At 49.0% G+C, this 139570-nt stretch overlaps 5 protein-coding genes and 1 pseudogene across 9 annotated transcripts; 4 read left to right on the forward strand and 2 right to left on the reverse strand.

The window, feature by feature from the left end:
- Positions 1-2289: 2289 nt before the first annotated feature.
- TMEM127 (transmembrane protein 127) lies at positions 2290-16326 on the reverse strand. 2 transcript variants are annotated; one of them, XM_079111311.1, is made up of 4 exons: positions 16173-16326; positions 15451-15774; positions 6687-6851; positions 2290-5930 (listed from the first exon to the last, which is right to left on the reverse strand). In XM_079111311.1, exons 2-4 carry the CDS (start codon positions 15692-15694, stop codon positions 5623-5625), a joined length of 717 nt encoding a protein of 238 aa, XP_078967437.1. In that variant the 5' UTR covers positions 15695-15774; positions 16173-16326; the 3' UTR covers positions 2290-5622. The 2 variants fall into 2 exon arrangements, with proteins under 2 accessions (XP_078967437.1, XP_078967438.1); XM_079111312.1 differs by lacking the exon at positions 15451-15774.
- Positions 16327-16463: 137 nt separating this feature from the next.
- On the forward strand, positions 16464-20736 carry CIAO1 (cytosolic iron-sulfur assembly component 1). The gene is made up of 7 exons (XM_079111310.1): positions 16464-16761; positions 17246-17394; positions 17601-17712; positions 17818-17906; positions 18144-18345; positions 19083-19170; positions 20315-20736. The coding sequence occupies exons 1-7, from the start codon at positions 16623-16625 to the stop codon at positions 20553-20555; spliced, it is 1020 nt and encodes a 339-aa protein (XP_078967436.1). The 5' UTR covers positions 16464-16622; the 3' UTR covers positions 20556-20736.
- A 2815-nt stretch (positions 20737-23551) lies between these two features.
- On the reverse strand, positions 23552-48902 carry SNRNP200 (small nuclear ribonucleoprotein U5 subunit 200). The gene is made up of 45 exons (XM_079111302.1): positions 48717-48902; positions 48090-48253; positions 47098-47269; positions 46008-46200; positions 45239-45294; positions 43224-43322; positions 42746-42898; positions 42541-42640; positions 42237-42373; positions 41590-41673; positions 41322-41495; positions 40758-40895; positions 40373-40528; positions 39441-39611; positions 38137-38330; positions 37817-37940; positions 36963-37112; positions 36613-36723; positions 35902-36033; positions 35548-35736; positions 35008-35205; positions 34541-34693; positions 34347-34427; positions 33976-34059; positions 33237-33343; positions 32768-32886; positions 32346-32500; positions 32067-32256; positions 31699-31872; positions 30658-30818; positions 30206-30433; positions 29674-29865; positions 29406-29584; positions 29154-29305; positions 28374-28482; positions 27539-27647; positions 26942-27131; positions 26677-26841; positions 26416-26537; positions 26066-26209; positions 25775-25951; positions 25371-25531; positions 25192-25273; positions 24089-24181; positions 23552-23990 (listed from the first exon to the last, which is right to left on the reverse strand). The coding sequence occupies exons 1-45, from the start codon at positions 48759-48761 to the stop codon at positions 23847-23849; spliced, it is 6411 nt and encodes a 2136-aa protein (XP_078967428.1). The 5' UTR covers positions 48762-48902; the 3' UTR covers positions 23552-23846.
- A 23194-nt stretch (positions 48903-72096) lies between these two features.
- Positions 72097-76207, forward strand: ITPRIPL1 (ITPRIP like 1). Of its 2 annotated transcripts, XM_079111308.1 has the most exons (3): positions 72098-72237; positions 72406-72506; positions 73231-76207. In XM_079111308.1, exon 3 carries the CDS (start codon positions 73245-73247, stop codon positions 74886-74888), a length of 1644 nt encoding a protein of 547 aa, XP_078967434.1. In that variant the 5' UTR covers positions 72098-72237; positions 72406-72506; positions 73231-73244; the 3' UTR covers positions 74889-76207. The 2 variants fall into 2 exon arrangements, with proteins under 2 accessions (XP_078967435.1, XP_078967434.1); XM_079111309.1 differs by lacking the exon at positions 72406-72506 and having other exon boundaries at positions 72097-72237.
- NCAPH (non-SMC condensin I complex subunit H) lies at positions 72103-115074 on the forward strand. Of its 2 annotated transcripts, none has more exons than XM_079111304.1 (18): positions 72103-72237; positions 88414-88630; positions 88781-88871; positions 89450-89542; positions 89838-89976; positions 90608-90732; positions 95868-96057; positions 97100-97191; positions 97885-98090; positions 101730-101878; positions 102433-102539; positions 103076-103198; positions 105287-105397; positions 105936-106118; positions 109629-109745; positions 111105-111190; positions 111545-111620; positions 114546-115074. In XM_079111304.1, the coding sequence occupies exons 2-18, from the start codon at positions 88554-88556 to the stop codon at positions 114603-114605; spliced, it is 2025 nt and encodes a 674-aa protein (XP_078967430.1). In that variant the 5' UTR covers positions 72103-72237; positions 88414-88553; the 3' UTR covers positions 114606-115074. The 2 variants fall into 2 exon arrangements, with proteins under 2 accessions (XP_078967430.1, XP_078967429.1); XM_079111303.1 differs by lacking the exon at positions 72103-72237 and adding an exon at positions 80456-80578.
- On the forward strand, positions 91947-94110 carry LOC306643784 (tripartite motif-containing protein 75-like; annotated as a pseudogene). The gene has a single exon. The product of its transcript is annotated as a tripartite motif-containing protein 75-like (transcript).
- Positions 115075-139570: the final 24496 nt, after the last annotated feature.

A 139570-nucleotide genomic window follows, 5' to 3' on the forward strand; every position in this document is an offset into this window, starting at 1 on the left:
TGAGCTTTCTTCTTGCCTTTGGACTGGAACTGAAACATCGGCTCTTCCAGGGTCTCAAGCCTGCCAGCCTTCGGACTAGACCTACACCATGCTGACCTGCCTCTCCACTTCCTGATCCTGCAGATCTGGGAACTGATCAACCTCCATCATTGTGTGAGCCCATTCCTTAAAGTTCTTTCCAAACCAATTCACATCCTATTGATTCTATTTCTCTGGAGAAACCAAAGTAAAAGAGCATCATTCCAAGATCACCAAAAATTTCAGGAGTTTTCAGGAATGAATGCAAAAATGTATGCTAAGGTGGTGGACCTATCAACCCGCCGCCTGGAGTCCACTCCTGCCTTTCCCCTCCCCATCCCCTCAGGTTGACCTCAGGAGGGAGATATGGGGTGAGACTGGTGTTAGGTGGGTGGTTCCCCCCCAAAGCCAGGAAGTGTGCCAAGTTGTGTCTTCAGGGGTACCAAGCTCCACTCCAGCAAAGCACCAAGCTTGGGGTGGACAAGAAAAAGTCCAGAGAGTCAGAAGCTAGGGTGGGTGCAGGAATGGAGCAGGAAGAGGAGGCAAGGGTAGGAGAGAAAGAAATTCCAGAGACAGGGTCAGGGAGAGCAGGGCTCAGCTTGCCACTGAGAATGGATAGGCCCGACTTTAAGGTCCACCTCTACCCGAGGATAGGACACACTGAAATTCTGCAAGAAAGCAGAGCTGCACAGTGGCCTTGTGTCCATGACTGCAGTGGTGGAGGAGGGAGAGATTAGGTGCAGCTCATCTCCATTTTGAAGGCTCCTGCCAGCTGGATCTCTGCTGGGGGTGGGCCTGGCCCCTGTGTTCACACATCCCAACCACTGCCAAGACCCCACAGGCAACCATCAGGCTGCCTGGAGCATCAGGACGATGCTCCAAGTTCTCAGCCACAGTTCAGGGAGAGAAGTATGATCTAAGCCGGGCAGAGATCGGCCATGCCAGTCCCTTAAATAAAGAGGCAGCGTGAGCCTGGGCCCTCTGTCGGCCACGTTCACCACTTTTGGGAATCTGGCCTAAGCTGAAAAATGGAGCAAGGAGGTGGTGAGCAATCCAGTCTCCTGTCATTGTCTGAGGGCTGGACCCAGCCCAACCTCCTGGATTACCCTGAGCTTTGCAGTTATGGGATCCAATACATCCCATTTCATTAAGGCACATTTGACTTCCGTGTTTTGCAGCTGTAGGCACCCTGGTGGTAACTGGTGTGCCCAGCCCTCCGGTCCTTCCACCTGCTGACCGTTACACCTCTCCACTGTGTGTCGCCACTGCTGAGGGCGGCAGCTCAGTGCTCCCCAAGCCACACCCTTTCCCTCCTGCTTCCCGCCATGGATCCCACCGTACTCTAAGTCACACGCATTCTTCCAGCTCGGGTGGAATTTCTTCCGCCTCAGGAAGCTTGACTGTCAGGCTCTGGCCCTCCCAGGTTTCCTCTTTCCTGCAGCTGGGCTGGGAAGCCCTCAGGGCGGGGGCTGTGTGTTACTACCCTGCACCTTTCGCCCTGGCTCAGGCTAGCTGGTGAATGAATGTGACCCCCTGGCCTAAGGAACTTAACACAAGAAGGACTTCGGCCTGTCACTGAAACAGAAATCATGTGTGGATGCTTGCATGGGTGAATTTCCCTCCCCCCTAGAAGATCACGAGGAGGCACCCTCCCCACTACCACACCGCCTGCCACCAGCCACCCCAAGGTCATTCCAGAAGCAAACTCTCCACCAAGAGTAGTGGCACTGGAAATCCCAGCAAGAGCGCTGGACGGCAGGCGGCACGCAGCGGGCCTCTGGGCCCCACGGTCCATCACACCACAGAGAAGGTCCCTTACAGGGCCAGTTGCCATTGTCCCCTGAGACAAGGAAGGGAACCTTCCAACAGGGCTGCCTATGGGCCCTGCACCCTTTGGGTCCCACTCTCCAAGACCCTTAAGAAAGATGGAGCCACAGGTAGGGCTTTGAAAGTTCTTTCATTCCCACAAAGAGGTGGTTGAGTCGTCTACCTGTCCTTTACCACCACGTTGTCCTGCTGAGCTAAATGGGCAGGCCAGTCCACCATCGCTGGGATCAGGAAGGTCTCCCAAGGAAGCTGCCTTCTCCCACAGCAATGAAGCCAAACGTATCCCTCAAAGCTCAGTGAGGAACTGACGTCTTAGTTCTCAAGCCACTGGCCCTAGCAGAGTGCCTTCGCTTGTGCGCCCATCAAAAAGGAGCCGTTGTCTCCCTTCCAGGCACCCCAACCTCCATTAAAGCACTACTCCCACAAAATAAAAAGGCAGAGGAAGACTGTAGGCCATTTGAAAACAGGGCCAGGAAGTTTATTAGTTCCTTTCTGTCTCCCTACAGAACCTTGTGTCCCATTAGCATATTTACCCGGAGCAGGTACAATGGTGGGCGAGATGCCAGCTGGAGATCCTTGGGGTATCTGGTGAGAATGCCCTTTCCCCTGGGCAACAACCACTTCCTGTTTCCCAAGGGCTTTGTACTGTCCTTCGATGCCACTGTCTAAGTCTGCAGTTGACCCTACCTTCTGACTGTGGCATATGGATGGATGGATGCAAGTGGATGGGCAGGGACTGGGGTTGCTGTCCCTACCTGGCTCCTGGCTGACTGCTCGCTTCCCTCCTACCAGGTGTCGGGCACCATCTGTCCCTACTTCTTGCACTCCCACGCTTACTTAAGACCTGGAGGACCTCCCTCACATTGTCACATCCATGGAGCTGGGCGCCCTTCCCTCGCCGAAGCCCTTCCACGGTCCCCACGGATTTTGCTGCATTCCAGGGGCCTCGGCCCTTTGCCCACCACATTGTGGCCATCGGTGCAGGAGTACAGCCTGCCCTGACCATTCCCGGTGGGAACGTGCCCTCCTCCTCTTCCTCCCTCGGGCACAGCGCGGTTTCTAGTGGCCAGCAGACAACTCATTCCATCCCACCTCTTTGCACAAGGTCATCTCCTGAACCAAGGACATAAAATGTCAGTCACCGGGTTTCTTTCACTGAGCCTAATGGTTCTTTGTGCATAACACAAGGGGCCCTTCTGAGAACATCCGACAGAACCACATTCCTAAGAAAGACATGTTCTCTCCCTGGAATGAAAAAGAATATCTAAATGGGCTGCTCCCTAAGGAGGCCCTCAGCCCTTCCACCATAGCGTGCTGTACCTGCGTGGGGCCCAGACTGGGGGTTGAGTGAATGGAGTGAGAGCAACTGCCAGGGCCCAGCACCACCAGAAGCACTTCCTGCAGGTCACACTCCCTGAACCGCCTCCTCCCGGGCCTCTGCCAGTGTCATATCAATGAAAGGGCGGCCCTTACAAAGCCACAGCTAAAGTGGCTGAAGTCTTCCTCCCACCGCACACTGGGGGATGCAGGGAGAAGCAGCTTGGGTTCCAGGCTGAGGACTGGGCAGTGCCATCTGCTGTGTCTAGCCACAGGACTTGGACACCTCCTGTGAGGAAGGTGTCAGGGCCAGGAGGCTCCTGGGGGGACACCTGTGCATGAAGCAGGCACACGCCAAGTCCCTTCTAACTTTGTTTCAAATCACAAGTCACATCTATGTCCCCTGCTTTTCTCTGAGAGGAAGGAAGCTGACCAAATTGGGAAAATTGTGACAGAAAAATGACAGGCAGTCATTGGCACTTACATTCTTATCTGTAGTTTCTGTTTTTTGTTTTGTTTTGCTTTTTAATTTTTTTCCTAGAAAAGAAAAACATAACTGGGGGACTTTTTATGACAAACTATCAGTGTCAGGATGGCAGGGAAAGAAAGGCCAGAGGCACGGGAAGCTAATAAAGTGGGTTCCAAATCACGTGGAACGGTCCACAGGGCCACATCCAGGTCCTTATGAGGTGACCGTTCACTTTGGCATGCGAGTTTGGCGCCTGGCCTTCTGGCCCGCTTGCTCAGACCCCACACTCAGAGAGTTGGCCACACCTCAGAAACCTGCCAGTGACGAACTCAGGACTTTACAGACAGACAGACGTAATTCGGCTCCTTGGCTCTGTGCTCAGGTATCACAGGCAGCCTTTCCTGCCTATGAGATGGACGCACAGGAGTGGGAGATTCACCTTGGGGCACACTTTGGCATCACAGCAGTGAACTCCAAGCAGCCGCTCACTCGTGTGCAGACGTGGTCCTCACCCACACAAGCATCTTCCCAGACATCCCGGGTCAATCTGGTCAAAGAAGGCCAGGGACCTTGCCCTTCCGCCACAGCCCAAAGGCAGCATCCATTCTACATTCCTGCTCCAACTGCCTATCACCTCAAGAGTGGGAAGAGATGGGAACCTGTCCCTTTTAGCTTAGCACTGGAACGAACTCCAGAGAACTGGATCTACACTGAAGGTCTCTCCCTAGGTCTCAGGCAGAGAATTCTGCTAGGCCCAGAGCAAACAGGGTAGCCAGTGATGGCGGGCAACAAAGAGCCAGGAGCACACTGCGAGACCAGAGTACATTCAAGAAGGGGAGAGGGGCATGCAGTGAGCTGTAGCCCAAGTCACAGTCTGGGGACACGCTGAGTCCAGGCTACAGACAGGCCTGCTCACCTGGTCCGAGTTCCTATGTGGAGAGTGGAGGGTCCTGCCCTGCTGGGGCCCCTGTTCCCGAGCTGAGGCCAGGTTTCACCTCAGTGCTGCAGTCCTGAGGAGCACCACGCTGGCCGGCCAGCCAGGCCACAGTCCTCAGCCCCTCTGAGGCCATGCAGCTCTGGTTCCACAGGATGGCCCCAGGGAGCCGCTATGACTGGGAGGAGGAAGCCGGGAAGAGGGGCTGCATTCTTCTGGGAGACCCAGCCAGGGCAACCAGGGCTCAGAAGGAGCTGTGGTCCAAACCACTGCAGAGCCAAAAGGGACAGGATACATTTCTGAAAAATGACAACAGCCTTGTCCCTATTTTAAAAAGAGAATACGGTGGTTGTTGCTTGGTTTTGTTTTTTCCTTGAATTTTAAAAGGCGAAGGGGCTGGAGACCGAGACCCCTTCACACTGATCTGGTACAGGCACCTCGAGCCCGGGCTCCTGCAGGTCCTGCTCTCCTTGCCTGGCAGCAACCTCACAATGCCAGGGTCGGCGGGGAGGGCGGTTCCTTCTCCCCTTCAAGCCAGAGCCCAGGAGGAGAAGTCCAAAGAGTAAAGTGCAGAGAATCCAGGCAGTGGGCCACCTGGGACTGGGGCGCTCCAAGGAGGAACGAGGGGGCAGCCCAGAGCCACACCTGTGGAATGACTCAGAGCCTGGTGGCACAGTCCCCTTTCTCTCTTGGGCCCCGTTGACAATTTTTCTCTCTGGGACTGTCCACTATCAGCAGCTCCCCAGGGAGTCCTGGTCCCAAAGATGTGGCCCGTGATGGGGGAACACTTGTCTGACCATCCCTGGTTGGTAATGACTAGTGAACGGAAGGGGACAGAGGTGTCAGGAAGGAGAAGGCATTATATAAAGTTGCTGGAGCCCAGCTTTGGGGAGGAGGGACAGGTGAACAACCCTAAAGGCAGACTCTCTCCTGGGGAAGGTTTGGTGAAGATGGTCAGGGTCCTACTGGTGAGGCCTGATGGGGAAGCAGCCCCTCTGGGTGTGAGAGGAGCCGCAGCGCAGGGGGAGGGGCTGTGGAGGAAGAGAGCCCGCTGGCACTAGGGTGTGTAGGCAGGGGGCGGCTGGAACTGATTGATGACCTCGTACTCCGCAGGGTAGGGCTCGTTCTCCTCCATCTCTGACAGCAGCTCCAGAGCCTGCTCCTCTTCCTCTGTGGGGTAGTGGCGCAGAAGATTGGCTGCGGTGGCCAAGATTGAGGCTCCGCCAGCTCCCGCCACCAGGTAGAAGCTAACCGCAAAGGTGACGTAGACCTGGGAGCCGTGGTACTTCTTATGTTGCTGCTGCTGGGCCAGGATGAGTTCAGAAGCCCAGTAAGAAAAGCCAATGACGGTGGCACACTGCAGGACTGGGGGACAGAGGGACAGCACAGAGGGGATTAGCAGGTGCCCTGTGGCTAGGATGCTTGAGGAGCTCATCACAGCCTCCTGCTCCGGTCCAAGGTTGGGGGTGCTGCCTGGCTGCAGGCCCTGCAGGGAGGAGCTCTATGGTGGGGGCGGGAGGGGGCTAGGAAGAGCTGACTCCACCTAGGCCAGGCAGAGTCTCTCCTTTAAGAATTTGTACTTGGGATACTAAGGTGCCTGGGTGTCACTCACTGGGGACCTAAAAAGAATAGATAAAGACATAAAATTTGGGAGCTAGAGTTGGCTGGCACTACCACAAGTCAAACAGACACACCAGCCCAACCTCCTGGGAAGGAGAACAGCCACATGCAAGCAAAGGCCTGCAGAAAAGCAGGATGGAGGAGAGCCCACCAGTCCCCTTAAGGGGAAACAGGGGGTCATGGCCTGGTTCCTTCCTTGCTCTTTCCAGGTCCTGAGCTCAAATCAGCTCCAACTGCCACTTTTGGAGAGCTGAGGGGTTGCTTGCAGGATCCTAACAATATTCCCTCTCTCCAGCAGTGCTGAGTAGGCTCTGATTCTAGCAAGTTCCTCTGCGAATGACTGAAGCAAGCGGCTGACACCCCAGTGCTCTGTGAGGGTGAGAGCTTGGCACGCGAGCACCTGCAACGGTGTCTGCTCATAGGGAGGAGTCCCACCTGCCATTTCACAGCGCATGCCCACCCATGCTAGGGTCTCTCCCAGGTGAGCAGGCCTAGGCTTACCGGTGAGGATATGGGCGAAGGCATAGCGACGCGTGATCTTCAGGGCTGGATGCTTGGGCCCAAAGACGTCCAGAAGGAACGCAGAGAGACTACACAGAATGCCCAGAAAGCAGAAGGCAGCAATAACCCGCAGGAGCAGCACTGTCTGGGGGTTCATGCAGAAATCTGTGAGAGGAGAACCAAAGCTTCAGACCAAGTTAACCCTGGTATGGGCAGCACCCCCCCTACCATCCTGGGAGCCAGGGAGCCCTAAAGGACACTGGCTTAGTTTCTGCAACAAGCTGGTCTGCAGAGAGGTGGGACAATCTCCACAGCTGTGGACAGGAACCCTGTCCCGCTCCCATGCACCTCAAGGCTCCTCTTCCCAGTGGGACCAGGCCAGGCCAGTATTTCCCCGCACCCTGTGCCATGCTGTCTCAGCGGGAAGGACGCTTTGGGCTGGTGGAGAAAGCCCATTATCATCTGGGAGGAGACAGAGAGGTTAAGGCCAGAGGTCAGTTCTTATGGAGCCTCAACTTACTCGTTCATTCTCTTTTTGTACCAAAATGAAGTTGAACTTGAAGACAATACGAGAGATAAGCAAAACACAGGACAAATACTGTCTGAGTCCACTTATATGAGACGCCTCAAAGAGTCAAATTTCTAGAGACAGAAAGTGGAATGCATGGTGGATCCCAGGGAGAGCAGGGTGTTTTATAATGGGCACAGGATTCCAATTTGGGATGATGAGAAAATTCTGGAAATGGGTAGTGCGATGCTTGCACAACATGTGAACATCCTTAAAGTCACTAAACACTAAAAATGGTTTAAATAGTAAAAAAAAAAAAAAATTTTTTTGGTACCAGGATTGAACCCAGGGTCACTTAACCACTGAGCCACATCCCCAGCCCTTTTTTAGACTTTGAGACAGGGTCTCACTGAGTTGCTTAGGGTCTTGCTAAATTGCTGAGGCTGGCTTTGAACTCAAGATCCTCCTGCCTCAACCTCCTGAGCTGCTGGGATTACAGGCATGTGACACCACACCTGGCTGAAATGGTAAATTTTGTTTTTTATACACACACACACACACACACACGTATTTTAAAATCTATATATTTTTTAAAGTATTTTTTTAGTTGTCAATGGGTCTTTATTTTATTTATTTATATGCGGTACTGAGTACTGAACCCAGGGTCTAACACATGAAGTGCTCTATCACTGAGCCACAACCCCAGCCCATGTTATGTATATTTTACCACAATAAAAAAAAATTTTTTTAAAATGAAAACGGGGAAAAAGAAGTTGAAGGCATTTAGAGAAATGAGTAACTACAAGAAAGTATTAAATGATCAGAAAAGCTGGTGGACTGCACTGGCACATGTACTTTTATCCCCTCCCTGAACCCTACCAGAAGACAACTTTTTAACAAAGGCATAGACCCACACAAAGAGAAAGGGAGTTAGGAAACAAAACTGAAAATTGGAAAGTAAAGGGATGTATAGTACTGCCTAGAACTGACTCAGACCAGATGGAGCCCAGGCATGAGCCAGCAGTGGGAAAAGCCAAGAAGCAACTAGATTCACACCAAGTCCCCAAAGGCTCAGAAATTGACAGCCCCAGGGGCATGCATGCTCCACCCAAGTGAGAGTAAACCAAGGAAAGAGAATGGGGAAATGGAAGCAATATTCAGAGTCACGCCCCGTATGGGTGAAGGCAGATCCTGGGACAACCAGGCACCCCACAGCAACTTACCTTCCTTATAGCACTTGAGCACCAGTTTTTACCTACACCACACCGTCAGTCTCTTTTGATAGCTATGCAAACTGCCAAAGCTTCTAGAGGCACAGAATAAAATCCAGTCTGATCCCAAAAGAAATCAGGTCATGATTAGGTATTTTACATGTAACAAGTTGAGAGCTGGAGTTGTGGCTCGGTGGTGAGCGCTTGCTTGCCTGGCATGTGTGAGGCACTGGGTTCGATTCTCAGCACCACATATACACAAAATAAAGGTCCACTGACAACTAAAAGACATTTTTTAAAAAAAGGTGAAAACAACCAGGCAGTGTCACATGTTTGTAATCCCAGCTTCTTGGGAAGCTGAGGCAGGAGAATCCCAAATTTAAGGCCAGTCTCAGTAAGTCAGTGAAATCCCATCTCAAAATAAAAAGGGCTGTGGATGCACGCCAGTGGTAGAGCACCTGCCAAGCATGTGTGAGGCCCTGGGTTCCAGCCCCAGCACTAACAAAAAAAAAAAAAGAGAGAGAAAATGATAGATTTTGCTGCCCTGTCTGTAATCCCAGCTACCTGGGAAGCTGAGGAAGGAGAATTGCAAGTTTGAGGTTAGCCTTGGCAATTCAGCAAGACCCTGTCCAAAAATTTTTAAAAACCTTTTTTAAAAAATATTTTTCAAGGGGCTGGGGATATAGCTCAGTAGAGTGCTTGCCTCACAAGCACAAGACCCTGGGTTCAATTCCCAGCAACGCAAAAAAAAAAAAAAAAAAAAAAAAAAATTTTTTTAGTTGTCAATCAATTATATATCCATCTATTTATTTATTTATATGCAGTGCCGAGGACTGAACCCAGGGTCTTACACATGCTAGGCAAAAAATATGATTAGGGAGCTAGGCACAGTGGCACACACCTGTAATTCCAGCAGCTCAGGAGGCTGAGGCAGGAGGATTTCGAGTTCAAAGCCAGCCTCAGCAATTTAGTAAGATCCTAAGCGACTTAGCAAGACCCTGTCTCAAAATTTAAAAGAATTAAAAAGGGCTGGGGATGTGGTTCAGTGGTTAAGTACTCCTGGGTTCAATCCCTGGTCCCCCCCAAAAAAAGGGGTGGTATATAGGGATGTAGTTCCGTGGTAGAGCGCCCCTGGGTTTAATCCCCAGTACAGCAAAAATAAAGCAATGGGCCTTAATTGCCCCTCCCTCCCCTTCCAGATGTTGGTGAGCTCTTCTTTTATTCAGGCCACAGGCCAAGTGATTTAGGAAAATTGGGAAAAGGCTGGCCACTCTTCCTGAGTCTTGGTAAGGCTGAGTCTGTGGGTGGTGATGCTCAAGCCCTCCAAGTGTCTGGGGGGTGCTGGTTGAAAGCATATTTCAGGCCCCCAGAGGGTCCGAGTTCTAAGTCTGGAACAGGGCCAAGAAACCTGGATTTTGACACACAGCGCAGGTAACCCTCAGGCAGGTGGTCCAAGCCTTCCACTCTGAGAATACTGTCCCAGACCCCAGGGGAAGGTGGAAGGATGAAGCAAAGTCCAAGAGCAGGGGACTGGGCAGGGGACCCCAAACAACAAAAGCAACTCCACCCAGCACATGGCCCCATCATGGGGTCCTGGGCAGAGGGAGGCACTGGACCTTTGTGACTGATATGTACACCTTGTCTTCAGTCAAATGCTAGCTGGACCCAGATGAAGTTCATGTGCCTCCATCTGGCTTCAGGTCACCCACTGAGCTACCCTCAGGGCTGTCTTGATCTCATCTTCTGATCATCAGTTTGGGGCCCGAGCACACAGTCTGGGTGACCACGCACTGCCTGCAGCCAGCACCAGCCCCTGCACAGTGGAGACCACATAGTGCAGTTGCAGGAGCCCAGAAACCCACGGGGCCTCCTGAAAGGACAGCTCTAGGAGGCAGGGGCTGCTTCCTGCTCTGCTGTGAATACTGCTAAAAGCTGAGGCGGCTCCTCGGGTCTGTGCAGCACGTGGGTATAGGGCCAGGCACAGTGTCCTTCTGATGCTTCCAGGAATGTTCTGGCAGAGGCGGGCTAGGGCTGACACCACAGGCTGCTCTGAAGTGGGTCGTGTCGGGCTCCACTGCGTTACTCAGTGCAGCCAGCACTGAGCGAGGAAAGGGATCAGAGGCGGCTGCAAAGGGGTTGTTTGCTGCTGGTTGGTGAGCACAGGATGTTCATTTTATTATCCTTAAAAACGTACACCTGTTATATACACTTCTATGTGCCTGGGGTTCAGAATACATTTAGTTTAATAATAAGGAAGACGTGCATGTGATTGAAAGCTTCAGAGGATGTCCCTCCCCTTCATATGTCCACCAGCCCCAGGCCAAAGGCAAGGGCACCAAAGGAGGTGCCCAGAGTGCCCAAGGGAACATCCAGTGAATTGGGTGGGTCTAATGTTTCCTTAGTTCATCCTCCGGCTGCCCTGGGAGGTCATCACCCAGCTCAGATGGAGTCAGCGGCTCCAGGTCACTGTGACTCCGCACCCGGTCCTGTGCTGCTCAGAATCACAGTCCCAGTCAGCTGCTTTATTTTCCCTAATGGAGAAAATCAATCAAATCCTAAAGAGGTGTCTGTGAACGGAGGGTCAGAAGTCAACAGAAATGCAGTCGGAGCCCCTCAGAGCAGCAGCTTGCTGGCTGCTAAAGGAACAGCTTGCAGCAGGAAATCTCAGGGGAAAAAATGCAAGAAAGGTTTGGGTCATTAAACAACAAGAAGGGCTCATAAGGGGACTTCCTGGGCAGAATCTGCTCAGTGTGGTATTTAAGCCTCTGCAGCACCGTGGCTAGGGGTCCAGCTCCAGGAAGTGGTCAGGACACCAGGAAGGCTCTGGAGCTGGTGCCAGATCCTACACGTTACCTTGAGCAAGTCACTTGACGGTCCTCAGCCTCTTTCTCTCATTGATCAATGAAAGCAATAAAATTTGCTCCTGTCTCGGCCACAGGGTGCACCAGAAGGGCCAGCTGAACCCCTGCCCACGACAGAGCAGTCAGCCACCTGCTCTGTTACCACCCCTTCTGCCAGGGACTGTTCCAGCTGAGCCACAGCAACATCACTCAGTGTCTTTCTCTTACACCAACTTCCTGGACGACATGGTCAGCAAGTGAGGGTCGGAGGAGGTGTCCGCTTAAACCACACTGAGGGTTCACCCCACCAGTCACAGTGTGGCACAGAGAAGGGGCTTTCCATTTGAAACTCGGGCAGATTTGTCAACTGCCTTTCTGCACTCCAAAGCTGTGAGGAAGCTGCCAGATTTTATGAGAAAGTCAACATGAACTTCCTTTTGGGTGAGACTAATGGATGTCCCAGGAGCCTGCCACCATGTCACCAGTGGTCTTTCATGTGGGGGTCTCAGCACACACAAAGGCAGGTAGAGTCATCCCAGACCACTGAGGATTCAGTTCAGAGCCTTTCCTGGGACACCATCTCAATGTCTATTGCTTCCCGTCCTAGAAAGCAGCATGGCAGGGTGGGCAACCGATACCTGCTCTCTCCAGAGGACCACTAGAGACACAGGCCCCCCAGGGTTAAGTAGGTGTGACTTTATTTTTGGACAAGGAAGGGCACATGGGTCAGGCCAGGGGTTCAGCCCACCATGCTCTGGCAAGACATACATCCTCTTCTCCAGTTGTGCTCTGGTCTGTTTATTTTGGTAACAAACACTGCTTGACTGTCCCCTCGAGTCATCAGAGAAGAAGGCAGCTGCTGTGAAATAGGATCCCAGGGAACTGACTTTGCCCAAGGTCACTGGTGAGTCACAGGGCTGGACTTGTTTTGAAGGCCCTGGCTTTTCCTGTCTACCTGCCCATTACTCTAATCCCCTCCTGACCCATGTGGGCAGTAGGCAGGAAGCTACAGTGGCTTCTGACCAGCTCCCTGCTGTTGTCCCTCTCTCTCCCCCACTCAGGTTCCTGTGAGGTAGAGGCATTTCCCCACCATCCCAGTCCCTCTCTCTGTGCATTGACCTACCTGCCATCTCTCCTCACTGACTTTTTGAGCTTCCAGACAGGTCTCCAAAAGGCCACCAACAGGGCCCCCTACTGCCCAGACAGGTCATCCCACAGACAGCAATGATGCTAGCCCCGGTGCCTAAGGTCAGGCCCTGCAGGCCCTGGCAGTGCCAGCGGCCTCATCAGCACGCAGGTGCACAGGCCCTCCCACCAAAGCCCTTGATCTGCCAGTGGCTGCTGTCAATCATGAGTCACCTGACTTCAAATCCCAAACTTCCTCATTCTCCAAAGATGCTTCCTAAGGCTGTTGGTGGAGCCGTCCTGGCTGGCTGCACCGGAGACAGAGAGGGGATGAAGCACCCATTCCCCAGGTCTGAACATTGCTCTGGACCTGAGGCCAGGTTAAAGAGCTATGTGATTAGCAGGCAGCCCTTGGGGATGGAAGAATCCGGGACAGAAACTTCTGAGCTGGCCTGCACTCCAGGCTTTTTGGCTGAGCGGGAGGATGAGTGGTTTTGCCTTGGGATCACCAACTGGAGCCTGATCACAGAAGCAGAGTGGGATAAAAAGCACAGCTCTGCCTGGGCTTGTGAGCAGAACTCAACCAGAGCAGGGAAACGGTAAGCCTCCGGCAGCTCTGACGAAAAGAAACAAACCCGACGCACTCCAGTGGGGTGAGGATAGAGTGTGGACTTTGGCATCAGTGCCACTCAGATCAGCTGTGTGCTCCTGAACAGATTACCCAGTGTATCCGAGCCGAGACCTTTGTGAAGTACTACCAAAAAAAGATGTTTAGGAGAAATCAAAAGCTGATATGGACTGTACTTTGCATAATGCCAACACTGGCACTGGGCAGCCAGCTGGCCTGCCCCACTCCTCACTGCACGAGGAAGCCTGGCAGGGTCTGTTCTCCCTCTGGAAGCATCTACCCATCTCTATCCTCCAGCTCTGCTTCTTCCTGAGATGGGGAATACGCCAGGGTCAAGCCACGATATCTGCCAGGCCCTGAGAATCAGCATGGTCACCCAGGATGCTACATGTCTGAAAGTCCACTGGACACCAAAACTAACAGGTAAAGAAAGGAGAAGCATCACGGACCTCCTGATTCCTTGCCTTCTCCTGTGATAGCTTACGAAGCACCACTGCCAACTCTCTTGCAAACAGACACCATGTGTTCCTGGCTTTCGAAGTGCAAGGAGACAGCCATGGGCAAGTCACAGAAACAAGACGTGGGCTAAGATCTCTAAACACATAGCAAATATAATGTAAAGGTTAAGGCAACAGATTTTTGTAAGATGAAATCTGTTCTGAATAATTTCTTAGAAAGGGTAAATATATATGTGTACAAAGGAAAACCTACACCAAGAATTTCTTTTTATTTTTCACATGCCTTTGACAAGGATGCACACTAAGGCAGTATAATCTGTGAGGTCATTCTTTATGATGGCTGAAGTAAAACAGAATAAAAACCATAAATGAGAGAATCATTGTACATTGGCGTGGACATGGGAGGGAGTCTCAGCTATGCACCCAGCTGGGCAGCCTTGAGGAGACACTTCACTTTTTTGAGACACAGTTTCCTGGATCTCTGAAATAAGGATGTGGGATCAGACTGCCTCTCCCAGCATCATGTGAATTTTATGAACTCCCCACACCCTCTTCTGCAAAGAGGAAGCACCATGAACTCTCCCTGTTTGCAGGTGACACTGAACTCCTGAAACAACATGGAATGAAGTACAGAAGGCCTGGAGGACGTGGTGGGAAGGTAGCACCAGTGTTTCCAGAAAGGCAGGTGCGGGGAATGTGCTGAGGGGAAGATCACACAGACCCTCTTGAATTTGATGGCCCTTGTGCCATCAGCTACATGGCATGGAAAAAGCTGCACATCAGCAGGCCTCCGTTGGTTTTAAAGAGCCAACCAGGCCAGAGCACCATTTGGGGTGAAATCTGGAAGCAAACCAGAAGCCCCCAGCCTGTTCTCTATAAAAATCTCTAAACTCAAGAGTAGTGAAACATTAAGAGAATGATCAGAGAAAGACAACAGGAGGCCTCAGGATTAGGTTTCTCAGCACAGACCTGCAGAAGTGGTGTAAGACCCAATGCACACAGGGTCATATTCAGACCTTTTCAACAAAGTCCAGGGCCTGAATCCTTCAAGAGGCAACATACAGATATCTAACAGGAAGGGTTTCTAATACTGGAAATATCAGTAAATACCTGGAATACATCACAGCCAGAGAGTGGTACAGAAGGAAATAGGTAGAAATAGGTAGACTTCAAGAATGGTATAAAAGACCTTGGTGGTGATGAACTGTGATGTTCCTAAGGGATGTCTGGGGGTCCGCTGACCATTTTTAAGTTAGAAACTAGGTGGTGTAGTCCTGGCTTCCCACCACACAGCGTTTCCCCCCACAACTGGAGGCAGGACAGGGCAGGATGAGCCATAGAGCTTCTCGGGACAGGTTCCCCCATAAGCTCTGAACTCCTGCTTTGCCAAGTAAAGAGAACAGTCACTTTCTTTTGCCTACGTGGTTGGGAAAACAACAAAGCAATTTTACCTCAGTTAGGCATACTTGTGAGGGTCCTGGAAGCCAAATTTCAACTGTTTCTTGGCAATGGAAATAACTTCTGATGACCTAAAATGCCTCGGACCCCCTTTCTCTCTGATAAAAGCACAAATGCCATAGAACACTAACATATCTTTTAGAACCTGTCATATTAAAAGTTCCTTTTTTTCTCCACCAGTCAGGTTGACCCAAAGCTGCTTTCCTGTATCTCACAGGTTCCTTAGGAGAGGATGGCTAATGTGACACTTAACACCCTTATCTTTTCTCCATATGTAGCGCCCTTCCGCCGGCAGAATCCTAAAATAACAAGTAGTCCGGATTAGCATGGCTGTAAGGAGTAGGTGCTTAGCTGGAGAACATCTGAATTAATTAGGGGCCGGACCCCATACAGAGCCACCTGGTGGGCAAGAACACCAAGCAGGAATGGGGTTGTTTCCTTCAACCAAGTGCTAGCCCCCTGTTACCTCTGCTTCGGCTAGTCCCACATACTGCACCGCCCCCCTGGCCCGGCGGGCAGGAGCACGGCGCCCTCACCTTTCAGCAGGTCCGGGTGCACGTAGCCCAGCACGTCCGAGACCCCCAGCTCCTGGCGGGAACAGGTGCCTCCGTGGATGTGCAACCAGGCGGGCTCGGCGAGGGCAGTGCACAGCGCCGTGATAGACAGGGCGCCAGGCAGGGCCGAAGCCAGGCTACGCTCCGGCTGCTTGGGCAGAGCGCTGCCTCCCGGACTCCTCCGCCGGCGCCCGCCGGGCAGCCCTGCGCCTCCGGGGGCATACATGCCCGGGGCGGCCCACCGTCGCTCTGCGGTCGCTGCTGGTCGCCGCCGACCTCCGCGGGGCGCGCAGAGCCTGCCTGTCCCTGTCCCGGGGAGGAGAGCGATGCGCTGGGTTGCCGGTGTGAGGCTGTAAGAGCCGACACCGGGGGATGGGGGGTGGGACCCAGGGCGGAGCGGAGGCTGGAGGACTGCGGGATTCGGGGGGCGGGGTCGGGAACTCTGGATGAGAGATGCGGGACCCAGACAGAGAGGGTCGGGGACTAGGTGGGGTCTGGGTAGACCCGGACAGGGAGGGCGGAGGTCCCGGGAGTCCGCTACTGGGGGCCGGGGGTCTGGACCCCAGGGTCGGGGCCAGAAGGTGCCCAGGGTCGCAGGACGCGGCTGGGCCTCGGGGATCCGGGACCAGGTATCGGGGACCGGCACTTTGGGGTACAGCCTGCGCGGGAAAATGACCCTCCCCGCTCTGCTCCCTGCTCCTCACCGGTCAGCAGGCCTCAGGGCTGGGATGGCGCCGCTCCGCCCCGTCACGGGCGTCTTTGCTGCCCGGGGCTGAGCGATCCCAGGCCCCAATCCCACAACACCCAGACCGACCGGGTCCGATGCACTTCCGGCTTCCTTCTCCTGGGCCACCACCTCCTCCGGCGTCGGGCCCCGTCCCCTGCGCGCGTCACGGCCTGCGCACGCCGCGGATTCCGCGCAGAGCCTCACGGGACTTGTAGTTCGCGGTCCTCCCGCGATTCTTCTGCCGGGGGTGGGGCGCAGCAACTACAACTCCCAGAGGGCCACGCGGCCGCGGGCCCTTCAGTTCCCGGGACCACCCTGGCCTGCGAGCGGAAGTTGGAGCTCGGGAGACCGCTGGAGCTTGGAGCAGGCGTCGCCCGGTCGGCGCGCCGATTGTACCCACCACTTCTCTCACCGCGCAGCCGCCGCCATGAAGGACTCGCTGGTGCTAGTTAGCCGCGTCCCGGCGCACCCGGATTCCCGCTGCTGGTTTCTGGCCTGGAACCCCGCGGGGACCCTGCTGGCTTCGTGCGGTGGCGACCGTAGAATCCGCATCTGGGGCACCGAGGGTAAGGCCTGGCCTGGCTGCTTGAGCCTGGCGCATAGTGTGAATGCCCAGGGAGAGGCGACCTTCGAGTGGAACCTAGCCATCCGGAGAAGGGCTCGTCAGGAGAGGGAGTCTGCCAGTACTGGCGCGTCTGCAGACAGGCCGGGATCGCAGCGGGAACTGAGATCGTTTCCGAGGGGCGAGGAAGGTGGTCAGATAGTAGCCTGCACCTGGACTGGACCGGGGCGTTTAAATTTTATCTTGAAAGCATTCGGGAGTATTGACAGTTTTAAATCAGGAGGGTGAGCCTCAGATTAGATGCAGAAGGCTGGTTCCAGAGGAAGTAGTCAGTTGTATCTTTGTAAAAGCACGTTGTTAAACTACACTGATTTGGCCTGGTCTGGCAGCGGGCTCCGGTTATAGCTCCTGTTATTAATGGCACTGATGGTACTCCAGCACCGTCTTGTGCATCCAGCTCCAGAGTCTGTCCTGTCCTCTGCCTGCAGGTGACAGCTGGATCTGCAAGTCTGTTATTTCTGAAGGCCATCAGCGCACTGTGCGGAAGGTGGCCTGGTCCCCTTGTGGGAACTACCTAGCCTCTGCCAGCTTTGATGCTACCACCTGTATTTGGAAGAAGACCCAGGATGACTTTGAGGTAACCAGGCTGCATGGGGCCAGGGTCACTGTCTGCTCTTCAGGGCTGGTTTAGGAACCTGAGCCAACCTAGGCCAGTCGGGCAGTACCAGTTAGAAGGCTGCAGCCGCCACTTAATTTTTTACACTGTAGCAATTGTGACCTTAAGTTTTGGCTAAGTTCCAGGAGTCACACTGCTATGAATTTTCATTCCTCTTCCCTTTTCAGTGTGTAACCACTCTTGAAGGCCACGAAAATGAGGTCAAGTCAGTGGCTTGGGCCCCATCTGGCAACCTCTTGGCCACCTGTAGCCGAGATAAGAGTGTATGGGTCTGGGAAGGTGAGTCCAGGTCCCTCCAGGTGGAGTGGACAACCAGCTTATAGACGTCCCCCTGTGTCCCTGACAGGATCACATCTTGGACTCTTTTCTGTTTTTCTCCCTTAGTTGATGAAGAGGATGAGTATGAATGTGTCAGTGTCCTCAACTCCCACACGCAAGATGTCAAGCATGTGGTTTGGCACCCAAGCCAGGAGGTCAGAGTTGGGCCGGGTCTCTTGGTGGGAAGGAACTTTGGTGTGCAAGCTCATGCTCAGCCTTCCTCTTCTCTTCAGCCTCCACTTGGCTTTTATAGGGATCTCTGTGACCAAAAAGATTAGTCTCTGTATGTAGACAGATCCCTGTTGCCTGTCCTGGCAGGGGAGGTCTTGTAAATGACAGGTACTGCCCTGGGCTGTACAGACAACTGCTGGATCTCCTTTCCCCTCCTCCAGCTGTTGGCCTCTGCTAGCTACGATGACACAGTGAAGCTCTACCGGGAAGAGGAGGATGACTGGGTATGCTGTGCCACCCTTGAGGGCCATGAGTCCACTGTGTGGAGCTTGGCCTTTGACCCTAGTGGCCAGCGCCTGGCATCTTGCAGTGATGACCGCACTGTACGCATCTGGCGTCAGTATCTGCCAGGCAATGAACAAGGTGAGGGTCCAGTAGTACAGCTAAAGGAGACTCCTCCATCTGGAGGTGTGCAGTCTGATGGGACATATCTGCAAACCATAGCGAACGCAAGCAAAAAGTAAGGTGCTGGGGGCTGGGGTTGTCTCTGGCGCAGAGCACTCACCTGGCATGTGGGAGGCACTGGCTTCAGTCCTCAACACCACATAGGAACAAATAAATAAGTTTGTTTAAGACAAAAGGTATCACGCACACGAGGGCTACAGGTGGTGCCAGGAGAAGGGGGAGGCTGTGGAATGGCCATCTTTTCCAGATCTAAAGGATAGGTAGGATTTTCACGTGGCAAGAATACCATGAGAAGAGAATGACCAGCGAAAGCCCAGCAGCACAAGCAGAGGTTGGGGGTAGGAATGCCTAGTCTTATGTGAGGAATGGTGACAGAGGACCATTCCTCTGTCACCAAAAGGCCTCCGGGAGGAATAAAGTGGGTCGGCTTGACGAGTGGTGGCCTTCAAAGGCAGGCTGACTAGTTAGAGCCCGTGGTGGAAGAGCAAAGTAAATTTCCTTCCCATAAGTTTGTTTTCTGGCAGCGTGTAAGGCAGGTAATAAGGCTGGGGGCAGGATTGGAGACAGGGACAAATGATGGATGGAAGGTTGGCGTGAGGGAGGGCAAGCTAGGTTTCCTCTGCAGTGGGGCGGTGACTCCCCAGAGGTTCCTAGGCCTAGACACATCTGGGGCTTAAAAGAAGTCTGTCATGCAGGGGTGGCATGCAGCGGTTCTGACCCCAGTTGGAAATGTATCTGCACTTTGTCCGGTTTCCACTCCAGGACCATTTATGACGTTGCCTGGTAAGATCTCCATCCCCCACTTCCTCTTCTGCCATAGCAGGGGCTTTAGAGATGTCATGATCTTGTGCTGCCCCCCACCATTTTAAGAGTACGTGGGAGTAAAGAGCAGCTACCCTCGTGGCTGTCAGATCAGGCCTGTCACCTGGGTGCAGTGATAATTCCAGTGATTTGGGAGGCTGAGGCCCTAAACAGCTTAATAAGACCCTGTCTCAAAAAAATAAAAAGAAGAATCAAAAAAGGGGTGGGGATGTAGCTCAGTGGTAAAGTGACTCTAGGCTCAATCCCCAATACCAAAAAAGAAGTCAGGCCTGTCTGCTCTGCTGGCCTGGAGTCTACAGGAGCAGGGAGCAGACTTAGACCCAGGCCTGTTCCAGGATTAAGATCCCAGACTGAGAGCAGCATCAGCCCTTTGGGCTCACGTCATCCTGGAATTATTTTTGCATCTGTGAATTTGTGACTGGTAATAAAGGAGGCTAGAAAAACCATACCATTCCTATAGGAGAGCAATTCTGGCCCTGAGAATTGAATCTAGCAAATAATTCTAAACCATGAAAAAAACTGATGTGCATCCAAGATTTATTTATATTAGCAAACATTTGGGAATAACATATTCAACAAAAAATGGATTTTCGTAAAATTATAGTAAAATTCAATAGCCTATTAAATAACTGCTTAAAAAAAGGTTAAGAATACATAAAGACATGAGCAACTCTTTATACTATATGAAAAAAGTTCCATTAAGAATTGTATGTATTCATATTGTATGTATATTTCAGGCTAATTAAAGCAAAGGAAGCTGGACATGGTGGTGCATGTCTGTATTCCGAGACTCGGGAGGCTAAGGCAGGAGGATCACAGGTTTAAGGCTAGCAATGGGCAATTTAGCCAGACCCTGTCTCAAAGAGTAAAAAGAGCTGAAGATAGCTCAGTGGTAGAGCACCCTTGGGTTCAATTCCCAGTAGTACCAAAAAAATATTATACCGAAAGCTAAGTGGAAGCCCCTGAAGAGGGCCATGGTTGTAGTTTGTAGTCAGGAAAGCTCTGTTAGCTGAGGCTGGAAGTTGGGAAGACAACAGGCATGGGAATTGCCAGGTCAGGGAGGCAGGAGCCACATGCATACCTACTTGTGCCTCTGTTCCTCCAGGTGTCAGCTGACAGGGGCCCTGGCCACTGCTTGTGGGGATGATGCCATCCGAGTGTTTGAGGAGGATCCCAGCTCAGATCCGCAGCAGCCCACCTTCTCCCTGGCTGCCCACTCACGACAGGCCCACTCCCAGGATGTCAACTGTGTGGCCTGGAACCCCAAGGAGCCTGGACTCCTGGCTTCCTGCAGTGATGATGGGGAGGTGGCCTTCTGGAAGTACCAGCGGCCTGAAGGCCTCTGAGCTACTGCAACTTTGGAGAGTCAAGGTTCCCCTGAAAGTCATGAGACCTTCCTAGTCCTCAAGGACCTGGAGAAGCCTCTTTGACCTTCACCTCTGTTCGGACTTGGGTAGAAGTGTGGAGCCACAGGACTTTTCCGTCCTTTGACACGAGGGCCTTGGTAAAGAGCCACAGAAATCAGTACCTTGTTAGCCCGAGTTTGCTTCCTTTAGGGGGCATTGTTCCATTTTGGCGGGGGGGGGGGGGGGGGTGAATATAGTATTTATAATTGCTATGTACGTGTGTGTGTGTGTGTGTGTGTGTGTGTGTGTTTAGGTGTGTAGCAGGGAGTGTACCTCAGATCTTTCTGAAACTGTAAGATTTACAGAACTAACCTGATCAAGTCCACAGTCCTACTTCACGAGAACATTCAATTTTTTCCCATCAAATTGTTTGAAGTAAGTCCTGCTTTTCCAATTAATAGATAAACCCTTGCATTTAAGACGTTCAATACTGAAGGGATTTTTTTTCCTTTAGGTTTATTTGGAGTAAGGGGACTCTGCTTTCCCTTCGAAAACCTCACACATCTCCTGTGCCATTGTTCTATAATGGCAACTGAGGAAATGAAAAATAAAGGGGGAAGACATGAGCCCCCAAAGGGAGAATTATTCCTGGCCACAAGCTGTACATTCTCAGTAAAGATGCAAACTGGTTCATCACTGGGGCAAAACACACTGCAGAGGCAGTAGCTTCTGGCCCTCCAGGACCACTGCCACTGACCTGTGGGGTCTCGCTTTTGAGGTGTCTAATAGGGCTGCAGGGAGTGGGAGTGGAAACAAGTGGAGGGACACTGTAATCAGTTCTTGGTCTCAGCTTGTTTCTGAGAGACCCAGGGTTTGGATGTGACAGTTGTCCCCAAAGCGCAGCCTTCACCTAACTTGTTACATCATAGAATTTGTGACCTTAGATTTTGGAAAGACAGCTGAGGCAAGACACTGGTTCTCAAGGTGACTGCAGCTCCTGGATCCCGAGACCTTTTGGGGGTTGACACTGGGCACAATCATGGTGGTGACCCCTAACTAGTAGTAGTAGTAGTAGTAGTTACTGCCTGGCGCCTACAGTGAACATACTGTCAACTTCACATAGATGTGTCCTTGACAGGAGCAGTAAAAATGGTTAACTGTATTAAGCATTACCCTTGAGAACATTTTTCTTTCTTTTTTTTCAGTGCTGGGGATTGAACCCAGGGCCTTGTGCTTGCAAGGCAAACACTACCGGCTGAGCTATGTCCCCACCCCCTTGAGAACATTTCTAACACTGAGAAAATGGGAAAGATGCATAAAGCACTTCCACACACTAAAGTGGCTGTCTTGAGGGAAAGCAGGCTGGTCTGCATGGCACACCATTTTTACTAAGAAGAACTAGCAAATTCTAGTATTTGGACTTGGCTATTTGGCTGATATTTTCAGGAAAATGAATAGGATGAACCATTTATTGACAGCATTTGTTGCCAATGGTAAAATGAAAGCTTATTCAGAATTAGAATTTCTGAAAACATGTTGCCACCATGAGCTTTACTGATAGTTATTTCTTTGTTATAACTTAACAAGTGTAACTTGTGTAATGAAAGGTGTCAACATTTGGAATATCTGTTACTCAACAAATTATAGTGTTTTCCCAAAGATGGATATAATGATGTTACAAAATCACTGGTAGGTAAGAGGCTGATTCCAAGCATGACAGGCCAGTGGGTTAAATGTAAGAGTACAGGGGGGCCTGGGTAAGGCTTCAGAGCCCATGTTGTCTTCAAGAAACAACTGCATGCATCAGGGGGGCACAGGCCTGTAATCAGCAATCTGAGAGGCTGAGGCAGGAGGATTGCCAAGTTCAAGGACAAGAGGAGAAATCTTAACATAGAGACAAACCTGCCAAAGGATTCAAGGACAAGGTCCTGTCTCAAAATAAAAAGACTGGAAATGTAGCTCAGTGGTAGAATCCTCACTACTGCCAAAACAAACTACATGCCGTCTTGGTAGAGTATCTAAGAACAACCACTATTACCTGAAAAGGTTATTTTAAAACTCCCTCTTCTGGCCCCCTCTATGTGAAGTCCACTCACTTCAACTCGAACCACATATAACAGATTGAACACAGCAGTCATGAGAATCCCAGCTGGCTTGGTAGGCCAGGCCTTCAAGTGACTGCAGAATCTTAATATGCTACTGTTCTGATTCATTATGGAAGTTATGTAACATGAGGAGGTTATTTTTAAACAAGTTGTTTTTAAATGTTTAATATAGTAAATAGAAAAGAATACAACATCAATAAAAGAAACTTGGGATTAATTTTCTGCAGTGTAAAGGGGTTTTGAAACAATTGCCAACCTAAGGAAATCACCCTTCAGAATCCCCACCCACTAGTGGGGATGGAACCCAGGGCCTCACACATGCTGGGCAAGCACTCTACCACAGCTCCATCCCTAGTGCTTATTTTAACATGGGTGCCTCTAAATTGCCAGGCTGACCTGAAGCTTGTACTCCCCCTACCTCAGCCTCCTGGGTAGCTGGGATTACAGGGTGAACCACAACAGTCGGCTACCTTTTGAGCACATTCATTCCTAAAGAATAGAAGGCAGGGATTTGAAGAGCTCTGAAGGTGTACATTACAAAATCAGTTCCCAAGCCTGGGTGCATCCAGTTGGTGCATTTGAACCCCCTTCTGGGACTGCTCTGAGAGAACGCTGGTGTTTCACAACGCAGATCTGAGAACCCTCTAACCTGAGTTCTACCTCTTGGGTGGAGGGGGCTCCTGCAGCTGTGTAGTGTACTGGGGGAGGAGGCGTCTTAGCCCAACTGAAGAGATGCTGCCTGCCTACATTTCCTCCTCTAGGCTAAAACCAAACTAAAAGGCAGGTCAGTTCTGTCCTCCACAAGTCCTTGATTAGCAACTTCAGTGGCTAAAACAAATCTTTTTGGCCAAGGCCTTAGTTTGGAGAAAGAAGCTTTTAACGGGGAGCCACTACAAGGACAAATGATCTCTCCAAGTTCTTTATTACAATGTCTGACACAAAAGGAGCTACAAAGAGCATGCCCAGAAATGCTGTGCACGCTCACTTGAAACAACACGTGCAGGTGTGGGACCAAGGCTGAAACGACAAGGCGGAAAAGGGGCAAGTGCTGGTGGGTTGGGACAACTCCAGCCCTGACTAGCTGGACCTCCAGCAGGACCAGACACCTGGTCTCACAACCAAGATCCCTCAGCTGCACCCGGCCCTGACTCAGGCTCACTCGCCCTCAGAAGCTGAGCCTCAGAACTCAATCTGAGTCGCTGTCTGTCTCGGCTTCTTTTACGTCCACACTGAATTTGTACTCCTGGTCACAGCCCATGTAAGCGTCACTCATGAAGTAGAGGGTGTAGTTGTGAGCACCAGTGGCTGGGGCCACGAAGTCCAGCTTCACCTAGAGAGAGCAGGCGGCAGTCAGGACGTGGTCCCAGGAAAGTGTTCTCATCCTGCCCCGACCCCAGGACAGGAGCTGGGGCCAGAGCCCACTCTCACCTTGGCCTTCTGCTGTAGGGTCAGCCTCTTGATGGAGATGAGGCTGTTGGACTTGGCATCTCCGATCACCACCCACCAGCCCTCTTCACGTTTCTGCAGTGACCAAAAACCAAGAACGGCAGCTTGTCAGACTTGATGGCTATAGGCAGCCGTGAGAATGGTCACAAGAGCAAAGTAACACACAAAGTCTTCCCAGTGTTCCAGTGATGCAAATGGATAAAAACAAGATTCTGAAACCATCCAAAGGCAAGGGGGCAGGGGTTGGAGGCTAGTTAATGGTAGAGTGCCCGCCTCCCGCGGAAAGGCCCTGCCTTCCAACCCTGCCGCGCCTTCCAGCCCCACCGCCACAAAAATAAAGCGTCTCAAGCGGTTTTCATCCTGCAGTAGGCAGATGACCTCATCTGTTGGTCCTGGCTCGTTTCCTCATCCCAGGAGACCTTCTCATTTAGTGTCTGCACTGAATCTGATGCCACCACCAGAGTTCTGATCTTTGGGGGTCGGGCAGCTTTGTTCCTCAGAGACTTTTTAAGCACAAAGTAAACAGGCCAGAGGAGAAATCTTAACATGGAGACGAACCTGCCCCAGAGGATTGAAAGCACTCTTCTAAAGCCCTGCCTGTGGGGGGAGCCCTCCCTGCTGGCCACTCCATGGTCAGAGCCCCTGTGGCCCAGTTTTATAAGCTCTCCTCAGCTGTTGATCAACTCGTCCACAGAAATAAACATGAAGTTTGTCTGGCTTCTGCAGCCGGCCTGCAGTTATTCTCCCATAGAAAGAGAACCAGATTTCTTTCTGGTGGTAGAGAACAAGAAACTAGAAGCAGAGGGAAGTGGGATGACAGACGAGAAACACCAACTAGAAGAGTCCCGGGTCCTAGAGCCATTTATGCACACGAGACTAAGAGTCAGGCTGACAGCACTACCCCACAGTTGTTAGCAATGACGCCATCGAAGTTGTTTAAAAAGCAAGCAGATAGAGACCCATGGCCCAAGATGAATTTTCAGCCCTGTGAGTTCATTATCACTCACTTCCTTCCCCTAACGGAAAAGGTACACCATACCCAGGACCAGCCCAGGGGACAGGGCCTCACAGACACCAGGACGTACCTGTGGGAAGAGAGGCGCAATAACGGGGCCTGTGACTTCCTCCTCGCGCTCCAGCTGCACCAGCACCACCACTGGTCCACCACTGTGGAAGAGCAGGGCAGCACACAAGTGACGTGGCTGTGGGCTCTCGCACAGTGTCGTGCTGTGCCCCCAGGGACCAGGGTGGGTGCCAGACCCACCTGCGGATGCTGTCCTTATCCACCACTTCATAGGACAGTTCGATATTGGGGTAGCGGTTGCAGAAGCGGGCCACGTCTGCGATCTGGCTGTCAGTCAGCTGCAGCAGCGCGTTTCGCTCTTCATCCTCCATCTCCATGATGTCGAAAACACTCTCCACCCCCTGCCGTGGGTGCGCGGAGGTCAGAGGACACAAACCACAGCGAACGGCCCTGGCCCCCAAGGACCACACTAGCAGTGTCTGAAGAACAGCCCGTGGCTGGCAGCCTCCAGCATCTCAACGCCAGGCCCCTCAGAGGAACCACTACTAGCATGTCCCTTCCTGAGACTCACCTCCTGCAGTCTGCCCAGACCAGGACCCGGAGTTCTCGGGCTCACCACCCAGCCCTCCGGGCTACCAGCTTACCTTGTCTGTGCAACGTTTGATGTGCTCTGAAGTGAAGTGTGGCAGCTGCTTCAGGTATGAGTCCTTGGACCACATGGCCTGGGTGACCATTTGGGCCAGTTCCATGGCTGCCAGGGCAGGGCTGAGCCACCCATTGCTGGAGAGCACGTCCACACAGGCCTGAATGAGCCGGATTGCCTGAAAGGGAGCAGAGCAGAGAGCACGCGGGGTTGGCAGCGAGGCTTCCCAGGCTTCCAGGCCCCCCCCCCCCCCCCCCACCCCACCCCACCCCACCCCACGGCCGCACTCCACCTTGCTAAGGATCTCCTCCGTGTCTGACTGCAGCTCGGCGCTCAGCTGCATGCGGGACAGGTGAGCCTGCAGGAGCAGGTTGGTCTTCACGTGTGGATCGTTGAATTTAGGGTTATTCAGCTTGTGGGGAACCTTCTGAGCCAGCTGCAATGAGCAAGAAAGAGAGCTGGTGCTGAACAGGTGACCCTGCCTGCAACGCTCAGGCCAAATGCACTATGCGGTCCAGGCCCTGGAGGGCAAGGGTGGGGAGGACAGTGGGCAGACGGGGCTGCAGGGGGCCTGGCGGTAGTCCACACATGCACAGGCCAAGTTTCAACTCCAGGACATGCTCCTGAGACTGATCTGCTCACCTGCCGCAGGAGGTTGTCTTCATGGTGCCGGATGGGAATGTTCTCATACTCTGCTGCATTAGAGATGATCTCAATGAGCCCTCGCACCTTGGTCTTGGCGTTCAGGGACATGCTGAAGAGCTCTGCCAGAGAAAGAGGAAGTGAGAGGAGCCAAGACAGATGGAAAGGAACAGGAGGAACGAGAGCCAGCGCCTGGGCTGAGCCGCGCTTCTGAGACCCAGTCAATGGGCTCCAGATGCCCCACACAGGGAGGCTCCTCACCAATAGTGGTGTAGTTGATGTAATAGTAGGCGGCAATCATGCCCAGGTTCAGAGGCGCCACGTCCATCTCATCCTCAATGCTGATGCACTTGGACTGCTCCAGGTCACTCAGAGTCTGCTCCACCAGCTCTGACAAATGGTCAGAAAGGTGACGATGCGAGATGCCTGTCAGGGTGAGAGGTAAGTGGGGAGTCTTGGGCAAGGAGAGGCCCAGCAAGGGCCACGAACACCAACAAGGACAGTGTGTGCTCCTGAGTCCACTGACCCTGCAGGTTGTAATAATTGGGGTTCTGTGTCATCCGGCGGTACAGAAAAGTCCAGGTGAGGTAGTCCACAGCATCCTGCTTGTTCTCAATGGTCTTGGTGACAATCTCAGCATTGAAGTGATCATGCATACAGTGGTCAAGGTGAGATTCTACTGGTAATGGCTCATATAAAAACTTTTTGAAGAAATCCTGTGGATTGGGGAAGGGGGGATAGTCTTAAGGAACTGAGGACATGGTCACAAAAGGGCCCAGGGTAAACCAATAGCAAGTGGCCCTTGAGTGAGACACAACTAATAGCAAAATGAAGAAATCACACATTTAGCACCATACAGTAGGGGTAGACAGCTGCCAAGTCATGGAGGCAGAGCAGTGAGGAACTCGAGGGGACAGAACCAACCAACAGCAGACCTCCATGGACACGGAGTCAACAGGGCAGCCACATTCTGTGCGGCTTCAGGCTTGTTACAAAAACAACGGGCAATAAGAAGCAGAGGCTGGTAGAAAAAACTTGAAGTTCACTAAAGACCTCTGTCGAGATGCTGCAAACTCTGTGGAGGCTCAGATTCTCAACAGCGCTGCAAGAGCCCAGGACTGACCTTTTTGGAGCCCTGACACATGATAACACAGCGCCCCTCATCGTCCTGCAGAGGGCGGTTGGCGTGGCCCACCATCTGAAGCACATCATAGATTGGGTAATCCACGTAGCTGGTGGCAGAGGAGGGGAAAGAGGAATGGCTGCATCAACAGGAGACCACACTCGGGAGGCGTGGCCACCTTCCACGTCAAAGGGAGAGTAAATACAAGGAGCAGAGAGAAGGTGAACTCAGGTACTCAGGAAGTCACTTCACTTGCTCACCCACACATCAAGTAGTTTTTGAGTGTAAGGGTCATGAATTAGTCATGCAAGGTCCTTGACCCAACGCTACAAACCCATCTAATGCAAAAAGCAAAATAACTCTCCATTAAAGAATCAAATGCATAAGGCAAGTTTTCCAAACTTGAGAGCTGCACATTTCACTAGTTATAAAGTCATCTAACCTAAATCCAAACCAAGAACCAGGTTCAGACACTAAAAATGAACCCATAATATATCATTTATTTCAAAATAATCTGCATTTTGGAAAAAGTAAATTATTCAGGCTTTTCCTAAGAAAGACTGAACCTTTGACTTCTGTCACTACATAGGTGTATAACCTTGATCAAATCACTTTTCCTAATCTAAAACAAATAGTTAGTGGCTTAACCTCTGACACTTTTGGGCTCCTGCTTCTCCGACATGCTGAAATACTGAGGGACAATGACCAAGAGGCAAATGTGAGCCCAGGTCCTAAGGCTGAAGACCTTCCCACACCTGCCATGGGGCACCAGGGCTGCAGACGGATCTGCCTGTCTCTGTGCCGGAAGCTGTACGCTCACTTTAGATGTACTCACGCATGGATCTTGCCATTGTAGTACTGGGTGTCCATGATGATCACCAGGTGGGCGGCCACATTCATACCCCAGCAGAGACTCCGAGAAGCCACCACCACCTGGATAGCCCCTGAGCAGCAGAAGGGAGCAGAGTGAGGAGGGCTCCCTAAAGTTAACCACTGTCCACCCCCGAGACAGTACACCTGCTTCACCTGGGCCCAGCCAGCATGGAGCTCCCGCTGGTAGCAGTGTTAGCTCTCTCAGAGTGAGGCTGGCTGGAGACAAGTTCTGACACGACTAAGAGAACTAACAACCCTCCCGTGTACATCTCTGAGTCCTCCCCTCCCCAGGAGTCTGGCATCCACACAGAATCAAGTCTAGGGGCCAACAGGCCTGGACACTAGCAAACAGGTTCTGAGACAGTGCCTCATCTAGCAAGCAGGGGTGATCTCTCTCACCTGCATCACAGGGGGCCTTGGGGGATCAAATGAGAACACAAAAATCCTAACAGTACAGTGAGGATGGCTAGTATTCTGTCTAGGAACAGCACCATGTCCTAAAATTTACGTCACACTATGTGTTTGCTGAAGCCTGAGATGTAATCTCACTCTGCCACGAGGGTTTTTTTGTTTTGTTTTGGTGCTGGTGATTGAACCCAGGGGCACTCTTACCACTAAGTCACATGCCCAGCCCTTTATAGTTTCAAGTTTGAGACAGGGTGTTGCTAAATTGCCCAGGCTGGCCTTGAACTCCTGCCTCCTCCTGCCTCCACCTCTAGATGGCTCCATGAGCTACCTTTACCTGAGCTGAAGAGCTGCTCCACCAACCGCCTCTCCATGGGGCTGAGCCCCTCGTGCAGGTAGCCCACCCCATTCAGGAGCGTCTCCTTGAGGGTGCCGTCACTCAGCTTCTCCAGGTATGGGATCAGGTCCTTCTCCGTGCAGTGCAAGAACCTAGGTGCCACAGCTCGGACTCAGCTGGGAGGGGCTGATCCCCGGCGGATACCCTGCCACCTGCAGCCCCAGCCCCACCCCAGAAGCCAGCCCCACCCACCTCTGCCGCTGGATGTCGGCTGCACAGGTGGTGAGGATGTCAATGGCAGTGAGGCGGGTCTGCTTGCGAGACGGGACAAAAACGATGACAGGCTTCTTGGGTGAGTGCTTGGTGATGGCGTGGTACACAGGCTTGGCCATAGAAAGCAGGCGAGTCTGCGTGTGGCTGATGTTGAAGCCCTGGAGACCGAGGGGGAAGAAATGACACCAGTCACCTGAGCTGGCTAATGGGATCCCTGCGGCCACAGCACAGGGAGTGCAGGTCCCACCTGGATGTGCAGCTCCAAGGGCACAGGGCGCACGTTCGGGTGGAAGTTGAAGGTGGAAGTGGCGCTACAGCCCAGCCAGTGGGCCACATCCTTCGCATTGGAGAGCGAGGAGCTAAGCGCCACGATGCGAATGGGTCGCTCGATCTGGGAGGAGATGTAGCGCATCCGGGAGCAGATCACTTCCAAGACAGGCTGGGGAGAGGGAGGAGGAGGACTTCACCTCAGGCCTGGGCGCCCCATCTTCTGCCCAAGTCCCGCCTCATGAAAAGCCCAACAGACTTAAAATGATCTAAAATCCTTTCTTCTAACAAGGGGCTCTCCTGTGTGTAGTTCTACGCGCCCCATAGAGACCACCCGCCACTAAGCAACGCTATTTACTAAGAGTTCTAGCAAAAACCCTCACATCACCCACTTGGAGTGAGGCCACAAGCAGAGTCCTCTGTGGAGAAGTGCCTTGTCTGTGGCCTCAGACCAATGCCAAAGCACTCAGCCAGCCCCAGCCCCTCGTCTGTGCTGCAAGGTCCAGCCATACCCCGTTCTCGCCCCCGATAAGGTGGACCTCGTCCACCACGAAGAGGTTGATGTTCTGGACGTTCTTGCGCTGTTTCCACCGCCGGGAAAGTATGTCCCACTTCTCAGGGGTGCTGATGATGATGTTGCCTTTGCCCAGAAGCTTCAGGTCTGTGCTGGTCTCCCCGGTCAGCAGCACCACCTTCTTGTTGAGCCTGTCCTGGAACTTCTCGTACCAGTCCATGTAGACCTGGCACGAGGGAGGGAGCATAAGAATGGCAGGCCATGCTGGGTGCCTACAGGGCACCAAGCCCGGCTTGCATGACCTTCTGATCCCAGATCAGCCTTGAAGGGATGGGGACGCTCTTCTTTAGGAAATGACTCTGAAAATGCCATGCTGAGAAAACCCAAATCCAGGATCACAGATGAAACGGTTTCTGAGGAAACTCACAAAGGGCACAGCGTGTCACACACCTGCTCTGCCAGGGCCTCCATGGGGGTAATGTAGACACAGCGCCCCTCTGAGTTCTGCAGCAGCATCCGCAGGATGGCAAACTCTGCACAGATGGTCTTCCCACTGCCCGTGGGGGCCCCCACAAACACGTTGTCGTCACTGTTGTACACGGTGTTGAACACTGAGAACCAAGGAGCGGTGGGCACGTCAGGAGGAAGGAGAGACAGACCAGCAGGCAGCCTACTCCTCCAGACCAAGGAACCAGAGACAAGGCCAGTGTCACAGTCGAATGGCACAGCAATGGTACAGGAGCCCAGAATGCTGCCCCAGTCTGCTGGGCCTTGCCTTCTCCTCCCATGAAACAGGAAGGGGAGAGGCCAAGATCAAGGTCTGGTCCCCTGGAGACCTGTAGGACAACCCAAGCCGAAGAGGCCAAGCATCCTCCTTTGCTTCTCGGGGGCCAGATACACAACTAAAGGGAGCAGAACCCCTTTCTCTGTCCCCTTCAGCACTCTCCTGCATTTTCTAGACATAATCTAATATAGAAGTCCTGGAATCAAGACTGGGTTAAAATCCAAGTTCTGCCATTTATTAGCTGACTTGATTGGGGCAGCTCCCTATGCCTGCTTCCTTGTGCACAAAATGAGGCACTGACTAGTACCTCACCAGTAACCAACACAGGACTGGTGGGAACAGAGGCGACACCCTGGCACTGTTCTCAGCCAAGTACTTGAAGCAGAGCCCTGCCTGTTTACAATGATGGAGAGAGGTCTCAACCAATGCCACACACCAGGTTCAAGGCTGGGCATCAGAAGCAGGGGTCGGGCACCCTGATCAGGAGAAAATGACAACGTGCCAGGTAAGGCCTGCTCTCCTGACCCCCTCAGGGAGCCACACAGAGCAGCAAACAAACCTAACAGTGACCAAGGGGAAATACCCCAGAGCTCCCAAGCCTGCCAAAGCACCTGAGCACCCCTCCCCTGCCTGCCACAAAACACCTGTCTCCAGGTGACCTTAAAGGGCCTCTCAGAGAACCAACTACCTGACACTCAAACACCCACCTTGGGTCTGGATGGGATTGAAGAAAGGAAATTTATCTTGGTAGAGGCTCTCGAAGGCACTATTTCTCAGGGCAGACACGGGCAAAGGTTGCAGGTCCAGCAGTTCAGTGGGAGGTGGGTACTTCTCTGGTAGGATCAGGTGGCGGAAGGAGACAGGCAGTTGGGTCTCACAAGCTGCAAGAAAGGAGACAGGGAGGGTAGGAGGCCCTCCTCCAACGCACCTCCAGAGCCCCCGACACCCCTTCTGTGGAAGCCCTAGGTGGCATATGCATCTCTCTCCCAACAAAGGCAAGCCCAGGACAGAGCAAGAGACCCATCCACTGTCCTTGGAAAGCCTGTTCCTAGAGGGCCCAGAGAGGGACACTCACAGAGCCAGCGGTCAGACACCACTCGGATGAAGTACTGAGGGGGCAGTGGCTCAAAGACGGGAACAAAGAAGGTAATGAGGTGCTCGTCCTGAGCATACTTGGCCTTGAGTAGAAAATACTCATGGTGCAGAATCACCTCGCTGTCCACATCCTCCACCAGAATCCAGAATGCCTCTGATGAACCATGGACCTGGCAACCCCAGCAAGGCGAAAGGAACGTGAGCCAGCACAGGGACACAGCACCTGCCATGCCGTCCCCTCCGTCCATCGAGGTCTTACCTTCTCGTCCCACTGGAAATCTGGAGTGATGGTCAGCTCCACTTTGAGGGTGGAGCGTGTGATAGGCTGCAGGTGCACCGACAGCTCCAGCTTGGGGAACAGGTGCACATACTTGTGGATGGTCTTCCCCATCTTCGGCATACGGATCAGCTCCCCTACGAGGAAATGAGAGAGTGTGGGGGCTGCAGCCCAGCTGGCCTGGCACGTCTGCAAAGGAGGCCTGAGGATCACCGTGGGAAACAGGCAGATTCTATGCCGTGGGCAGGTTCTTCCCTTTGACCTCACCGGAGCCCAGAGAATTAAGGCTCAAGACCAAAAGCAGCCTGTACTTCAGTGGATGTGAGGGGCTACAGGCTGTGGGTGCCCAAGGCTGAGGAACTGGAGCCTGGGTGGTAGGACAAGGACGAAAGCTCCCCACACACCTATCTCATTATGATTCAGGTCATACAGACGCTCGAAAGGGAAGTTTTTCTTCTCAATCTTCTTTACCACCTCCTCAGGGAGTTTCCGGAACTGGCGCAGAGGACACATGGACTGCCACCTACCCAGGAAGGAGACAAAGCTGTTGGTCCCTTCTGAGGACTGTAACGAGCGGCTTCATCACCGCCTCCAACACTTCAGCCATAACCACACAAGACACATTCAGCAGAGGAAGACATGCCTAACTGTCAGCAGTGAGACCAGAGAGATACAGTGGCAACTAGCACCTCCCCAACTCCCCAGCCCCATGCTAGCAGGCTTTCCCTTTCCAACTCTCGCCCAGGGCCAAGTCACGCCAAGTCACGCTTCGAGCATCAGGACAGGTCAGAGGCACTCCCAGGCCTCCCCATCACACCCTCAGTCTGGGGACCCAACTCATGGTGACCAGCCCCCAGCTCACTGGGCCCTTACATGCGTTTGTCAATCATCTTGCAGAGGTTCAAGGTCTTGTCTGTAAGCTGTGCCCATCCTCGGTTCAGGACAATTTCAAAGATGGCTCGCATCAGCCGACCTGCCGACTGAGCAAAGATGGAGCATTCCTCTGTGAAGTCTCAACTGCCCCCAAGTCCCCCATCATGGTTAACTACTTCAAGCTCAGATGTAATTACCCACACCAACTCAAAGCCCCCAGAAATTTAAGCAGGAAAGAGGATTGCAAGTTCAAAGCCAGCTTCAGCAACTTAGCAAGACCCTAAGCAACTCAGTGAGATCCTGTCTCAAAATAAAAAATAAAAAGGGTTGGGCACATGGCTCAGTGGTTAAGTGCTCCTAGGTTCAATCCCTGGTGCCAAAAAAAAAAAAAAAATCCTCCATAATTACTCCTTTCTCCTGCTCCTGCAGGAACAGACAGAGTCACCAATAAAACCTTTTACCATTTCTGAATTTATTTATGAGCCCTGCAGCCATGGTGGGGAAGATCCTGTGTCCAGTAAATCTGTTGTTTCATCAAGGGCCCACAGAGCCTCCCCTGTCAAGGTCTGCCCTACCCACACGTGTGGGCTCAGTGTAGTACAGGTGGTGCCACGCGGGCACCAACCAACTAGCCAGCCAAGACAGAGCTAGGCATTCCTTCTGTCTCATCGCCTTTCTTCAAGATGCACACAGGACACGAGTTACAGAACGCACAGCCACAGTTCCTCTCTGCCCTCACCTGGGTAACATATACCATGTCAGCCATCAATGCAAAGCCCTCCAATTTCAGTTGTGAGATGAAAGCTTGAAGAAGCACGTTGATCTGGAAAGAAGCAAGGTCAACCGGCCAGAGGTCAATCACTGGACAGTCCCACAAAGTGAATTACACTTCTGGGCACCTGTGCAAGAGATCTTCCACAGCTCTTGACTTACAGATATCAAACAAGTATTATTCCATATAAAAAGAATCATTAACTGGAATGGAAGTGCTGCTCGGGGGTTGTCCTTGGGTTCAATGACCCCTAGCAGATCACCATGCATGAGTCCAGCCTCAAGGCTCATGCTCTGGACGATTCTGAAAACCTCCAAGCCAAGAGAAGGTGGGCTTACCTTCGCACTGGGCTCCTCAATGCTCTCCTTCACGGGGATGGGCACCCTCTCCAGCAGTTTCTGCAGCTCCAGTTTCTCCTCCTGCCACAAGAGGGAGATGGGTCAAGGAAAGGCCAAACAGCCAAGGAAAGAAGCCATTCAGCAACTCGGTGGTGCACACCAGCGCCCCATCATGGGGTGCTTCACAGGCTCACCTCCCTGACAGTGATGTTCTTGAACTCCGAAGACAAGGAGAAAACTCTGAAAAGTTCGATCTCACTCAGGGTGGGCTTCAACAGCTGGTTGTAGGTCTGCACAGTATCGTTGGTGATATAATAATGGCTGGCTATGCGGCCCAGCTCTGTCACCTAGAAGAAAAGGGAGATTCAGTGCAGTGCTGACTGTTAACCTCTAACATCAACAAAAGGCTGTGGCCCTACAGGACCAGTAGGTTAACTCCTTGCAGTGCAAGTGCGTGGGCAGTCACACAGCTGAAAGATTCACCCAACTCAAATTACAGGAGAGATGCATCACTGTACAAGTTCATAATTCAAAGGGCACAGTCCATGACCTGCTCCAAGTAACAAGGCAGTACTCAAACCAAGGCAGCAAGCTGAGGAGTTTTTGCACAGTCCTACAATTTTTGCTGTGACTTTCACTTCCAACCCCTCATGCCACTCACCTGGAAGTTGCCTGTCTTCTTGTCATACTTGACCAGATTGTTCTTGTCCAGCATCAAGGCAGCAGTGTGAACCAGGTCCAGTCGGCGCTGGTCCAGCAAGGGATCTCCCTTGAGGTCATCATGAGAGATGCCATAGAGGGTCGGGGATCGGAGCATTCGGATATACAAGTAGGCATAGCCCAGCCAGTTCACTGCATCCTATGAGAGACAGCCAAAGTCCTCAGCATGGAGACCCACTTGTGTCCAAAAGGCTTCCATAGATGGCTTAGAAATCAACACCCGGCTACTAGGTTACATAGTTTATCATCTTTTGAATGTTTATAATGTTTCATTAATAGAAAGATAAAGAGTCCCTTCAAAGACCTTGGACATAAGAGGAAAGGTGCCACGGACCCTGGCAGCTTGCACTGAAGAGGTGGGTGCAGGGTGGGGGACAGAGGATGCTGACAGCCCAAGCGCCACAGCAAGGACCATCCAACCCCTGCTCCCTCAGTCTCTGGGGCAGCAGGGGAAGCCACCAAGGCACCAGGTCTTCTCTACCTTTGCGTTCTGGACGTTCCCCAGTACGATTTCTGCATTGAGCATGTCGGGCAACTTTGACACCATCTGACTCTCAATAGGAAGCTGCTGATTGAGGAGGGACAGGTAGTACTGTAGCTCCCCGTGAGACGTGATGAGTATGCCTTCACCCTTGGTGTCATACTGGGGTCGACCGGCACGTCCCAGCATCTACGTCAGAGACAGCAAACAAAGAATGCTATAGAAAAAGGACTTCTGGTTCTCACCTAGGGATCTGGCATTAGAGAACATGGCCTTTGAGCTGCTCTTTCCAGCATCCTTGCATTTCAGGTACAGGATACTTTTCCCACTGAGAATCAACTCAAAGCTCTGTACCTGCAGAATGTCCAGTGCGCCCAGTTCTGTCCAACGCCCCTTCTCTGGACTGTACACCTGGGTGCCCTTGATGATGACTGTGTGGGCAGGGAGATTCACACCCCAAGCTAGAGTTGCTGTGGAAACCAAGACCTAGACAGGCAAGTCAAGAGGATAAGGCAAAGGGATGGCATCAGGAGAGAGACAACAGCCCTAACTTCTGGTCTCAGAGCCTCTAAGGGAACTGTCAGGAGGGCAGGAGGACACTGGATTAGGGTGTGTCCCAGCACTTGTCAATGTGACACCAGAATAATGAGGAAACAATTCCTTGAGTTCCTCATCTATTCCACAATTAACATTTCAGTTTCAGAGACACCTAAGAGTCAGAAGTACAAGCCTATATTAATAAACTTAGGGTCCTAAGAAAATGCTAAATTGGGCGACATGGAAAGAGGGAAGGAAACAGTCATGACCTTGGGAGGCACTGTGGAGTTTGTGGAACTGCAGGGCCCTTGCTCTGCCATGTTCCTAAGACACTTCCCTAAATGCACTCGCCTTCCCTGCTGCAGGGTGCGGAGTGCTCGGAGAGGTGGCAGGAAGTTACATTTAGTATATCCATCACGACCCTCCAACATTAGCCAGCTGGGCCAGAAAAACATCAAGTACCAGGAGCCACCTATAGCACAACTGTTGACACAGCAGGTCTTAAGCCTGCATCACCTGCTTCCTCACCTGGATGTGTTTATCAGCAAAAAGATCCTCCACGAGTGTTCGGTCGACTCTGGTCATGCCCGCGTGATGGATAGCAAAACCATAAGGCAGAAGATCCTTCAGCTCCAAGTTCTGCAAACAGAAGAGACCCAGGGCCGAGGGGAATCTTCCTGTAGAACTCTCCCAGGGAAAAGGATCTCTCTTCACCTGAGTCCCTGCCCCTTACCCATCCCCAGAACCACATCCAGTCACCCTTCCCTTATGTGAAACAGCACCCTGGGGCACACAGTCCCAGCACAGCTTCTGTGACCTAACTGGTAACATGGGGCCAGCTACCAGGCAGGAACGAAAATAAGCAGGACCCTCCTCACCTTGCACTGTTCTGCTTCTGTCCGAAGGACCTCTGTGGAAGCTGAGCCCTCCCGCAGAAACAGACCCAGAGTATCTTTCTCCAGGCACATGTCCCGGATGGCCCTGGCTGTCTTGCCAGTCTCCTTCCGGGAGTGGACAAACACCAGCACCTAAGGAAAAGTGACAGTTTGCTATAGTTAAGAAACACAACTGCGATAGCCACTCTTACAACCCCAGGGTGCCAGCAGCAGGAAAAGACACTGCACTATAATAACCAGAAACAAGTGTCTTGGAAAAAGGAGCAATGGCAAGAAGGTATGCTGGTTCAAAAGCCTAACAGGGCCAGCAAGACCCAAGGGGAAGGAACCCACCAAATACAGTAATAGTCCTGCAACTGGGAACCTATACCAACCATAGCACCCAATCTTGCACAGCAAGTTTAAATATGCTATGAATGCACACTCAAGGTTTCAAATAAGAATCTGTGAAGAGTCAGGTGTGGTGGCACATGCCCCCCCAAAAAAAAGGGCTGGGGATAAAAAAGGGCAGTGGTTAATAAACCCTGCAGGGTTCAACCTCTGGGACAATCCCGTGGGATTACAGGCATGTGCCACGGGGCCTGGCTATTTCTTCTCATTTTCAAGTGTAAAGTTATTCAGTGTATTCCCTGGTTATCCTTTCTTTCCCTAGTGGAATGGTACACTAAGCCATGTGCCCAGTCCCCCTGATTTCCCCATTAATGGCAGGTTTTACAGTAATAAGTCACTTAACCTCTGATATTGGTGATTTGTATTATCCAATACCTATGTCAATCTTGCCTAATTATCAGTTAAGTCAAAAGTTTAAAAGGATCAATAACAAACCATGAACAGACCTGATTTTTTCCAGCATGTTCCATGATTTTCTCATAGACTATTTCATTCATGATCTGGAAACGCTTGATAGCTTTTTTCTCTGTGATGCCCACGTATGTCTGCTCCAGAGGTACTGGGCGGAAGCTAGAAGTTCAACAGTGAGGACAAATGAGTCTTTGGCAGGGATGCAGCAGGAACAAAGAGTACGTTTCACGCCCTGGGGACAATATTTGTCTTTTTGGACTGACACACAGAAACCCAAAGGCCTTCTAAAGCTCAATCCAGGAGTGCTCCTTGGAAAAAGTAAGGAGAGCTACACTTCTCCCAGCCTTTCTTATACCTGTTGTCAAAGTAGAAGAGGCCCTTGGCAGGGTCGACACGCAGAAAGGTGGCCACATCTTCGTAGTTTGGGAGGGTGGCACTGAGACCAATGAGTCGGACATCCTCTTGGGTCATCTCAATGTTTCGGATGGCTCTGGCCACCAAAGCTTCTAAGACAGGACCTCTGTCGTCATGGAGAAGATGGATCTCATCCTAAGAAATGGAAGGGCAGCAAATTACCTCTAAGTCCAGAGAAATACAGCCCCCTTTCCTGAGACTACTCCCATTTTATAGACATATAACCTAAGATGCCAACAAAGAAGACAAAAAAGGGAACTTTAAGCTAAAGAAATCCAAGAATGAAGACTGTTTTCACGATGAGATACCCCAGGAAATAACTTAGTGTGAGCTGCTTTGCCGCAGTACCTCATGGCAAGAAAATCGGATACTTCAGGTGAGTAAATTCCTAACTTTCATATAAATTTCCTTATGAAAAATGAAGCTTCTGATCAGACCACATTTATATCAAATAAGAACAAAAGCTCTCATGCATCACATGACGAGTTTGTATGGCCCACTGCAGTACTTCTCACACTTCAGCCAGCACAGAAGACTTGGAGGCCTAATTAAAATGCAGACTGTATTCAAAGGAAAGGGGTGCCAGGGATTCCACATTCCTAAGGAGCTCCTATTCCAGGTCCCTGCTGAGGAGAATTAGTCCTGCAACACAGGACTCAGCAAACTGTTTCTTTAAAGACCAAATGGACAATATTTTAGGCTTGTGGGCCACACAGTCCCTATTACAAATACTGAACTCCACTGCTGCAGCACAAAAGTAGCTGCAAATAAGACAAGCAAAGGGATATGGCTGTGCTCCAATAAACAGAACCAGTGGCCAGACTGCCAAGCTCTCCTTTCTTGCTTTCCCACTCCAAGAAATGACACTCAGGCCGAAAGCCCTTCCACATGTGCTTCTGTGCACCGGGAACACAATGTCTTGACCCCTCGCTTGTTGCCTCTCAGAGTAGATTACTGATTCATAAAGTCCTTCTATGTTCTGGGAAGATACTTTTTTTTTGTCTGTATATATTTTTTTCAAAATCACCTCAGACATAAAGACATGAGAAATACAGCAGATACTATGCTGCTAAGTTTTTCTATGAAGTGCAGATTCTTGTTTAATAGTAACAATAAAGCTGATGATGGCTGTCACTCCAAAGACTAGTGCCCACAGAAAAGGCCCTGAAGAAATCTTTACTGTTAAACCCAATAAACCCTCCTGATCCCAGCAGTCTCCAGGTGTCCTCACGATCCCTTGCTCACCAGGATGATGAGCCGCACCAGCTGAGTGTAGGTGCGTTCACCGCCCTTACGAGTGATGATGTCCCACTTCTCAGGGGTGCAGACGATGATCTGCGTGGCGCTGATCTCTTCCTTGCACAGCTGGTGGTCCCCAGTCAGTTCAGCAACAGTGATGCCATAAGTGGCCAGGCGCTAGAGGGAGAAAAGGTACCTCAAGCAAGAATGCTTGAAGGGGCTGGGGCAGAGCTCAGTGGTAGAGTGTTTTCCAAGCCTGCACGAGGCCCTGGGTCCAACACCCAGCACTGTACATAAGGGCTGTGCTCCATGCCCTGTCTGGGTAGTCTCAGTGTCAGGTACTGGGAATAGGTAACAAGTCTCTATGAACATACATTCCTCAAACGAAGCCAACTTTTACTCAAGCAAATGAAGTAGACAAAGACTCTCTGGGAGCTCTGCAAATAAGGGTGGGGAAACGGACTTTACAGACACAGACTTAATATAACACCATGAGGTCTACTACCAACATATACAGGAGACATTTTACAAACACTTCAAAATGCAGTAACAGCAACGTCAGAAAATCACTATGCAGGGCTGGGGTTGTGGCTCAGTAGTAGAGTGAGACACTGGGTTCAATCCTCAGCACCACATTAAATATGAATAAAGGTATTATGTCCATCTATAACAACAACAACAAAAAAAGCTTTTTAAAAACACCAATTCTTTAAAAAAAAGAAAGAAAATCACTACACAGAAAATGAAAGAAAGATAGTAAACCCTTGTAGAAGAGAGTTCAAGATATTCTTGCCTCAGTAGCTATCAGTACTTGGGTCAAGTTCCAATGCACGGAAGCATTCAGAATGCTCCAACACAAGCAGCAGTGATGTGCAGCCGGCTCCCAGTTCTTTGAGAGCTGTGACCAGTCTCTTCTGGAGCAAATATCTGACCCTTACCTTTCCAAAACTGCCCACCATCTCCTGCACCAAGGACCTCATGGGAGCAATGTAGATGATCTTGAAGTCATCCACGTTGATGGTGCCATCCATGTTGATATGTTTCCCTATCTCTCGGAGCATGCACATCAGGGCCACATTGGTCTTCCCAGCACCCTGAGACAAAGACAGGGACATATAGCCTGTTTACCTGGTTAAATTCACTGCCCCAACTTCCACGAGCTTATCTCCAAAATGGAGAACAGTAGGTCATGGCATATGAGCTACCCTTTACCAAGTCTCTCATTAAATAAGGAAGATAGGCTAGGGGAGAAGATTAAGAATGATGTCACAACCAGAACTCCAGACCACATTCTCTAAGAAAAAGCAGCAGGGCAGCCCTTACGGTAGGAGCACACAGCAGCAGGTTCTCATCCGTCTCTAGGGCTGCACGGTACAGTTTACTCTGGATTCGATTCAGTGTTTTGAAGCCCTCAAATCCAGCCTGGGCGTACTTGGGCAGCTTTTCCACTGGGAGCAATTGCTAGGAAGAAATGCACGCACATCTCTCACAGGTGTGATCCTTCAGCAGACTGCCCATCCCCGTAAGACTGCCAAGGTCTTGTTCCCTGGCCATCTCCCTGCATGAGCCTCCACTAAGGTCCAGTCCAGAGAGATTAATAAAATCTCCTGGGCTCAAAATTAGAACAGAAGGGGTGGGACTGTGGCTCAGAGGTAGAACACTTGCCTAGCATGTGTGAGGCACTGGGTTCAATTCTCAGCACCACACATAAATAAATAAAATGAAGGTCCATCAACAACTTAAAAAAATTAGAACAGGAAAATTCTGAAGCAGTGTTCATTTCAGGAATAAGCTATCTAAGAGCCAAGGCTATGTTTCAGGCAATAGTTGAAATTCAAACTGGAAGAGGTGAATTGAGCAGAGAACTGACAAAAACACTATACTCACCTCTTCTGAGCCAAAGGGCTTGGGCTTCAGAGCAGGAACATGCACCTCTTCATAGCCCTTACGCTGGCGACGGAAGGACCCATCAGGAAGCTGACAGCGTTTGTTGGCCATGAAGTGGCTCCCTTGGGTGAATACCAGGTCCTCCAAGTCCAGAACCTGCCGTGGAGCCAGTGCCTGGAAATATGACAAACAACAATCACAGGAAGTGAGCCAGCTGAACAAGTAAGTTTTCTGCCTATCATGGCCTAAGGGATGGCCTGCCTCCCACCTCTCCACCCTGGTCCAGATCCATGGTCTCCAGGTCTGTGTCCATTCGGGACTGCCGAACTCGCTCTCTCCGAGACCTTTCCTCCTGCAGTGGAGAAAAGAAAAGAATCAGGACAGTTCGTCATGTGCTGGGATCCTGCCCCTTTCAGTCTCCACTTAGCTGTCTGTGCTTGACTCATGGGTACTATTAAGTCCCCAAACCAAAAGATGGCACTTCACATTCAGACAACTGCCACAGAGGTCACCAAAAAGATCCAAGGAAACAAATGACATAGAGAGAACAGCACCCAGGACAGGGAACTCAGAAGCAGAGTTTCACAAGTCAGAATCTAGGGCCATCCCCCTAAGGTGCCGTAGTGTAAGTCCCAGGTTTAAGCAAACACATGGGTTCTGTTCCTGATTCAAGTAAACACTGTTTTTACTGTGAAATCAGTAAAAGTCCACATAGTGCTGGTGACGAGTTGCTAGCCACACCAATGTGGATGTGTCAATTCTAATCGGTGGTACCCACTGAGAAACCCCAAGGAATTTAAGAGAAATGCTTTACTACTCTGATCTCTGCTTTTAAATCATCTAGCCATGTCCCTTTTCTGAAGTAAACAAACAGTCCAGCTGAGGAATGAGACCAAAGACCAAGTCAGCCCTTACTCGGATCAGATCCTCCTTCTCAGTCTCATGAAGCTGGTAGAGGAATTTGGACAGCTCTGGATCAGCTTCCATCTTTCCCATGATCCTTTCCTTCTCAGCTTCACTCTGAGCACTGGCCAGCAAGGTACAGTACAGAACTGCCAACCACAGGGGAGAAACGGGAGGCAGGGGGCAGAGCACAATGTAAAATCAGTCTTCATTCTTGGGGCACAGAGAAAATCATCAAGTGCTGAAGACACGAGAGCAGCGCCACCCCGCCTGTCCCCGGGGCCACACGCAGCGAGAGGAGCTGGCGAGGACTCACTCATCATCCTGTGCTGCCGCAGCACTTTAATAAAGTCAAATGTGTTGAAACCGAGAAGCAGGACCAGCTGATTCTCACATTCTCGGTCGTCACTGGCCGTCTAAAGAAAAGGCAATGCCACCATCAAGGACACATTGTCTGCTCTTCCACACATCATCCCCTTCTGCTAAGCTTGCACTCAACAGAAATGCCACCTCGGCCATACCTTCAGAATCTCCAACACTTCATCTGCCTTCTTCTGCGACACGATAGCATCATCGTAGAAACGACTGAGTTGCCGCTGAAGCCAGAACGCGTCGATATCCCGAGGATGCAAATCTTTCTTCTTGGAACTCATCAGCTCACCTGAGGCTACGAGCTAAAAAGGCAGCCAGGCCCTTAGCTCGCCAGGTCCCAACCACTCTCTCATCACCCTGCAACTAGGCTCCCCGCCAGCCCACAACCAGCCTTCTTTTGAGGCCTTTCCAGAGGGAAAAACGTGCTACACCGAGTTCCTCACCATGTGCCTCAGGCAGGAAGACAACTGGCTGAAATCTTAGAATCGGGACACTAAATGTTTATTGAGGCTCACTCTGTCAAAACACGGCTCAATAAGTAATGCAAAACTGGAACAGGCACCAGGAAAACAGGCTACAGCCAGGGATCAGCAGGCTGCACAGCCCGGGAAAAGAGACGGTACTCACGTTAGCCGAGAGGGTGCAGCGAACGACAGCCTCGTCACCCTCCATGTCATCGTCAGATGCCTCTTCTCGAACCTCCCCATAGACGTCTTCATCACCTTCCTGTGGAAATGGCCCCAAACTCAACCATGCTCCAGAACTCATCCTGTGCCACCACAGAACCGCTCCCCAAGTTACTCTTGATGAATTCCCGGGTTAAAGCAATGGCTTTGGGGTGAAATCAATAGCTTATTGAAACCGGATCAGTCTTTTTTTTTTTTTTTTTAAATTTGTTCTTTTTAGAATGTACTTTGACACATCACACATGCCATCTAACTTCCCATTCTTTTTTATTTTATTTTTTGCGGTGCTGGGGATCGAACTCAGGGCCTTGTGCTTGCGAGGCAAGCAACTCTACCAGCTGAGCTACCTCCCCAGCCCTAACTTCCCATTCTTGTGGTGGTACATGATGTGGAGTTACACTGGTGTGCAATCATATATGAAGACAGGAAAGTGAAGTCCCATTTGTTCTACAGTAGCTCCTCCTGCCAGGCCCCTCCCTTATCACAGAGCACATTAACAGAGTGACCACCTGGTAGGGATTCATTAGGTGCATCTCTCCTCCCCTCTGCTTCTCACCCTAGCTGCCACAAAGACAACTGCCTGGACCACAACCTAATACACACACAGTCCTTGCAACCAGGAGCTGCTGGCTAACAGAAGAGAAGAGCTATACAGACGCATGCCTGGGGAAGCAGTGATCCAGAAATGCAGAGCCCATGCTTGGCTTGCTCACCGCTGTGTTGCTCACTCACATCATACAATGTGCACTTAAAACAGTATCATGGTCAATGCAGGTACTCTATATAATAAGTATTTGTTAAACGAACTGCTATGAGAGAGTAGTCTATTATTTTGTTGCTACTTAAAATCATAAAATCAAGCCAGGAACAGTGGCACATGCCTATAATCCCAGCAGCTTGGGAGGCTGAGGCAAGAAGATCACAAGTTCAAAGCCATCCTCAGCAATTTAGCGAGAACCTAAGCACCTCAGCAAGACCCTGTCTAAATGCTGGAGAGGATGAGGAGAAAAGGAACACTTTATACTACTTGTGGGACTGTAAATGACTACAACCACTATGGAAATCAGTATAGAGGTTCCTCAAAAGACTAGGAATGGAACCACCATATGACCCAAATATATCATGCCTCATTATTTATCCTAAAGAATTAAAGTCATTACAGTGATACATGCATACCCATGTTTATAGCAACACAATTCACAACAGTCAAACTATGGAACCAGCCTAGGTGTTCATCAATGGATGAACGGATAAAGAAAATGTGATATACATACACAATGGAATTCTATTCAGTCATAAAGAAAAATGAAATTACCAATTATGGCATTTGGAAGAATATGAATGGAACTTGAAAATATTGCTAATGAAATAAGCCAAACATAGGTCAAGGGTTGTATTTTCCTCATATGTGGAAGCAAGAGAAGAAAAAGGAAAAGAAAGGTTTCAAGGCAGGTCTCGTGAAAATCAAAGAGAGATTAACAGAGTAGAGGAAAGAGACCAGGGGGGAGAGAAGAAAGGAGTGAAAGGGGCAATTCAAGGGAATGATATTGGTCAAATTACATCATAATATTGTGCGTGAATATGAATATGTAACAATGAATTCCATCATTATGTACAACTGAGATGCACCAAAGAGAAAAACATGGGAAAAAAACTGTACATTTATTTATTTTTTTTGCGGTACTGGGGATCAAACTCAGGGCCTTGTGCTTGTGAGGCAAGCACTCTACCAGCTGACCTATCTCCCCAGCCCTACATTTATATTTAACAGCTTAAATTTGCTTTGGAAAACCTAAAGATAATCATCATAATTTTCAGCAAAAGAACACCAAATTTCATAAAACACCGTAAAATCTACCTGGCTTGGGCTAGGGGACCTCTTTACACTAAAAGGGGTTCTGTCACCTTAACAATTTCAAACAATGACACAGATGGGGTCCACTGCTTACTGCTCACCTCCTCATCAGACTCGAACTGCACATTCACACCGTAGGTCTCGTCAATGTTGTCATCTGCAACGATGAGAGCAGTGAGCAGTTAATGAAGAGGCACGGAACTAGGGCCTAAGGACACACAGGATTTAAATGGTCCACGTGAGACAGCCGCGTGTGCTGCCAGCACTGAAGCAGTCTTCCACCCACTGATACTGGGTTCCACTTCTCTCTACCAGTTTATCCCATGGGCCCTGCCCAAGTCCTCTTCCACATTCTCCATTATAAAATGGCCTGAGGTGGCACAGTGGTACATTCCTTAATCCCAGTTATTTGGGAGGCTGAGGCAGGAGGACCGAAATTTTAAGGGTGGCCTTAAAATTTTAAGGGTGGCCTTTATTTTGAGACCTTGTCTCAAAATAAAAAATATAAACTGCTAGGGGTGTAGCTCAGTGGCAGAACACCCCTGGGTTCAAGTTCTACACAAGAGAAAAAAAAAAGGCAGGGAAGGGATATCTCAGTGAGAAATGGCTACTAGAATTAAGGGATTCTCCAAAAAACACAAAATAAGAATATGGAGATTTGAGGAAAAAAAAATCTTCTCTACCTTCCTTAAAGCCAGCTTTGAATACAACCTGCCAAACTCCTCAAAAAAAAAAAAAAAAAAAACCCCACACAACAGGTGATGGGGATTCCCTGACATTTAGATCCTTTAACAAATGGTGCTAGAAGATGCACATTTCAGGGTCAACAAAAATCACTTAATACTATTAGGACACAAAGAGCTGAGTTACCCATATTCTGGATCTCCTTGTCTCCCCCATAGTCCGTGATCTTTTTGCCCAAGTTTACTAGCACGTGGTATCTGGTATCATCTGTCTGACCCAGCAGCAGGTCGATCTCCTTTCGTCTTTCCTTGTCCCGCAGCTTCTCATTCTTCAGGACAGCAAGAACTTCATCCGCTGCCCCACAAAGGATATCACGTGGCTGGCGGCAAAAGACCATCAGCTTTTAGAACATGACATGCAGAATATTCCCAACCAGCTTCATGTGTTGCCAGGATGTGATGAGCCACATGGCTTCAAAACTGCAGTACTCCTGGCTCTAGTAATTTCTATTAATAATTAATAATTGATAAAAACGCCACCTACAGTCAGGAGGGTTGCAAATTCAGTGGTACAATGCTTGCCTAGCATGCATGAGGCCCAGGTTCAATCCCCAGCAATGACAAAAAAAAAAAAAAAAAAAAGTCACGCAATGGAAGGAAAACTCATTTGTTTTTAAAATATTAGAGGGACTGGAGATGTCGTGCAATAGTAGAGCACAGTGCTTAGCATGCATGAGGACCTGGATTCAATCCCCAGCAATGAGAGGAGAAAATAAAAGATTGGATAGGTGGTCTTCAAAAGCAGGACACAACTTCCTCAACAGTCTGCCTCACATTTCCAGGTGACAGAGGCACTTAGCAGTCTTCTTCTATCTCAACACACTTTTGGTAGTCCTTTATCCATACTTCCCCTAGCACCACCTCACCAGAGCCTCTCAAAGACTCATAATGGCCTACAATATAATCATGCATGGGAAAAAATTAAGAGCATATGCTGGAGAAAAATCACCTGGAATACATGCTGACTCTGCCAAGTGCTACCTCTGTGACTTAGGAAAATTACTTAACTATTCTGTGCCTCACTTCTCTTCTGTAAAATGGAAAATGATTATCAGTAGTACCTACTCAAAGAGCTGATGTGCTGTTCCACATAAACTAAGTGCTCAGTATGAGCTCATTCTGAAAACAGAGAAATCCAAAGAAAGGTTCTTCTGGTGTCTTCCAAGTGTGACACTTTCCCTTTCCAAATACATGACCTCACCCTCTGGCTGCCTTACCTGGTCCCCAAGAGCAGCCTGGATGAAGCTGAGCAGCACCTCATAAGTCTCTCGGGTCTCCTTAGTTTTGGGCTTATAGATGATGCCCACCATCTCATCTATGCCCTCTGACAGCAAAGTATAACCCTTCATCTTGTTGATGTCATGCCGGTCCTCATCACGTTTTCTTCGCCTGATGGATACACGATATGAAGTGAAGAGAAGACCTTTCCCATCTTAGGCAAGACCACTTCAAGCCCACCCTCCTTTCCTGCTCAGTCTCATGGCACACGTCTGATATTTGAGAACAAGAACCTGTATTCCGACAAATGATTCCAACTTGTCCTTAATCATTTATGGCAGCATTTATTCATGGAACATAGTGACAAAGGAAATCCTGCCATCCTCTCACTAGATGAACAAAATGGTATAAGACAGCCTCCCTATTAAGCTTCCCCATTAATTTAAGATTATATAACGAATTCTTACTAGTTTTTCATCTCTCGGATACCTTTCTCTAGTCAAAGAAACTACTTTCAATATAACCTACTTCTAACCAACTCCCAAAAAATTATAACAAAACTAAAACTGTCTTTTATATTATGGATGCTTGACTTAGTTTATTACCAAAAAATAAGCAGGGAATAAACAACAGAAAAAGAGAAAGAAGCAGTGGTGGGAAGTTAGTAATGAGAGAAAGAAAAAAGAATTACTGAGACAAGGGAGTAGCAAGGGTCTTGAAAACCTGGAAGAAAATTAAGATGTCTGTGGATCTTATATAACTTATATAACTTATGTTCAAATAAACTATTTTCCAGTTTACTTGCATTTAAGACCAAAGAATCTTTAAAACACTCAGGTTCCAACACATTCTAGGTAAATTTTCATAGCATGCTTTAAGAACACTGATGTATAGCATTCCATCACACACTGCAGCAAAAATGCTGCCCAACTGGTAAAGGGAAGGTGGACGCTGAATCTGAAGAAAAACTAGTGTCCCTTTGGCTACATACTTGGCTCTTCTTTCCTCCTGCATCTGCGGTTTGGTCCGCTGAGCTTTATCTCCCATCCGGGTGCCCTCCAGCTTCCCAACCAAGGACAACACCTCTCCTGTGGGTTCATCCCGGCGGGTCCGGTCAATGAGAGAGCGGTCGGCTTGGAGCACAAGATTCGAGTTCTGAAAAGATTATACATTAGCAAAACTTCGACATGAGACAATCACAATCACATCAGCTGATGAAAGAATCACAGCAACGTTTTCTCTAAAAAGAAACAGCATCATATCCTGCTGCGCATGAGCCTGGAGCTGAGCCCTATGTCCTGTATCATCAGTTGATAATCCCTGCTCCTAACAGTGCCCATCTGAGCAAAATGTTGAGCAGCATGGGAGGAACGCACGGAAGGGGGCGGATTGAGAGCCAAGAATTGGAAAAACCCTCATTAGAGAGCGCTGGGCCTATCCCAGCAGCCTCCTGGGGTTAACCTGAGCGTTGCCGTGTGATCCCACCTTCGCCCAGATCCGATTTCCCCCTCGCTTCCGTGGCTCTCCAGGAGGCCTTCAGACTGAAACCCCTTTCCACAGCCTCCCGCTCCCCAACTGCACTCGGTCGCCCGGAGTCCTCCCCCGACATCCCACGCACCGCCTTGTACTCGTACTGCAGGCTTCGGGCGGTCACATCCGCCATGGCGGCGGCTGCTCGGGGACCTCAGAGCACCGCTTCTCACCGCAAGCTGCGAACCGCCGCTCCGAACCGTTCCCGGGGGATGCAAGGAACGCAGGAGAAACGCACTTGACAGAGAAAAGAGACGGACTCCCTTCCGCTTCCGGGTCGTGCGCTGGAGAAAAGTGATTCCGGCGACCGCGCGCCGCTTTCCAGTGGCCTTCCGGCGGAGTGGGCGGGGCTTGTGCACGCCGGTTCCCGGTCCCGGGACACATCTTCCCCTGGATTCTGGTTCCGGACACCTGCTGGGGCTTGTGACCCAGGACCCGAATTCTCACGTTGTAATCACAGCGCTTTCTCTGCCGCTGCTCTTCCCGACCATGGCACTGACTTGTGAGGAAGGCAAGCAAGGAGGGCTAATTAGCGCCATTTCTGGGCGAAGAGAGCAATTGAACTCGTGTGTGCGTATTTGGGTTTTCTTCCTTGTCGAGCAGTCTGCAAGACGCTCGTCCTCCGCCAGCCGAATGACAGGCGTGGGGCGCCCTAGGAGCGGTGGTGAAGGCGGCTGCCCCCGGCGGGGCCAAATCCTCAAGCACGGTGACTTTAATTTCCTCCGCAGCTACAAACCCCTCCCTATCCCAGCACATCCCGCGTCCATCCACCATTTCTCTCCAGCGGGATTGGCAATTCACAGCTGAATGATGACTGTCCTGGGGAGGGGATGAATATGAGGATGAGGTTTTTTGTTGTTGTTGTTTGTTTGTTTGTGGTGCTGGATTGAACCCAGGGCCTTGTGCATGCAAGGCAAGCACCCGACCAACTGAGCTTTATCTCCAGCCCGAGGATGAGTTTTGAGCTATAGGAATCCGTCCACAGCGACCGTCTCTCTCCTCCCTCCAGTTTCACCTGTGCTGTTATTTTGTTTGGCCCACTGTTGGCTTCTTGTTTAAAATTTCGGATGATTCACAAAAAAATCTGCATTTCCCTCATCATTTACGAAGTCAGGAAACTGGCTGTATAAGACCCCCATGTCTACATGGCTTACCTACCCAGAGCTAATCCGCAGTTGCCAATGTCAGAGGACACACGTGCTCCTCCCACTGCACCTGTCCTCCCATACCTGGTAACTCCCTGCTTGCTGTTAGGACCCTGTCCCTGTAGGCCTGGAGTTTGCTACTCTGGCCCATTTTTTTTTTTTTTTTTTTTTCTTTTTAAATCTAAGCCTTCCAAGGGACAGTTGGGTAAGCCTTGTAGCTTGAGACAATAAAAACTTCCACATAGGACTGTTGTGATTAAATAAGGTAGAATGTTTGAAAGCACTAAGGAAGTATGTGACTCCAGGTAGGGGCTCCCTGAAGGTTATTTTAATCCACATCCTTAAGGCCGACTTGTACTTTGTCTTTCCTGATGCAAAAGGGTGGAAAAACTGGGCCCCTTTGCACATGCCTATATCCCAGTGACTCAGGAGACCGAGGCAGGAGGATTGCAAGTCTAAGGCCAACTTCAGCAAACTAGCAAAACCCTGTCTCGAAGTGAAAAATAAAAGGGCTGGGGATGCAGCTCAGTGGTGGAGTGCCCCTGGATTCAATCCCCAGTACAAAAAATAAACATTAGGTGAAAGAAGCAAGTCACAAAAGACCACATATCATATGACTCCATATATATATATATATATATATATATATATATATATATATATATCCAAAGTAGGAAAGAGAGAAAAGGGATTAATGGTTGCCTAGATGGGAGGTGAGGAAGAGAGAGAGACTGAAAATCAGAACAAATTTCTTATTTGTTGGAGTGATGAAAATGTTCTTTGGATTTTTTATGATGCCAGGAAATTGAACCGAAATATGTTCCATATGATGCTGGCTATTGGTGCACAATTCTGAATATAGATGAAAACATTGAACATTACATTTTTAAGTGAAAGAATCATGTCTATAAATTATATCTCAATAAAGGATTTTGTTGTTGGGGTTTTGTTTTGTTGTGGTCCTGGGGCTCAAACACAGGAATGCTGTACAAGTGACTGTTTTCAGCCCTTTTTATTTTTTATTTTGAGACAAGTTCTCACTAAGTTGCCAAGATTGGCCCTGAACTTGAAATCCTCCAGCCTCCGCCTCCAGGGTAGCTGGGATTATATGTGTGCACAATCACACCTGGTTTAAACAGTTTTTAAGAGGATTATCCTCAGGACGCTAAGGGACCAGGGGCACCCTGGTAGACCAAAATCCCTGGAGTGACTTTAATACCAAGACAGATTGAGAGTCAGGACCTTCAGCTTCTTTCGGGTCTGTGTGTGCTCCATTGTGCTGCCTCTTCCTAAAGAAGATCCTCAGAATTCTCTGCTTCTCAACCTGGGCCTGAACAGGTTGCTCGGACAGCTGCCTGGGCCCTGCATTTCTGTACCTTAAGACTTTGTCACTTCATTTGTTACCTTTCAAATATATGTGCACTAAATTTTCAAGATCTTGGAAAGTTAGAGCCTTGCAGGAGACATCGAACACAGATAACTGCAATAAGACGCAGGATGCAGTAGGGTGTAGCTCAGAGGCAGAGCTTCTGTTTAGCATGCCTGAGGCCCTGGCTTAGATCCCCAGTGCCCCGCCCCCCACCCCCCCCACCTCCCCCCCACACACTCAAAAAAGCAGGATGTGGGCTGGGGAGATAGCTCAGTTGGTAGAGTGCTCGCCTCGGAAGCACAAGGCCCTGGGTTCGATCCCCAGCACCGCAGGGAGAGATCAGAGAAATCACTTCTGCCTTAGGAGACTGGGTGAGGCATGGTGGTTGTGCCATAAAGTCTGGCTGGATTTCAGTAGAAGCTGGAGGTGGGAGATTTCAAAGGGATACAGAAAAAATCAAAAGCATGAAGGTGGGAAGCCAGAGGCATGTTTCAGGAACTGGGAAGAGCTGGGTTCATCTGGGGGCAGAGCAAATGTAAGGAATGGAACAAAGCCAAGACAGAGTCTGTGATCTCTTTATTGAAGAAAGAATGCCATTATAAAGAGTTTTTACTTTATTTGGGAGACAATTGTAAGCCATAGTTTTCTCTTTTGGAAGGATTTTGGTTTTTTACAGCTTCTCAGCATGTATTTGATAAGAGGGACTAGCATTTAGATTAAACAGAATCTTACAGAGTATTTTTGTCTTTTGCTATTAGTTCATGTTATTTATTTATTTATTTGATACTGGGGAGTGAACCTAGGGCTGCTTTACCACTGATCTACATCCCCAGCTCTTTTTATATTTTATTTAGAGACAGGGTCTCACCGAGTTGCTTAGGGCCTTGTTAAGTTACTGAGGCTGGCTTTGAACTTGTGATCTTCCTGCCTCGGCCTCCTGAGCTGCTCGGACTAAGGTGTGCCATCTTCCCATACGTTGCAGTAGTAAGTCAGGCAACACTTGCTACCATAATGTCTGCCAAAGTGGCTGGCCATGAGACTTCAGCGCCACATTCATCTGAAGGGCGCTTGCGGCGAAGGCGACGAATGTTTCCGTTTTCATTATTTCAGGTTGGCCAACTTGACCTTCTTTCTCTTAGGCCACTCTTCTCAGGAGATGGTGTAAGACTGCTTCTTTTTCTTAGCACCACCACGAAGCCTCAGCACAAGATGAAAGGTGGACTCCTTTGGACTGTCATAGTCAGACAAAGTTCGTCCATTTCCCTGTTGTTTACCAGCAAAGATCAGTATCTGCTGATCAGGAGGAAATTCTTCCTTAACCTGGAATCTTGGCCTTTACATTTTCTATAGTATTCAAGGATTTAACCTTGGGCATGATAATCTTCCTTGCAAGGGTTTTTTGGAAAATTTGTGTCTCGACAGTGCTTCCACCACAGATGTTGGATCAGACAGGAAAACCTTAGAGTATTTTGCATGTGACAAACATTTGCAGAGTTCCTCTTTAGCATATTTTATGCCCTGTGGCACTGAGTGAATTCTGCTTTTTTTTAAAAAAATTTTTTTTGAGACTGTCTCTCACCATGATGCCCAAGCTAGCCTCAAAATTGAGATCCTCCTGCCTCAACCTCCCAAGAAGATGGCATTACAGGTATGGGTCGCCACACCCAGCTTGCATTCTGCTTTATAATTGCAGTTATTTACACGTTTTGTTGTCCAGCAAGACTATAACTTTTCAAGGATCCTAATTGCATCTTGTTTTTCTCTGAGTCCTTAAAAGTACTCCTGGAGTTTAGTGTACCTATGAATGCTTGAGAAGCAACTAAATGAAGTGACACAGTTCCAGGTACATAATTTTGTTTAATTCCTATAAAGTCTTATGAAATATACTGATGTTTCCCATTTTACCAGCAAAGAAACCAAGGTTCCAAGAAGCGATACGACATCTGCCTCGAAGTCAGGACTTCTCGTTCCAGATCCTATGTACAGGGCTTTCTCACAGAGCTGAGCCTGGGGAAGGGTACCAGGTAAAATGGGTGGTGGGGTGTGTCAGGTCCTGGGACAGAGCACAGTTGGGAAGCGAGGGCAGGCAGAGCAAGAGGCTACGTGTGCCTGATGGAGGACAAGTGACCAGCAGTTACAGAATGCTGGAAACCTAGTAAAACTCCTGGGGACTTGGTGATTGTCTTTGGCATTTCCAGGAAGCCCTGAAGTTGCCTGAGATCTTGGGGATGTGAAGGCAGGGTACTGGGTCCCCCAAAAGCCTAGTATGTCCTTATAATTTGCATATTGGACAATGAAAGCCCTCCTGATCTAGGATAGAATATGCTTCTTACAGGGTAGGACTGAAGCTAAACCAAATTATCCAAATGATTCTAGAGAGTATGGTTTGTTTTCTTAAATGGAGAAGGGACCCTATAAATGGTAGTACTTTATTTGCCTTGTACATTGGTTTATCCAGTAATGCACATTTTTAAAGACTTGTATTCATTTAATTTTTTTTATTTAGCAAATTTTATTTTCTTCTGTGTTCTGGGCACTGTAATAGGTTCCAGGGCTGCAACAGTAAACGTGACAGATATAGCCAGGTGCAGTGTCACATGCTTGTAATCCCAGCAACTTGGGAGGCTGGGGCAGGAGGATCTCAAGTTTGAGGCCAACCTGGGAAACTTAGCAAGACCCCATCTCAATATTTAAAAGGAGACAGGGCTAGATGTGTAGTTCAGTAGCACAGTGCCTCTGGGTTCAATCCCCAGTACTACAAAATATACAGATGCATATAGATGCATATGTCCCTCTATGTAAGACTTAACTATGTAGTGGCAAAATTGATTTTCTAATTAATTTATCTGGTACAGTTTCTAAACAGGCTTGTTCCCTTCCAGATCTGCATCCTAGAGGATAATGCTCTTTGTTTCAACCAAGAGGCAACTTGATGTAGTGATAAAAGGTGTTGGTGCATCCCAGGAGGCTGAGGCAGAAGGATGGAGAGTTCAAAGCCAGCCTCATCAAAAGCAAGGCATTAGGCAATTCAGTGAGATCCTGACTCTTAATAAAATACAAAATAGGGCTGGGATGTGGCTCAGTGGCCGAGTGCCCTTGAGTTCAATCCCCAGTACCCACCCTCCCCACAAAAAGTGTGAACTCTTTTTTTTTTTTTTTTTTTTTTTTTTTTGCTGGGGATTTGAACCCAGGGCCTTGTGCTTGCAAGGCAAGCACTCAACCAACTGAGCTATATCCCCAGCCCAAGTGTGAACTCTTGTGACAGACTGCCTGAGTTCCAATCCCAGCTTCACCCCTTGTGAGTTGTGTAAATTTAGGCAAGTTCTCAACTCCTCTGTGCCTAACCGAGATAGTTTTCCCTACTCAGTAGGGTTGCCTGGCACCCAGAACTATGCTAGGAAGTAGTGAGTGTAAGGTATTGTCCTACAGTTCTGCATTTCTCAAAAGCACTTCTGAAACCTTCAGTGTTCGCAGGAAGTGTGTGACTCACTAAGGAAACATGCCTCTTTGTTGTATCCATCCTCTCTCACATGGTCTTATCCAACCTGTGGCCCTTCCACCCTGCAAGCTTGTTCTGGGTGACTGTCAGCAGTTCCCCAACTCCAGACCTCATACTGAAGACAGGTTACAGCACCAGGTATGTTCAATAGCATCACTACAGATGGGGTTACTCTTCCCAGAATGCTCTGAGCTGCGGCTGCATTCTTAGACTAAGTACCATTACCTTATCACTGATTTGCAGTGACCAAGAACTCATTTTGGTGTGCAGGTTGCCTTACTTGGTTTTATTTTGTTTGTTTGTTTGTTTGTTTGGTAACAGGGATTGAACCCAGGATGCTTAAAACTGAGCCACATCCCCAGCACTTTTTATATTTTATTTAGAGACAGGATCTCACTAAGTTGCTTAGGGCCTCATTAAGTTGCTTGAGGCTGACTTTGAACTTGGCGATCCTCCTGCCTCAGCCTCCTGAGCCCCTGGAATTACTAGGCCTGTGCCACTGTAGTATATACTTTATTGCACTTCCGCTTTGGGCTGTAATTTTCTTTCATCTTGGTAGCTTCAAGTCCCTGCCTATTAATCTCTTCAAGCCTAGGACTGTGGTTTGGAATGACGTCTAAGTCCCAAGCTCTGATTTTTTCCCCCTGAGGCCCCACAGCCTTCCCAACCAGAACCAGTCTCCACCCCACTGCAGTTCTGGGGATCAAGCCCAGGGTCTCCTGCTTGCTAGGTGAGTGCTCTACCACTCAGCTACAGCTACAGCCCCCAACTTTTTTTTTTTTTTGATACCAGGGATTGAACTCAGGGGTACCTGACCACTGAGCCCCAGCCCCAGCCCTATTTTGTATTTTATTTGGAGACAGGGTCTCACTGAGTTGCTTAGTGCCTCACTTGTGCTGAGGCTGGCTTTGAACTCGTGATCCTCCTGCCTCAGCCTTCAAGCTGCTGGGATTACAAGTGTGCGCCACTGCGCCTGGCAGCCCCCAAAGTTTTAAATAAGTTGATAAGCACGAAGCAGTGCCCCCTATGCACACAGGATTGTGCAGAAAGCTGATATTTGGTAAATATCAGCTCTTCTTAGAGGCAGACGCAGGTGACTGAGGGCAGGCTTAGTGAAGGCATGGACAGTACTTCCGGCCAGAGGCCAGCTCAGGAGGAACAACCTTAGAGTTTCCTGTGTTGTCCTTGGTTCTTCCCCCGAGGCTGCCTCTCATGATGGGCCTCAGCAGTCCCCTGACAAGTGACAAGCAGCCCTTCAGCCTCAGCCAGTGTCGCAGCACTGGAGTCATTAATATTTTGCTGCATTTTACCCTGTTATTAAGTCCATGGAAATTTTCCCAAATGAAAATTGCTGACAGTGATAAAAAGCAAATGTTTCATGACTTACCTATGGTCAGATGCCAACAGGTGGGTCAGAAGTGGCAAGTCCTTTTCCACATCTGGTTAGGAGTTCACTGAACTCGAGCCAATGAATTATGTGTTCAACTGGAAAATAAAAGAATGTGGGCAAATGATTTGGAAGTGTCACTGAAGAAAATATCTAAAAGACAAGATGTTATTAGATATTACATACATATTTTTAAGGCCTGGAAAATGGAATCCCTTCTTCCTCACAGCATTGAAGTTATTACTCAACGAGTACACAAGCACTTTTGCACGTTAAGGAGCGTGTGAAGAACTGCCTCAGCTGGGCGTGGTGGTGCACATCTGTAAAATCCCAGCGGCTCGGGCGGCTGAGGCAGGAGGATCGCCAAGTTCAAAGCCAGCCTCAGCAACTTAGCAAGGTTTTGAGCAACTCAGCGAGATCCTGTTTCTAAATAAAATACAGGTAAAGGGCTGGCACTATGATTCAGTGGTTAAGTGCCGCTGGATTCAGTGGTTAAGTGCCGCTGGATTCAAAAAAAAGAACTGCCTCAGTTTTATTAATAATTAACATTAATATTAATTAATCATTATAATGAGTTAAGAACTGCCTTAACTTTCAGGACCAACTCTACTGCTGACGTAATAACTGGCATTGTTGAGTGTATTGTGCCGGTGTTCATCTCATTGCATCTCCATAACCACCCTGGGGTGGGTGTTGAAAGTGGCAGCCTGCCACGGCCCCGGGCATCCCTGCATCTTCTGGGATCTGAGCATGCAAGGCCCTTACCTCTCTTTACGAGGCCTTTTCTCAGAATTGTGCTTGTAGCAAGAAACCTTGAGGGATGAGGTAACGTCTCCTACCAGGACAAAGAAAAGAACAGGCATGAAAGAGGTTGTTTCCCCAAGATCAGAATTCCTTGTCTACACTGCAAAGCACTCCACGCACTGCATTCACCTGGGCCCCTCTGCGCTACCCCTGTGAGTCTTGGGAGAGCAAGGAGAATTGGATAAACTGGGTGCTTATGCCCTGAGTAAGGCAGTCTTTTGTCCCTGGCCTGGAGTCTCATGTCTCCTGCCGGCATCCAGGAGACAGTAAGGAGCTTGTTTAAGTAGGGTCGCATTCCAGACTTTGCAGTTTGGATGGAGAGAATTTAGTGTTGTCATGACAATGGTGCAGCAAGCATTCCCCCTCAAACCGACCCAGTCAGCACGGAGGACTTGGAGCTCCAAGTGGACTAAGTGAAAGTGAACACAGGGCTTGGGGCAGCAGCTCAGTACTGGAGTGCTTGCCGAGCAAGCCGGCCCCAGCACCACGCGCACGAATACAATCCGAAGGGAAATGCAAAGTCTTGTTTGCTGGGAGAGGGCTACTGGCCCGCCTCTTGCAACTGATTCCTCCCTCTTGCCGTCCCCCCAACCTCCATGCTTTAAGGAAAAAGCTGAGCATGTTGGGGGACTTTGGGGAATAGGTTCTGCTACAGGAACCCAAGTCACCATCCTCCCTGGGGGCTGTGGCAGGAAGTGGTGATGAATGCACACAGGCGCAGAGCAGCCCGAGATGACAGGCACTGAGTCCCTCAAGGGCAGAGGCAGGGCAGGCTGTGGCCAGGAGGAGTCCACCTGCTAGATGAGCCTGAGGTCAAACCCCAGCCAGCAGGCAGATAAAAAAGCAAAACAAAGAGGAAGTCCAATAGCAGTAACAAGAGGGGCTGTCATCTTGGTAGAGGCAGAGACTAGAGCCCTGGCCAGTAAAGGGACAGACAGACAGATACATACTGGTCACATTCTCCACATCCCTGTCCCCCATCAATAACTCAGGGCTCCAAATTTTAAATGATTTCTGTGCAAACGAGTCCAGACTAACCAGCTTTACCCCTAGGGAACTGGCCACTGAAGCACTTCAATAAGTTTAAAGCCTACTAGGCGGGCTGGGGCTGTGGCTCAGCAGTGGAGCGCTCGCCTGGCATGTGTGAGGCACTGGGTTCCATCCTCAGCCCCACATAAAAATAACATAGAAGTATTATATCCACCTACAACTAAAACAAAATATTTTTTTAAAAAACCTACTAGGCACAAAAGGTCTGCCTGCCTGTGACCTTGTTCCTCTTTGGTCTTCTGTCTGCACCTAGTTCCTTAGTCTCTCCTCCATCCACTCTGTCTACCTCTCCTCTGTTCATCCATCCATCCATCCATCCATTTATTGTGGTACTGGGGATTGAACCCGGGGCACTGTGCCACATAGGTACACCCCCGCCCTTTTTATTTTATTTATTTTATATTTTTCTTTGAGACAGGGTCTCTCTAAGTTCCCCACTAAGTCCTCAAACTTGCAATCCTCCTGCCTCTGCCTCCTGGGATCACAGGCATGCACTATCACATCTGGCCTTTAGCTCTCCTCTTTAGATGGGTATAATATAAAACTAAAATACAGACTTTTATTAGTCCCAGGGTTTTTGAGTCAAGTTTTTATTTCCAAACTTACCAAGTTGAATAAAAGACTTGATCTGTCTTTAGAAAACACTGAATTGGGTTGCTTGATTCTGTCTGGGCCTTCAGGTCTTTGTCTATAAAATAGGGATGTTGAAAACACTAAATTAACTGGGCTTAGTGGTGCATGCCTGTAATTCCAGAGGCTCAGGAGGCTGAGGCAGGAGAATCATGAGTTCAAAGCCAGCCTCAGCAACTAGCGAGGCCCTAAGTAACTTAGCGAGATCCTGTCTTTAAATAATATATAAAAAGGGATGGGAATGTGGCTTAGTGGCTCAGGGCTCCTGGGCTCAATCCAGGGTGATTATTGTTATTGCTGTTCCTTGAGATGTAATCTGTGATGTATTTTCCCCAGTAACTCAGGACCTCTGGCTGAACAAAGTTTCTCTACCCAACCATGTCCTTATCCTGGAACATCCCTAGCCTTTGGGCAACATCCCTCAGGAAAGCCAACAGGATAGGAAGCAAAACCAGGATGGGGAAAAAAAAAAAAAAAAAAAAAAAAAAACATAGTAAAAGCCAACCCCTGTGGGAAACCTTCCATATTTAGCAGAATCAGACTAGGTTGAGCCGTGGGATGCAGAGGCCTGCTTCTAGGAACCGCAGGGACGAGGTGGCGCTGTGTGGGAGTGGCTCCCTGTCTCCTTCTGGAATTTTCTCCCTAAGAGAATGGCTTCCCTAACTGCACATCCATCCTGTCCATCACAGAAGAAGCTCCTCCGGGTCCTGTCCTCTTCATGTGTGTGTTATAAATAAAGGAGAGCTGGGCCAGTTGTTATAAGGCCAGAGCTGGTATGATCACGCCCACCAGCCTCCTCTCATAAAACGAGTACTGGCTCTTGTGTGTTCATTAAGTAGATAAGTTTTTTGGGTAATAGATAGAAAAACTGCCAACATCCTCCTCCAGCAGTTAACACTTTCCTTGGGGCGTGGCAGAAAGAAACCCCAGAGGTAAGCACTTCCCTGAGTTTTGCTATTTATGTCTGATCTCTTGCTCAGTTTTGAAAAAGTGAATGTCATGCAAAATCCAGCTGTGCCAAGAAAGACCAATATGTCCCCATTAGATCCAGGGTCCAAAAGAAGAGAAGACAAGGAGAGTCTGCATGACAGGCTGGTCTCAGCCTCCGTGACTCTGGGGGACCCCTCCAGGCTGTGAGGGGGAGGCCACAGAGGGATTCCTGGAAGTTAGGTCATGGCAGTCTAGCGCTGGTGGGGTTGTGGATCAGACCAGTACTGTTTAAGAAGAGGCACGTGGGGCTGGCGCTGACCATCACCTGTCATCCCAGTGACTCAGGAGGCTGAGGCAGGAGGGTCTCAAGTTTGAGGCCAGTCTCAGCAACTTAGGGAGGTCCTTAGCAAGATTGCCTCAAAAGAAAAAAATAAAAAGGGCTGGGGATGTGACTCAGGGGTAAAGCACCCCTGGATTTAAACCCCAGTACCAAAAAAACAAAACAAAACAAAATAAAAACAAAACCATGCCCGTGGGTGACACTTGTTTTTGAGCCTTGCATGACCCAGACTGTCTATTCTACTCCTGTACTTGCTCAGCTGTTTGGCTGAGTATAAATTCCAGGCTAGAAACCATTTTCCTTCACAATTTTGAAGGTATTGCTCCTCGGTCTTCTTGCTTCCAGCACTGTGTGGGGAATTTGATGCCATTTTTCCTGACCCTGTGTAATCTTTATTTTTTCTCTCCAGAAGCTTATAGAATCCTCTGTTTGTCCTCACTGCTGTGAAATTTTGTGATGAGGTGCCTTGGCATTATGGTTTGGATCTTACACATCCCCCTAAAGCTCATGCATGTGCGGAAGGCTTGGTCCCTAGTGATTGGGTCACAGGAGTGCTGAGGATGAAGACTCTGATGGACTCATAGCCTCGTGGGATACTGGGAGGTGGTAGAAACTTTAGGAGGTGGGGTTGAGTTGGAAGAAGTAAGTCATAGGTCACTGGGGGCATGCCTAGGAAGAGGGTATTTTGTCATCCCTCCCCCAGCTGCGTTTCTGCCCATGTCTCTGGACCACCAGGAGCTAGGCAACTCAACTTCACCATCACCCCTGCCATGACTCTCTACCTCACCACAGGCCCAGAAACATGAAGCCAAGTGACCATGGACTGCAGCCTCTGAGGCAGTGAGCCAAAACAAATCTTTTCTCCTTTAGGTTGATTTTCTCAGGTATTTTGTTATAGTGACAGAAAGCTGACTAACACATTTGGTATAGATTTACTTTCAACCATGTGCTGGGTATTCAGGTTTTTTCTCAATATATATTATATATTTTTAGTTGTAGGTGGACACAATACCTTTATTTTATTTTTATGTGGTGATGAGGATTGAACCCAGGGCCTCACACATGCTAGGCAGATACTCTACCACTGAGCCACGACCCCATCCCCAGGGCATTCAGTTTTAATCTGAAAATTCATGTCTTTCACTTATAGGATACTTTATTATGAAAAATCTTTGACAAGATTTCCTTCTCTTAATTTTCTGTTTTTTTTTTTTTTTTTTTTTTTTTTTTTTCATGGAACCACTAATGGCCATTTGTTAGAACTAATGGACTGGTTCTCACAATCTTTCTCTATTTTTTTGCAACTCTTTGCATTTTTACTGTAATTTTAGGAGATAACCTCAATTTTACCTTTCACTTTCTCTATAGATTTTTTCATATCTACTGTGAAGTTTTTTTTTTTAATTTCCAAGAACTTTTTTTGGTCTCTCATTTTATCTGGTTCAAATATGTCTTATACGGTGTGTTGTTAGCTTTCTGTCACTGTGACAAAATACCTGAGGATAATCAACTTATGAGAGGAAAGTTTCAGTTCACATTGATTGTCCCCATTGTTTTGGGCCTGTGCTGAGACTGTACATTATGACAGGAGTTCATCTCATAGTATCCAGAAAGCAAAGAGAGAGAGGAAGGGGCAGGATCCCAACTTTCAAGGGTACACCCCCGAAGACCTACCTTCTTTCAAGTAGGTTCTACCACTTCCCAACAGTACCATGAGCTGGGGACCGAGTCTTTAACATCTAGGTCTTGGCAGGACATTTCAGATCCAAACTGTGGCACAGTTATAAAAACCATTCATATAAATATTTGTTGAATGAACAAGTGATTGGGACAGAATCTGCTCATATCTTTCAAATCCTCCCACAGTGCAAGTGGTACACCTGAGAGACACTGTTAATTATGTGTTGTTGCTTTTTTTTTCTCAGTGCTGGGGATTGAACGCAGGGCCTTGTGCTTGCAAGGCAAGCACTCTACCGACTGAGCTATCTCCCCAGCCCTGTTAATTTTGTTTCTAAAGAAATATGAGCGGTGAGCTGGGGATGGTGGTACCTGGCTGAAATCCCAGCTACTTGGAAGGCTGAGGTAGGAGAACTGCAAGTTAGAGACCAGTTCAGCAAGTTAGTAAGATCCTGACTCAGAATAAAAACTGAAAAGGACTGGGGATGTAGCTTAGGCTAGAGCACCCCTGGGTTCAATCCTCAGTACCAAAAAAAAAAAAAAAAAAAAAAAAAAAAAATATATATATATATATATATATGTAATGTGAGAGGTAGGTAGTATGAGTTGATATGCTATTCAGATTTCTTAAACAACAGTGCTGCATTCTATGTACAGGTAGCATCTGTATTAATTTTCCACCTGCACACAGCATTGAAAACAAGGCAGTGATTTTTTAAATTTTCCCTTTATGTTCACAAGCAGAGACAACATAAAAGTCTGTGTCCACACAAGTCTTGGTTGCATAGCAGATTTCACAAAATGTTTGTCACCAGAGCAGGATAAGTTTTGAGCTTGTGAAAACAAGAAATTGGTTTGCTGAAATCTTTTTTTTCTTCTTTTTTTTTTGTGGGGGTGGTGGTACTGGGGATCGAACTCAGGGGCACTCAACCACTGAGCCACATCCCCAGTCCTATTTTCTATTTTATTTAGAGACAGGGTCTCAGTGAGTTGCTTAGCACCTCGCTTTTGCTGAGTTGCTTTGAACTCCATAGCCTCCTGCCTCAGCCTCCAGAGCTGCTGGGATTACAGGCGTGCACCACCTGGCTCTTTTTTTTTTTTTTTAACAGGCATATGCTACCATGCCTGATGGTTTGCTGGAATCTTGCAGTTGTAAAAAGATTTTTTTGAACTCTGTTATTGAGAGCAATGGTTTGTCATGCTATTTGTGGTTATTGATTATTCTGCCTGGTTACTTTGATCTCTCACCCCTAAATCCAAACCCAAATATTTAAGATCTAAGTGTGTATTTGCTTACCTGATTCAATTTCTGCATCCTCTTGGTCTGGATTCTCTGTAGATCTTAGCCTTGCTTCCGGTAGGTTCTCCGCAAATTCCTAACATGCTATACTAAAAAAGAAGGTAAAATCCCTACCCCACTCCCCATGCTCACCCAGTTCTCATGGCTGTTTGCTGGTTCAATTCATTCAAAAGCACTAATTCATTGCACATTGAGGTAGGTCTGGTTTTTGTTTTTGCCCTTAAGGATCTAAGAAATTGCCTGGCTTGGTAGCACACGCCTGTAATCCCAGCGGCTCAGGAGAGTGAGACAGGAGGATCTCGAGTTCAAAGCCAGCCTCAGCACCAGCGAGGGGCTAAGCGGCTCAGTGAGGCCCTGTCACTAAATAAAATACATAATAGGGTTGGGGGTGTGGCTCAGTGGTGAGGGCCCCTGAGTTCAATCCCGGGTACCAAACAACAACAAAACAAAAGGATCTAAGAATTTTAGAGACAACCGACAGAGAGATAACCAAAACCCAGAATGCAGTGTGATGAAGTAAGTATCCTATTCAGTCATGTGAACACAGATGACAGGCACATCAAGCCCAGGAGAGGCGGGTGACTGACTAATCCACGAAGCAGGCACTGCATGCACAGGGTCATTGAATCTGTGCAACTACCTTAAAAGGGAAGGATTTTATCGACATTCCCGTCTATCAGACGAGGAAGCTGAAGCTGCAGGCCCTCGGAACTTGGACGGGTTGCGGAGGCCTGGCCCCTGGAGCTCTCTCCCCGTTTCCATGGGAAGGACGGACCACGATGGCTTAGCGGATGGATGGAGGCAGAAGAAGTTTTCTGTGCGGTGGAGTTGAGCAGGTTCCCAATCCGGGCGTCTTCTTTCCTCTACTCCACCCGCAGGGCTTCCGTTGCCCCAGATTTGCAGCCCGAGACTCATTTCCAGATTGGTCGAAGCAGGGTGTTTCCTTTTGGGACAGGTGGTTCGCAGGAAGGACCCGCTGGGTAGGTGACAGCCCACTGGCCGGAAACCACGCCTCCTTTTTTCAACATTCGTAGTTGGTTAAAACGTTCCTCACTCACATACTTTACAGAAGCGTTAATTGTAATCGAAAGAGAGGAAAACCAATTTATTGCCGAGGTTGGCCTCGAACTTGCTATCCTCTTGCCTCGGCCTCCGGAATCGCTGGAATTACAGGCGAGCACATCGCGCCTAACTCCCAGTACCAGATTTTTTTTTTTTTTTTTTTTTTTTTTTTTTGGTAGCGGGTATTGAACTCAGGGGTATTGAACCTCTGAGCCACATCCCCAGTCCTATTTTGTGTTTTATTCAGAGACAAAGTCTCACTGAGTTGCTTAGTGCCTTGTTTTTGCTGAGGCTGGCTTTGAACTCGTGATCCTCCTGCCTCAGTCTCCCAAGCCGCTGGGATTGCAGGGGTGCGCCACCGCTCCCGACCCGGTACCCAAAATTTAAAAAGTGATTTATAACATGATAAAGAGAGCTTCGCTGTGACCGCGCCCAGGACCGACTGCAGGGTTGCACCCCTAGGAACGTCCGCGAACTTTCCAACTGTGCAAAAGCACTCGGCAATTTGCGCAGAGTGGGGTGCTGGCTCACACCCTCAGACACCTGCTCACCCCTTTCGGCGAGGTCCCGAGTGTCTTGCAATCCGATCCGGGTCATCGCGAACCCCCAACTTGCCGGCGATGACTGCCTTGTCCTGGAGGGGTGGGGGCGGTCCAGCCCATGAGCGCCTGCTGGTGGCGCGAAAAGCCGGAGGGAGGATGAAGGCTGCGGGGACACAGATGGACCTGGGGCGAAGGGAAGTGGCTCGTGCGCCCTGAGGCTAGCGCCGAGTAGTCCTTCCCCAAGTCCCCGCGGCCCCCGGTTAGACAGGCCTCGAGGGTGCTCTTGTTTCTTCAGAAAACGCGTTCGTGCTACTGTCGGCGAAGTGGGGCGAGGACCCTGGGTCCCCAGCGCAGCGGTAGGCTGGACGCTGAACGCTTATTTTTCTATGTGGAAAGAGGACCTGCTGAGTGTTAAACAGAAAGTTAAAAACACAAAGAACACCATAACAGACTAAAAACTTAAAAAGTCCCTTGCATTCACTCCCTCCACCCTCAGAGTGTCATTTTCGCATTTTAGGATCCACCCTTCAAAGCTTTTTTCCTAGGCACATAACGCGCGTGCGTACACACGTACACACAAAGATCAAGCCAGGGCCTTTGGTACCTGCTTTCTTTGACGCCACAGGCGTGCTGTTTTCCACGTTAATAAATGTAGATGTGCGCTTCGCAGTGACCTTGCTGCGGCTTGTCTGTCTGCCCTGCGGGTCACCCTCTTTCCCTCTCCTTGCACTGTGCCTTAGGGCGTCGACCCAGAATTCTGCGTGGATTGTGGTTCCCTCCGCCTCTGGCTGCCGGCTGATAGAGGCTCCCTAGGAGGTAGGAGGGGGCTGAATTGCTTAGGGCATCGCTAAATTGCTGCGGCTGACTTTGAACTTGAGATCCTTCTGTCTCAACCTCCGGAGCTGCTGGCATTACAGGCGTGCGCCACCGTGCCTAGCGCAAATTCTTTCAGTAAGTTCACCTGAACACTGGTGTTCCAGAAGGCACATATCTGGAAATATGGCACGAACCCACATCTAGACGTTTTCCTCGAATTTCTAGTGTGTATTTTTATAATCTAGGTGTGTTTTGCAAAAACTAAACTTTAAAAAAAATTCTGGTCTGGTGAGGTGGGCCACACCTCTGTAATCCTAGTGGCTCTGGAAGCTGAGGCAGGAGGATCACAAGTTCGAGGCCAGCCTCAGCAACCTAGCAGGCCCTAAGCAACTTAGCTAGACCCTGTCTCAAAATAAAAAATAAAAAGGGCTGGTGATGTGGCTCAGTGGTTAAGCACCCCTGGATTTAATCCCCAGTACCAAAAATATAGAAATAAAAATAAAAATGATTTTCTGGGAGAAATGTGTACTTTCTGATATTTAAAAAGTCGATGTCAGCTAACTTTTCATATAAATGACCAGAGAGTGAATGCTTTGGTGTTTACAAGTCTGGGAGAGGAAAGGGGTGACTCCTTTCCTCATTAAAGTTCAACGGCCTACTCCCCTGTAACAAGACAGGTTAACAAGAGAAAAGCATGCATTTATTTATTTAATCATAGTTTTATGAGATATGGGAGCCTTAGAATAAAGATCCAAAGACGTGGGGGGGAAATGTGCCTCAGTTCAAGGAAGCAGGGACAGAGGTGTAGAAATGACATTCAACAAGAAGGGTATAATCTGATGGTAACCAGCCAGGTGGGGAAACCTGGCAAAGCCTGTCTGTTCAGATTCTTCTTGGCCTCTCAGTGGGAGACCTGCTACTGGACAAAGGTAGGGGAGAGAATTTCCTTTTGGCCCCCTTGAGACAGAAAGACTAAGGAAAGTTAAGAGCGATCTTTCCAGCTTTTATGGTTGACTTTGGAAAATAGGCCTCTAGTTCCTATGGCTCAACTTGGGGATGAGGAATTCTGGTTTCTATAACTTGCTTCGGGGATGTTAGCACACAAGGACTGAGCTGGGTGCAAACTTCATGGATCAGCAGAGCCTTTATTCACCAATGGAGTCACGCCTCTGATGGACTCACTTTCCTGGTTGGAAAACGAGTCATCAGCCGAAGGGGGTATCTGTGCTTACACAGGTTACACTGAGAGGTGACTTAATTCATGAGCGTGTCAGTTTGGGCACTCAGGAATTTGAGATCTGTTCTTACTGGGCAAGATGGGGGGCCTGGGGTCAGCAGTCAATATCTGGGAAAGGATTTGTTTGGGGAAGGATCAATCAATGCTTTGGCCTCTTCCCAGAGAAAGTCTGTCATTCCAGACTTGATGGACATTTCCTCCCCAGGGCCTGTCTTGTCACTGGGAAAGGATGTATTGGGAAAGGATCAATGTTATCAATGTGTCGCCTTCTTCCTCACTCCCTCTTCCCAGGCCACACTATTTTTGGGGTCTGTCATTTTGCATGTCTAACAGGGGAGAGAATGAGGGATGAGGGACAGGACAGGAGAAGGTCAGAGATCTGAGTTTTAAGGCTGGTTCTGAGGACTTTCAATGTCTTTTAGCTCAAACTACTCAGCATATCAACTTGTCATCTTTTGGGACATTTTTTTCTGAGCCCCAACCAACATAGGCCAAGAGGCAGAATGAAGGATATTATGTAGGTACTTACATAATGAGAGAAAAGAAATTTTCACAATATTTTTATTAACAAAATTCAAAATATAATAAATTGAGCACAATATTTTATCTGGGTCTACAAATAAGAACAGAACTCTCTGTTTTAGAAATAATTTAGGTTTGCTGTGTGTGTTTCCTGTCATCCAAACTGACTGTAAATGTTCATCTGCTAATACTGATCTATAAGGAGATTTTATATTATTTTGTCTTTGAAAATGTCTCTTCACACATATGGGTACTGCCAAGTTCTTGTTTTTGACATGCTGGGGATCAAGCTCAGGGCCTCACACATACTAGGCAAGGGCTCTACCACTGAGCTGCATCCCAGCCCCAAGTACTTACATTAATCCATGAGCATATGATTTTCCACAAGCAATGAATTCAACATATTCATTGCTTGGAAAGCATTTAATTTATTTATTTTTTGGTACCAGGGATGGAACCCAGGGACGCTTAACCACTGAGCAACATCCCCAGCCCTTTTTTTTTTTTTTTTTAATTTTGAAGCAGCACCTCCCTAAGTTGCTTAGGGCCTCCCTAAGTTGCTGTGCTGAGGCTGGTTCTGAAGTCTCCATCCTCCTGTCTCAGCCTCCCAAACCACTAGGATCATAGGCATGTGCCACGGCACCCAGCTTGGAAAGCATTTTTATAATTCGATTCTTTTCTTCATATTCACCAGAGACTGTCATTCCAGTTAACAACTGAGCCAGACTTGATGGACATAGTATTGAGTCTGTGACAAACACTAATTTCCAAGCTCTTTGGTATTTGATAACAATGGTTGAGGGTAGTTCTTCTCATTCAAAAAACATTTAATCTCAGCCTTGAACTTAAAAAAAAACCAAGACAAAACAAAAGCACAGGGCTGGGAGTATGATCCAGGAATAGAGTGACAGCCTGTCAGTGCTCAGTGCCACCAAAAAGTAAATAAGACTTCGCGAATGCCAAACCACCCACCTGATGTGGCAGAGTGAGTCCAGATACCCAGCTTCACAGAACTGATGGCTTTCAACTCCTGAGCGTGGACACGATTCACCACTGACGCCACTGCTTCACCAAACACTTGGAGGATTCAGGTAATTCCCACACAACGTCTGCAGATGAACAGCACAAGGAATACTGGTAGGTTTTTTGTTTTGTACCAGGAGATGGAACTCAGGGGCCTTAACAACTGAGCCACATCCCTGGCTTGCACTTGCGTAAGCTTGCGTTCTCTCTCTCTCTCTCTCTCTCTCTCTCTCTCTATATATATATATATATATTTTTTTTTTTTTTTTATTTAGAGACAGGTCTCCCTAATTTTTTAGGGCTTTGCTGAATTGCTCAGGCTGGCTTTAAACTCACAATCCTTCTGCCTCAGCCTCCCAAGCCTTTGGGATTACGGGTATGCACCACTGCGCCCAGCACACCTATAGGTTTTAAATGCCTTACATTAATTTGAAAATTTGTAAATTTGCCCATCTAGTCCTTTTTCTGCTCCGCATAGATTTTCAGTTGAAACGCATGCAGTAGATCCCACCTCAGGTCTTACTGAATCAATGCATTTTCAACTTCTTTGAAATATCCTAGCCTGTAATCATCTCATCTACATATTCATGTCTAATTCTTTTTTTTTTTTTTTTTTTTTCCGGTACTGGGGATCGAACTCAGGGCCTTGTGATTGCGAGGCAAGCACTCTACCAGCTGAGCTATCTTCCCAGCCCTCTAATTCTTTTTTAAAAACTTTAAAAAATTGTCAAACTGTTTTCCAGTGTGACCGTCACTCCCATGTCTCAGGTCTCTAGTTTTTCCACATTCTTTCCGCACTTGGTGTGGTCAGTCCTTTTATTATTTATTTATTTGTTCTTATTAGTTATTCTTGACAATAGAGTGTATTTTGACATATTATACATCTATAGAGCATAACTGCTCATTCTTCTGGTTGTACTGATGTAGAATCACATTGGTCATGTAATCATATATGCACATAGGAAAGCTATGTCCAGTTCATTCTACTGTCTCTCCTATTCCCATCCCCCTCCCTTCTCTTCATTCCCCTTTGTCTAATCCAAAGTACTTCTATTCTTCCCTAACTCCCCCACCCCTTATTGTGAGTTAGCATCCTCATATCAGAGAGAACGTTTGGCCTTTGGTTTATTGGGATTGGTTTATTTCACTTAGCATGATAATCTCGTTTCATCTATTTACTGGCAAATGCCATAATTTCATTCTTCTTTGTGGCTGAGTATTATTCCATTATGTATATGTACCACATTTTCTTTATCCATTCATCTGTTGAAGGGCACCTAGGTTGGTGCCATAGTTGAGCTGCTGTAAACATTAATATGGCTGTATCACTCTAGTATGCTGATTTTAAGTCCTTTGGGTATAAACTGAGGAGTGAGATAACTGGGCATGTTTAATTTTTCATTAACTGAACACTCTGCATTGGCTCCTGTAATAAATAGCAACAATTGAGCAGTATCAATAACATCTTTCCATTAATCAGGAGCTGAGGGAAATCACTGAAAATCATTAGCCTTCTGTTCTAAATTGATTATGGATGTTTCAATATTATCCAGTCTTCAAACAACTGTTCTCACCAAAAGGCTAATAGTTCTCAAAAAAGTTTTAGATTTTGCAGGCAAACAGAATCAAAGCTATTGCATAGGTACTTTCTATGTACTCCTTTTTAAAATATATTTTTAGTTGTGGATGGACACAATACCTTTATTTATTTACCTTTACGTGGTGGTGAGGCTTCAACGCAGGGTCTCACGTGCTGGGCAAGGGCTCCCCCACTGAGACACCGCCCAGCCCGTGTGCTCTTTAAGGTGTTTTCTTTGTAGTATGGGGCACAGAGCCCAGGACCTCAGGTGCACAAGGGAAGCATTTTACCACTGAACTGCAACCCCAGCCCTGTACTTACTATTTAAAATGATATAAATTTTTTTTGGGGGGGGAACCTACCATATTTCTTTGCCTAACAAGGGTAAACACCCCCACAGTGGAGAGGAATTGTTCAAGTGAGTGACCATCGTCAAGGTCCACTCTCATGTGGCCTGTGTGTACAATCGCTCATCAGCTCGCAGGTCCAAATGACTAGTTTCCTATTATCCTACTGACCAAGCCAACAGTTGCTTCGCATCAGGCTAAAGAAGAAAAAACACCAAAGAAGAGACCAAGAAATATCTGCTGCTAGAGGACTTTTTGTTGATTTAAGTGGGATATTTAAATGGATCTGTTTTCTAGCTTGGGGTCATTAATTCGGTATAGCAGCCAACTTCATTTCTCCCCCCTCCTCCTTATTTTTTTTACTGGGGATTGAACCCTGGGTGCTTTAACCATTGAGCTACATCCCCAGTCATTTTAATTTTTTCTTTCAAGAGGTCTTGCTAGGTTGCTGAGGCTGGCCTCAAACTGGAGATCCTTCTGCCTCAGCCTTCCAAGTCACTGGAATTAAGGTGTGAACCAGTGTGCCTGGCATATCGCATTCTTAAACACATTTTTTAAAACTATTGTTTTTGACACTGAGGAATGTGTTCTTTTCATCCCAACATTGTCATGTCGTAAATGAACAGATAAAATTTCATTATCACTGTTCAAAAGCAGTAATGCTCAGTAATAAACTGTATCCTATGCTTTATCATTCAAATTTAGAAAAACATTAACTTTGGAACTTCAGCCACATCAACCTGCAGAGCCCAACCTGGCCCACAATTAGTACGTCGGTGGTTCTGGAAATTCTGTACAAGGTGCTTGGAGGCTCCCTCTGCGCTGATAAGGAGACTGGGAACTTGGCCTGTCTTTCAGCAGATGGGTGTTAGTGTCAAGTGGTCGTCACTTCCTTTGCTCCTTGGACAGCTGACACAGGACAGGAAGATGAGGGTTTTTTCTGATACTCTGCAAATCTATTTCAGGAAATCCATTCTGGATTTTTTTCCTTGTACTGGGTTTGCAAACCAGGGCCTTGAGCATGTGAGGCAAGTGCTCTGTCACTCCACTACGTCTCCAGCCTGTTGTCCTGTAGGGATTTCTTCCTGTATTTATGTATTTTGGTACCAGAAATCGAACCCAGGGGCACTTAACCCCTGAGCCACATCCCCAGTCTTGCCTTGTTTTGAGACAGGGTCTGGCTAAGTTGCTGAGGCTGACTTTGAACTCCCCATACGCCTGCCTCAGCCTCCTGAGGCACTGATTACAGGGGTGGGCCACCTGGACCAGCCTGTTGGCGTTTCTTAAGAGTGTGATAAGGTGTGTCCAGCCTCCATATTTTACTACGTTCTCTTTTATATAATTGTGTCATCGGCATCCTCTCTTTGGTGCTGGGGATTGAACCCAGGGCCTCATACATGCTAGGTAAGTCCTATACAACTGAGCTACATCCCCAGTCCTTTTTATTTAAAAAAAATGTTCCATGTTTTTATTCGTGCACTATAGTTGTATATGATATGTAATTTGCTGTTACGTATTTGTACATGCATACTTTTTTTCTTAATTTTAAGAGAGGGTCTCGCTAAGTTGCTGGCCTCATACTTGTGATCCTCCTGCCTCAGCTTCGGAGTACCTGGGATTACAGACTTAATCTCCAAGGTGGCTAGAGTGGCACGCTTCAAAGCGCCTCTCATGAAAGGACCAGACGAGTGCTCTCTGGTCCCTCCTCGAGAGCCACTTTGGACGAGGAAAGACACCTGATTCGGCGCGGGAGCCGGGACCACCTTACCTTCCGTTCTACTCAGAGCCCGCCCGGAGCGAGGGGGCTCCCTGTCCACCTCCGGCTCTGCCACCACCCTCCTCACACCTAAACCCAGCAAGTACGATCTCCGCCGACTGAGCGGAGCAAGGCTGACGGCGGCGCCAGGCCCCTGCGCCCCTAGGGAGGCGGAGCCGCGGACCCTCCGCTCGCACCCCACCCCTGGAGCCGCGCCGAGAGCGCTCGCGCGCCAGCGAGGTCCGGGGCGCGGGGCCGCCGGGTCTGGGCGGGGAGACGCTCGTAGGGCTGGGCTGGGCTGGGCTGGGCTGGGCTGGGCTGGGCTGGGCGGGGCGGAGCCGGGCGGCGGGAGCGGCCGCGGCGGGCCGGCGCCCTCGGAGCCCGCTCCGCATGGCTGGGGTGGCCCGGGCCCGCGGCGCGCAGACCGGCTGGCGCTCGGACAGGCATGGTCGGTGTCCCGGGAGCCGGGAGCAGGGCCACGCCGGTGCGCGGGCCGGGAGATGACTCGGGAGTGCACACCCCACCGGGAGGCAGGCAGGGGCGGTCAGGCCGCTCTGTCCCTTTAAGAACGTGATCCTGCTAGCGCCGACGACGGTGAGTAACCTGGCCCCAGGTCCCGGAGACCCAGAGCAGGGATGGTCCTTGGTTTAGTCTGGATGGGTAGATGAGCGGACAGTTCTTGGGCGAGGCTTTTGGAGAGTTATCGATGGTGGAAGGGCTCCACGTTGGGTCAGAGCCCCAGATAACGTGTACATTTTACAGTGCTCCTGGAGAGGGCGGCGACACAGCCAGGCCAGGTTCCAAAGGGCAGAGAGCCCCTCACCTGGCTCCAGCGTCCCCGGGCACAGTTCTTCATGAATCTGGTAAGCCCTGTGGCTTGTGCGCTTTGGGGCTTGCGTGGTGGGTGGAGAGGCAGAGGAACCCACCAGGCTGGCTCCCAGGGCCTTGAGCAGGCGGCTTCCGGGCTGAGCAGTGGAACTGGACTGATGGGGTATCCCGCAACCCCTGGGGCCCTCAGAGGGCTCAGCGGTAGCTCTGTGCCTCCCAGGTGCCCACTGGGCCAAGGGGTGAGGCTGCGAGGTCCAATGACACAGGGTGAGCATCATGAGCATTGTGAAGTCACAGAGGAAGTGAGATGCGGCAGCTGGGCCTCGGCGGTGAGAGGAAAGGTGTGGCCGCAGACTCAGTGCCCTGTCTGTGGAAGGAGCCTCTAGGATCAGCAGGGCATCTCTGGTGCCCAAGGTGGACTGATGAGTTGGGTGAGGCCACCCCACCGCAAGGGTCCCCCTCCCCATCCTACATTGGAATGAAACAGTCCCTTGTCCGCCCTCTGGAAGCCTAAATACCACCCACATCATGTGGAAGGAAAGCAGCAGAGAGACTGAGTGGCACATCCTGCTGTCCCCTTTTCTCCCAAACCTCTTCCCAGGCAGACCACCCTTGCTCTGTCCAAGCCCAGCTCCATGAGATTTGTTCCTCCTGAGTTGTTGACTTCCAGGATTTGGGGTTCCCAGGGCTCTGGGGAGTAAGCGCTGGAGAGATGCTTCTGGAAGATCACCTCTGACTCCCGTCCTCCTGCTTCTCCAGATGCAGAGGCCTCCATGGCTGTGATAAGCCTGCTGTTCTTGGCAGTGATGTATATTGTACACCACCCCCTGATGGTCAGTGACCGGATGGACCTGGACACACTAGCCAGGAGTCGGCAGATGGAAAAGCGGATGGGCGAGGAGATGCGGCAGTTAGAGAGAGAGTTTGAAGACAGAAAGCGAGCGGATGAGCAGAAGCAGAGGGCAGAGAGTTTCTGGAGAGGAGACACATCCGGTGACCAGTTAGTGCTGGGGAAGAAAAACGTGGGGTGGCCCTTCCAGGCCGATGGCCAGGAGGGTCCCCTGGGCTGGCTGCTGGGAAATCTGTGGAATGCTGGCCTCTTTTGCCTTTTCCTCATCTTTGAGCTCCTGCGACAGAACATGCAGCATGAACCGGCCTTTGAGTCGAGCAGCGATGAGGAGGAAGAGGAGGTGCGCATTGTGCCTGTCACTTCTTACAACTGGCTCTCCGACTTCCCCACCCAGGACGCCCTGCAGTCCTTCTACAAACACTACATCCAGAACGCCATCCGGGACCTGCCCTGCACCTGCGAGTTCGTGGAGAGCTTTGTGGATGATCTCATCGAGGCCTGTCGGGTCCTCAGCCGCCGGGAGGCTCACCCGCAGCTGGAGGACTGCCTGGGCATTGGGGCTGCCTTTGAGAAGTGGGGGACCCTCCATGAAACCCAGAAATTTGACATCCTCGTGCCCATCGTTCCCCCGGAGGGTGCCATGTTCGTCCTGGAGATGAGGGACCCAGCCCTGGGCCGCCGCTGTGGCTCTGTGCTGGTGGAGTCCGAATGCGTGTGCAAGCGTGAGAAGCTCCTGGGGGACGTGCTGTGCCTGGTGCACCACCACAGGGATCACTCAGTGGCCTTGGGCAAGAGTGGCAGCTCCATCAAGGCAGCTCTCTGCACCGGCTGCCACCTGGACGTGTGCAAGACTGTGCAGTGGTTCAGGAATATGGTGGGCAATGCCTGGGCCCTGGTGGCCCACAAGTATGACTTTAAGCTCAGTCTGCCATCGTCCACCACCTCCTGTAAGCTCAGGCTGGATTACCGCTCAGGTCGCTTTCTGTCAATCAGCTTGGTCCTGGGGGTGCAGCGGGAAGACACCTTGGTCTACCTGGTGAGTCAGGCCCCTGAGCAGGAACAGCTCACCAGTGTGGACTGGCCTGAGTCCTTTGCAGCCTGTGAGCACTTGTTCCTGAAGCTGGTAGGGCGCTTTGCCCCTGAGAACACCTGTCACCTCAAGTGCCTACAGATCATTTTGAGTCTCCAGGACCACCAGAGCTTACCCCCCGGGGCAACCCACCCTGTCCTCACCCCCTACCACTTCAAAACAGCTCTCATGCACCTGCTGCTGCGGCTGCCCCTGACAGACTGGCAGCACAACATGCTGTCGCAGAGGCTCCAGGACCTTCTCTGGTTCTTGGGCCGTGGCCTCCAGCAAAGGTCCCTCCATCATTTCTTCATTGGTAACAACTTCCTGCCCCTGACCATCCCAATCCCAAAGACATTTCGGAATGCAGAGCCCGTCAATCTCTTCCAGCACCTGGTGCTGAACCCCATGGCGCACACACAGGCAGTGGGGGAGTTCCATAGCCTTCTGACCCAGCTGAAAACTCTGCCCCGTGCCCCACTGGCTGGGGCACCTTAATGGAAAGGCCATTAAAAAAAATAACCCACAAAAATGGAAGAAGGTATTTCTAATTCCTCAGGCTGCAAGAGTTTACTTTTCTACGTTTATAAGTGGTGTATATGTGACCTTCACCTTGCCGGTGGGGTTGTGATAGAGTAAGACACTCTGCCAAGTGCATGAGTCCACGAGGACGGGCACAGCCTGCAGGGCCTAATCCAGGGTGGGCTGAGGTCTTCTGACTTAGCTTTCTTCACGAACCAGAGAAGGTCCAGGGAAATGGATGTTACAGGAGGATCTTGCTGTTAAGAAGCTGAGATCCTGTGAAATTGTGTTTCTGTATCAACACTGGAAGCAAAAGAGAACCAGAGAATACCTCCATTCCAGCTTCCTCCTTTTTGTGAATGGCTCCCACGTGTTCCTTGTGAACTGGGGTCCCTATTGAATTGTTAGCTCAATTCCCACCCAGGGGATGGCACTCCACCTTATCCCAAATACTGTGATGGCAGCTTCTCATACTTTAGGATTTAATTTTTCAGAACTTTACTGTGTTGAAAATATAACCAACATGCTTTCCCATTTTCTTAAATACCCTATTTTCATGACATTATAGTTGTTTTACAAACTGAGAAAAACCTCCAGTACTGCCCAAATTATTTTAACCTTGATTCATAAATATGAAGCCAATGGTGACCTGTGCCATAACTGAGATAATGTATTTCCTATAGTTAATGAAAGAGTCAACATTTGATGATCTTTCCAGAGCCTGGAAGCAACATTATAAAGCCTTTCAGGGACATTATAAAGATCGAGGACAATCTTTCTGGGGGCTCTGTAATTATCAATTACTTTGCTCCTGAGGAGGAGCCACTTGTGTGTTATATGGAAAGGTTTCGCTACCATGTGTAGCTTGAATTTTCTGTTCATGCCTTTGTATTTTCTTCAAAGATGACAAAGGGATTACTTGAAGTATGTGTGGTTTTTGAAAAGGGGGGGGTATTACAATCCAGGCCCTCTGCCAGGGTTGGACAGGAAGGGACTGTGAAGCAGTTCAACTCCAACAGAATCCTGATTCTAAGAGATATGGTTAGTGTATTTTCCCCTTCTTTCAAAACGCTGAGCATCCTGAGGAGGAGAGTTAAGAAATAGTGGTGGGTGTGGTTGTTTTGGAAATATTAATGCTTTTCCTACACAGTGCTGCCAGGGAAGATCTGTTGGGAAGGGAACCTGGCCCCACATTCAACTTGGCCTTGGGTAGGGGGCGAGATGCTAGCTCTTAGGACTTCTGTTGTGACATCCATACCTTTCCCCCCAGCAAAAATAAATGTCCCAGAAACTGATGTCAGTCAATATTTTGAATTCCTGCTGCACAGCAGAAGCTACTATGCTCCCATAATATGTGCTGACACCTGCCAGGTACTGCTTTCAAGGTGAGATGAAGTGATGGCTGATTCTATGTCAGTGGGATTTTGGCATTTTAAAAACACCTGTATATTTTTTGTTGAGAAAAAACTTTGCTGATGTTTTAGTTCCAAATTAATAAGGAGGCTATTTTCTGTATAAACTGGAATCTCTAATAATACACTCAGCCAATCAGCATTCTCACATGTCTGTTCCCAAGAAGTTCACATTACTGACAGCTCCATTGTACATCCTGGTATTTCTCAACATACCTTAAACCAGTCTGCTCTGTGGTTTCCCAGTGGCATGGCCAGTAGCCAGGAAAGAGTAATTCAAATGGTAAGGAACAACTAGGTTATTAATTCTCATGGTGCCCAAACCAAAATATCAACCAAATTAAAAGATCTTAGTGGCTACAAACAACATAGGCACTCGAAGTCTACCAAGGTAAGGAGAAGGTGGTATGGTCTTTAGGTCTATGTGGTTGGTTCTAGTCTAATAGGAGACAAGAAAGAAAACATGAAGTTATGAGTGAGCAGACAATTACAAAGGGATCAGTCAGCAAAGCTTGGGTGGGGCAGAAGGTACAAGAAAGAGTACATGAGAAAAAAAACAAAAACAAACAAGTAGTAATGGAAAGAACAGACCTGTAGCGCTCTGGGAATACTTCCACAATTAAAGGGGAAACCTCTAAAGATAGTTAGGAAGCTAAGCTTTATTCTGATATAAAACCTGGCAGCCCCAGGGTACAACAGCATTTCTAGCGGTGGGAGTGTTGGCCCTGAGCATTGCCAGTGGTCTGGGCACAGTCTGCTTTACATCTGGTAATTCATTTAATCCTCACGTTAGAACCCCACTAAGCAGGTCCTTTACCCCTCTGTTTTACACAAGAGGAAACTGAGGCATGCAACTTTCCCATGGTCGCATAGCTCGGAGGTGGCAGAGTATTGAATGTTCTTGTCCCAGCAAACTTTCAGCGTGGTTTTGGGAATGAAACAAGGATTAGGGTTTAAAAGTGCTTTGAAAAGCCAAAAAGCACCATGTTAACTTTAAGATAAAGGGAGGTATGTTACTGTTTGTAAATTCTAGAAGATAGAAATTGTTGATTCTTAGCCCAGTCTGTAGGAGGTCAGAGTTTCATATTGCATACAAAAATTAAAGGCATTTGCATGAGGCCAAAATGAATGCAAAGCTATTTGCCCTCTACGTGCTTCGTGTCCTAGTGGCTTGATGGTTTAAATCAGGAACTACCTTGCAAGTCAGCTGCAGGCTGGAAAGGCAGGGCAAACTTTTTTCCAGTATGGGGGGCTTGAACTCAGGGGCCCTCTACCCCTGAGTTCCATCATTAGCCCTTTTTACTTTTTGAGGCAGGGTCTCAGTAAGTTGCCGAGGTTGGCCTCCAACTTGGGATCCTTTTGCCTCATCCTCCCCAGTAGCTGGGTTACAGGTGTGTGCCACAGTGCCCAGCTGGTTATGGCAAATGTGAAGCCAAAAGGTGGCTTGTTCAGGCAGCCAGTTCCTGGACTGTTCCTCACCGAAACTGAGGCTGTTGTCCTTGTATTTTGGGGATCCCAGAGAGGGGCACATGGGGGAGAGGTTTGGTGCCAGCATAGCTTTCCTGGCAGCCTGGGAGTGGGGGGAGGGACCTGCCACTTTTATACAGAGGAACTGAGCTTTGCACACCACTGATAAATCTCGCAATCTTTTGGCACCTTCCATAGCCCTAACTCCAAAACAAAGACAGCATTCAGAGCAGGAAGAAAGACCTGCCTGCCTCGGGTGTGTCTGCCCCAGAGACCTGGGATGAAGCTGGCTCTGCCCCATGCACCCAGCCCCGAGCAGTCAGCTTCAGAGGCTCCATTATCACCAAGAACAGCCTCAGCCTCACCTAGTGGGCTACCAAGAGCTTGCCTCTGCCAGAACTCCAAGCCAGTTCTTCAGTGCCACCACCCACCCTCCAACCCTGACTGTCTTAGTGCACATATGGCATCCTGAAGATGACAACTATTGCCACTCTCCTCAAGTGTGCTCAGCAGAGAGGACCAGTCATGCAAAGGAGATGACAGGGACCCTAGTGTATACTGAGCCTATGTGCCCAGAGAGAGTTGAACCTATTACCTAATTCTTCATAAAATCCAGCAAAGGGGTTATTGTCATCCCCACTTTATAGATGGGGAAGAAAATGAAGCCCAGAGAGGTTCGCATGTCCAACCCAGGATGGCCCCCATATCCAGGGGTTGAACCCAGGGCCTCCACCTAGGATTTAAACTTGTCCCATTTGGCTCATTCAATGCATATTTAAATACTTGCTGGTTCAGGCTAGCATCAAGCCCTGGGAAGACAAACATGAGCAAAGACAGCTTTGTCCCCATGGAGTTGACAGTCTATGTAGGGGACAGACATGAAAGTCACCCCAGCACAGGGAAAACTGCAATGTGGACAGCTGTCTTGAAGCTTCAGGTAAGGAGACTTGAGTGTTTCAGGGAAGGCCTCCCTAAGAAAGTGACAGGAGCTGAAACCAAACAGCTAAGTGGGTGAGGGTGAGGGTGAGGACGTTAAGTGGAGAAGCCTGTACGGAGGCCCGAGGCCCGAGGCTGGGCGGGCAGGGGGAGGGCAGTCTGAAAGAAGGCCCCGTTGGCTGCAGGGCAGGGAGCAAGGAAGGCAAGGTTCAAAATGTGGCTGAGAGGCCACGGGGGCCAGAACCCACAGGGCCTGCAGGCCCCTTCAGAAGTTCCCAGGACAATGGACCCTTTCAAGGGTTTTAGACTTCTGGAAGTGGTGGGGGACAAGTGGGAGTGACAGATCAGATTTACACTTGGTAAATACCATTCTGGGCCCAATGAGGAGGCCAGAGCAGGGCAGCAAGGTCATATGGGTGAAAAGGAGAAAGGCCAGCATTGAAAGAGATTTTTAGGAGGTGAAAGCTGGATAATGAATTGTGTGGAAAGAGTGTGACATCCAGGACGACTCTTGGGTGCTGACTGTGGCTCTTGGGTGGCTGGTGGTAGCACTCACTAGGTGAAGAACGCTGTTGACTTTTCTTTGCTGTATCTCATACTGCCTACAGTTGAAAGTGGTCACTGGAAGAGCAGTCATATAAAAACCAAATAGTTTTAAAAAGTGACTTTTGACAAAGTGCAGTCCTTTTTGTTGCCAAGATGACTGAGAGGCACGGATGGCAAATGGTGTCAGGGATGCTCAACAGTTCTACAGTGAAGGCAAGGGGCGCTCACATCAAGAATTGTTGCACTCTGAATTGCTGCCAACAGCAGCTTTGAAGAGGAACACACTAAAAGACACCAAATGTGTGAGTTTCAAGAAATTATAGGCCAGGTGTCCAGGTATAATCCTGGGGAGGTTGAGGCAGGAGGATGGAAAGTTTGAGTCCAGCCTTGGCAACTTGGTGAGGCCCTGTCTCAATAAACAAAAAGAACCGGAGATGTAGCTCAGTGGTAAAGCACTCCTGGGTTTAATCCCCAGCACACTCCCCTCCCCACCCCACCAGCCCCAAAGTTATAGGGTGTTCTATGGATATTTGAGGAAATTGCCCTGTCTTTCCTCCTATAATACCATTCTTGGGATTTGATGAAGCTCAATGGACACGTGGCGTTTTACACTAAGCTCCGGTCACTTTCCAACTCCGCCCCCGCCCCTCGCCCGGGGCTGGGGATTGAATCTAAAGCCTTGCATGCTAATTAGGCACGTGCTGTACCACTGAGCTACACTCAAGCCCTCCAATCTTTTTGTGGGTGGTGGTGGTGCCGGAAGATGGTTTCCAGGAAGCTTGTGGTAAGAATCTGAATTAAAACGATAGCCTTCACTTAATACACACACATTTTGCACGCGCCTGGTCGGATCCCTCTCACTTCGGTCCCACACCTGGTCCATCCCTTTCCACCTCCTCGGTTTTGCTGGCCTCAGCACTGGTCTCCAAGGGGACCGGACCTCACTCCCTGCGGTCTCCCTCCCCATCACGAAGTACATTCCACGGGAGCAAGCCCTCGTCCGCCCTGCTCGACGCTGGCTCCCGGCGCCCAGTTCCGAGCCAGCGCTGGGAAGCAGCAGGCTCTCCTTCGGACCCCCTGACGTCCACTCACAGGGCGCTGGCCATGGGCTGCCGACCCAGGCCACCGGCTCCCGCGTAGCCTGAGGACACTTTTCCGCAGATGACAGACGCGCTCTGCGCAGGCGCAGCGCCTGCCCCGCCCACAAGTGACGTCAAGGGCCGTTACGGCGCTCGGCGTCCCGGCGCGCGCGATTTAAACCTAGTTCCGGAGACGCCGTAGGCGAGATGGGACCTCCAGGCACAGGTGAGGCCTGGCTGGCGGGAAGCGCTGCGGACGGGGCCGGCGTGGAGCGGCGGTCCGGGTGGGCAGGCGGCGGGCGGTCCCGAGCGGGAGTGTGGATCCGCTCAGCCTGGTTCTCGGCCCGCGGGCTCGGGCAGAGGCGGGCGCGGGGAGGGGAGGGCGGCCGGCACGCTCGGCCAATCAGGACGCGGCTTGGCCGGAGTCGGGGCCGCGCGCGGGCAGCCCAGCTGCTCTCTTCCTGGGCTCCTGCCCCACGCTCGGTGTGTTTTCTTTAAAAAGGTGTCCCTGGACTAGACGTTAGTTTCTGGTGGAAGCGTTGGAATTACGGCTCTGTACCTAGTGTACATGCCTTCGTTTTTGAATTCGTTCGAAAGTATCGACCTCACCCTTTGCGCCAGACCCTCTGTCGGGTGCAGGAATGAGGGTCACAGCAGATGAGATCCCTGACGTCTTGGATCCTGTTTTCTATTTGGGGAGACAAACAATACATGAAGCAGTTACAGATGAGGTTCTGGGCCCACTGGTGTAAAATAAAGCTTGGTTTCTCCTATTTAGTGAGTGCCATCTTGTTTCCCCAACACTACCAGGTCCTGCCCACCTGTTCAACCTCATTCACTAAATTTAATCACGATGTTTTAGTTAGCCTAGCGAAAGCCAGGCTCATTCCTTCCTGTCCATTTTTGCACATGCTTCTGCCTGGAATAATTAGCACAGAGGGGGGTTTCTGTAGATTAGGGAAGATTTTTAAAAATTTTTTTGGAAAAAATTTATGTTGCACATACAGCTTCAGAGGTTGTTCTTTTAAAATATTTTTTAGTTGTAGGTGGACACAATACCTTTATTTTATTTTTATGTGGTGCTGAGGATCGAACCCAATGCCTCACACATGCTAGACAAGTGCTCTACCACTGAGCCACAACCCCAGCCCTTTTTTTAAATTTTTATTTTGCGGTGCTGGACTTGAACCTAGGGCCTCCTGGACGCTAAGCAAGCAGGCAAGCTCTCTGCCACTGAGCCACACCCACAACCCCTCAAGAAAGATTTTTAATTATTCCAGGCAGAAGCATGTGCAAAAATGGACAGGAAGGAATGAGCCTGGCTTTCGCTAGGCTAACTAAAACATCGTGATTAAATTTAGTGAATGAGGTTGAACAGGTGGGCAGGACCTGGTAGTGTTGGGGAAACAAGATGGCACTCAGAAAATAGGAGAAACCAAGCTTTATTTTACACCAGTGGGCCCAGAGATTAGCACTCAAAATTCTGAGCCCTGATCCACAGCTTCTCACAATATTTATAGGCTATTTGACATCATCTTAGACCCATCCTATCATTGGGGCTTTTTCCTCTTTTTTAAAAAAAGAAATTCCTAATCTATGCTGCTGAAGGCCTCGTGCAGGGTCTCTCATATAAAGCATGCTCACAGAACAAATGAGAAGAAACAGCTCTATTCACAGACTTCTATTACATTTCAGGAGGGAGGAGTCAGACTCTTGGGGCAGTTATTGACAATGCAGAAGGTAGAAGCCCATGGTTGATTAGGCTTCCTGGAGAAAGGCTGAGAGAGGGAAGGGGAACTGACCCCTTCCCCAGGCATTGGACTTTTCCCATAAGGTTTTTGTAATTTCATTTCACAACCAGCTCTGGTTTTGCCATCACAGTAGGTCTTTGTAAGAAGATTGGAAATCAGTTGACATTTTGGACATAGTGTGACTTACCCCAGAGACACTGAGGTGAAAGAATCCATAGTCACTTGGATAAGAATTTGGCACTGGGGAGAGTGGCCCGTAGACTGAGAAATAAATCCATACGTGTATCGTCATGAGCATCTAGATCATAAACCATAGGAGCAGGGGAGAGCACTAGGAGGACCTTGTAGAGAGGAGACCCAGGAAGAGAAGGAGGTGCTGGAAAGACTCAAAAAGCAGTGGTATCAGAGGCCAAGCATGTTGAAAGAAGGGCTCTTCAGGTATTTCAAATGCTGCTCAGTCTCAAGAGTGATGAGGCCTGAGAAGTGGCCACCGTGTTTGACAACATGGGAGGTGCAGCTGACGGTGGCAAGACTGTTTTTGTGAAGTGGTTGAAAACAGACGAGGAAGTAAACACAGGAAGTATTCGAGCTCAGTAACCATGTGTTGAGTGAATGGATGCATGTTAAAGGCAAGAAAAATCAGGGAAAGAAGATTTGGAGAATTAAAGCATGTTTCTAATTTTCAAGTTTTCTTCTTAGACAAGTTCTTTCATTAGTGCTTCTTATTTCTGCTCAGGTCTCTTCTCCCAAGGTCCAGTTTCCTTCCTTACTCTGTAGTACTCACATCTAAACAGTCACACGTTTGTTTGTTTTTTAGTACTGGGATTGAACCTAGAAGTGCTTAACCACTGAGCCACATCTCCAGCCCCTTTTATTTATTTATTTTGTGGTGCTGGGGATTGAACCCAGGGCCTTGTGTGTGCAAGGCAAGCACTCTACCAACTGAGCTATATCTCCAGCAACCCCCTTTTATTTTATTATGGAGACAGGATCTCATTAAGTTGCATAGGGCCTCGCTAAGTTGCTGAGGCTGGCTTTGAATTTGTTATCCTCCTGCCTCAGTCTCCCAAGCTGTTTGGATTACAGGCATGCGCCACTGCTCCTGGTTAGTCACAATTAATCTTGATTTTGTCCTTAAGAATCTCTCTTATCTCCTTCCCTTCTATTTTGACTTCTTGTTTTGAGCTGAGGTGAGAGTTAGGTTACTCATACTCTGCAACTTGTGGGAAGGCATCAGGGGAACATGTGAGATCCCTGTATTTACACCTGCTCACCAGTCCTCTTCCCTCCCTTCACTTGGGCAACACTTAGTGTTTATTGTACATCTCTTTCGTCTTACCGGTTTCGAACCAGCTGAGTGGTGTGCGTGTGTGTTGCTGGGGATGGGACCTGTGACTTTTCGCGTCCTAGGCAAGCACTCTACCACTGAGCCACACCCCTGGCTGCTCTGTGTTCTGGGTGGTATTTGGGAGGGGAAGAAGCCAATGCTTGGAGCAATTGTTGGCTTATTTCATCAGCTAATAAGTGCTGGAGTGGGGATAAAGCAAAGCCTTCTGACTTTTAAATTTTGAACCTTCCCACCTAGAGACATCTCTGAGTTCCTTCATCTCTCTCTCTCATCCAGGGGTCTTATGCTTGCCCTAACAAATTAGGTCACAGCCACTCACTGCCATGGTCACACCTTAGGGCTTGTCATTAACAGCAGCTGCCCCAATCTGTCACTTCAGTCACTTTTCTTTTTTGGCAGTGCTGGGGGTCGAGCTCAGGGACATTCTACTACTAACTGCATTCCCAGCCCTTTTTTATTTTGAGAGAGTGTCTCTCTACCCTGGACACAGGGTGGCTGTGAATTTGGCAATACTCCTGCATCAGCCCCCAGCATCCCACTGTGTGGTGCTGGGGTTTCAAACCCAGGGGGCTTTGTGTATGCTAAACAAACACTCTACTGCTGAGCCATGCCCCTGTGAGGACCCCACTTCTTGAGTGTACCACCCTGTCTTTCCAGCCATGTCCTCTTATCCCCTGACTCCAACCATTTTTTTTGCAGGGATGTGGTACTGGGCAGTGAACTCACGGGCACTGACTCACTGAGCCACATCCCCAGCCTTTTTTGTATTTTATTTAGAAACAGGATCTCATTGAGTTACTTAGGGCCTCACTTTTGCTGAGGCTGGCTTTGAACTTATAATCTTCCTGTCTCAGCCCCTGCAGCCGCTGGGATGACAGGTAGGCGCCACTGAGCCCAGTTGTGCCACTGTGCCCAGCTCCAACTGTCTTTTGGTCCAGTGGACCTGTGTGCTCCTCTGTTTACCGTCCATTGGCTCGGCCATGCCCTTGCTCCCCTCTTTACCAAGGCTACTTCCAGGTCAGTCAGTACAATCAGCTCCTTTCCCTTGCCTGCCTTCCTCCTGCTGTGTACCTGCTGGGCAGAGTCACCCTGCTGAGTAATTCACACTGCCTGCACCGTCCACCCACCCCTCGATGGCACCAGCACTCCCCCACACCAGGTGGTGGCAAGAGGAAAACAGCAGGGAATGCCGATGGTCTCAAGGGGACCCTGAGCTGCAGTAGTCACGCTGTGTTTCCTGGTTCATTAACCTCCTAGTCCTAGATGACCTGGTCCTTCCCTTCTCCTTCGCTCTCCAGTACCACATCCGCCCCCCTCTTAGCTGCTAAGTTCTTTGTTCCCACTTGTCCCTGTTGTGCAGCAAAGATAAAAGCAGTCCAGAGAGAACGTGAGCAGTTCCTGTGCCTGCTCCTCCTGCACAGCCGGTGTGCTCTGCCTCCCCCTGTGGCTGGGGCTGAACTTGGCTCTGCTCTTCACAAAGATGACTTCTTTATGGCGTTTAGTCACTTTGACCCTTCCTCTGATCCCTGTGATAGGCTGAATAATGCCCCCAAAGGTGTCCAGACCTGTGAATGTGTTATCTTCCGTGTCCGGAAAGGGACTTTGAAGATGTGGTGAAGAAGAGGTCTGGAGAAGAGAGGACCCCAGGGTGATCACAGTGGTCCTAGTGAGAAGAGGTGGCAGGCTGCAGCCAGAGAAGAGACGTGGTGCTCCAAGCAGGGATTGGGGTGGTCAGAGGAAGGGCCGAGAACTGGAAGGTAGTCGGACGCTAGCTTCTTGAACAAGGAAGGAGAACAGAGTCCCCACCAAGCCTCCAGAAGCTATGCCACCCCGCTAAACTTCTGACTCCCAGACCTGCAGGAGAATACGTGTATGGTTTTAAGCACTGTTTGTGGTGATTTGTTCCGGCAGTGATAGAAAACCGGTACTATCTCTTTGCTTCTTTCTTTCCACCAGGCTGAGTTTGGTGTGGTTTTTCCTGACCCCTTTTCTCACCCCTTTCTGCCATCTCCCTCCTTTGTTTTGCAGCAAAAGTCCTGAAAACCTTGTTGGTCGGCTGCCTCCAGTTTCTCTTCTCCCACCCTCTCCTGTATCCACCCCAATTTAGCTTCTTCCCTTTGCTCTAGGAAAACTGCTCATGTCAAGATCTTTAGCCAGGTGCGGTGATATGCCTGTAATCCCAGTGACTCAGGAGGCTGAGGCAGGAGGATGGCAAGTTCAAAGCCAGCCTCAGCAACTTAGCAAGACCCTAAGTAACTTAGCGAGACCCTGTCTCAAAATAAAAAAGCACCCCTGGGCTCAGTCTGTGACCTCTAGGTTGTAGACACAGTGGTCAGTCTCAGTCTCATCTAATTTGACCTGTCGGCCACGATTGACATAGCTCACAGCTCCTGCCTCCCCTCGTCTGATGTTAGAAGCCTTCTGTCCCCTGGTCTCCTCTCTCCTTGCAGTTGCACTTGCTGGGTCCTCTTTCTCTCCTGCTCTGCAGCTTCTGGAGTGTTCTGGGAACTGCCTTGGACTTCTGCTCTTCGTCTTCACTTACTTCTTCAGTGAGCCATCTGGTATCATGGCTTTGAATGTTCTACATGCCGACAACTCCCAAACTCGTATATCTAACTGGGACTTTTCCCTGGATTCTGGGTTAGTTGTCGAGCTGTCTGGTCCTGCTGGATGCCTGTGTCAGGCCTGTGCCCTGATCCACTGCCCTACCCCTGGGGGCTTCTCCTCCATCTTCCTCTCTCAGATCCCGGCAAGTCTGTTTGATCAGTTGTTCAGGACAACATTGGAATTAGCCTTGAGTCTTCATGCCCCACATTTCATCTGTCAAGAAGTCATGTTGACCCTATCTGGACACACTGTCCAGTGTTGGGACACTTCTCAGCTCACTGCCTCCTCTGGTTGGAGCCGCCATCGTCTCTGGTGTCTGGGGTTCCTTTAGCCGGCCTTCCTGCTGGGCTGTTCTCACACCCTGTCCAGTCTGTTCTTGCATGGAGCTCCTCGTGAAGCACCGGTGAGATCACTTTGTTCCTCTTCTCGTGTCCCTTCGCTTCCTGCTGACTCCAGGTGGCCTGCAAGTGATTGTCCTTCCCTTGTCCTGACTGCTGCCCAGTCCTGGAAGGCCTGCCACCTGTTCACCTCTGGTGCTGCCCTGCAGCCCGCGGGACTGCTCCATGCCCGCTGCCCACATGACCCACCTTTGTGCCTGCTGTTACCTCTGCCTTCACGAGCTTCCCCCAAATAGCTGCATGGTTTTGGTTCTGGTCTTACCTTCCTGGTGAAGCCTTTCCTGAACACTGCATTTAAAATGACCTCCCAGGGTTGACCAATATATTTATTTACTTGCTTATTGTTTGTTTTGTTTTTGGTCCTGGGATTGAGCCCAGGGGCACTTTACCACTGAATTGCATCCCCAGCCCTTTTCATTTTTTTATTTTCAGACAGGATCTCACCAAGTTGCTGAGGCTGACCTCAAACTTGCGATCCTGTAGCCTCAGCCTCTTGAGTTGCTGGGATTACAGGTGTGTGCTACTATGTCCAGTCTGTTTTTAAACTTCTTATTATGAAAATATTTAAACATACAGGAAAGTTGAAAAACTAAGGAGTAAACACTGTATACCCAACATCTGGGCTAACATTTTACCATCATTATTTTTGACTGATTTAGTTGAAAGTAACTTGCACATATCATGACACTTCATCCCTAAATGGTTTCTCATGCATCTCCTAAAAGTAAAGATCTTCTGAGCTGAACGCGGTGGCCTGTGCCTATAATCCAGCGACTCAGGAGGCTGAGGCAGGAGGATTGCAAATTCAAAGCCAACCTGAGCAACTTAGTGGGGCCCTAAGCAACTCATTGAGACCCTGTCTCAAAATAAAAAGTGGCTCATTGGTAAAGCACTCCTGGCTTCAATCCCTGGTACCAAAAAAAAAAAAAAAGTAATGATATTCTACATAATCAAAAATATCATCACCATATTGAAGACAATAAAAATCAGTTCCCTAATGGCATCTGGTATGTAGACCATATCCCAAATTTCCCAGATTATCCCCCAAATATTGCTTGTAGCTGAGTTTTTAAAAAAAGAATTGACTAAAAACTCATATATTTTGATTTTGGTTTATATAACTTCTGGGAATCCAGAAGATTCCCCCTATTTTTTTTTTTTTTTGGAAGAGAAGTCAGCTGTCTTTTAAACCATTTCCCATGTTACATTGGTCTAAGTATCTCCTTGTGGTCTCATTCAACTTGCTTATCAACCCCTTGTTTTTCTTATGAATTGGAAGTTAGATCTGAAATGTTGGTTAGATTTAGGTTCAGCACCTTTGGCTGGAGTGTTTCCTGGGTTATTCTCTGAATTTCATGATGTGGTGCGTCAGGAGATGAGTCAGCTTCAGGGTGTCTTGTTTTTGATGTGACTGCATCTGGCTGCTTGGTTGTCAATGTGGTGACTGCTGATTGTTCACTGTAAAAGACATTTCCTTTGCAATTAGCAAGTGATCGTGGCCCTTTTGTGGAATGTTCTCCTGATTTTACGTGTGTATGGCATTTATCCCCCGTCTCCCCTCCAGGACGTGGAGGAGCTGGGATTTGAACCCAGCCTGACAGTAGCCCTCATCTTAGCCTTGCTTGGCCCCTGTGTCCCCCTGCAGTCCTGATCAGAGCAGCCACCAGCACAGGGCTCTGGACAGGCCTCAGGCACGCGCTCTGCCACTGTCTTGCACCCAGCTGTCTTCCTGCTCTTTATTTCCTGTACGGTTCTTGGGTTCGCAGTAGCTGCAGGGGGATACTTGTCCTGCCACTCCCCAGCCCCAGTTCGAGAGGTTCTACCGTCACATACCGGAGTCAGAGGTCTTAGTGGGGAATGGGGGTGAGCCTCCGCCCTGAGCCAGATCAAGTCCCCATTAGATACAGGCAAATGTTTGTTTCCTCACTGCCAGTCACAGTGAACAACTCTCCCCCAGAGACCCGTGGACACCCCCATGGTGCCTCCTCGCCTTTGGAACGGTCATACTCCGTGCCCGTGCCCAGGAAGGCCCCTCTCAGTACTCCTGGCACCCCGGTCCTTGAAGACTTTCCTCAGAATGACGACGAAAAGGAGCGGATGCAGCGGAGGCGCTCCAGGGTCCTGGACCTGCAGTTCAGTGCAGACTCGCCTCACCTGTTGGCCTCCCCCTCCAGGTGAGTGCCTGTCTGGGTGGGCTCTCCTGGGTGGCCCTTGCCATGGCTGGGCGGGTCCCTGTGTCTCCACAGTACTTGTGGGTTCTGGGTTGTGGAAAGTTACAGTGTCATGGATCCTTGCCAGAGTTTCTGGTTTTGTTTTCCCTTTAGGAGTGTTGACCTTTCAGCTACAATCCCGAAGTTCACTAACACACAGATTACAGAACATTACTCCACTTGCATCAAACTCTCCACCGAGAACGTGAGTATTTTCAGTTTATCATTGAAGATTTTGCATCTTGATCTCAGGTCCAGTCCTCTTGACCGCGTGGAGGATGCGTGATCATTCTCTTGTTCTCCAGCATCTTCCTGGTGCTGGCCTTTCTCGCTGTGGCGTTACTGTCTCCTGTGGGCCTTGGTGCACTTCCTGCAGGTGGCCTGCTGCTGCGGTTCCTCTGAAGAGGCAGTCTGGCCTAGGGGCAAATGGGGACCCCTCTGAGCTACCGGAGTCCTGGGATCAGCTTCTGCCCACTCTGCTGTAGTCTCCTCCTCTCTTCAGTGGGAATGAGAATTGCACCTGCCTTGTCCAGTGGATCTGAGCACAACTGGGCCCCTTGGACAGGAGGGCCTCAGGAAGCGAGCACTCTCACTCTTCAGCCCCGAGAGGAGGAGGGGTGTGTGTGGATTTGGTTGTGTTGTCAAGTGTTTTGGAGAATTGAGATCCTTGGCAAGATGTGGGTTTTCCTGTGTGAAAACTTAGTTTCCTGTGTTCAGAGTAGAGTTATTTATATGAGCTCACTCTATAAATAACAAATCTTTCTACAATTTTTCTGTTTTCAGAAAATCACTACCAAGAATGCTTTTGGCTTGCACTTGATTGATTTTATGTCAGAGATCCTTAAACAGAAGGACACGGAACCGACCAACTTTAAAGTAAGAAGGATGCGCACTTTTCTTATGTCTGAGTGAACGGTGGTCATTCTAATGCTTAATGTAACGGTGAATTCTGCAAGTACACAGGCGCCTTCCCAGTTAGACACTATAGTGATGACTTTGCCTTCTTCCCTCAACTGATGAAATGCAGAGAAGGCAGATGTGTTTATTCCTATGAGTCTTGGGGGCATTTTTCTTGTTTTTTCATGGGGCAAGTAAATATTTTATGAAACTTGCCAGGTTTTGCCTGCTTTTCTCTGCTTCTTCATGAACATAACTCTGCTTGTCTGGTTAGGTGGCTGCTGGCACCCTGGATGCTAGCACCAAGATCTACGCTGTGCGGGTGGATGCTGTCCATGCCGATGTGTACAGAGTCCTTGGGGGACTGGGCAAAGATGCACCATCTCCAGAAGAAGTGGAAGGCCATGGTGCAGGTGTGTGGTGTGGGATCTGGACTTAAGGGGCTTCTTTTATGATATACCAGGTAGTTATTTGAGTGGCATATTGGAATGAAGTTGGAAAAAATTGGTTATCTCATTTTACTGAAGACACGGTCATTTGCAGAAGAATATAAGGTCTTACATGAGAAGATCACAGAAAATTGTACCTTTCTTTGTCCTGTAGGTAATGTACCACCGGGGATAATTATTTTATTCACTGGCATCTCTTTTTACTGCTGGTGTTTTGGGATCATTTTGTTTTTCTTATGGGCCTTTGGTGTTCTTTCCAAGCGGCCTGCTTTGGTTGCACTGAGGTTATTTTTCTTTGTAAAGGAGAAGGACTGTCTAAAAGTGTTTAGATTTTCCTCAGGCAAAGCTAAGTAAATATCACCAGTTAGGGAGTTTCTCATTGGGCGTCTTTGGAAATCGACTTGTATTAGAAGCCAGATACTTAAATCTGGTAATTCAGTGTTTCCATTAGCTATAGATTAGATAAGTTGTTGCTTTGAGAGAATTTCATGTTTAAATCATGGTCACTTGTTTGGGTTTTGAAGACTTGAATTCATCAGTTTAGTCACGTGCTACAAGCAGTTTTTGTGGTTCACAGTCTTCTTCCTTCTTTCAGATGGAAGTGCTACCGAAACAGGAACAACCAAAAAGGCTCCAAAACCAAAGAAGAAGCATTCGTACAAGACCATCGAGCAGAACGTAGACAGCCTCAATGCCTCCGAAGCAGATCGGAAGTGTGCGGTGAGGAAGTGACTGAGTGTGCTCTCTGACTCATTCAGCACTTGGGACTGAGACTTGCTGGTCTGTACTGGTTTAAGCCTCAGGGGAGTGAAATATTTAGCCAGTGTCTCTGCATTATCATCGTTCAGCTTTATAATGCATACTGAAGGTGGCAAACCTCTTAGTAGTTCAGAATGATTGAGAAGAAAGGGGACTCTAATTGATAAAAAATGCATTTTATTTCCGAGTTTGTGCAGTGGTGGTGACAATAGCTAACATTTGTTGTGCACACCCTGGGTGCCGTGTTCCTCCCTAAGCCTGTCCTCATACCATCCGTGTTCACGCTTAGAGATGAGGTAGCTGAGGCACCAGGCTCTTCAGTAGTGGGACCCAGAGGATACCTGTGGTGGGAGAGCTAGGTGCTGAAGCTCAGTGTCTCTAAATGGCCTTTCTATTTAGCAAAACCTAAGGAACATGCTTAAAGAAATAGTGTTGGAGGACATATTTGTAATTAGAACCATTAATTCAAACAAATGGTGTTGTTCCAAAGAACTCGTCGTTGAAATATTGCTGTTACCAACGTTGTTCCAGGGTTGGGAGCACAGCCTAGCATGTGCAGCACCCTGAGTTTGATCCACAGCACTGCAAACAAAACAAAACAAACAAACAAAAAAAACAGCTTTTTTGTTTCAGTGACCATTCCTACATATGTTATCTTTTTACCTTTCTGAGAGCTTATCTATAAGAAAATTGAGAAGTATCCAATTTCATTTGTCCTCAAAATTGGTTATCAGTTTACTTTCCCACCAGCAGTGGACTGGTTTACTTCTTTCTCTTATCTCTACACAAATGGTGGTTCAGGTTACAAGACTGGAAAAGGGCTGGGCTGTGGGCTACCTTGATCTCAGGAGTTCTATTTTTGGGGGGATGGGGGATACTGGGGATTGAATTCAGGGGCACTTGCCACTGAGCCACGTCCCCAGCCCCATTTTGTATTTTATTTAGAGACAGGGTCTCACTGAGTTGCTTAGCACCTTGCTTTTGCGGAGGCTGGCTTTGAACTTGTGATCCTTCTGCCTCAGCCTGCTGAGCCACTGGGATCTTAGGAGTTCTGAGAGCTAAAGAAATATGCAGTAGGGAATTTAGCCAGGCCCTATTGAACTTAGTGAGACCCTGCCTAAAAAAAAAAAAAAAAAAAAAAAAAAAAATTAATTAAAATAAACAATAACTTGGAATGTAAGTCAGTGGTAAAGCTCTTCTGGGTTCAAGACCCAGTACCAGTAAAAAGTTATGGATCTTGGAGGTGTGGCTTGGCGGGAGAGCACTTGCCTAGCATGCAAGAACCTGGGTTCTATTCCTAGTCCCCAGGGGTCGTGGGGGCGGGGGAAAGAAAAAAGGCAATTACCAAATTTGCCTTACTTGGTTATTAGCAGGAAGACTCCAAAACTCTTAGGTCAAGACCAAGGACACCTACTGGGTGGTGACAAGGATTCGATTCCCAGCACCAAAAATAGAAAGGCAGGACCCTTAAGTACTTAACAAGGGAAGACCTCCCCCAGCTGCTGGCCCCGCCCTCCCACTCCCAGGGGTCTCTCCAGGTCCCCCTGGTGGAGTCTTCCCAGCAGCTCCTGCCACATAAACGGGCGTTTCAGATCCAGCGTGCAGCTCCTGCGGACTGGACAGCGCACCTTCAGCAGCCTTCTATTCCAGCAGCTCGGCTGCCAAGGCTGCAAGGGCAGCTGCGATTGGCTGCGGGCCGCTGGAAGAGACTTCTGTTGCAGCTGGAATTAAAGGGTCTGCTAGGACTTCGAAGGCTGAAGTGAGACCACCTGGCTGGAGGTACCCACAAAGCCCACTCCTGAAGAAAGCCCACCTCAGTCCAGACCTCAGTCAGTCCGATGGCGGTGGCAGCAGCCCTAACAGGACTTCAGGCAGAAGCCAAGTGCCCCATCTGCCTGGGTGACCTGAGAGACCCAGTCACCATTGAATGTGGGCACAACTTCTGTCGCTTCTGCATCCAGCAGTCCTGGGCAGAACTCTGGGTTCCCTTGTCCTACCTGTCGTCATCAGTGCAAAGAAGCAACACCAGGAGCAGCACCCAGCTGGGGAGGGTAATTGAAATTGCCAGGCTGCTCCTCCTCAGCGTGAGGAAGAGGAAGAGGCTTGACAAGAGGAGCCTCTGTGAGAAGCACGACAAGGTCCTGACCCTTGTTTGTGAGGAGGATCTGGAGCTGTTGTGTGCCCTCTGTGCTCGGCCCCCTGACCACCGCGGCCGCTACATGAGGTCCGTCGAGGAGGTCGCCTTTCACCACAGGAGAACGCTTCAGAGTTACATGGAGCCCCTGAAGAGGCAAGCGGCAGACGTTCAAAAATTAATAAGCGTTCAAAGCAAAATACCCCTAGAACACCAGAAACTGAAATTATCCTCCGAATTTGAACAACTGAACCAATTTTTAGAGCATGAACAACAGGCAGCTCTGTCAAGGTTAGCTGAAAAAAAGGACCAAAAACCCAGTGAAAACAGGACAGCATTTTCAAACTACGCTTCCACACTCAAAAGTTTACTAAGCAGGGTGGAGAGCAGTGTGTTCTGAGGTGGAACTGCAGTCCCAAATTAAGCATTTCTACCAGAAGTCTGAGAGTGAGATCAGCCCACCAATCTTTTCAATTCATTTAAGGAGGGAAGCCTGCAGTTTTCCTCCCCAGTATTCTTCCCTGCAGAAAATAATAAAAGAATTCAAAGTAGATATAGTTCTAGACCCTGAAACAGCCCACCCTAACATGACTGTTTCTGAGGATAAAAAATATGTCTGATTCACAGAGAGAAAGCAACAAGTCCCTGATATTCCTAAAAGGTTTACAGCCAACCCTGTTGTCCTAGGTTTTCCAGATTTCTGTTCTGGGAGGCATTTCTGGGAGGTGGAAGTGGGAGGCAAGTCTGAGTGGGCTGCTGGTGTCTGCAAAGCCTCTCTGTCCAGCAAGGCAAGGTGACCATCAGCCTGGCAGGGATGCTGGACCGTTCGGCAGCTGACTGGTGGCTCTGAGGCTCCAGGAGCTGTTCCAGGCCCTCTGCGGTCGGACTTGAGAGCCAGAGGCATTGGCAGTTTCCTGGACTGAGTGTGGGAGCTCCTGCAGCAGGCCTGAGAAACCTCCCTCTGTACGTTCACAGACGCTTTGCTGGACCTCTGCACCCTTATTTCTTCATAGGACCTGGTTCAAAACCCCTCAGAATCAATATGGGAACAGACTGTGAATGGAAAAGCCCCCCAGTAGGCTGAACTATTTTAACAGGGATTCCTTTAAATCCAGTTTTTAAATTCTGGGTTTTTGGGTGGTGCTAGAGATTGAACCCAAGGTCTCCTGCGTACCAGGTAAGAGCACCGCCCGAGCCACATCCCCAGCCCATGAATTGTGTTGTGATGAGCTTCTCAGGATTACATTTCACTTCTTTTTGTTTTCCATTGACATTTTTTTCCCTTGCTAGACAAGTGCTCTAGCCTACCATAGAGCTACATCCCCAGTCCTGGATTTTTATCTAAATGTTTCTTGGAAACCCTAGAACTGTAAGAAGTAGCTATAGTAAGAGTGAGCCTTTTTGTCTTGTTTCTGATGCTAATGGGAACAGGTCTGGAGTTCCTTAATAACTTCTAATATACTTTTAGTCTTTTTAAATTCCAAAGTGAAGGCAGTTATACCGTGTGTGCAAGGAAAGCACTATACATTTTCCCCCTAGTGGTGCTGGGAATTGAATCCAGGGGAGCTTCACCACTGAGGCACATCCCCAGCCCCTTTCATTCGATTGGGTGCCACTAAGTTGCTGAGTTTTCACCATAACGAACAGATATGTTTAATCTGATTTAAACCTTACACAGTGTACAGGTGTGTAACTGAAGCTTCACATTATGCCCTGTTGATGTGTACAATTTTTATGCTTTTTATGTATCGGTTAAATAAATTTAATGTTTAAAAAGCGGGGGCGGGGGGGAATACCCAGTGGGTGGGAGAATAGCTGAGAGCGTGGTCTCCATGCGTTTCACTTCAGGGAACGTGGGTGGATGATCGGCCCTGTCACAGTGGCAGCCCGAGCCCACTGGTGAGCCTGAGAGGGGGTCCTACATGGAAGGGTGTGTGTGCCGGGCTGGTGTCTCTGAGTTTGGAGGAGGAGCTGAGGCCCAGGACCAGGCCTCTGAGGAGGGCGTTGCTGGCTGTGCTGGGAGGTCTGAGGGGCGCACAGTAGGCTGGCTCTCTGAGTCCATGCACGGCCAGGGCCTGCTACAGCCTAGCGGAACAGCACTGCTGGCACATCAGGTGAACAGGGCACCTTCCTCTCCCCTCCACAAGCCCTGCAGTCTCCCTAGCACCCTCTGTTGGTGGAGCCTGACAGCTGCTGGCAAAGCTCAAATGTCCCCAAGCCCTGCTTGAAGGAGGAGGAGAATGGGTAGGTGGGAGCTGAGAGGCAGTAATGGCTTAATAACTACACAGGTTGGCGTCTTGAGGTCTCCAGAGACGGGGAGCACTGAGCGTTGGTGAAATGCTGTCCCCTGGGGAACTGGGGTGGAAGTCGTGCAGGCTGATGTTATTACAGCGGAGGAGGGGCGCTGAATGTGGGTGGAGGCTCTGAAGCGTCCTACTGCGGATCGGAGCAGAACACTGGGGTGGCAAATGGAGGAAGGCAGGTCGAGAGTCCTGTTTCTAAATGGTGAGTGAGGCCAGGTGCAGTGGCACGTGCCTGTAATTGCAGTGGTTCAGGAGGCTGAGGAGGAGGATCGCAAGTTCAAAGCCAACCCCAGCAACTTAGCGAGGCCCTGTCTCTAAATAAAGAATAAAAAGTGCTGGGGATGTGACTCAGTGGCTAAGCACCCCTGGGTTCAATCCCTGGTAACCAAAAAAAAAAAAAAAAACAAAGATTTCTGTTTAGAGGAGCACTAGAACCTTGTGACCAGCGTGGCTGTCACAGGCTTTTTGAACCAACGGAATTTGTTGGGCTAGCATTGTGTTGCACTGGGCATTTTAGAAGCAACCGTTAGGAGCGGCAGCTGGTGGTTATGCATCAAGGTGTCCTGTGCGTGAACGTGTTGACACAGGTGTGCCTGTCACCACGCGGGTCATCTGCCTCCGCTGCACACTAATGCTTGGTGTCCCCGTTCTTGGCTCAGGTCGATCCCATGTTTCAGAAGACGGCAGCCTCCTTTGACGAGTGCAGCACCACAGGGGTGTTCCTCTCCACGCTCCGCTGCTGCGACTACAGGAGCGAGCTGCTTTTTCCTTCTGACATCCAGACCCTCTCCACTGCAGGACCTCTTGAGTTGCCAGATTTAGGGTGGGTCGAAATGACAGACCTAAAAGGTAAGTGTGAAGCGCGCCGTCCCCAGGGCCTCGGCTTCACGGGGACTTCTCCACAGCGGAGCTGAGAGCCCGCGGCACTCCTATGTCACTTCCTTATGGTCCTGGAAGGTTCCTCTGTGACGTCCTTTAGGCAGCACCTGATGACCCACTCACTTTCCCTTCACAGCATATAGTCTGAACGGTAACTATTGCTACTTTGCTCCCTGTACTGGTACCCCAGGGCCCACGGTCACGGGCTCACCCTGGAGTGTGACAGTTGGGACTTGGGAAGGAGACTTGAAGAGCCCTCAGTCTAGAGGGGTCTTGTTATCTTTTACTGTTAGTCCAGGGGTCCTGAGGAGCAGAGGTGTTGCGGATTGTTTTCAGGCCCTGTGGCAGGCCAAGAACTGACCTGTGCTGTCGCACTGACTTGGCAGAAGTTGAATGCTTCTCCCCCTCCTCCCCAGCCCAGGGGATGTCCTGTAGACGTAGTGACGGGCAGGCTGTGTGCAGGCTGTTTGCAGGCCAGGCCCGTGCTGGTCTTCACGGGTGAATGCAGCGGGTCCTCCCTGAGCAGGAAGGGCTTTGCAGCTGGCACAGCATCCGTGCTTGTTCTTTCTTTTCTTTGCCTGGATTTTGCTTAGTATGGCTGTTTTGGACCAACAGTCTCTTTTCCTCATTTATGCTGTCAGCTGGGGCTACAGTCCTATGGGTAGGTCTTCTGTAACTAGTTTAGCTCAGGACTAAAAATAAGTACCATTGCATGATTGTTCGTGTACTTAGAGGAAGGGTGTTTGGTTCCCATCCATGGCAGCGGGCACTGAGCTCATTCCATAACCACATGTCTGGCTCCAGGTTCTCCTCCAGTGTTTGACTAACTCTGGAATGCCGTGTAGCCTGACCCTGGTGTCACCTGTGCACCTGCTTGCTCCGTGGAGCGTGGGCCCCCAGAGGTTGGCAGCCAGCCACGCTGGGCAGCAGTGAGGTGACACCCATGTCATTCTGAAGGGACTGAAGAATGTGCTTGACCGCCCTCTAACCCTGATCTCCATGTCCTCTCCAGCGCCCCTGCAGCAGTGCGTGGAGGATGGCCAGCTCTGCCCTTCCCTGGCCGGGTTCCAGTTCACGAAGTGGGACAGGGAGACGCACAATGAGGTGTGGTCAGCTCTTGGACTTGGAGGGCCCAGGGTGCTTCTCCAGCACTTGTGGTTTCAGTTAGGTGGCCCAGGATTAGTTCTGCCCAGTGGGAACCAAAACTGTGGCATCATTTTTATTTAGCTAGGAGTACAGAAAATATTTCCTTTGGCACCTCTCTAGGGAAGAATCTTGGGTGGGCCGGCGGGGCTGAGAACCTAGCAGGACCTGCTGCGGCAGGGTGGATTCCGGGATCGGCTGCACGCCACTCACGGCTCCCCTGGAGAGGCAGCCCTGCCGTTCCCAGATGAGCACTTCTTACTAGACGTGCTCCTGGCTGTGATCGTCCAGTGGCCTCTGGGCTCTCAGGCGACCATTTCCTGCTCTTCCGGGTTGAGTCCCTTGGCATGAAGCTTCCTGAGAAGTGGTCACATGCACAGCTTCCTGTGTGTATTTTTAGCATGGCCCCCTTTATCCTACTTGCCACAACTTCCAAAGTAAATAGTCTCCCTGGGAAACTTCTCCAAACATGCCGCTGATGGGTGCCGATCCCTGTTTCCGGGTTTACAACGTGCCCGCAGCAGCGCGGCTCGTCCTGGCGCACAGTCCGAACTTCCTCGCGTCTCCCTCCCCTGGGAACGGGAGTGCCGCCTCCAGAAGGCGGGTGGGGCACGGGGTGCGAGGGGAGGGCGAGAGCCTCTTGTGTGCCCGCAGTCGGTGTCGGCACTGGTAGACAAGTTCAAGAAGCACGACCAGGTGTTCGACATCAACGCCGAGGTGGAGGAGAGTGGCTGTGGGGACTTCCCCGAGGGGCCCCTGGAGGACGACTTTGATGCCAACGACGAGCCTGAGCCCACCTCAGCCGGGGACTGCGAGGAGCTCCGGAGCTGGAGGGAGCCCTGCCAGGTCCAGAGCAGCCAGTAAGGCCCTCGGGGCCCCGGGACCTTTCCAGGCCAGGGCCGTCCCGTCCTCGCAGGTCTCTTGCGGGGCATCTGACCTCTTGCCTGCTTGGCTGGGCTGCTGTGCTGGGTTGTACACATCACCTGAGCCACAGAACTGACTCCAGTCACACCTGGCGGTGTGTCAGCCAAGCCGTGGTGGGGATTGCGGAGCTTGCCGGGCTCTGGTGGCTCCTGCCTTGTGTCTATCATTGCCACTTTCATTCTGGGAGCAGAGGAGGTGCTTCCTTTCTCGCTGCACCTCGACTGGCTTTTGGCCATGATGCTGCAGTGACAGGCAGAGGCAGGCATGTGTGTCACAGAAAAAGGTGGTGCTGGCCCAGGGCATGCAGAGTGGGCTGGGCAGGGCTTGGCTTCCAGTGGGCGATGGGCTGAGCAGGACAGGACGGATGCAACCGAGCATGTGTGGGGGGCAGAGGCAGGGACAAGGGTCGTTGGTGATCTGGATCTTTGATTACCTGGGCAAGCATCCTAAGTTAAGCGGAGGGCTTGTTGGCCTTCATGTGCTTGACAGATGAGTCCGGTTCTGTTCTGAGTGTGATCTGGAAGCAGCATCTCACAGCCCTTCAGGGCTGTGGGCTGCTGGAGGTCCCAGAAGAGCTTGGAGAGACCCCAGGATTAGTGGGAAGGGTCCCTCTGCTAATTCCTGTGTCCATTCTGCAGCTCGTGCACCTGGGGTCTGGGACCTCCAGGCTGGGGTACTTGGGTACACCTCAGGATCTCCCATGTAGTCTCCCTCTGGGGCAGACATTCCTCTGGGAGGATCCTTGACCGTCTCCAGGGTGAGCTAGTTCCTTGAGTTCCATTCGTCTGCCACTTGGGAAAGGGTTCAATGGATGAAGTCTCTTAGAATCCGAGGAGAACCCTGGGCTCAGTGTTTAGCGTCTTGAGACAGAGTCCGCCATTCAGTCTGTTGGCTCTGCCTCCTGACTTGTGAGATTGATTCAGCTGCGATTTGCCCTGTTCCTGTCCTGTCTTCCCCAAGGTGAGAAGTGATCTGCAGGTCAGTGGGACAAGCTCTTAATGTCTTTGTCACATGTCAGAGAAAAGCTGTCACCTTTTCTGAATAGAGAGGTGACATCTGAGGGACAGATGGTAATGGAGGACCGTGCGACTCCCTTTGCTTTTGGGGGGTATTTCCTGCTGTGGTGTGAACAGTGTCTGTTTCTCCCCATGGTTTCAAACACACCAAACCTTAGACTGTCTTGCTGAGTGAATTAGGGCAGGAAGCTGTGACTCTGGTCTGGGGTTTTTCTGTCAGCCCCCGCACCTCGGCTTGGGTCTGGCCTTTCCCAGGAGATCATCAGTGTTTGAACTGGACTCCCCCTGAGCCCACCATGGAGAGCGGAGAGATGTGGCAATGTCCTTACCTTCTGAGGCCTTTTACTTCTTATCTATAAAATGAAGAGCTGGGACTAGATAATAGTCACATTGGATATGCCAGCACCTCGTGCATTATTTCACATCGTTTATACAATAAATAAAGTGAAATCCTTCTCAGCCCTGAAATTAGCTCCTGTGATGCCCACTTTACAGATGAGGAAATGGACTCAGAGGGGATGTGATAGGGGAGCTGGTCATCCCCCAGTGTATTTGGCCCGTCCCTGCTGCACATAGTGAGCTCTGGGTGGCAGGCTCCACTGCAGACCACATGACTGGACTCTCACTGGTGGAGGGAGGGGCCAGGTACTGCATCCCAGACACCTCTCCAGGTGACTGTTGTGCACCCAGTGTTCTGCAGTGTACTGGGAGATCTTCCAGGGCCTCGGCTCGAGGTGCTGGGTGGTGAACACCCATTAGGTAGGATGCCCAGGGGCTGCAACACCTTGACAGCTGTGCCCAGGGTCAGAAGTGGAGCTTTCTGCACAGCCACTGCTGAGAACTCGCCTGAGAAAGTGCTCAGTGCCGGTGAGCAGCTCAGTGACTCCCTCTTCCGCAGGGTGGGGCTGCATGGTCTCCAGCGGACCCCTCTGTGGGACAGCGTGCTCTTAGAAGGTGCCGGCGGTGGCTGCAGACCTAGCCGGTGCTCAGATTCAGAGCACAGCACACTGTGCATGAGGAGCGAGGGCTCTGCCAGGCTGGAGGGCTTCAGCCTGCTGCTGATAGGGCCAGAGCAGGGCTGCAGGGAGGAGGAGGCAACAGTCTTCCAAGGGCTGGACAAGTTCAGAGGGGCGGGGCTTGAGAAATGGGTAGACTGTGGACTCGTCAGTTGCCACGTGACAAAAGGTGGGCAGCAGGGTGCCTCCACACAGCCTTGTGATGAAGGAGTCATTGGGTGACTTGAGTCCAGGAAGCCCAGGGCCTCTGCAGCCCTGGTCCAGACCCTCAGGAAGGGAGCCAAGCTCTGCCTAACCTTTGCCTGTAAATGCCCAACACCAAAACTAGCAGCAGGATGTCCAGGGGATGATCCCGGAGCCTGCAGCACAGTTGTTACTTCATGTCATAAGCTAGGGTCTTAAGCTAGATTTTTTTTTTTTTTTTTTTTTTGGTACTAGAGCTTGAACCCAGGGCACTTTACCACTGAGCCACATCCTCAGCCCCTTTAATTTTTTATTTTGAGATAGTATCTCACAAAGTTGTTTAGAGTCTTGCTGTGTTGTTGAGGCTAGTCTTGAACTTGCAGTCCTCCTGCCTCAGCCTCCCAAGTCACTGGGATTACAGGTTGGCCACTATGCCCAGCAAGTGTATTTTAATTTTTTTAGTTAAGTTTTAAATGCATGATAAATGTGTGAATATGGTTTTCTATTTTTTTTTTTTTTTTTAAGATTCTGAATACAAAACTAAAGTCCACTTAAGCTTTTATTCACAGTCTTCAGTGCTTATTCTAAAAGGGACTCCAACGTATGACTCGGTGCTAGTGCAAAGCCTCCTGGTTGCTTGTGCCCTCAGAGGGCAGCACAGCAGCCCTGAATGCCTGCCGGCACCACAGAGCCCTGAAAAAGCTCCCTCACATACTCGGTTCCTCTTAGAAGGTGAAAAACCAAACCAAACTGCCAGGCTGGCAGGACACGTAGACACGTCCCGTGCAGCCAAGAGTAAAGGCGCGTGAACTAGCAGGTGTGAAGGGGCCCCAGGGCTTCTGGGGGGCAGAAGTAAATTGGAACAGCCTTGCTTTCACTGAGCAGGAGCCACGGCAGTTCCTGGGAGCCCTGGTTGATGGTAAAGGAAGACCACACGCTCGCCATCTTGCATGGCCAGAAGGCTCGTGCGCCGAGATCCGAGGCAGGTTCAGACAGCGGGCAGCTTCCGGCTCTGGCATTGTGCTAGCTGCGTCATCTTACACAGAAACTTGATTCCTCTGTACTTGTTTGTGGTGGTCTCTCAAATAAGGAATTAGCATTTATGAAGCTCCGGGAACATCCGAGTACTCAAATAGATATAAATATATTGTTCTCAGAGGAAGAGAAGCAAAAGCACTTGGGAAGTGAAAATTAAGGGATTGTTAATGACAAAGTATTTATATTGGACTTACCCTTAGAAACACTCATTTGCAGAAACGTGGGTCAATTGTGTCTCCAAGCACCTGCTTCTCTGTATGTAAATACATGGTTGTATTATGAGTGATATACTGGTGCAAACATGATTTCATGTGCATTACAGGGAAGAAATAATTTCCCTTGGGGATGGAGACATTCGGACCATGTGCCCTCTTCTCTCCATGAAGCCTGGAGAATATTCCTATTTCAGTCCTCGGACTATGAGAATGTGGGCTGGCCCAGATCACTGGCGCTTTAGGCCTCGACCCAAACGTACGTATTCCTAGGTGGAACTTTAAGACAAGATGCAGAGTAGATGGCAGCTGCTTGGTATTAGCCAAGGAAAGGAAATGCCAAGCACTGTCCTCTTCTGCCTCCAGACAGAGGCACAGAGATGAGCCAGCCTCCTGGCTGCAGTCATTTGGCCTGGCCTGGGATGAAGGGTCAGTTGAAAGTGGGACTCCATGGGGAGAGTGAGTACCCTGGTCCGGAGAACCAGGCTCAGGATGTCGCACTGCTTGCTAGTGTTGGCATGACTGCCCACGGCGGGAATGACCGCCAGGCCCTATGCAGCCCTCAGGGGCCTGCCAGCTGTGTGTTAGGCCTTCTGAATGTGGAAGAACTTACAGCATACATTTTTGATGTGTTAACCAAAACACAAATTCTAAGTTTAGGATAGAAATGAGCTGTGTGATTGAGCATTTCGACTGCAGTTGTGAAGTCATCTGCAGATGCTATCTTGTGATCGATAAGGCTATCAGCAGAGTTTGTGAGATGAAATAATTTAGGCCACAGGTGCACAGCATTGACATCTGTGTTTTTTGTAGAAGATGCTGTTTCCCAATCAGAGAACAAGAAGAAGAGTTCAAAGAAAGATTTCCAAATAGACTTTGATGAAGATATTGATTTTGATGTATACTTTCGAAAAACAAAGGTTTGTGCTGGATTTGCTAGCATTTGTGCTTCCTTAAATTACTCTTTGCACTCCTTTTTCCATTTTAGATGTGATTTTGAAAATTTATTGTAAATTTAACTGTTATATGGATAGTTTCATTCTTCCTCATTCCTTGAAGGTACTGTTTGGAAATAGACCCAAACTCAGTGGAATAAAGAATTGAGTCTAAAGAGAATAATGTCTAGCCAAAAGGCTCTCTGATGGTGGACTGATGCTGTCTAGCCCTTTTTAAGCTCCTTTCAAGAAAACCAAAAAGAAGATGAGTGTGGTAGCAACTCCTGTAATCCCAGCATCTCTGAAGGCTGAGACAGGAGGATGGCAAGTTCCAGGCCAGTCTCAGTGACTTAATAAGACCCTATCTCAAAATGCAAAAGGATTGGAGATGTAGCTCAATGGGAAAAGCACCCCTGGGTTCAATCCCCAGGGCCAAAAAACAAAATAAGAACACAAAAAGATATTTTTACTGTTGTATTAAAAATGCCTAAAAACACTTATTTTTTTTTTTTAATTACTAGGCTGCTACAGTTCTGGCCAAGTCTACTTTGGAGAACCAGAACTGGAGAGCCACCACTCTTCCGACGGATTTTCACTACAGGACCGACACTCTGGTCCAGCTCCATCTCAAACCAGGCCTGAGGGTAAGGCCGCCCCCGGCTCCTTCCAGCCGCAGTCGGCATCAAGCCTGCCGATGGCACGCGGTGGCCAGTGAAGGGCTGGGCTGTCAGGCTGTGCTTCTGAACTAGGAGAGACACGCACTGCTGGGGTGGCACTGCTGGGATGTGGCAGGTGAGGCAGCGCTGGCAAGGGAGCTTGTGGGTGAGGTGCACACCTGTAAGCGCCTGCCGGGCTCGGGTGCTGGGCGCCAGGGCCTCTGGGCCAAATCCACCCTGGGGAGGGCAATGGGGAATCTTGCTGGGTTCGGGAATTCTTGTTTCTCCATTGTGTCACAATTTTGTTGAGGTGGGGTCCACCCTGCAGGTGCCCCATGCAGTCCGTTGCCTGGCTCATGGTCCAGGTGTGGAAGCACGGCCACAATGCCACGAGGGGCCACATCCCCAGGAAGTTCCCTAGTGCTGCACGTTCTGCTCGGGCTCCTCCTAAGACCGTTCCGAGGTGCTTTCTGGACCACTCGGGTTGTGCTCGACTTTCTGCATCGTTTGCCTGTGGCTTTTCTCATGGTGCTAGTAACAAACCATGCTCCTGTGATCAGGGAACCCAGCAGTGGCCATGTGAAGCTCTGCCCACCTGCTTTCCTGGTTGTTCTACTGTCATATGAGTGGTTTCTAGTTTCCTCTTCTTTATTTTGCCTGTTTCTCCAGGGCCTCAGTGTTACATGTATATATGTATTTCCCTGAATTCACTGGCCTCTCACATTCTGCTTTTACAGACCAAGGATGATATTTTTTTTTCTTTCTGATCACTGTTGTCTACTCCACAGAAATGCCCTTACAGACACAGGGGCAGGGTGGTGACAGTAGCGAGGCTGTGGGTGGTCAGCAGGCTCAGGTCCCAGCAGCTGCTCACTGGGGTTGAGGTTCTGTGAGGCCTTGTGGACAAGAGGGGGTGCAGGCTGTGCCATTGGACAGGACCTCATGCAGGAACCGCAGCCTGGCCACAAGCCACCTCCTCTCCCTCCAGCCCTTCCTATGAAATGAGCTCTTTCCATAATGGACGAGGCGGGGATGTGCATATTCAGAGGGGAAAGTGGAGAGGGAAGTTGTCATCTAGGGCCACGGTTTGTTGTTTTATTTTTCTCCTTGATTGCTTCTTACAGAGGAAAGAGCTCTGGTTCCTGCTTATCCTCAGGAATCAATTTCCCTGGTGTCACAGAGCAGCAGGAGCCGGATCCCCGCCTCCTCCCAGCAGAGTCACACCAGGAAAAGGGCTCTTAAGTCCTGGAAGCTTGGCAGGGATGGGCCAGCTGTGCCCAGAGGGGAGTGCTCTAAAAGGAGAAGGACTGGCAGTTGTGTCATGTGAGGGACAGTGAAAGAAAGTGGGCATTTCTTAACTCAGTAAATATTTGTCATTTAATATGAAATTTGGATCGTATCACAAAAACACTGAGTTTTTGCAGTTTTTTTCAAAGTATAGAATTGTACCAAAATATTCAGTGTGCTTTTGTAGACTGAACACACCTCCATCGGCATTTCCCTCACCTGGGAGACGTACATCCCAGCTGCAAATCTCTGGCATAAGGACCAGTTGCTGGAAGGGCTGTGGTCAACAGGTGTTTCCAAAAAAGAGGACCCAGTTCTGTGAGGCTCCAGAAGGCTGAACGAGGCCCTGTGGGTGCAGTTAGGGATAAAGCTAGTTGCTTCTCCCTGTTGCTGTCTCAGGAGCAGGGTCGCCCTCCAGGGCTGGGACAGGCTGCCTGTGAGTTAAGGTAGTGTGTTTTCTCTCAGAATCATTCTTTCAGAATGCTGCAGGCAGGGTTTCCAACTTTTGTTTTTAGTGAAGGACCCTTTTTTCAAATAACACTGTGCAGAAGCCATAATTACCAATCAGAAGTCAAGCTGTTGCGATTGGTTTGGAGGCTGTGAGCCTGCAGCGCAGGCTGGCTGTGGCAGTTGAGAGTCGGAGGACTAGGGAACCCGCCCGGGCCCTCCAGGCCCTAAGACGTGGAATGCTGGAGACTGCGCATGGGAAGCAGACGTTCTTTCTCTAACCTGGTGCATTAGCTGCTTTTCTAGGACTTGATTTTGAATTTGTTCTTTTTTAAATTTTAGTTACAAAAGAGGGCCCAGGGCCGGAAGTCAGAGACTGAGCACTATGAAGAAATTGGAGACTATGATTACAACAACCCTAAGGACACCTCCAACTTTTGTCCTGGACTGCAGGTGATGGGGAGGACAGCTCTGTCCTGCTTCTGAGTGGGGGTGCTTTCTTCCCATCTCACCACCACCTCACCCCCGCCCTGTTGAGTGTGTGTGTGTTGCTGGGATGGAACCCAGGGCCTTATGTGTGCCAGGCAGGGCCTCTGCCCCGGAGCTACCCCCAGCCCCTCCTGTCCTTAGGTTAGTGGGGGTTGCAGATTGTGCCTTCAGCGTTCCAGGTGCTTTCTATAGAGTGAAGTCCTTCAGCGTTCCAGGTGCTTTCTATAGAGTGAAGTCCTGTGTTGGCTGGACGCTCAGGGGCACCATGCCGTGCGGTACTGAGGTCCTTTCAGCTCCTGCAGTGGAGGTCTTAGGCTGATAACAGACATGGGCTCAGCAGGGTTCGTGTGAAATAGGAAGGAGCGAGCAGCCGTCTGGCCTGAACTGCTTCACCACTCCTCAGCTGGCCTGCTCTTGCCTCGTGCATGAGGCATAGGTTTCAGGGCTGTTTCTGAGCCCCCGACTGCTTCCACTCAACTCGAAGAGCTGTTTTCTTGTCCAGGCTGCTGACAGCGATTACGAAGAGTCAGGTGATTTATGTTCAGAACAAGTTGGGACCTTTGACCACACATCTGATCCCTGCCACACGCCTAAGACATCACAAGAGAACGGTGACGCTTCTGAAGACCAAGGAATGGATATCACGACATACAAGGAGTCAAACCTGGTAGCTGAGCCTCAGAAGGTGAGGTGAAGCAGTTGAGAAGTGCATTGTTTGTCTGGAATCTATTTGATTTGCTTCTTTATATGAGCCACATCAGCCTAGCTTGACTTTTTTTTTTCTTTTCCATTTTCATTTCCAACCTGTGACTCTCCAAATGACGGTCTTTAGGGTCGTAAGGAGTAAGCTGGTGCCAAATAGATTTTCTTTAGAGTTCTTTTCTCTAAAGTCCTTTTCTTTAACTGATTTCTCATTTTTATTTACTTTTAATTTTTTGTTTGTGTCTGTGGTGCTGGGGTAGAACCCAGTGCTGACACACCCAGGCCAGTGCTCTGCCCCGGAGCCACACCTCAGCTCCTATGGTTTGGGTAAGCCATGTAACCAGAGGGGAGCTGGTCACCAAGCGAAGCACGTGACTGAAGGCCGCAGACTGCATGTTCAAGGGGCTCGCTGTGTGGACCCAGATGTCTTGACCAGGTTCACTTCCTGTTAAATTGCCCCACAGTGAACACCTGTCTGTCCCACAGACAGGGCAGCTTGGTGCTTCTGTTCATACTGTACCCATGTGTCTCTTACACTGGGATTACAGGTTAGTCTTAGTTTTTTTTAAGGCTTTGAGATTGACTTTTTTTTTCTTTCTTTCTTTTTTTTTATTGGAACTTTATAGTTCTAGCTTTATAGTTCACCCCAACAAACTCATAGGTGCATGGAAATGGATTATAGTTCATGATCCTCTCCTTTTCCCTCTCCCAATGTAAATTATATTACTTTGGTTTGTTTTTCCTTTATTGAGGTAAAATTGAAGTACAATAAAATACATATATTCAAGATATGCAATTTGATCAGTTTTGACATGTTTTGACACACATGTAACCAATACAATCTATATAAAAAGCATTTCCATTACTTTTTTAAAATTTGAAATCATGTAGACTATTTCCTACATAATTTTTTACATTAGAAACCAATCAGGCTGGGAAGACAGCTCAGCTGGTAGAGTGCTTGCCTTGCAAGCACAAGGCCCTGAGTTCGATCCCCAGTACCGCGCAAAGAAAAAGAAAAAAGAAAGAAACCAATCACCTTAAGATATATAGAACCCCACCCCCACATGTTAACTCTTTCAAAATTAAGTGGCACACTTATATCTCAGAGGTCAAGGAAGAAAGCACAAGAAAAGTAAATAAAAAGGGCTTTGAACTAAGTGATAATAAAAGCTTAAACTGAGAATTTCTGGGATGAAACAGTACTCAGATGAACTTTTACAACTTAAAGTACTTATATCAGAAAGAAGCTAGAATAACAAGTTATTTTCAAATTATGTAGTAGGAAGGAAAAAAGAAAAGGAACAGAAATATATGAAGTAGGCAAGAAATAATGCTGCTAAAATTTGATAAAAATCAAGCAAGACTCATCAAGAAAAAAACACAAAAATTAATATAAGGAGCTATCAAAATAACCCCACAGATGCTAAAAATATAATAAGGTAATATTACAGTGGCATGCCAGTGTATGTGATAGCTTACATAATACGGTGTTAGAGAAGGATCTATGTGCTGCTGAGAAGAAAGTGTATTCAGTCATTGATGGAGGACATATTCTATATATGTCTGTTGAGTCTAAATTATCAATTGTATTTTTTATTTCTATATCTTCTTTATTTCATTTTGTTTGAAGGATCTATCCAGTGGTGACAGAGGCATGTTAAAGTTACCCAGTATTGGGAGCAAATCACCCAGTATCATTGTGTTGTGGTCTGTTGCTTGAGATTGAGAAGGGTTTGTTTGATGTACATAGATGCTCCATTTTTTTGGCATAAATATTTATGATTGTTATGTCTCATTGATGTATAATTCCCTTAAGCAGTATGAAGTGTTCTTTGTCCCTTCTGAGTAACTTTGGCTTGAAGTTCACTTTATCTGATGTGAGGATAGAAACCCCTGCTTGTTTATGCGGTCTACATGAGTGATATGTTTTTCCCATCCTTTCACCTTCAGTCTTATGAGGTGAGTCTGTTGGAGATAGTATATTGTTGGGTCATGATTTTTAATCCAGTCTGCCAGTCTGTGTCTTTGGATTGACAAGTTTAGGCCATTAATGTTCAAGATTATTATTGAAATAGGATTTGTATTCCCAGTCATTTGGGTTTATTTCTAGTTTTTAATTTGAATTAGTTTCTCCTTTGATTGACAATTCCTATAGTATAGTTCCTCCCTTGATTGGTTTTTTTTTTTTTTTTTTTTTTTTTTTTTTCAATCTTTTTGAAATATTTTTGTTGAGAATGTTCTGTAATGCAGCCTTTCTGGTTGCAAATTCTTTTAACTTGTTTATCATGGAAGGTTTTAATTTCATCTTCAAATCTGAAGCTTATTTTGCTGGATATAAAATTCTCGGTTGGCATCCATTTTCTTTCAGAGCTTGGTCTAGGACCTCCTAGCTTTGAGGTCTGGGTTGAGAAATCAGCTGAGATTCAAATTGGTTTCCCCCTCTATGTAATCTGGTATTTTTCTCTCACACCCTTTCTGTATGTTAGGCATTTTCATTACATGGTCTATTGTAATTTTGCATATTTGGAATCCTGTAAGCCTCTTGTATTTGGTTTTCCATTTCATTCTTTAGATGTGGGAAGTTTTCTGATATTCTGTCATTGAAAAGTATGCATTCCTTTGGTTTGTATCTCCGTGCCCTCATCTGTCCCGATAAATCTTAAATTGGTCTTTTTGTGTTGTCCCATAGTTCTTGGAAGTCTGTTCATGGTTTCTTAACGTCTCTCCATGGTCAACTCTGTTTTCAAGATTATAGATTTTGTCATCATTGCCTGAGTTTCTGTCTTCCAAGTGGTCTAGTCTGTTTGTGATGCTTTCCATTGAATTTTTAATTTGGTTTAATGTTTCCTTCATTTTGAGGATTTCTGCTTTTTTTTTTTTTTTCCCTCAGAATTTCTGCCTCTTTATTGAAGTGATCTTTCGCTTCCTGTATTTTCTCTCTGATTTCACTCCTTATACCATCCTTTACTTTGCAGATCAGTTTAACTATGTACATTCTAAACTCTTTCTGACCTTTCTTCCATTGGGGTGTCAATGGATTCTGTTGGAGTACTCTTGGTTTGTTTGGGGTGATTTGTTCCTGTTTTCGTGTTGTTTGTGTGTCTACCCATGTAGATTAGTCTTGATCAAAAAGAAGTCAGCTTTGACTTGAGGAACTCTGTCTTACTGTGTCCAAAGAGGGCTCTGGAACTGGGTGAAACTGGATTTCTGCTTTATTTGAACATCAGACTTGTTTTTGTAGTAAATTGGTGGTAAATGGTTTGTTTCTTTTTTCGTGGTAGTAGGGATTGAGACCAGGGGTGCTCTGCCACGGAGCTACACCCTCATTTTGAGATAGGGTCTCACTAAGTTGCCCAGTTTTGGTCTAGAATTTGCAATCCTCCTGCCTCAGCCTCCCAAGTAGCTGAGATTACAGGCACACTCCACTATGCTCAGCTTATAAATGTTTTTATCTTCTGCTTAGTTTTACTTTGTTGTATGCTTATTTCAGGTAAATAAAATTGAAATTCATTATGCCAAGACTGCCAAAAAGATGGACATGAAGAAGTTGAAGCAGAGCATGTGGAGTTTGCTGACAGAGTTCTCCAGAAAGGAGGCAGACGCAGAGGTAACAGTGCCCTGTGGCTCTCTAGGTGACCAGCGTGTGGCTCCAGGATGCCTAGAAGTGGTTGATGGTCCCATGGCTGAGATTCAGAGTGCGGGGAAGACCTCAACCTGTGAGCAAAGTGGATCCAAGTAGGTCACACACTCAGCAGTTCAGAGGGCAAGGCTGGGCCTGGGACATGGCTGTGTAGCCATTTGCCCGTGTTGCCAAGATGAGGAACGTGAGCATTCATTGACTGCTGGCAGCAACGTAGGTTGAAATATGACCTTTTGGGAGAATAAATCATAACCATAGCTCAGGTGTCATTAGATGTTTTGATCTAATACTTCTGATTTAGGGAATGAATTCTTGGTAGGAAAGTAGTGAGAAAATAATTATGCTTTCAGCTTCTATTTCTTCTTGAGACGGAGACGAAGCCTTGATTAAGTTGGTCCAGCTCAGTGTAACTCTCAGTCAGCTAGACTGCTCTCCCCCTCTTCTGGACCTCTCTTACTCAAGGAATATTCTGAACCACTTCTTATACCTTCTCCTTGCTGAGACGTGAAAAACTTGTGTGGCTGTGAATACACCCCCCAGCTCCACTCTATTGGTCAGTTTTCTGTTATTGTAACACATGCCTGAGATAATAACCAAGTTGCAGAGACACAGATTTTCTTTGGACTCACAGCTCTAGAGGTTTCCATCCATGGAGGGTTGGCCCACTGCTGTGGGCCATGGTGGTGCATCACGGCAGGGCATGTGGTGGAGCAGACCTCTCACCTCGTGGCTGGAATGTGAACAAGAGAAAGAACAGGGCTCTGGGTTCCAGAGACCTTCAAAGGCATGCCCTAAAGTCCTAAAGACTTCCCGCTAGGCCCACCTCTTAAAGTCTCCCACCTTCAGTAGGGCAAACCTGGGAATAGCCCTTAACACTTGGACCTTCAGGTGGACATGAAGATCCACTGTGGGGCTGGGGTTGTGGCTCAGTGGTAGAGCACTTGCCTAGCATGTGAGAGGCGCTGGGTTTGACTCTCAGCACTGATATAAATAAATAAAATAAAGGTCCATTGACAACTAAAAAAATATGTATATAAGAAAAAAAATTAAAAATAAAAAAAGACCCACTGTGGTTGGCATGGTGGTGTATGCCTGTAATCCCAGCAATGTGAGCAGCTGAGGCCAGAGGGTCTTTAGGCAGCCTGGGCAACTTAGAGAGACCCTGTCCAAAGTGAGAAATCAGGAGGGTTGGGGATGTAGCTCCGTGATAGAGTGCATGCCTAGCAAGCGTGAGTTCCTGGCTCCATCCCCAGTGTTGGAAAAAATAAAAATAAAGTAGTGAGCCAGCCTTAAATGTCTGACCTTTAAATACGCTTCTTCTGGCAGGCAAACCATAATGAAACCAGAATGGAAGGGGCAGAGGTGGCTGACAAGAAGATGCTGAGCGGGCTCACAAAGGGCCTACAGAAAAGGTGTGTCCTGGCAAACTTGGGGGTGCCGTCTCCCCATACCCCAGCTGAGTGGTTGGCAGGGGCCGTTGGTGTGAAGACCCCTCTGCTTGCAGCTTGCTGCGGGTAACGCTCCGTAGAAGCTTCCGTGTCCTCTCCATGTTGGAAACTAACTTTAAAAGCCACTTCGTACTAGTGTTGGAATGCAGTAGAAGATATTTTATTTCTAAGTACAAAACTAGAAAAACCTGCTGTACGATGCAGTTGACATCTTTGTTTCTCATTAGTTTAGTCATCGTGTTTGTCGTTCGTACTTCACGAAAAGCCTTTGTTGTTAGAATTGCAGGGACCTATTAAATACTTGCTCCTCTTTTCCAGCCTGCCTCCCATCATGGCTCAGAACCTCTCTATACCTCTGGCTTTTGCCTGCCTCCTGCATTTGGCCAATGAGAAGGTAGGTGATTCTGGTGAACGCCGAGCGCTTGAGTCTGCTCCGCTTCTGTCGGCTCGGTGGAGTTTTTATGAGCTCTCCCGTGGGTGACTGTCAGATGTCCTGATCACACAGTGTCTTCAGTTCAAAAGATCAACCAGGTATCCTGAATTCACAAAAAAAGGTCTTCAGATCTGACAGGCAGTGCAAACAGCGAGGAGACCTTCAGATGAACCTGGATCGTTTGCTGTCCTGGGGACAGAGTGCTTTCTCCTTTGCTGGGTGTCAGGCGCTTTAAGAGCTAGTGCCTCTCAGAGCCAGAGTCAGGGCATGTGGGCGACATGGCAGCAGTGAGGCGAGTGACAAGGACACCGCAGGAAGAGGGGCAGCTGCGGAGGGATTGCCAGGCGAGTGGCGCCGAGAGCAGTGAGGAGGGCTGAGGTGCCCCGGGGGGGGGCTCCTGGTGGTGCCACGCCAGCTTCAGCAGCCGGGCGTTGGGAGCAGAGGGTGCCTGTCTTCTCACGCCCGCATGCTTGGGTACTGCTGGCCCTTGGTGTCCTTCAGTGTCCCCTGCCAGCTGGGCCATGGCACATGGGGTGGTTGCACTCTTGAGCTGGGGTGCAGGTGCCCTCGTGTCCCACCAGCCTAGACGCCACCCTCCGCAGGATGGGCACCCTACCCGAGGGAGTGGTGGGCCTTGGAGTGTGGCGGGAGCGCTGCCTGGAGATGAGCAGGACGTCAGCACAGGTGGGGTGCAGAGGAGGCGCCCGAGCTGCCCTGCAGCCGGCTGGAGCCTCTGGCCGCTTGGAGGGCGTCGTGAACATGGCCCGCCCCAGTCTGGCTCTGCTTTGGAGGGTCAGGGTGCCTGGCAGTGCCGCTGCGCCCACCCAGGTGTGCCGCTCTGGGGGTCAGGGCCTGTCCTGTCTTGCCCATTCCTAAGCCCATGACCTCGCTGGAGAAGCTGCCCAGTGGGCAGAGCTGGTTCTGGTTTGAAGTGGGGAACCAAACAGGCCCAGGAGAGCCTGACCAGGCCCCGCCCTGCTTGCTGCTAAGGGTTGTCCAGCAGTGCTGCCTGCCATGCTGTGACCACCAGACTGTCCAAAATGGAGGCCTGAGCTGGGCACAGTGCTGCAGACCCGGGACAGCGGGTGCTCAGGAGGCTGCAGTGAGAGGAGCTCGAGTCAAGGCCCCGGGCAGCCTGGAAAGACCCTGCCTCAGGCCCAGTGCTGGAGTGCCCAGCAACGGAACAAAACAAAACCGAGGCCTGCGCGGAAGAACCAGCTTAGCTCCCAAGAGGGAGTGAGGGTCCCGGGAGGCTGCCGTCGCCGGGAGCGTTGAACTCGGAGAGAGGCTGTGTCTTGTTCAGGAGCCCTGAGGGCAAGGGTGGCAGACATACTGGACCTGCCCGGTTATGGGAGGTGATAGGGGACGTTCTCCCAGGGGTCCTGAGGCATCCCGCGCCATCCAGTGTCAGATGCAGCTCCGTGAAGAAAGAATGACAAAGAGAACAGAATGGCCGCGGGTCACTGCTACTGCTTCTCTGGCAAGATGCCCGCACCTGCCTCTGACGAAGATTTCCCATCTGAGGGCAGCATGCCACCTGACATTCAGAAATGTCACTGCTGGGCTGGTTGGGTGGGAGGCTGGAGCCTCGTGCTGCCCGTCTCCTTAGAAGGGAACACCTGCCAATCTCCTACAGGACATGTCCTTCCAGCACCCAGGGATCCTGAAGCGGAGGGTGCCTCCAAGGCCCAGAAACCCTTCTGAGGCCCATTTAAGAGCTTAGTGGCCTGCAACCCAGCTGCTCGGGAGGCTGAGGTGGGAGGCTAGCTTGAGCTCAGGAGTTCCTTACTGATTTCACTCATTGCCCCAGTTCCAGGATCAGAGTGTGCCCTAGGCTGAGTGTCGCCCAGAAACCTGCCCTTCCCTGAAGAGCAGCTTTACGGCCTCCGCTGGGTTCCCCAGTGGGCAGGGTCACCACAGCCCCGACTGCTCTGCCTCCAGCTCCGCCCCCTCCCCAGGGACAGTGTGCGCCTTGTGCAGTTTGCCGTAGTCAAGTCTCCAAGGCCCCAAAGCTCTCAGCACTTGAAGAACGTTGGCTATGACCCGAGGCTCCCGCTGGGGCCTGGCTTTGGACTTTTGAGCTTAAGTTTGTAACCTTGGCTGACATTTACCATGATAACCTACAGGGTCTGTTAATAACTCAGAGACATCATGAGAAGTAATCTCGAAACCCTTCACAGCTGAGCGTGGCCTCGGCCTTTCAGTCTTTCTGCCCTCTGGACCTGTCCATCCGCCACTCTGGTAAAACCGTCCCCTTCAGATACGCAGTGCGATGGGGCTCCGGATGCAGTGATGGACTGGGGCCCTCTGCCTCCAAGGCCAGCTGATGGGCTTAACCCGAATGACATCCAGATGGAGTTGAAAAGTCCTGCAAGGCGTGGCTTGAGCCCCACATCCTAGCAGTTGAGGGTGGCAAGTGCTGACGTCCACTCACCTCCAGATCTTGGGCCCCTTGCAATGACAGTGGTGCAGGAACCAGAGCCAGAGAAGCTGGCTTTTTGCTTTTCCCCTGTAGTTGGTAGGGACCCAGAACCAGCCTGATCATGCAAATCACACTTGCTGTGGTTTAATTGTCCTCTAACCCATGGGACAGATCTTGTTCTCTTTTTTTTTTTTTTTGGAGGGGGGATACTGGGGATTGAGCTCAGGGTAGCCCTGTTTTGTATTTTATTTAGAGACAGGGTCTCACTGAGTTGCTTAGCGCCTCGGTTTTGCTGAGGCTAGCTTTGAACTCAAGATCCCCTTGTCTCAGCTGGGATTATGGGCGTGCGCCACCTCACCCCACCAGATCTTGTTCTTTGTAGTCACTATCTTGTCACTGCAATTAGATTTGATTTCATGATCTTTACTCTCAGTTTACCAAAGTCTGGCTTGATCTTCCCTCAGAACCTAAAGCTGGAAGGAACAGAGGACCTTTCTGATGTTCTTGTGAGGCAAGGAGATTGAGTGCCCTGCAGAGGTGGCAGCTGGAGGCCCATCACTCCCTCGGTGGCCAGGACATCTCCACTCCAGTGGACGAAGGTGCCAGGGTTTGTAGCAATGCGGAGCCAACTACCCACATGCCTGCTTGTCGGTTGCTTTTCCCTTCTCCCTACCAGAGTCGGGGCACCAGCGCTGGGCAGCCGCGGCCTTGACTCGTTAGTTTCTGCACTGTGTCCTCAGGGGAAGAGGAGGAGAGAGCGACGTGATGCCTGTCTGCCCTTTATGTCCATGTGAAGTTTTAATCTCCTAAATTGGTCTGTTATTTTCCACACTTTGTTTGCTCTTGTAGAAAATTATTTTTTAGTAGGCACTTAATGTTGTCCCTAAAGAGCTACCTAACCCATATACATGGAATACATCAGATGTACACTTATAAATATATACAATGCTTAAAAATAAAATCATTCTGGCAAAATGTCCACTAGATATTTGACATTAGCATTAGGCCCGGCTGTCACCCCCGGGGGATGTACCCAGGGATCCAGATACCTGCCTGTCGGTGTACGGCAGGACGTGCTGAAAGCCTGGATAGTTTGCCTTGGAGTAAAGATGAGGTCAGTGTTTGAAGTCATGAACTTGGTCGGAAGACGGTGGCAGTGACACTTGCTGACAGTTGGGTGGCTCACTGGCCCCTTCTGTGGATCCCTCACTTGACCTCTCCACATCTCTGTGGGGAAGGGACGGTCATCACCCCCGTGTTCAGAGGAGAAGAGAACAGGTGAAGTCGCTTGTGCAGGGGCAGCCAGCCACCTGCCAGAGCTTGGCCTTGAGCTGGGGAGCAGCTCCGGAGTCTTCGTTCCTGGCCTCCAGCTCAGCGGTGGACGAAGAGCGATGGCAGAGACACGGGCCCAGCTGTGCAGGTTCAGCATGCCCACCAATCAGGCTACTTCCCGTACTCGCAGGGAAACGGGGGAGTAAACTTTGTTTGCAATCTGGAACAAGATGGTGGTTGTTGCTCCCCGGTGACCCTGTCCTGGCCAGGCCCCAGGTGCACACCCGAACCCAGCACCACTCACTGGCAGTCGGGCTCTTGGACTCTGGGCCAGAAGCGGTGGAGTGTGAATTGGCACTTATTCCTGAAAATCGCTTGCTCCTCTGCCAAAAGCCACGGCGCTGCCCCTCGCCCTCAGGAATGTGCTTTCCCAATTGTATCCAAGCCCTTGCCCACTGTGCAGTATTGAGACGGTTAGGGGCTTGTGAACATGCGGAGTAGACAAGACCATGAGACCCCACTGTCCTGTGGGGTTGGGGACTCCAGCGTGTTCCCCTTGCCAGGTGAGTGCTGGGCCTTTTGACTGTGTTTTAGTCCTGGGGGTAGAACTAACAGCCCCACCGCCAGTGTGGGAGCTGGGCTGGGGCTGAGCTGCCAGCTTTGCCTTCTCCCCCTCCCCCTTGTTGCTGTGCTGGGATGGAACCTGGGGCCTCTCAGGACCTAGGCAACTGCTCTGCTGCTGAGCTATACCCTCAGCCCCCCGCCAGCTTCCTGAGTGACTCCCCTTCCCCTCCACTGGACCTCCCAAGCTCCCTCACTTCCATGCTCACCGTGTCCCGGGACTGAGTTTGGACCCGTAGAGCAGAAAACCCAAGTCAGAGGGTACTGTGGTCTGAATGTCCGCTCCAGAATCTGCCTGTTGAAACCTGACCCAGGGCAGCAATGTCAGTCTGCACAGCCCAGGAGGTGGAGCCCCAGCGATGGGATTGGGGCCCTCAGAAGAGGCCCAAGAACTTGCCAGAAGGTGAGGACACAGCAAGAAGCGCCACTGGTGAAGGAAACGGTCCTCTCCAGCCATCAAATCTGCTGAGGCCTCAGGAGAACTGACTTCCAGCCTCACAACTGTGCGCCCTGAGTCTCTACTGTTAACGAGCCACCTGGGCGTTACTCTGGTGTGCAGCCTGAACACCAATACAAGTCCGCATGGCAGAACCTTCATTTCAGTTACCAGACTTTTCAGCAATAAGATTCTCATTTTAAGGTTTTTATTTCTCTTGTCTTCATTGATTGCATGTTTTCTTTCAACTTTTTTTTTTTTTTTTTTTTTTTTGTTATCAGGGATTGAACTTTGAACTCAGGGGCACTCGACCACTGAGTCACATCCCCAGCCCTATTTTTTGTATTTTATTTAGAGACAGGGTCTCACTGAGTGCTTAGCGCCTCGCTGTTCCTGAGGCTGGCTTTGAACTCTCGATCCTCCTGCCTCAGCCTCCCACGCTGCTGGGATTACAGGGTTGTGTCACCACGCCTGGCAGTTATTTGTATTTTAATTCATTGAGCGTGTTTTATAAGAGCAACTCTGACGTCTTTGCTCTTTCCTACTCCTGAGCCCTTGTAGCCGCAGTCGGTAACTTTGCTGAATGTAAATTCCGTGTTCGTGCTTCTTCGCGTGTTTAGTCATTTTTGTTTGAAGCTAGGACAGTGTAGATAAATGCAGTGTCTGGGTGCTGCCGCACCTTCTGAAGATGTCTGCATTTTGAGTCTGGAATGCAGTTACTTTGCCCAGGTCGACCCTCAAGCTTCGCACCCCTCACGCTGGGTGGGCGCTGACCGCTGTGTTGATAGCTGCCGACAGCGCTGCTGCTTTGACAGCCCGTGCCCGCAGCTCTTCCCACTGCCTGCCGAATTGGGGGTTAGCCCTGACCATGGTCAGCAATGGGGGCTCATCGTCTCCATGAGTTCCTTGCTTCTCGGGATTCTCCCCATCTCCAGCTGCTCTGCCTGGTGGGGGCCCCCAGCCCCGAGCCCGTGCAGCTTCAGCTTTTACAACAGGAGACTCAGGGAACGGAGCATGGGACTTAGCCCCCCACCCCCATGCATAACTCTTCTCTGGGGGTACTTCTCTCCAGGTCCCAGGGGTCTCCACGCGTGCAGAGATGAACAGCTGAAGAAAGCAGCTTCTGCTCAGGGTTGTCTTGTTTCTTCGGAGGGTCTCGTACTGCTTCTCCTTCCCTGTCCTGCAATCTCTGGCATCTTAGCCACATAGGCTGATGTCTCCCACAGCCATTGCTGTGGGCCTTGGGCAGTCCCTGGGTCCCATGAGCCACAGACCTTCATTATATGTTTGGTGGGGGTGGAGCAGGTGACTCACCTCTCTGATCTTCAGACCAGAGGAATTACATGGGAGCCACTCATACTTGAGCAACCAGACCTGAGGCATTGTCCCCACAGCAGGACCTGCTTAGGTTGATGACAATCTGGGGCTTCCAGTTGATAATTGGTGGGCTGTGACTTTGGGGAGCCCTGGGAAGAGGAAACGTGTTTTCCCCGTGGGAGTGTTGAGATCACGGCCAGCTTCCAGGACAGCTGCGGGGGATGGCAGTGCCTCCCGGCACTTGCGGTTGGTGGCGTGCTCCTACACCAGGTCACGCCCGGTGTCTAACGGAATCTTTGAAGAAATGCAAGCTAGGTGATAAAAGACGCCGCAGCTTCCTCACTATAGCTCTTGGACCAGAGGAAGCCATTGTTATGCCACGTGGCCACTCAAGGGTTTGGAGAGGCCTGTGGGGAGGGACAGTGGCTTCCTGCCAACAACCTGCACCAACTTGCCATCCCCATGAAGCAAGTGATCAGAGATGCAGGCCTGTCCAGCCTCATGATGCAGCCGGCGACAGGGAGCCTGTAGCCTCACGAGAGCCCCTGAGCCAGAGCTGCCCCATCGAGCCACTTGCAAAAAGCTGAAGCTAAGCCCTGCCAGCCACAGCTGCCCTGCTACCCTCCAGGACATAAAGTGATGCTGTGCCATGGCTTTAATTGTCATTTATCCAACCACCAGTATGTCTGGGCATTTTGTTTCATATGTTAAATGGCCATTTGGGTTGCTTTTCTGTGAATTCTCTCTTCATACTATTTATTCATTTTAAAAAATGGGCTGTCTTTTTTGCAAATTCGTGCATTCCTGGTGTAAGACTATTTTAGTGCATGAGCCTGCCACGTCTCAATGGCCCATGGGTAAAGGCTTGGTTGCCAGCCTGTGGCACTATCGGAAAGTCATGGAACCTTTAATCTTTAACCCGGTGGTGCCTCGTAGGAAGAGGTGAGGTCACTGGTGTTACCCTGGAAGAGGGCGTGGCTTCTGGCTCCACTTCTCTGAGGCCACCATCTTCCTCCCCGGTGCTGTCCTGCCTTACCACAGGCAATGGGGCCAGTGGACCGTGGCCTGAAACCTCCAAAGCCATGAGGAACCTTTCTTCTTAAGTTGCTTATCACAGAGATTTTGTCACCATAATGCAAAGCTGACTAACAGATCCTTTGTCCTTTGTATAGCAGATAGCATTTTCCCAATCTGTTTCTTTATTAACTTTGCTTATTGCGTGTGTGCGTGTGTGTATGTGTGTACATACATACATATATTTGAACCAGGGATGGAACCCAAGTGGTGCTTAACCATGGAGTCACATCCCCAGCCTTTTTTTTTTTTTTTAATTTAGAGACGGCCTAAAACTGAGTTGCTTTAGGACCTTGCCAAGCTGCTGAGACTGGCTCTGAACTGGCAATCCTGCCTCAGCCTCCAGAGCCTCTGGGAGGCTCTGCCCACCCTGCCCAGCTAACGAGAATAATCTTCTAACAAGGAGTCTCCACCAATCAGCAGTTGAGCTTCCAGCCAGTCACCCGCTGCAAACGTCCAAGACATGTTGGAATAAGTTATGTGTGGCTCTATAACCAATCAGGCCACTTCCTCAGGTCACTTGCCTTTTCTTGGCTAGAAATTCCCACCTACATAGTGAACTGAACTCTGAACTGCTTTTGATCTTCAAGCTCCCTCACTCATGAATCTTTTTTCTGCTCAATTAAACTTAGTGCCTAAGATTTTTCTTTTTTAACAATGGAACCCCCCCCTTTTTTTTTTTTTTTTTTTTTTTTTGGTGCTGGGGATTGAACCCAGGGCCTTTTGCATGCGAGGCATGCACTACCAACTGAGCTGTATCCCCAACCCCTTAGAACACGCCCCAACACACACCCTTCGTAATAGATCCTCATATGCCAGGATCTACTTCTGAATCATCAGTACCAGCCATCTAGTATGGCTTCCTTCACAGACACTATGTCGTATGCTTAAAAACCCTTCTTGCGGGCCCGGGTCGTGGCTCAGTGGTAGAACAGTCACCTAGCATGCGGGAGGTCCTGGGTTTGATCCTTGGCACCACATAAAAATAAATTAAAGGTATTGTGTCCACCTACAAATAAAACAAAAAAAATACTAAAAACAAACTGTTCTGTGGGAATCAGGCCCCCTTCTGGTCTTTTCCATGCCTATCTCTTGGCCATTTATTCACCATGTAAATATAGTCCTATGCAAGAATGCCACTGCCTTCCATCTGCTCGGATTTTATGTGCTAAGACTGGTTTTGTAGGTGTTTCCTATGATCCCTTCCTTTCAAACGAATGTCCCCATGTGCAACTTCTGTCCTTAAATCAGTTCAACGAATGTTTTGTGGATACTAATAGAAAGATGGAGCCCAAAGCAGTGGCGTCTCCGGTGGCGGGCCGCTGCTCCTCTCCGCCAAGTCAGGACCCTGAAGACCTTGGGGAAGGGGCAGAAGCAGACCGGGGACTCTGGATGCGACCGGGCGCGGGGACAGGACGGTGGCTGGGGACCTGCGCTGCGGGCTGCCGCCCCGCGTCCATCCGGCAGGCGGCGGTGCGGTGCAGGCTGGGGCGCAGGAGCAGGTGGAGCCGCCTGGTCCCCGCGGTTCCCACCTGGAGCCCAGGCGGGCGGCGGAGTCCGGGCGGAGCCACCGTCGGGTGGCAGGAGTGGGGCGCCCAGGAATCCCTCAGGCCCGCGCCCCTTATTCCGGCTGGAGTCCGACCTGGGCAGCGCAGGGAGGCGAAGCCAGCGCACAGAATGAAACTCAAACGGGACGGAGGTGTGCGGCTGGGCCCGGGGACACCCCGGGGACCCCGCAGCCTTCCCGGTGGAGGCCGGCTTCTCGGCCGCCGCCACAGCCAGCAGTGCGGCCCTGGGGGCCCCAGAGGAGCAGGGACTTGAACGGGTGGGGACGCTCGTCCCCGGCAGCGCTACCCACGAGAGCCCAAAGCGGGAAACAGCCCAAACGTCTAGACAGACGACCAAACGTGGCCGAGGCGGCGACCGACTGTGGCCGAGTTGAGAGAAGGACCTTCCCGCACGGCACAGCCGCGGGGGGACCCGAGACGCGACGCAAGACCTCGAATTCAGCCGGGACGAATGGCTCGATGTGAAATAGGACACGAGGCGAGGTCTTAGGGTCAGAGTCGTGGTTGCAGGGCAGGAGGAGGGGACAGAGCTTCAGTGCGGGGTGATGAAAAAGAAGTCCCAGAATTGCATGGTGGCGATGGTCGCAGGACGATGACAGTGTACTCAGTGCCACTGAAAGGGACACCTGGGAATGGTCAGCATGGTAACGTGTTATACCTATCTTACCACAATCAAAAGGTGATTGACGGGCGGGGCTTGTGGCTCAGTGGCAAAGCGCGTGCCCCGCACGGTGAGGCCCTGGGTTCCATCCTCAGCGACACATGTCAATAAATAAAGGCCCATTGACAACTAAAAAAAATTAAAAACGGTGATTGATCATTTAAATAAAAATATTAACAATAAAAAAGTCATTTGTTTCCTTCTTGATGCTGTAGTGTCATTTAAGAGCTTTTGCTCAGTGGGTCTAATCAGTTCTTTTAAAATTCGGCATAAAAACCTTCAAGGAAGAAATGATTTACTTGCTCCTGGAGAGGCTCAATAGTTTTTGTATTGATTGGACTAAATACATCAGTCACTGGTGTCGTAGTGAACAGGTTAAACATTATCAACATAACAATCTTAGTTTAGATTGTAAAACACAAACAATTTTCTATCACATTAACCAGCACCATTTCCTGTAATAAAACTGCATGGAAAACGTTCATATTACTATCTTAGGTTAAGGGTTATGTTTGGCATGAGATTAATAAGAAATATTTTTATTGATTGATTTATCATTGTTGTTCCCATCCCCACCACAGGCAAACACCAGTGTGTTTAATGCATATCTCCAGCCAGTGTATTTTGGAAGCATGTATTTTTAATTTATGTAAATAACTTGCATTATCTATTTGGCTCTGCCTCTTTTCTTTACCAATTTTTTTTTTTTTTTTCCAGTATTGGGGATTTAACTCAGGGGAGCTGTACCACTGAGCCACATACCCAGCCATTTTCTTTCTTCCTTTTTTTTTTTTTGAGACAGGGTCTTGCTAAGTTGCTCAGGACCTCACTAAGTTGCTGAGGCTGGCCTTGAACTTGTGATCCTCCTGCCTTGGCCTCCCAAACCACTGGGATTACAGGCGTGCACCACAGCACCCCAAAGTAATGTGTTTTTAAAACCCATTCATGTTGCTGTGTCCCAGCAATGCTGAGGGCTCTTACATCCCCACAACCCGAACCATGGCTGCAATACCCTGCTTTCTAATTTTTCCCAGTTTGTAGGAGTAGAGGACTTTACTCACTGCTGGTTTAATTTGCTTTTTTCTGATGGCTGATGAGTTGAGCCTACCTGCTTATGGTTATCAGTCTTTGGGGTTTCCTCTTTAGATAATGGATATACTGAACCTGTTTTTCTGTTGTGGTTTCTATCTTGTTCTTCATTATTCATAGGAGTTCCTTGTAAATTCTGGACCCACACTCTCCACCGGGGTTCATCACCAGCCAAATCTGGCTATGTAAATTTAACTCAATTACAGTGACGACTCCAGCGGCTGGGTTCACACTCGCCACGGTCCAAGTGCTCAGTGGCCACCTGTGACTAGTGCCCACTAGTAGACAGCAGATATAGGACACTTCTAGCCAGCCACCACCAGTGGCACGTGCCTGCATCCTAGATACTTAGGAGGCGGAGGCAGGAGGGTCATGAGTTCCAGGTCAGCCTGGGCTGGAGCGAGGCTGCATTAATGCATATCTCCAGCCAATGTATTTTGGAAGCATGTCAAAATCTATCCTAATGTTATATATAACTAAAAAAGAGTCAATAAAAAATGAATAAAATATATAGGAATAAATGTAACAAGATTAAATACTTGAAAACCACAAAACATCACTGAAAGAAGTTTTTTTTTTTTTTTTTTGCGGTGCTGGGGATCGAACCCAGGGCTCTGTGCCTGCAAGGCAAGCACTCTACCAGCTGAGCTATCTCCCTAGCCCCAAAGAAAAATTTAAAAGACCTCAATAAATGGAGAGATATCCCATGTCTATGGACTGCAAAACTTAATATTGCTACAAAGGCAAGACTTTCCAAATGGATCTACAGATTCAGCAAACTTCTATCAGAGTCCCAGCTGGCTGTCCTTGCAGAAATCTATCAGTCAGTTCTAAAATCTGTGTGGAAGTCCTGCGGACACATTAGGATAGATTTTGACAAATCACAAAAGCATGGAATATAATTGTTCTGATTCAATCCCTAGCACTTCCCCCATCTCCCTCTGCTCCCCTAGAATTTACATATATATATGTGTATATACATATATTAGATGTTGAGAGACCTTCATTTCATTTATTTATTTTTAATTTTTAAAATTTGTTCTAATTAGTTATTCATTTATTTTTACATGGTGCTGAACATTGAACCCAGTGCCTCACACACGCTAGGCGAGCGCTCTGCCACTGAGCCACAAACCCAGCCCCATTTACTTATTTTTTAATTAGTGTCTTGTGAGTATACTTGATGTTGAGATTCACTGTGGCTTATTCATCTACATACATGTGAAAGTTCAGGGGGATTCAGTCCTCTGTTCTTCCTTTATCCTGTTCCTCCTTCCTCCCCTCAATCCCTTTCTCTTACTCTATTCATCTTTCCTCTATTTTGATAAAATTCCCTCCTCCTCCCCCACTTTCTTTCTCTCTTTCACTCCAACCACATCCCCCCCATTTTCTCTGATTAGCTTTTGCATAGCAGAGAAAACATATGGCTTTTGGGTTTGGGGGATTGGCTTATTTCACTTAGCATGATAATCTCCAGTTCCATTAATTTACCAGCAAATGCCATAATTTCATTCTTCTTTAAGGCTGAGTAATAGTCCACTGTGTATATGTACCACATTTTCTTTATCCTTTCATTTGTTTGAAGGGCACCTAAGTTGGTTTGATATGTGGGCTATTGGAAATTGTGCTTCTATAAACACTGATGTGGCTGTATCACTGTAGTATACTGATTTTAAATGTTTGGGATATATATTGAGGAATGGGACAGTGGGGTCATATGGTGGTTCCATTCCTAGTTTTCTGAGGAATTTGCATACTGCTGTCCAGAGTGGCTGCACCACTCTGCAGTCCCGCCAGCCACGTATGAGCGAGCTTTCCCCCACATCCTCGCCAACACTTATTGTTGCTTGCATTCTTGATCACAGCCATTCAGACTGGAGTGAGAGGGAATCTCAGCGTAGTTTTTGACTTGCATTTCTCTAATTGCCAGAGATGTTGAACATTTTCCCATGTTTGTCGGCCATGTGTATTTCTTCTTTTGAGAAGTGTCTGTTCATGCTTCTGCCCACTTATCCATGGGGCCGTTTGCTTCACTGGTGCTACGCTCTTTGGGTTTCTTATGGGCTTTGCATGGTAATGGCCGAGCCTAGAAGCAGGTGACCCAGATGTCTCTCCCTTCTACAGGCTCTCTCCTCAAAGCTCTCAGTTATGTCCTTTGCTGTGTCGAAGCGTTTTTATTGGAAGCCATTTCATTTATTGATTCTTGACTCTACTTTTTGCACTTTCGGAGTCTTGTTAAGGAAGTCAGTCCTGAGCCGACTCGCTGGCGTGCTGGGCCTACGTTTTCCTCCATCAGCTGCAGGGTCTCTCATCTAGTTCCTGGGACTTTGATCCACTTTGAGTTGACTTTTGCACAGGGCGGGAGGGGTCAAATTTCTTTTTGCTGCGTATGGATTTCCAGTTTTCCCATCTTTTCTTCAATGTGTTTTTGGTGCCTTTATCTAGTATCAGATAACTGTGTTTATGCGGGCTTGTCTCTGGGTCTTCTGTTGTTTTCTTAATATCATTTTCAGATAGCTCATTACTAATGGGCATAAATAAATTTGATTTTTGTTATGTTGATTTTCTATACTGACCTCGTGTCTTGTGACTTTGCTGAATTAACATGTGTAAGAGATTTTTAAAAAACAGACTTCTTAGAGCAGGCGAGTAGCTCACCCTGTAGAGTGCTTGCTGAGCGTGTGCATGGGCCTGGGTTCGAATCCCTGGCATCTCGAAAGAAGGCAAAAAGTGAAAAAGCATTTATCTACCTTAAAAAAAAAAAACAGACTTCTTAAGATTTTCTACATAAACAAACGTGTTTTCTGAGGGAAAAAGACAGTTTCCCTCTTTCTTTCTGATACCGCTGCCTTTGTTTCCCTTTCTCTTTCCCTTCTTGCTTGGTTGGGTTCTGCAGGGTTAGGACTCGCCCCAACCCGGACGATGCTGAGTAGAAATGATCTCTCAGGTAATCACCACTAACTCTGAAGTTAGTTATGGATTTTTTTTTTGCAAAGTTATGTCTTATCAGCAAGAAGCTTCTTTCTATTCCCAGTTTTCTGGCAGTTTCTTTTTCATGAATATATATATGACGTTTGTTAATTATATTTTTATGCATTGCTTAACTTAACTAGTGCTGCTTTTTTGTGGTTGACTTTTTCCATCGTACTGGGAGTTGAACCCAGAGTCGATCTACCTTTGAGCTACAGCCCCAATCCATCCTATTTTATTTTGTTTTTATTTTTGGTACTGGGTATTGAATCCAGGGACACTTTACCACTGAGCCATTTCCCAGCCCTTTTTACTTTTTATTTTGAGACTGGGTCTTGCCGAGTTGCCCAGGCAGACCTGGAACTTGTGATCCTCCTGCCTCAGCCTCCTGAGCCTGTGGGATCACAGGCGTCTGCCACCACGTCCAGGAGCAGTACTGCTTATGAAAGTGCTGATCCGGGCAAATGGAATCCTGCTTGTTCCGTAGGGAGACCCAAGCGGTGACACAGGTTTGGTAACAAAACTGCTTGAGAAAGGGAGGGACGTGGAAGTCACATGGATGGAGAAGCCTGGGTGTCCACCTGGGGCCAAGGCGTTGGAGCACAGGAAGGGAACAGGGCAGCCGAGGGAGGGCTGCAGACACTCCTGGACCGGCAGCTCATGGAATCTCCATCTCTACCAGTGATTGGGTGCTTTTCTAGAGGAATCTCCAAAAGCAACAAATCCTACTGCAAACCAGTCTAGAATAAGAACACAGGTTTCCTGAAGGGAATCGGTACCACAGAAACCGCATGCGACACAGATGTGCACTGTCATTTAGGATAAGGACACCTCCCCACTGTGCTGCTTTGTTTATCAGAACCTGGTTAAATTCGGATATGGAAATTCCTAGAAATAAGGCCATTGAGCAAATAATGTTTCTATTCAAAAATAGCCAGCTTAAAGGCCTGCAATTCCAGAGCCAGTGGACAGAGTGGCGGGGTAGGGCCCGTATGGAATGGCCGGCTCTTCCTCTGGTGGGTGCTTCCAATGCAGAGCGGGGCTAGATCAAGGACCATGTGGTGAATGCGCCCAGGGAGCGCCCCAGGGCCCTGTGACTTCGCTGCTGGTCACTGGGCAGGACCAGAGCCCCATTTGGAGCCAGCTGGACTGGAGTCTTGCCGCGGCCCCTCTAGCTTCTGGTGGCCTTGGGAGGACACCAGAGTGCTGGTGAAAGGGACTGGCATGCAGGAGGAGCTGGGCTGCCATTTCTTCCCTCCGCTGTTCCCGCGGTCAAGGACAGGCTCATGCGATCCCAGCCCTTGGCAGGGGCAGCCCCGCCTTCCTCACCGGGAGATTCCCTAGAGGGAGCTCCCTGCCCTGTGAGGACCCAGCCACTCGCCATCTATCTGTTTGGCTGTGGAATTCACGACTCGGTTTCACTCCTGTCCAGACATCTAGTCCCTTCATGACCTGTCCTAGCTGCTGTGGCTTGAGAACAGTGTCCCTCAAAGGTCCGTATGTAAAGCCTGGTCCCCAGGGCGGTGGTTTATAGACCTTTAGGAGATGGGGCCTGAGGCCACTGGGGTACGCCAGGTTGAAGGGGATCACGTGACGCCCGTTTCTCCGCCTCTCTCTGCTTCCTGGCTTAGGAGGTGAGCAGTGTGCTGTGCCACGTCCTCCTGTCATGATGTGCCATCCTCACCAGGGGCCCAAAGCTATGGGCTGCCTGATCTTGAACTGGAAACCTCCAGAACCAGGAGCTAAAAGCAGCCTGTCTGTCTGTCTGTCTGTCTGTCTGTCTCTCTCTCTCTCTCTCTCTCTCTCACTCTCTCTGGTCTGGAATTGAAATCCAGGACCTTGTGCATGCCTGGCAGGCCTTCTGTCACTGAGCTACATCCCCAGCCCAACCTTTCCTCTTTATAAGTTAATTACCTCAGGTATTTCTTTACAGTATCACGAAGCTGACCAATACAACAGCTTGTGTTGGCATGAAGGAATTCAGAGCCAGAGAAAACCAGGAGAAATACAGACACCAAGACAATGTCAGTTAACTATCAAGGGGAAATGTGGCCTTCTAGTCAGGAAAACAGAATCAATCAGTAAATGCAAAGAAGGGTGACTGAAAAAAGCTAGCAATGCAGTAGGCACAATACTCACTGTTTTACACCCCTTCAGTTCACGGTATACACCAGGGAAGCCATGCCCACCTCGCAGATTGTTTTAGTCAGCTTTTTCACTGCTGTGACCAAAGGACCTGACGAGAACAATTTTAGAGGAGGAAAAGTTTATCTGGGGACTCATGGCTTCAGAGGTCTCAGTCCATAGATGGTCCACTCTGTTGCTCTGGGCTGGAGGTGAGGTAGAACCTCATGGCAGAAGGGCGGGGAGGAGAGAGGTGGGAACAGGGCACCAGGAAGCAGAGAGAGCTGGCCTCACCACAGACAAAATATAAACCCCAAAGGCGGACCCAGGGATCCACCTCCAGCCACGCCCCACCTGCCTCCGGCCACACCCAGTTAACCCCTATCAGGGGATCAATGCACTGATTAGGTGAAGGCCCTGCAACCCGATCAATTCAGCTCTAAACTGTCTTGCATTGTCTCACACGTGAGCTTTTGCAGGGACACCTCACATCCAAAGCAGAACACAGAGGAAATCCAGGCCAGGCAAATGATTGACCTCCATTTTCCCGTCTTCAAAATGGGGGTGATGGGAGACCCTCTGTTGGGGTGTTGGGGTGAGCATCAGTGCACAAAATTGCTTGGGGCAGCTGGAGGGCTTATTTAAAAGCCACACATCCTTCCCCAGCCAACATGAGGCTGTGAGACCTGCGTGACACTCGTCGCTCTAACGCATTCACTGTGCGACCACACTGTGGTCACCCATTCTGCTGGTGGCCTGGGGGAGTCTGGACCTCCCAGGTGCAGGTGCTGAGATGCCGTGAGACACACTTAACACTGACGGGGGAAATGGTCACCAACATGAAGGGGAGAGATGGAAAAGGTGGGCGAGCCTCAGATGTTGGGAAAAGGAGAGGAAGGAAGGAGGGTGGCTGAGAAGAGGAGAGAACCCCGAGGCAGCTGCCTTTACCATGAGAGGTGGTGGTGACCTGGACGCCCTGCTGGGTGGCAGCCCCCAACGCCCACTGACAGAGCCGGATTTCTGTGCCACATAAATTCACTGAGGAGAAACATCCAGCCTTGGGCACCTCAGAGCTCATCCCCCATCTGTCCCCTGAGAGGACATGTGCTCCCCACACAGGTGTGGGAAGTCCTTCTCACAATCGTCAGAAGGATCCCACCTCCAGGTAACCAAAGGCCGCCTTCCCCCATTAGCTAAGGTCCTGACGTCTTCCGTCTCCATCTGGGGAAGCGCCAAGGGAATTCTTGGTTTCTCCCTTTTACAGCGCTCAGGGCTCTTGGGGTAGCTAAGTTCCTGTCATTTCAGGACACACACACTGTGAGGGGACAGGTGAGAAGCCAAAATGATTCCACCATTTCTCCTACCTGCAGAACCCAGGGGGGCCAGGGGAGGTTGGGAGGGGTCCTGGAGAGAAGCTGGGGACATGGAGGGAGGCCAGGAGAGCAGTCCTCTGGGGGTCACAATTCTGTCTGAATTTCTGTTTTGTCTCCAAGTTGTCCCTTTTTGTTGGAAGCTTTGTGGGACATGGGGACCATCCAGGAGACCTGTGTCCACGTCAAACCATAAATGGCTCAGTCTGAGGCAAGAGTCTCTGGGCTGGATTCAGGGATGCCAGATGAGTAGCAACAAGGCCATGGGCTGCTGTGGGTCTCTGGGCAGGTCAGACAGCCTGGGGCCTCAGGTCTTCAGGCTGTCAAATGGGAATGTGACCCCTGTTCTGTCCCTGTGCTTCACGCAGATCTGAGGGACAGGCTGGTTGTCCCACAGCACCCAGAGGCACCACCTCTAGGCTCAGGAGGGGATTCCCACCTCTCCTCCTCAAAGGGAGAGGCTGGAGAGCAGGCAGCTGGTAGTGGGCACTGATGGGGCATCCAGGTCTGGGGAGATTGGGATAGTGTCCAGCTCCCTCCCCTCTGCCACCAGGCTGGGCAATCATCCAGTGCCCTGTGGACTTCCTCTAAGTGAAATTTTCTAGACGGCTTGTGGCAGCAACAGTCCCCTGAGTGCAGAGCTGGGGGGCGTGGGGGGGTCTCCCCTGCCACCATGCTGCCGGACACAGTATGCTGGCCCTGTGTGAAGTGGACGCGTGCATGGGTGTGTGTGTGATGAGGGGCAGGTGACCTGGTCCCTGGGGGAGGGCTTGTTATTCCCCCCAGGTGGCCCTCAGGAAGATCTGGAAGTCACCTGGACAAGGGAATTTCCCCCAGCCTCCTGGAAAGCCCCTGCTCAGGTCCCTGGACTCCTCCCAGGCTGGCTTCTTGCTGACAGGGAACACCAACCCTTCTTGGCTGCACTTTTCCTTTCCTTTTTCCCCGCACGTGGTATCCTCGTGATCATGATGAATCGCATGCTCCCTCGGTTTCCTCTGATCCAACGCCTTCCATCGCGGCGACCTAGAAACTGGAGACTTCCAGGAAACGGTGACGTCAGCAGCCTGGCTGTCCCCGAGTGCCTCGGCTGGGCTGTGACGGCGCGGACCAACCCTCCGCGGTCCGCTGCGCAGCAAGCCCCGCCCCGCAGCCCAGCGCCCCGCCCGGCGCCCCGCCCCCGCAGCCCAGCGCCCCGCCCCGCGCCCCGCCCCCGCAGCCCGCGCCCCGCCCCCGCAGCCCCGCGCCCCGCCCCCACAGCCCCGCGCCAGGGCCCCGCAGCCCACCTGCCGGGGGCCTGCTTCCTGCTGCTCACGGTTCCCGCAAGCCGCCTGAGCTTGGGCGTCTTTGCACTTGTTTATTCAGTGTTGTGGAGGGTTTTTGGCTTTGTTTCTGTTTTGTTTTGATGATCTTTTTCTATTAGCATATAATTCACATACCGTAATATATACAGATTTTTTTGTACCAGGGATTGAACTCAGGGCGTTTCACCGCTGAGCCCCAGGCCATTTTATTTTATTTATTTATTTTTATTTAGAGATAGGGTCTCACTAGGTGGCTTAAGGCTTCGCTAAGTTGCTGAGGCTGGCTTTGAATTTGCGGTCCTCCTGCCTGAGACTCCGGAGTCGCTGGGATTGCAGGCGCGCGCCTGGCTAATACTCATCTTTTTGAAACGTGCTAATTCAGTGGTTTTCAGGATTTCCCAAAGTTGCACAACCTCCAGCACGGTCAAGGTTGGAATATTTTCCTCCTTCTAAAATGAAACTGGCACTCCTTACCTGTCACCCCTCGTTTCTCCCTCTTCCCAGCCCCTGGCACCCACTAATCTACTTGCTGTCTCGGGATTTTCCTACTCTGGACTTTTCGTGTGAGCGGAGCCAAGCGGTGCGGCCGCTGTCACTGGCTTAGTTCTCTTAGCCGGTTTCCCAGGCTCCTCCGGGTTGTATGTGTATGGGTCCTTCATGTTTTTTAATGACCAATAATTTTCCACCGTGTCGAACTCCACCTTTTGTTACCTCTTCATCAGCTGATGGGCACTGGGGTTGTTACTACTTTGAAGCTGTTATGAATAAGTCTCCTGTGAACAGTTGTGTATAAATTTATTTTTATTGTAAACAAATGGGATACATCTTGTTTCTCTGTACATGAAGTAGAGGTATACCATTTGTGTAATCATACATTTGTGTATAAATTGTGTGTGGATACCTGGTTTCTGTCTCTTGGGTGTGCAGGAAAGAATGGAATTGCTGGGTCATATAGAAACTAAGTTTTGACAAATCAGCAGACTGTTTTCCAAAGCAAATATTTTTTTCTTAACCGATATATAAATTCATCTTTATTGCAAAAAAAAAAAAAAAAAGTCTAAACATTGTAGTAAAATGCACATGTCCACTCCCCACTTCCTTCCCAGGGTAACCTCTGTTACTCTTCCAGATGCCCTGCTACGCATTTACCAGCCCATGCACACACATTTTACCTATTTGCGTGTACCCGATATTTGTTACATATTACATCCTGTTTGTTAGAAGCATAGTGACAACTCATTCCTAATGACTGTGGCACAATCTTCCCTGACACACATAAACCACAGTTGATGATTACCACTTACATATTGATGAGTATGGAGGGTTTTCTAGAACATTCTGGCAATACTCAGACATTCCACCCTTCCCTACAATCCAGTAAGCTCCCATTTCCCAGGAGCAACTTCCTAGAGTGAGCTATTCAGCAGGGTAAGAATAGCTTATGTTTTAGTAGGTAATACTTCCAATTTTTTGCTCAATCCATTTTCTCTTTTTTCAAGAAATTATTTATTGTGAATGAAAAAGAAAAATTAAATAAAATAAAACCAGAAAACAAGAACTTGGGAAACACTGAAATGCAGACAAAATGTTCCAAAGTCCCAAGGGACTGAGTGTAATTTTATTTTTGTTTTTAAAAATATTTGTTTAGGGGACTGGGGATATAGCTCAGTTGGTAGAGTGCTTGCCTTGTAAGCACAAGGCCCTGGGTTCAATTCCCAGCACTGCAAAAAAAAAAAAAAAAGAAAAAAATTGTTTAAAATTTTTACTGAAAGTATTTATGGACTATACTATTTACATTACCTATCCATCAAGTGAATTAAAAGTGATTTAACCAACATCTAATGAACATCTCCAGCACCCCCACATACTTATCTTGCACGTTGAGTGTGTGGTGAGAACATAAAATCTACTCAGCAGTTTTCAAGTATATGGCTTTTCATAATTAATGGTCCTCCCCATGCTGCACTAGAGCCCGACTCACTCCCAGTGGCTCTGAACTGGGCACATCACCCCGGCTGGTCATTCCATCCATTTCCATTCCTTCCATAGGTCATTACTGCTTTAATCTGCATCTTCCCGGTTCCGGTGAACATGACCCCGTATTCACATGTCTACTGGCCGCGTGGACCAGCGGCCTTGACCACTTTCCTGGGAAGCTGGGTGCATTCCCCATTGGTTGTAAGTTATGAGTGCTATATACATTCAGGGTCACTCCATTGCCTGTTATATATGTTCAAAGTCTCTATTTCTTGTCTATTAACTTGCTTTTTAAAGTATTTTTTTTTTTAGTTTTAGATGGACACAATACCCTTATTTATTTATTTATTCATTTTTATGAGGTGCTAAGGCTGGAACCCAGTGCCTCACACATGCTAGCTGGGCTTGTTACCACTGAGCCACAACCCCAGCCCCTATGGGAACCAGAAAACTTTTTTTACTTGCTTTTTTAGTGTTTTTTATTTTCTTTTTTGTCATAAAGAAGATTTTTTTAAAGACTTTTACTTGCTGTCATCAAATTTATTCTCCTTTTTTGATTTTTAAAACAAGACGTGTTTTTATTTTGTTTCAGCTTTACTGAGCTACCATTGACATATAAAACTATATATATTTAAGGTGGAGAATGTGATGCTTTAACATGTGAATAGATTGTGAAATGATAGCCACAATCAAGCTAATTAGCATATCCATCTCCTTGCATCGTTTGCAACAACCCCAGGCTGTGCAGGAAGTCTCCAGAACTTATCCATCTTGTAACTGAAAGTTGATACCCTTTGACCAACGTCTCCCTGATCCCCACACAGATCACCCCTGGTCCCTGATGACCCCCTTCTACTTTCTATTTCTATTTCTATGACATCAATTTTTCAGATTCCATGAATAAGTGAGATCCTGCAGTGTTTTTCTTTCTGCATCTGGTTGAATACACTTAGCATAATGAACCTCGTAGCTGCAAATGGCAGGAATCCTTTCTTTTTTAAGGTGCAATAATATCCCACTGTGTGTCTGTGTGTCTGTGTGTCTGTGTGTGTGTTTGTGTGCACGGGCGCACTGGGTACTACCTTTTCTTTATCCATTCATCTGTCAATAGATACTTGTTTCCATATCTTGGCTATTGTTACAATACCACAATGAACATGGGAGTACAAATGTCTCTTCAAATTCCTAGTTTTGCTTACTTTGGAGATTCACCTGGATGCAGAAATGCTCGATCATCTAATAGTTTAATGTTTTGAGAGATCACCATACTCTTTCATAATGGCCATATCAGATTCATTCCCAGCCACAGAGTGTAGGGTTCTGGTATTTTTTAACATTCTCACAAATAGTTGTTATTATTATTATTATTTTTACTTTTTGATACTATCCATCCTTCAGGTGTGAGGTGATATCTCATGTGGTTTTGTTTGTTTGTTTGTTCACTTTTGCAGGACTGAACCCAGGACCTTGTACATGCTAGGCAAGTGCTCTACCACTGAGCCACATTCCCTAGCCCTTTTTATTTTATTTTGAGACTGGGTCTTGCTCAGTTTCATGCTGACCTCCAACTTGTAATCCTCCTGCCTCAGCCTCCCAAGTAGCTGGGATATAAGTGAGCACCACTGTGCCCACCTCACTATGGCTTTGATGATCAGTGATGTTGAGTTTTCATACATCTCTTGGCCATGGGGCTTTGGTTTGAGTGAGGTTCATCTGGTTGAAACTCACAGTGACATTAAAAATAATTTTTTTTTTTAGTTACCGATGGACAGAATGCCTTTTTTTTTTTTTTTTTTTACTTTTATGTGTGCTAGGGGTCAAACCCAGTGCCTCACACATGCTAGGCAAGCCCAAGCGCTCTGTCCCTGAGCTACAGCCCAGCCCCTCACACTGAAATTTGAGTGCCATCCGATAGTGTTGCGGGTGGAGTCCTCGTGAACGACTTGCTGCTTTCCTGGGGAATGCCTTAGCTGTCTCAGGAGCCGGCCCCTTTTCCTCTCTCCTGAATGCAGCCACGTGTCCTTCCACTTTCTTTCATGAGTTGAAGTAGCACAAGGCCTTCACCAGAAGCCAAGAAGATGCCAGCACCCTGTTCTTCTTTCCAGATCCCAGAATAATGAGACGAAATAAACTTCTATTTTTATATAAATCTCCCTGTCTCAGGTAATCTGTCATAGCAACATAAAACAGACTAAGACATCTGTGTTCTTTGGAATAACATCTATGCAGGTCCTTTGTCCAATTTTTTGTTTTTTTTTTGGTTTTTTTTTGGAGGGGTACAGGGGATTGAACTCAGGGACACTGAGCCACATTTTGTATTTATTTAGAGACAGAGTCTCTCTGAGTTGCTTCAAGACAGGATCTCACTGAGTTGCTTAGTGCCTTGCTTTTGCTGAGACTGGCTTTGAATCTTTGCCCATTTTTATATCATGTTATTTATTTTTCTGCTATTGAGTTTTATGAGTCCCTAATATATTTTGGATATTAACCCCTTATTGAATATCTGATTTGTAATTATTTTCTTCCATTTGTAGAAGAAAATATTTGCAACCATTCAATAACTCTTGTTTTCACTTGAAACGATAAACTGGGACGACTTTTCTCCACTGGCTCTCTCTTCCGTTGCTGTTCTCGGGAGGAGTGAAGCAATGTTGACTTGATTCTTTGTGACCTTTTGGAACGGTACAGGTCTTCTCTATTCCTCAGTTTTCTGAGATATCCTAAATACAGACAGTTCCCAACTTAAGAAGTTTCAACTTACAATTTCTCGACTTTATAATGACGCAGAAGTGGTACTCGATCAGTAGAAACCACACTCCCACACATCTCCAGTCCAGATCCTTTCCTGAGCTAGTGACATGCTGTGTGGTCCTCTCTCATGATGCTGGGTAGCAGCAGCGACCTGGGGCTCTTGTCAACCCGGGACCATCCGGGAAAGAACTGCTGGGTCCAGGGTGCCGTGTGCGAGCTGGGCTGTGCAGGAGGGTAGGTGTGTTCTGTGCACTTGCCACTCATGATACTTCCAATTTTTGATGGGTTTACCAGGAGGTGTCCGTGTCCAAAGTGGAGGAGCGTCTGTGTGCACTGGTGAATCCTTTCACACCAGACTCGCATGGTCTTCGGTTTGTGTAAGAGTGGCCTCCTCTATTCTTTCTCTAAACATCTCTTATGTGGATGCTGGAGCTGTTTGTTTTTTTGGGTTGTTTTGTTTTGTTTTGTTTTGGGGTTTTTTTGTTTCTGTTTTTGTTTTGCAGGGAGGGGACTTTTGTCTTCTACTTTCCATTTTGTAGGTTTTTTTTTTTTTTTTTTTTTTTTTTTTTTTGCTGCTGGGAATTGAACCCAGGGCCTTGTGCATGCTAGGCAAGCACTCGACCAACTGAGCCCTATCCTCAGCCCCCATTTTGTAGTTTTTTAATCAATTAATTTTTTTGCTCCTCTCCCTCCTAGTATTCAACTGTACTCAAATTTATCTTCCAACCATTCCATTGGCTTTATTTTTACCATCATGTCTTTAATTTCAACAACTTTTTTGTGTTCATTTTTCCTATTCTCTTTTCTTCCTTTCTTTCTATTTTTGGTACTGGGGATTGAACCCCGGGGTGCTGAACCACTGAACCCTATCTCCAGTCCTTTTTATTTATTTATTTATTTATTTATTTTTTATTGTAAACAAATGGGATACATGTTGTTTCTCTGTTTGTACATGACGTAAAGGCATACCATTTGTGTAATCATAAATTTACATAGAGTAATGTTGTTTGATTCATTCTGTTATTTTTTCCCTCAGTCCTTTTTATTTTATTTTTTATTTTGAGATAGGCTCTCACTAAGTTCCTCAGGGCCTTGATAAGTTGCTGAGGCTAGCTTTGAACTTGTGATCCTGACGGTGACTCTGGGGATCATCTCATTAAGGAATGTCTGGATGTCAGTATTTTGAGAACTTTTTTCTGCTCAGAGGTTCTAGAGAATTCTTTTTCAGTCTTCTGCTTGGAGAGTATAATTGTAGCCAGACTTTTGAGTCTTAAGGAGGGTGAGGGAGAGATAACTGTGCCCCAGCAATCGGTTAATAAATGTTCACTTAATGCCCCCGGATTCTGTAGGTGTCCACTACCCTGAACTGTGTCTGGAATCTTCCAGACCAAAGACCTGGCTTCTCTGATCTTTCTTTGAGCATTCTCTTCATTTTCTTCTGCCATCCCTACTGGATGGTATTTTGAACTTCAGCATCTATCCTCCTTATCCATTTTCATGTATTTGAAATCTTGGTAACTTTGCAGTACATTCTGGTCAATACCAGGTCATTGATCCTTTCTTCAGTTACATCTTTTTTTTTTTTTTTTTTTTTTTTTTTTTTTTTTTTGTACCAGGGATTGAATCCAGGGATACTTAGCCACTGAGCCACATCCCCAGCCCTTTTTTGTATTTTATTTAGAGACAGGGTCTTGCTGACTTGCTTAGGGCCTCACTAAGTTTCTGAGGTTGGCTTTGAACGTACGCTCGATCCCCTGCCTTGATCTCCCAACCTGCTGGGATTACAGGTATGTACCACCTTGCCCACTTCAATTACATCTTTTCTGCTCCATCTGATATTTTAATTTCAATGATCAAGTTTGTAATCTCCAAGGTATCTAGATTTTTTTGGTTCCATACCCTTCTGCATCCAACTTATCTGAAAAGCCCAGGTCTATCGTCCCTGTTTAATCCTATTTTTTTCCAGATATGAACATTGGGTCCCTATTCTCCCATCACATCTGCCTTGCTGAAATGTTAAGCTCTGCCTGGTTGTGAGCTCATCTTTGATCCTAGGATTCCTTGCTAGACTCCAGGCATTCTTGCAAGATGGGATGGGGTATGCAGCCGTGACTCGGTCCATCTGTCTAAAGTGGAATGAAGAAGCCCGTAGTTAGCCTTCCAGACAAAGAGGTTTCCTGTTCTGAAGGGCAGTTAGGCTCTGGGGCCTTGTCTTGCCTCACGGCTCCTGACATCCACCGCTCTGCTTCTGCACAACACCTCCGAGGGTCACTGTCTGGCCTGAGGTCAGCATTCCTGGCTGTCTGTTCTGGATGTTTCAGCCTCCTGCTCCCAGCGCCCACGTTCTGGTCTGAATCATCCCTAGAGCTCCCCCCACTTTTGCCCCAGTCTCTTCTCTGATTTTGGGTCCATGGTTTCCATCTGCTGATCCCATACATTTTCCATCTTTTATCATGGTGTTTGGTTCACTGGGTATTTTCTATATTGTTTTCTAACCAAGAAATTAATTTATTTAGATCACTTGGAGCAATTTGTAGACTTGGAGTAAAAAGAAATAACTACTTGAACTTGGTCTGCCATCCTGAACTTGAAAGCTCCTTGTGTAGATAATTTTAATGCTTGCTACATTGAACTGTAATTATCTATTACCCAGTGCTACTCCCAGAGACACAGATGAAGTTGTGCTTGTACTGAGATGTCTTCTAGTGCCTTTGGAATTAATTTGATGACTGAATGAAGAAATGACTGCACCAGTGTGATTATAATAAGGATTCTAATTCATGTCCTATCATTAGCAAGGACCTCAGTTGGCTCTCCATTTCTCTATCTATAAAATTGGAGGAAAGGTTATAGATCTTTCCTTTCATTGCAGTCAAAAGATCTCCCTGTAGCTATTTCTTGTAAAACAAGTGTGCTCACCATGAATTCTCTGGTTCTTTGTTTATCATGAACTTTCTGAAATTCTTCTTCACTTTTGAAGGATGGTTTTGCTGGGGATACCACTTTTAGTCTTTTCCTCCAATACTTCCAGTATATCATCTGAAGAGTCAGCCGCTATTGAGATTCCCTTGTATGTCATAAATTCTTATTTCTGTCTTTCAGATCTTCTTTGTCTTTGATTTCGGACAGTTTGACTATAGTATATATCAGTATGGAGTGCGTCTATCCTATCTAAGGTAGAGACAGAGTGGAACATTAAAAGAGGAGTAACTTCAAGTTTTTCCCGCTTATAGTTCGATGCTGGGGATCGAACCCAGGGCCTGTGCTTACAAGGCAAGCACTCTACCGTCTGAGCTATCTCCCCAGCCCCTCGTTGAGCTTCTTATATATGTAAACTTTCATTGAGATAAAAAACTTTGGACTTCTACAATTTTTTTCTTTTCCTTTGTTATTATTTGGATCTTAGATGTCCATCAAAAGTTCATATGTTAAAGGCTTCGTCCCAGTGCAGCTGTGTTCAGAGGTGGGACCTGGGGGTGGGGGCTGGTTGAGTCATGATAGCATCGACCTCGTGGATAGATGAATTCATGGACGGATTCATAGCTTGATGGTCTGTCAGGAGGCTGTGGAAACCTTAGGAAATGGAACCTTGTTGTAGAAAGCTTACTGGGGTGTGTGCTTGAAGAGGATATTTTGTCCTTGATCCCCTCCTTCTCTTTCTGTTACCTGGCCACCACGAGATGAGCAGACTTCTCTGCCAGACGTCCTGCTACCTTGATGTCTGTCTCATGACAGACCCCAGAATGATGAAATCAGGTGACTGTGGACTGAGACCTTTGAAATTTGTGAGCCCAAATAAACCTTTTCTCCTTTAAAGTTGCTTATCTTAGGTATTTTATCACAGCAGCAGAAAGATGACTAACACACCTTTTATCTCCCTCTTCTCCTTCTGGTACTGCCATTACGCATATGCTGGTGGACTTGATGGTATCTCACAAGTCTCTGGGGCTTCGTTTCTTTTTCTTTCTATTCCTCAGACTCGATAATCTATCACCAGTTCATTAATCCCTTCTTCTGCCAGCTCAACTGTGCTGTTGGGTCCCTTTAGTGGATTTTTTATTCACATATTCTACTTTTCATCTCCAGAATTTCTATTTTTTTTAATATTTTCTATCTTTCTACTGATCTTCTACTTGGTGAGATACCACTGGCATGCTTTTTAAAATTCTGTACACATGATTTCCTTTCATTCTTTAGTCTTGGGGATTAAACCCAGGCACTTGTACGTGCTAAGCACACGCTCCACTTCTGAGCTCCACTCCCAACCTCCTTCAGTTCTTTGGACATATTTGCAGTAGCTGACTTACAGTCATTACCTACGAAGTCCATCATCCAAGTTTCCTCAGAGGCAATTTCTAGTGGCTAATTATGTGTGCAACTTTTGTTTCTTTATAGGTTTCATGCTTTAAAAAGATACTGTACTTTTTTTAAAAATATTCTTTAGTTGGCAATGGAACTTTATCTTATTTTTTTATTTATATGCAGTGCTCAGAATCGAGCCCGGTACCTTGCACATGCTAGGCAAGGGCTCTGCCACTGAGCTACAGCCCCAGCCTGTACTTTTTTAATAATATACTTCGGCAGCCCTGAAAAAAAAATAAAAATTTCTCCCCTACAAGGTTTGTTGTTGCTGTTTGTTTAGTGACATTCCTGGGCTAATTCTGTAGAGTCTCTTTTTCCTGTGACATGCAGCCAACTGAAGTCTTTCTTCAGCTAGTTTAGTGATTCGCTAATGCGTGGACAAAGAATCCGTGAATGCTTTGACCTAGGAAACTTCTACCCACTGTCCGGGAGCTCTGGGTGTGGGTTGAGGCATGCCTTCAGTCCCTGGGCAGCTTACAACCCTGTCCTGGTCTTCACTTCCTGCCTATCCAAGGCCTGAAGGTCAGCTAGAAATTGGGAACCCTCCAAGGTCTTTCTTGAGCAAACCATAGCTTTTTAGATCCTTAGGAATATAT

The sequence above is a fragment of the Sciurus vulgaris genome, assembly GCF_902686455.1.
Source record: "Sciurus vulgaris genome assembly, chromosome: 14".
Classification (NCBI taxonomy): Eukaryota; Metazoa; Chordata; class Mammalia; order Rodentia; family Sciuridae; genus Sciurus; species Sciurus vulgaris.

Bases quoted from the DNA above. Each gene is read 5' to 3' on its own strand.
- TMEM127 (XM_079111311.1), bottom strand. From the start codon at position 15,694: ATGTATGCCCCCGGAGGCGCAGGGCTGCCCGGCGGGCGCCGGCGGAGG. The intron at 6,852-15,450 runs GTGAGGGCGCCG...CTCCTCTCACAG, and splicing joins GCACCCGGACCTGCTGAAAG to ATTTCTGCATGAACCCCCAG. The intron at 5,931-6,686 runs GTAAGCCTAGGC...TCTGTCCCCCAG, and splicing joins CTTCGCCCATATCCTCACCG to TCCTGCAGTGTGCCACCGTC.
- CIAO1 (XM_079111310.1), top strand. From the start codon at position 16,623: ATGAAGGACTCGCTGGTGCTAGTTAGCCGCGTCCCGGCGCACCCGGAT. The intron at 18,346-19,082 runs GTGAGGGTCCAG...TCTGTCATGCAG, and splicing joins TCTGCCAGGCAATGAACAAG to GGGTGGCATGCAGCGGTTCT. The intron at 19,171-20,314 runs GTAAGATCTCCA...CTGTTCCTCCAG, and splicing joins ACCATTTATGACGTTGCCTG to GTGTCAGCTGACAGGGGCCC.
- SNRNP200 (XM_079111302.1), bottom strand. From the start codon at position 48,761: ATGGCGGATGTGACCGCCCGAAGCCTGCAGTACGAGTACAAGGCG. The intron at 41,496-41,589 runs GTGGGAGGCAGG...TCATATTTCCAG, and splicing joins ATCTGGACCAGGGTGGAGAG to GCACTGGCTCCACGGCAGGT. The intron at 34,428-34,540 runs GTGAGCCTGTGA...CTCTTGTGGCAG, and splicing joins AGAACATCACTGTCAGGGAG to GAGGAGAAACTGGAGCTGCA.
- ITPRIPL1 (XM_079111309.1), top strand. From the start codon at position 73,245: ATGGCTGTGATAAGCCTGCTGTTCTTGGCAGTGATGTATATTGTACAC.
- NCAPH (XM_079111303.1), top strand. The intron at 103,199-105,286 runs GTAAGGCCGCCC...TTTAAATTTTAG, and splicing joins ATCTCAAACCAGGCCTGAGG to TTACAAAAGAGGGCCCAGGG. The intron at 111,621-114,545 runs GTAGGTGATTCT...ATCTTCCCTCAG, and splicing joins TGCATTTGGCCAATGAGAAG to AACCTAAAGCTGGAAGGAAC.